A 144,179-nucleotide genomic window follows, 5' to 3' on the forward strand; every position below is an offset into this window, starting at 1 on the left:
TCTATTGGTTTCTCTTCTTCTATTTCATACACAGAAGAGTCCACAGGTCATAGTGAACTAGGGTATATCACAGATTAGTAAGAAAACAGGTACAAGCAACAGCACAAGAGCCCTTGACTTAATTTGTCTGATTACAGTGCACATCTCTAACATCACAGGATCATCCATGTCCTCCAGACCATCGGCCTGGAACACCAGGGTGCTTTCTTTATTACCATCACGTTCACCAGACATCGCAGTCCTTTAACAAAACAACCTTCCAAATGATTTGGGGGTGAAATTCAAAGCCATGAATCCGATTAGCAAATCTCTTGTTGGTTTAGGCTACTCAGCAGATGCTTTTATCTATCCCCATCTCATTTTCTCCCTCCTTCCTCTGTTTCAATGAATAATTCAGTTATTCAGTAAGAATTTTGTGGGTACAATTGTTATGCTATTGGCATGATGGCAGAGGCAGGCTTTTTTTTCTAGCTTGATTATTTTCTCCCTTTGCTCTACTGTCCTCAACATCGTTGTAATAGAACAAATGGAGTGAAAAAACAGACTTGTTTTACTGTAACATTTTTCATTTGAGGATGGCTTTATAAGTTTAAGTGAACCTCAAACCCCAAGTGAAATTTTTTTTTTTTTTATTCTATAGAAGAGTGAGTCCCCAAAATAATACAAGGGATCATTTTCCAGTTCACACAGCAAGTCAGAGCCAGGGTTAAGACAGGATCCTAGATGCAAAATTTCACACAACTCAGAAAGACTGATTTTCCAGAAGGTGAATTCTCATGCCTGTCTGCAAAATTAAATGAAAAACAACAGCAAAAAGATAAAGTCTTTTGCTTTCTCTCAAACAGAACAGTTACAATAACTAGCCATTTCTGAAAGTCTTAAAACAGGTTTCTATTGTGTTTTTTAGATAACACTCTCTCCCCTCTAACATGCATTCCACTGTGGCATATGAGAAGCAGGCATAAGATGTAAGAGTATACTGTATAATGTACAGTTGATGGCGATGTAAAGGCTGAGACATTCTCGTGTGATATCTCAGCAGTAGCACCAACATTGCTCATTGGAATATAAATAGATCTCTTCTGTAATAAAAATAAAAGATCAAGATGTTTCTATTTAAAAAAAAACAAAAACAAGTTTGCAAGATGGAATTTCCTCATGTATAACATCTGGAAAAAATAACTACTTATCTCTTCCGTTGCAATGCAGCACACACCAGAAAGTCCCAAGCTTACAGTCCTTGCTTACACAAACAGTACCTTAAGCATTAGGACGAAGCCCAGAAATGGGCAAGGACCAAGTGTCAAACTGAGCTTCAGAAACATTTGTCCTGTTAAAATCAACTGGCTAGCTAAACACTGTAGCATCATCCTTACACTAATGACTCCGCTCACAAAATGATAAAGTATCCCAACAGCCCAGCAAAATACCAGATAAAGGAGTTTGCAAGAGTACTTTAACTAACACACAAAATCCCTCCCTGCAACAAAAGCACTTAGCAACCTCAAGGATATTTCATGATATAAATATTCCATAGACAGTACCATTACAAGACACATTTTTTAAGAATAATATAACTCTGTTGTTAGAGCAGAGGGCTCTAGCAAGTGATTTACAGTTCCTGCAGCGCTCTGTAGTCTATGTCCCTCTTAAGTAACAGAAATATAACATGCTCTGTTCTTTCCTGTGCATCTGACTACTGAAAATGAAGAAGTTTATAACAGGATAGCCATTAGAGATCTATAAATTGCATAATATATATTCTAGGTGGTAAGTGTTTACCACTTCTGTAGTGCAGTACTAACTTGTATAAAATCTTTTTATTTATTATGAATCATGATATTGTTTCACAGCAGTTAGGGTCAGTTTTATACTCTCAGCTGTCTGAAACTGGTTTTTGTTTTTAAAGAAATTAGGAAGTGTCACAAGCTCTAACAGAAATGGACATTAGCTTAGCTATTTCAGACTGTAGACCAGATCTCCAAGACTGGGAACCAGATTCTGGAAACAAAAAGGCACCAACAGCTCTGGGGACCCATGTTAGAGTAAGAACACCCTGAAAATAATAGGATGCAATGTCTTTTATCTTAGTACAGAAATGGGAGTTAATTATCAAAGCAAAAGATCTAATAGTTATGTCCTCTCCCATTACTTAAACCAAGGAAATTGATGACCTTATCTTAGGACATCAGTAATGTTCTTTTTTTCTAAGATGACAATAAAAATAGTATTGCCAGCTTTCCCTTCTGGAAAAGAATGAACAGTAACTGATTAAATCCTTCTTGGTCTACACATGTGAAATAAAGTAGGTCAGGAAGCAATCAATGGTAAAGCCTTTTAGAAAAGCTACCAGCAAATGAAATGTGTGGGAGGGAAACAAGTGGGTCTGTGATTCCTCATCCCTGCAGCATTCCAAACGTGTAGGCTGCTGTTTAAGGTAGAACTGAGAGAAAGAGCTACTTAGGAATTAACTTCACAGCCATGTCCTTTTTGAAGCACAGTCCTCAGATGAAAACCAAGGATAACTGAAAAGCTGCTCATAATTCCAAGATAATTCTCTGCTTCAGCCAGTGTGCAAGAGAGGAGCCACAGTCTTGTTAAATCCTCTCTTTGTCCTAAATTATGTCCATACTCTCACACTGAGTAGGAGAGACTCATGCAAGTGGCTTCCACTTTGTACTGCCTCCTAGCAAGATACATCAAGGAATCATCACAGCTTCCTTCTCACTAAGTGATTTAATCTGTTGGTTGCAACTAGCTGGCCTGAGCTGTGTCCCACCAACAGGCTGCACCTTCTCATCAGGTTAACAGAGCAAGAGAAGCACCTGCGGCACTGCGCTTCAGCTAGTGTTTTACAATTCAATAGGATCCTGTTAAGGGCACACTCCCCTATTACAAGACATTGTGATCCCAGTACTCTAATGCAATTTTCCCTTTAAGCTGGTATGCCTTGATTTCCGACAGGCAAGGGTAAAGTCAGGTGGCACTAGATCCTGCTGAGGCAGGAGCTTGTTGATGGCCAGGATGTACTGTTGGAGAGTGATCAGACTTATCTATAGAAAAGTTGTTCTGCATCAAAGGGGAGAGAACCTCTCTCTGTTCATCAACATCAGATGATGACTGAAGAAAAAAAAGTGATGACACTTAGCTTGTCATTTCCTCAGCCTACACACATGCAGGATTCACCAGTCATGACCACATCCTGAATCCCAAACCTTGCAAAAAGCTTCAAAATGTTTTCTGTAAAGGACACACACACCGCACCCTAAACCAGTACAGTACAAGCCAGTTCCGAGGAAACTCTAGCATCCTTTCTTGTAATCCACTCATCCATGCAAATTTTTCATTTGGACTTAAACTTTCTTTGAAGGCTTTATTTCTTTTCTTAAAGAAAAAAAGGTATTTAAAGAACTAAATAAAAAACAACACAATCCTTTTAGATCAATACTCTCAAGGCTGGACAGGGTCCTATTAGTTTTACACAGCCATTTGCTCCCATTCTTTGCATCCAGTAAATTCAGAGAAACTCCATTAACATCTCTCTGGGAAGAAACAAAAGTCATTTAGTCACTACACCTCGTTTCATTTCGTGCATGTCTCTGTTATGCATGGTCTCTCCCAGACTGCCTACTCAAATTATCCTTTGGAGCAGGAAGGGTATTAAAATGCTGTCCTTCTGTATTTTCCCCAAATCCTGCCAGCTCAGAAAAACTTCCAGCAGACAGGGAAAGCAAAAGGCAAATACAAAGCACACATCTGCCAGCTCATGGGAAAATTCAGTTTCTTGCATTGCGATTCTTGGGTCCTCTTTGGACAGTAATAAGTAGCCTGCTACACTGAAGTTAAAATCAGTTCTAAGAGCTCAGGAAAACAAAAGGCTTAAATGATACTGTTTGTTCAGTGAATGCTATAGACCCAGAGACCACCAGTCAGTCTGGAATACCTGGGATCTCTTCTTGGTTCTGTGTTGATAAGCTCTGTCATCTTGGACATGTTCCTACTCCTCCCCCACACTAAGAGCCTAATAGTCCCCCATACTATTTAGATTGTAAACCCTTTTTTAAGAAGGCCCCATCCCACGGCAAATTTGCACAGGGTCCAGCTCAGCATGACTCCATCTCTGCAAAATACTAACAATCATCTCTCTAAATGAAGCATTTAGGAATCTATTATCAATGTATCTAAGTCAGACCTCAGCTTTCATGTTATTGATGACTTCGGAGTGGAAGAACAGAGGCATGTTTTTGACATTAGTATACAAGAGTGAAGGGCTATGCTGTAACAAGGAGATGGTATCCCAGCAGGCTCCCACCAGGGCATACTCCTAGTAACCTACAATACTGCAGTATTTCCTGCTCAGTAGAAGTGATGGGGGGTGAAGGGAAGAAAGTAGGAATGGGGGGTGAAAGAAATTGTACAGTCTCTCACATTGAATATATGATATTTAACAAGTTTCTATGTAGTTTGTAGGTTACATCACATCAGATGCTGTAAAACTAGGACTACTGTTTTCACTGGCTTAGGCCAATATAACTCAGCCGAATGTACAGCATTTTCTCTTCCCACAAGCTGAGGACTTGACCTAACCTTATCCAACCAGACCACAAAAAGAGTTGTGAGAATAACATAACTACAGCCTAAACTGAATGAATTTACTGTGCTGGATTTAAATGCATTACACAGACACATCTTTGCAAACATATAGATTCAGCAGGCCTGATTCCTCACTTTCCCAAGTTGTAAATGCTGTAGCTGCACTGATATACAGCAATTATAAGTGGAAATCAGAAGGACCAAACTCATCATGTTCATTTTACTGTCGCGTTTTTCTTTGATTATTTCCTTGAAAGCAAAGCACCTTTGTCATGCTATTGTTTCAGGTCACAGAAGATAAAAAATAGGTGGCGAATATGCTGAGACGGATGGACAGTCTGTGGATGCCATCTGGTGGCTAAACATGAATTTTACAGGAAAATAAGGGAAATATTTCTATCTCTTGATCACATCTTCCTTAATAGCCTTTTTTTAAGAAAAGGCATGTATTATCACTATTTTCTTTTCTTTCAGGCTTATTAACATGTATCAGATATTCCAAGATTCATAACTGGTGAACCACAAGGTAAAATGGCTATTCTATCACATTTACCTCTGGGTACGGGTTACCAGTAGTTGTCCCAAGGTAAAATACTTATATATGTAAGATCTCAGGAATGTAACTCTTTGTTTTATACTAATTTGCTTCCAGAAATTTTCAGATATTTCATTCTCCCCTTCCTCACTCTCCTCCCCCAGGGACATGTAACTTATTCTTTGCAGACCAGCTCTAAAAAGACTCAAAAATAGTTGTACATAGCAGAACAAGAGATGTTCAGGTGTGCCTATCCTTTGTCTGTTAGGACACCAATCATAGAGACATTGACACTCACATTGCCTCTGTACCACCACATCACTGGATTCCGTACTGGATGTGTAATAATAACAGATGTTATCGATTGACAGTGAGGTCCAGTAAACTAGTATTTGGGTTGCCAAGAGCAGCAGAGGAAGAGGACTGATGAAGCAGACGTTGTGAGGGAGGCTAGTGACCAAGGTGTGATGCTGGTCAAGATGTAATTCCACAAAATTTTCTGTATGAAGGTGTGTTCACTTTAATTTTCCTATCGAATACTGTGCAATTTAGGGCTGTTTCATTTATATTTTCAAAATACATAAGACAAGAATGGGACCTTGTTGGAGTGGGGGGACGGACCCGGAGTAACGATGAGTCTCAATATGAGTATGGTCGTTCTCCCTTTATTAGAGCTTACACAGAGTATATATAGACAAGCAATAAGCATGCACTAGCAATAGCTGTATGATTGGTTTACAGTCTGTTCACGCGCCTAAAGCGAATACACGATTGGTGCAAAGTTGCTGTTCACGTGGAGGGGCTTGTCAGCCCCCTCCTTTACTTGTTTACCACTACTTGTCTTCCCCTTCTGTAATGGTCTAGGAATGCTCAAGGACAGTTCACATAGCCGTGGGATCCTCCCTTCATCATGAAGGCAGGATTGCTCACTTCCAAGAGATCATGCCCTCTCTCGCTTAACCATTCTCCCACAGGACCTGATGTCTTCTGCCTGCCATTCACCTATAAAGAAAAAATAAAAGCAGGCATGGCTGGTCTCCTCAGAGTCACTAATTTCATTAGCCTCACATTTGGAGGTTGAGAGGCAGACAGTAATTTTAACTGAACCACAGAAAAAGTGGAATTATTAAGATATCTTTTAACAAGAGAAGGAGCAAAGACATTTAAACTGAAGCAATTATTCTTGTAGTGACTGAGGAAAGAAGTGGACCCAACAGATCCAATTTCCAGCCACTCTGCAATCTGCCAGACCCTCATTTCAATCAATTTAGTTTAGTGCTTGTTTCAAGCTCTGCTGGAGTGATGCATTTTCAGCAGAAAAAGGTTCAGCAGAAGATGGCTTTCCTTTTACTGTTGGGTGGAACAGCCAACGTGACTGAATTCTTGAAGAGAAATTCTTTCTTCAACTAATATCAAATTCACTGATTGGAACATGAGGAAACAGATGTTAGCACTTTTCCCATAGAGTCTCAAAGAACTGATGACTTCTGTACAGAGGTCAGGGCAGGAGAAACCATTTTTTCCCCTTACACTGCAGGACTTTTACAACAGTTATTTTAAAAAGAGTTGTTTATTTCTTGTCTTGCCTTTCTTCAGCTTCTCTCTTTAATCTGAACTCTGTCCTTGCCTCATATTTTTTCTACAGCTGCATTTCCTTTTATTGCTCTCTCAATTGCTTTTTTATCAGTAGGTTGAGTGTACTTCAATTTGTCCCTGGCATAGTGATCATACAAAGTTCAGGAGCCCAATTTACTTGTGTATCGTTCCAATTTCACACCACTGCAGTTCCTTTTTAAAGCGGCTGGAGTAAGACTGCTGTGATTCAGGCCTACACTGTGGATTTGTATGCAATAGTGAACATCAGTAAAGTATTTAGACACTTGTTTGAAGGACAGCTAATTTGAGCCACTGGGATATTTTTCAAAGAAAGACAAAGTTTGAAATATCCCCAGCAACAGAAAAAAAATCTCCCTATCTTTTACCTACTGCAGAAATTGTGACACCTTAAGTGGAACTTTCACTGGTAGTACTCTTCTCAACATGCAAATAGCGCATAATTATCTTTGTCAGAGCAACTTTTTTTTCACAGTAATAGCAGTTGCAAAGACCAAGAACTAGTTAAAAGTCAAGGAATACCAACAGACTTTGGTTCAGGGAAGTTATTGTAGTCTTGTGGTCAGGATACAGGGCTGGGAAATCAGAGACCTTTCTGTTTCCAACAGTGACCTCAGACAAGTCAAAAAACCCTCTATACTTCAGACTCAGTGAGGACAAAAAGAAGTACTCTGGAAAAAGTGCTTCAAACTCACCAGGAGAAATGGTGCTGTCTAAAGCTAGGTATTCATATTTCCTTGAATATAATGGTCCTAAAAAGAAATAAAGTAAAATCTCCAACTACAGGATGATCCTGAATAGGAACAAAATTTAAACAGACATTGCAAACTTGTGGAGCAAATATTTATTTCCAATGTCTGACCACAAAAAATCCCACTGAGAATTATTAGCATCTCATTTCTGAGATGAAATTCAGAACAGGAAACTATGAAAAAATAAACTTCATACTTTGCATTACAATGCAATCACACAACAAACGGAAATGTCCATTACAGTGGTGCCTATTTTTAACTTGTTTTTAAAATTTAAAGCTGGTGTGTCTTGTTCACCAACAGAATTGAAATGGATTCCTGCATATACCAAATCTCTTCCAGCTGCAATAGAAAATCAGAAAGAATAAACAGCTGGGAGTAGACAAAATTGCCAAAATACATATAAGGGTGATAATCACAGCAACACCACTATTGCATAAAATTCAAAGGATACATATTGGCTAACATACTGACTCACCATCTGTAAAGAGGAGTATTTAAAGGGCAGCACAGTTTAAGTCTGTATAGGTAGCACAGAAATTTTAGCCTCTAATCCTGTAGCATGCAAAACCTAGGATATTAACAGGTTTCAGAGCATTCCCATGATTCTATGAGGAAAGCTAACGCTGTCAGGATGCCCATCTCAAGGCAGCCATGACATGACTAAATTGCAGTTTATTGATTTCTCAGAACAGAAAGGCACATGTTTTGACATCAACTATGCTCTAAAGCCAGAGAGGATTTCCAACTGTGTATCTTTAGCAGAGCTCCATTCTCACATTGTTTTCCACATTACTTTGTCATTCTAGTCTTTGCCACCCATGCCAGAAGAACTACCAGAACAATCTTTGCTTTCTATAGGTGAAAAATCAACACCCTGGGAAGACAAAAGCTGAAGACAGACACAGAAGAAATTACCTTTCCACAAGAATTCATTCGAACCTGTGGCAAGATTCCAGGCAGTTCAGCCAAAGCAGAGTTTAATTCTGTGTTAGTAACAGGCCCTTTATAATCTCCCAGTGACATCAACTCAGAGCAGGTTGAGCTGATTTAACATTTTGCTGCCACCAAAGGGGCAGGTATCCCCCAGATCACCTTGTGCCAGGTCTGCAGCTTGTCTGACTCCTCCACAGACCAGTCTAATGGAATAATCCAGCAGCAAACTAAAGTTGCAAAGAAGCAAATACTCTTCTGTGTCACACTCAGGAAGGCTAATAAATCAGCTCACGAACAGTCCAGTGAACACCACAACTGCAAGAGAAATGAACTGTGAGCAGGAGCAAGCAGCAAAAGCTCCCTCACTCAGTGTGGCAAGCTGTTAAGTCAATGTAGCTGTCTTACATAACTCTACCCTTCTCCTGCATCTTCCAACGCTGGGGCTGAATCAGCCTCTGTTACAATTTAGAATTACCTCAGGACTTTCTATGTGTGGCAGAGATCCTCCACAGGCCATTCCACAGACCCTAGTTCACAGTACCTTGCTCTTCCTTCTTTTACAAAGTACTACCCAGAAACACGCTCTCTACTATATGAATAACCAGACACCCTCCTGCAAATAGCTGGATATTCACCTCAATGACTTCTGTAGAAGCTAAAGTATTCCAGCATTTCATTTACAAGCCCCAGAAGCAGGGAGCATAATTATTTCTGACAGAGTAAATAATGTAACAATTTAAGACAGAAGGGAGTTAATAGAAGAGGGTACCCAAACAATAGGTAGTTACTAGGCCAATTCATTCCCATTTTCACTGGGGTATAAGAATTGTTTCCCTTACCAAGTTTTAAGAACTGGAGAATAAAGGAGAGGAAATCACTAGAAAGGGAAGTGGAAACAAAAGGAACTCTGAAGAGAGAGGAAGTACAAAACAAGTGAGCGCTTAGAGCAGGAAAGCAAACTCCCAGCCCTATTGCTGTTTCTTTTTTTGATAGTCATCAGAGTCTCAGCAAAAAGAATATTATCAAAGAATGCAAATACTCCACAGACCTCTAAGCCCACAGCACAAAGGCATGGCACAAACCTGAATAAGGAAAGCTAATAAACTTGACTACCAAAAATTAAAATCAGAGAGATACTGTTTACATTTCTATCATTGCTCAATGTTTCATGCAGGCACAGCAACAGCAGCATTCTGGCTTCTGAATTTTATACAGAGATCTACAGGACAAAAGATACTAAGAGAGTTCCAGTTTTATTTCTAATACATAGACATATGTGGCACCTTGCAGAATGCATATAGTTTCAAAAGTACTGTAGCGAACTGTGTAAATTAAGAGCAATATGGTTTCTAGCCACCTAATAAAATTTTATCTGTACAATTTCTGTTGTGGATACCTCCAAAAGAGTATATAGAAGGGGAAAGGAAAATAAGTGGATAGGTGGTATGTTGAATAGTTTGAAGATATGAAGCTAGAAAAAAGTGTAAGAAAAGTCTTCTAGGTGAAAAATATTCTAGGTTTCATTTCCTGCGTTTCTATTGACACTTTACAACAATACACCTCATTTAATTCACGTAATAATAACTTGTATCAGAAACACTTCAGATTTAATTAGTGAGTGGTTCTATAGAATAATAGACTTGGAACACGTTTTGTTTTTTTCGCCTCCCCCCAAAATGATTTAATCCTACAGAACCCTTGGAAGCTAGGCAAGTCTTTTCATTTCACTATCTGCATGGCAAATATGTAACAGAAAAACACAGAGTGTAATATTTACAAAGTAGACAGCACATTAATCCACAAGCAGCTCTTCATTAAAATCACAGAATCATAGAAAAATTTAGGTTAGAAGGGATCCCAGGAGATCAGTCTGGACCAACTTCCTGCTCAGAGCAGGGCTAACTTCAAAGGTAGATCAGTTTGTGCAGGGCTTTGTGCAGCTGAGTTTTGAAAGGCTCCAAGCGTTTATATCCCACATCTTTGGGCAGCCTATTCCAGTGCTTAACCACTCTCACATTGGAGGGCCTGCAATCATGAGACTACTTCTGGTTGTTTAAAGATTTCATCCATTTTCTCTTCCTGATAGCGTAATCTGTAGCAGATGACCAGCATGACATCCCCCTTTTTGGCCTCCCCTCTGATCCTGACACATAAGCCCTCAGCCAGCCCGACACCAACTCCATAGCAGAACTCCAAGTATTCAAGCCTTTCCTTTGCATCCTCTCCCTCACTGTTAAAACTGTAACAAAGACTGGCAGCCATAAGCAAATTCACCTTCATTTGATAAGCTACAAAAGCTGTCCCCAGACCCTCCAGAACAACTTGCTCCTCCACTCTCAACTGATTACTCCTTAAGTGGGTTGTAAATGGAATAACTAGTTTTACCTTTTCAGCTTTGTGCTCTTAAGCAAGAGTTTGGTAGTTTCTGTCCTAATCACTTACCTAACTAGCTTTATGACTCAAAGGAATGAAAGGCTACTGTAAAACTGCCACTCAGAGACTTTTCTCCCACTCTCCCCCAAATCCCAGTCCTGAGTAAATTCACAGCATGTTCACCCCATTTGATAGGTACACCAAGAACCCTGTCCAGAAATATTTGTAGGCTTTATTTGTAGTAAATTAATGTGACAACATTTCCACACCCAGAAGGGTTAGCAAAGAATAAGATAAGATGTATCAGAAGAAAGTAGCACAGAACTCAAATATATTGTATATGTGTTTGTATAACACCTTGCAAACATAGATCCTATATAAAACAATCATATGAAAGTGATTTAAATTGTACCAAGGAAAATTATGTCATGCCAAATGATATGTAAATGAACAATCCTAACCAAAGTATTGTCCAAGATCTGCATCTCAAAACCCAGTGATTTTGTCTTCTGGAACTGGATGAATTGAAAAAGTTATTTTTCCATAGATTCCTCACAGCTCAGAGGTAAGAGAAACATCTGGTAGTATCCTCTTTTGAAACAGGTTTTCCAGTTGAGCATAGAGAGAGGAGAAGCATTTACTTTTCCCATTTTTGGTTTAGTAAAATTTTTTGTCAGCAAAGTGAACTACATGGTACTGTATAAGAAAAAGCCTAACATGTTTTGCATTTATCACAACTGTAATCTGCTCTTGAATAAAGCTTTTTTTTTATGCCCATTGGCTGCTGCTATTGTGTATGTAAGGGTCATAATGTCCTGTCCAAGCTTCAAGCACACTAAAAGACCACATCTAATGGCTCAAAGCACTAATCCAGAGCTTTTAAGTGTGGTGGGTTTGCAGATTAGTTTAAGAGTACAAAACAGCACCACAGCTTTTGACAATATTCCCATCTCAGTTTCCTCACTGTTCCTTTTTATCTTATTTTATATGAATCAGTATGGCAATAACCTATTGGAAATAGATTAAATCCCCCTGGAATATTAATCTAGAGATACTTTTTTTTTTCTCAATGCTTAGTCTCACAGTGCTTCATCAGTTTAATTTCCAAATGTTTCAGACAAAAATTAGCTGAGCCAGGAGCACTTTGAAGTTCATAGGCCCAGAGGTGCTCTAGCTGTATCCATCTACCTTCTAAGGTGAAATCCAAGAGCTCTGGTTAGAAGACAGCTGTAGAATATTCCACGGTACAGGACTCCTGTAGTGTCTCGTGATGGAAAGATACAAGACTGTGGCTCAGTACAACAACAACCATAGTGCATCTCAGCTGATGCCCTCAGGCTATGGACCATGGCACCCTTCAGCATATGACATATATGATATATAATTCTCATGGCTTAACCTATGAGGTCTTAAATAAGCCATGTACTAATTACTTCAGACTCCTGATGTCCAGCAGAGAGGCGGTGACTGAAGAGGTTACCACTTCTAGCTATCCAGTCTATCTTCTACCAGAGTTAATAGTAGATATTACTAGAACAGAAGATATGTCCATTCTTCAGCCCACTTAAAACCACTATTTGATTGCAGCTTACATCAGTGTATAGCAGGACGGCAGTGAACATGGGCACATTATATCACTCCTGATGTAGAATGGTGAAAGAAAGTAGACTGCTGAGTGGAGGTACAACTGTCATCTGTCACAACTAAATTCAGCAGGGATTTATTTCTCAGCTCTCAGAGAGCTATATGGAAAAGAGCTCTGAAATTTGTCCTCCCTGAAACTAACAGTCATTGGCTGGAAAATCCCCTCTAACAATGATACCTGAATCCCAAAAGAATTTAAGACTTTCTGCACTGGATTTTAGTGCGCCTAACATTTAGGGCTTTGAGAAGATCCACTATGCTCATTTCCAAACCTAGGTTTCATATATATCATATGAGAGAGCTAGGCATTATAAAATGGCATTTACAAAAGCCAGCATGATGAAAGTAACTTGGCAGGCATCTGAGTTTGACTTGGCAATGTGGCAGAGTACCCCACTGAGTATAAGCTAGATCATTAAAAGCCGGACTGAGTATCGCACAATAGGGCCAGACTGCATAAAACAGTACAAAGCAGGAGACAGGACTAACATCATGAATATTGGTGTTTTTTTTTTAGTAGCTGCACATGGTCATTTTGAGTTTTATTGTTTCTTATAAATTTGGAATCTTACTTCTATGTTATTGCTGTATTGCTCTTTGCTAATAAAAGGGCACCAAAACTTCTGTTTTGCACAGGGCCTATCTCATTGTCTTGTCCTAAGAGTTTCTAGTGCAATGGACTCTGCAGATGAGATCAGTCATGTCCAGTGTATGGAATACATCCTAGACTTAGGTTATGTTTACATCAGCAAGTAGTGTGGTACAATAGTCACAGACTTATAGAGTGATTCACTTTGTGTTGAGAACAGGCTGTCCAAACTATACGTGGACATGAGTTGTCTCCCTGGTTGGCATCTGAGTAAGGATTCTGAGCATGAACATTTGCAAAGAGCCAGGGAGGCCAGCCTTAGATGCCAAATTACTGCCTGTTCATGGACCTAATGCTACAGCCTCATCCCAAATCTGATGACTGAACTGAATTGAGAGGCCCTTCCAAAACTATACAGATGAGATTTAAAGAGACAGAAAAAGATTCCATCAAAATCGAATGGGTTCAAAGTTTGAGGGTTGTCCTCAAACCAATGGCTGACAGAAGTTCCAGGTTACACACTCTTAGGGGTTGTACCACTGTAAAGAAATGATACTTCTAAAAATGGATGGAGGTAGAGTGTTATTTTTGGTGGGATCCCAGTCCTCAAGCCTTCCCACCCTGACTCTTCCTCCTGCACCCATGGGAACCTGCAAGGTGGGAGAAAAAGTAAAGGCATTTCTAGCACTCAAGTCCCTGTTTGTCCACCAGGAATTACACCACATTACTAATTCCATGAAGAGGGACTTTTCCAAACTGAGATATTCCACCTAGCTCCAGGAGCCCTGCAGACGTTTTCCAAACTGCTGAAAAGCTCCTTGTGGGCATGCTGCAGTTCTCCCTCCTCTTGCTGTGGTCACAGGTCTCACTACTGCCTACAGCACTATATGGGGAAGAAAATTTGGGCGTCCTCATTACAGATAGCACAGAGACATTTAGCAATCGATCCACCTCTGGCAAGTGAACCCAGAGGGCCACATTATCTCTCTGGAGAGTCTTTATAACCTTTCATAAAATGCTGGGTAATGGGGCACAACATTTTTTAAAAAATATATGTCTTAAAATAATGTCTTAAAATAATGACTTTTGCCTTATTTTTAATTGTTTGCCTTCCTGGTGTTACAGCCAACTCTGCTGTTGGCAGCACAGCCCTGTGTGAAACGACCAAGGTGAACCAGGTGTTGAAATCAGGGCTGTAGCCCCTAGCCACATTTTCATACAGAATCACAGAATGGTTGAGGTTGGAAGGGACCTCTGGAGATCATCTAGTCCAACCCCCCTGCTCAAGCAGGGTCACCTAGAGCACGTTGCACAGGATCGTGTCCAGGCGGCTTTTGAATATCTCCAGAGAAGGAGACTCCACAACCTCTCTGGGCAACCTGGTCCAGTGCTCTGTCACCCTCACAATGAAGAAGTTTTTTGTTGCAAGTTAAAACAACCAGAGTGCGAGATACAAGAGTGGTCCTCCATGGGGCAGCAGGACATCGTAGGCAAGCACGGAGAGCGGGAGAAGGCAGAAGCAAACCGCGCATGCCTGGACCGACAGACAGGAGGGCGGTAAGTGCCTGGACAGCAGCTTCTGCACCCGGCTGGGCTCCGTTATCTCCTTCCTCGCCCCAGGCATGATGGAGGCAGGGCCCGATGTCGGCGATCGGGGGAGCGGAGTCCCCACAGCAGCGCCGCAGGGGCGCGAGGCGGCCGCCCTGAGGCCGGAGCCGCTGGGCCGCGGCACGCGGGCTGGGGAGCGGCCAACGGCCGGCGCGTGGCCAACGGCCGGCGCGCGGGCTGGGGCGCGGCCAACGGCCGGCGCGCGCCCGCCCCTTGGCGCGGCGCGGCGGGGCGGGAGCAGGACTTGGGCCCGCGAGGGACGCGGCGCGGATCGGCTCGGCTCGGCGCGGCGGGGCGGGAGCAGGACTTGGGCCCGCGGGGGACGCGGCTCGGCGCGGCTCGGCTCGGCTCGGGGCAGGCCGGCTCGCGATGTGGACCTCGCTCCGCACCGTCACGGAGCCTGCCGGCCCCAGAGCAGCCAGCGGCCGCTTCTGGGCTCTGATCCTGGGAGCAGCGGCCGGGCTCTTCCTCCTCGGGTTCCTCATCGGTACAGTGCGGACTAAACCCCTCTCTCCTCGCACCTGGGGGCTCCCCGCCCTTCCTAGCCGGGGGAGGCGTCCCGGAGCCAGCCGGGGGCCGGGGGCGGCGGGTAGGCGCGGGCCGGCTTCCCCAGCGGGGCTTCGTCGCCGCTGCTTCCGAGGTGGCGCCTGGGCCGGCGGGGCCGTCACCGCCCGCCCCTTCGCTCCCCGGGCGGGTGCGTTGCGCTCGCTGCCCCTTCGGGCGCTCCCTGGCGCCGTCCCCGACCCCTCGTCTCCCGGAGCAGCGCCTGGGATTTCCAGCTCCTCCGCAACAAGGGGGGGTCTTCTGCTGAGAGTTTCTTTTCGGCTTGTTTTTCGGTTTTCTTTTTGTGTATAGTGGTTACACTGGGAGCAAGAGAACACTCGGTTTCTGAGGAAGGGGCAGAAGACAGGCCCATCGACCCCAGTGCGTTTAAACAACACAGCCGAAATGCGATAAGGAGGAAGATTTTTCACACACCGATAGACAGATTTGGGGTTGGAGGAGAGCAGACAGAAGGGGGAAAGTAATCTTTAATTTACTGTTGCATCTCCCACACGGCCCAAGCAGGCAGAGCTGCAGGTGGTTCCCACAGGCAGCTTCCCTTCCCTTGCTCACTTCTCTTCCTCACCTGGATAAGGATCAACATGGAGGGGGGGAAGGGGAGGAAGGAAAACAAAAAAACTGCTTGTATTTTGGAATGCCTTTTGATATTTATTTGGGGTTCATGCCATTGGAAAGCCCTGACTGAACTACCCTCTCCTCATGTGGAAGGAACCTGTCCCTGTGGTAGTGACCAGTCCCTCATCAGTGCCAGCGTGTTGCCTGCTCTTAGCTCCCCCCAGTTTCTCCTGTTTGCACTAGCCATGTAACTTCTGCTGCATTTGCACAGAACATGTCTGGTCTCTGAGTTGAAAATAAAAACAGATGTCAGAAACTCTCTGGCCAGGTGTTCCTCTCATCACTTATTCAGATAATCCCCATAGAGTAAGGGAATGATTCCAGAGTAAGAGCCAGACAGACCAGAGAGTGAGAAGATGGTTACAAGACATCTGTTCCTTACAAAGGCTGTCTGTATGTCTGTGCATTTTTGTGAAGCTACTGCCTTGTTACTGAGGTGACTGAAATGACTGACAGCATTCTAGTACTCAAGGAAAATAGATAAGACTCCTCAGCATCCACAGTACAGTAACTGTGATGAAAAGACATAGTATTTTATTCCCCTCAATATCTACCTAGTCAGTGAGTTCTCTTACTGTATGTGGTACTGCCACAGATATTACTAGGCTCTGCCTAGGTTGTGGCTGCTTGACCATACCTTAATAAAAAGAATTATAAAATACACAGTGAAAATATTGCAGTGATCCCAAACAGAATTGATGTGTGTCATAGAAATATTGTTCTCCTGGTGTTTTCGTGATTATATTTTGGTGTGTTGTGTAGGCTGGCTTGCAAAACCTACAGAAGAGAAGACATCTGTGAGTCCTCATGAAGAGATGAAGAAGGCATTTATGACTGAAATGAAAGCTGAAAACATCAAGCAGTTTCTTTAGTAAGCGATGTGTAGGCTTATTAATCATAAATCATAAAAGAAAAAAAAAAGGATTCAAACCGGAACCAGCCCACTGACTGAGGATGATATACAGATTCTGGTTCATAGGTTTTATCTAATGTGCCCCTTCAAATTGGACCTTATGAAAGGACTTAAGTCAGGAGAGATTCAGTGGAAAATAATGAAGTACATCAACATAAAAAAGAAGAAAATCATATCAGTGGTCCTAACTTTCAGTTCTCCCTACAGCTTAGACCTTCATACCTTACTACTCTTCTCCCTTCACACTTCATCATGCAGTGACCAAATTGCACGTTATGTGCTACCATTCTGACCTTATACTCACTTTCATGAAGAAAGATATGTTTCCAGGCTTTCTCCCTCTGCATGGTGAATAGCTAGAACAGACATGGTAGATACCAGCTAGTCAGCTGATGGTACATTAAACTGCTCATAATAAATTTAATAATCTTAAAGTTTCAGGGTCTTTTCTAAGATCTTGATTTTTTTTCCAAATAATTTATTCATCTTGCCGACCCTTTAGTACTTAAATTAGACAGGTGATTTTAAAAATACTGTGGTTCTTTTATTAAAGCCTAAAAGCAAAGCTGCTAACATTTGTTCCTGAAGATTCCGTTGGTGAAAGAGAACCATATAGATTTTTAAAAATCTATTATAGTCCTTAATTTCTGTGACTTAATTAGAAGCTTTAATTTCAAGGAAGCTGTTGGACTATTAGTCGTTTATTTTAGGGACCTTGTAAACAGTTTGTCTGTTAGGGGAGTGTAGCATTTGTTAAAAGCCTTTATTAATTCCAGTCAGGAGTGGATCAAAAGTCATAGTTTATTGAAAGAAATTATCTTTCTGTGTAAAAAAGTATCAGAGGATCAGTGATCTTAGGAGTAATCAATGGATTCTGGCTTGCCTTTAATTCTTAGCCTGATTAAGTAGCTTGAAATGGTATCTTGTCCCAAAGCCTTACAAAAAGAAAAAAAAAAGTCATTTAAAACTAATCTTACTAAAAAACATTTTCAGTTGATGAGATTGTGGCTCTTCCACTCACTTCACTTTAAGTGCACTTGCCATGAGCTATTGCAGGTAAATTAACTGGAAAGTACATTCTTTTTACTACTAAGAGTGATCTTGAAAACTGAAGCCTTGGGATTTTTTACAGGCTTAACTTGTATTTTGGCTCCTACCAAGTCAACTGTTGCAAAACAGCTCTGTAAAAGGACTGTTTTTTGCCATCCAGACTCCCTGTCTCATTATCTGTAATGCAGCCAGTTCTGTGGTGAGATATAGCAAATACTTAATCATGACTCAGAACAACCAGTACAGGCAGTCAACAGCTTAGAACAGGAAATGAGGAAAAACACAATATTCAATTAAATGGGAATAAATACAGGAGGATATTATTGCTTAAGTCAAATTTTAACCAAAACATGAGAGTTAAACATTCTCAAATCTTACAGAAAACAACCATTGGCTCTTTAACACATAACCATGCATTTGGTTCAATATATCATCCAGAAAATGGTACCTTCACTCTAACAGGGACTTATAGTATGATGTTGATACAAGATGTTGACTTTGTCAGAGAAACGTGGTTTTACCTAGCAGCTTTCTGTACAAAAGCAGGAATGTTTAGTGCTTACAAAGAATATATAGTGCTTACAAAGTACTTTGTTTGCTGGTTTTGTTCTCCCTGGAGGTCAAGAATTAAAATTTTTCCCAAACTTATACTCCTTCCACATCCAAGATCCAGTTTTCCTCATTAGCGCTAGCTGGTGTGGCACATGTTTCTATGACATGTTGATGACATGGTCTTGTGACAGAATGAGGACGTGATGATGACAACCTAATTCATTTGGAGCTTCTTCAGTTTGCTTTACCGCTGGACCTACTCAGTGGTCTGGGCAAGTTTTTTTCAGGCAGTGGGTTGCTCACTGTTTAAGAAACCTTGCACTGTTATTTGCTATGTATGACAAAATGATTTTTAAGTCACAAACAAATGAGGTTTCCTGTTCCTTGTTTGTATGCCGCTGTGAACTCGCTTTCTCTTACTTGCATATGAGATGCAGTCAGAGATAAATGCACAAAACACGTCTAGATAAATAAATGTTTGTGCCAAAATTAATTAAAATATTGAGCTGAGAAGAATATACAGTTAATTGCATGTAGGAATCAGATTGATTATGCACATTTTTAAACTGACTGCATAGAGATAATCATATTCAATTATTTCATCACTTCACAAGGGAGATTGGTCTCATTATGCATAGAAATCATTGGCCATCCAGGTCATCCAGCAGACAAAGAGGAAAACAAAGACAAGACTCTACAGCTGATGTCATCACGTCATTTCTGCTAAACCACACTGCTAGGAAGATTACACTTGAAGTAGTTCAGGACAAACTGAAACCCTTTACCTCAACTTATGTATAACACAGACAAAAACACAGAGGCAGAGACTGGGTCCTGATTTAGTCTGGGTACATCTGCTCATCTCTAGGGGGTTTTCCAATGAGTTTATTTCTAACTAGGGCAAGAGGAGTTTGATATAACCTGCAATGCCTGATCCTGACTGACTCCTTTGTCTCTAGCAATTTTACACGCCTTCCACACCTAGCAGGAACAGAGGAGAATCTGCACCTGGCAAAGCAAATCGAAGCTGAGTGGAAGGAGTTCGGACTGGATTCTGTTCAGTTGGCTCACTATGATGTCTTGCTTTCTTACCCAGATGAAACTAAGCCCAACTACATCTCAATAATTGATGAGCATGGAAATGAGGTAAAGAAAACAATTTTTCAACCAGGGAGAAAAATCTCCTTCATATAATACCTTGGAAGACTGCGAGGGAAAGCTGTCATCTGCTCTGTTGATGCTGTTGGGCCTGATCCAAAACTCATGGAAACTGATGCTTCCAGTTTGCCGTTTTTTTATTTCTCCATCTGTATGCTAGGTATACTAATAATTAGCCAGATTCATATAACATACTGAGATGTATGGATTGAAAGAGAATTATGTAAGAGAATTATTTTATGTAATTCAATTGTTTTTAAATTGTTATATTATTTAGAAAGGGGAAGGCAATTGCAGTCAGTGTCATTATTTGCATTGAATCATTTGTACAGTACCGGTGATGGTGCTAAATTCAGTTTCTTAAAGCATAGGCCTCCAGAAGTACTGCCACAAGCAAAATCAGTTCATTACAGTGCAGCTCTGTTGCTTGTGGAAGTTCCAGGGATGAGCAGAACAAAACCATTTTTTACTGTTATTGTCTAACCCTGCTTTTATCTGCTGTGTAGGGACCACCTTAAGGGACCCTATGTTATTTAAGTGGGATTCTGTGTGAAGGGTGGAGATGCAGTTTGCAAGTTAACACCTTGAATCTGCATACTGAAAGTGATGCCCAGTGCTTGTAAAAGTTTTGGCCACGCCTCACTTAGAGTCACAGAACTAAAATCCTTTAAGTGACAAATGCCTATGAAATGCACCTGAATATACAGTACTTCTTTCTCATATTGTCTGGCTTACTTTTTTGTTTCTTCTTTCCTACTAGATTTTCAACACATCCTTATTTGAGCCTCCTCCTCCAGGATATGAGGCTGTTAGAAATGTGGTGCCACCTTACAGTGCATTTTCAGCCCAAGGAATGCCTGAGGTAAAATAATAGAACTGGGAAATTCCTAGCTTTTAAGCTTTATTTGTTCAAAACCTGACATCATAAGTAGAAAAGATGTGTTAGTGCTGTGCTAGCCCTGATGTTCTGCAATGGAGCAACTTTATAATTGAGCAATCACCCCTATCTGTTTATATTTTTTCTCTGGTTTGAGTCAGAATGCGATTTTTTTGCCTTTTCTTTAAAAAATGCATGAATAATTTTTTTATATTATCAGTTGCTATAAGCTTCTCCAGATAATACTATGAATATACCCTACTGTTTCCCATCTTGACTAAGAAATAAGATTTTTATATTTAAGTAGCCAAATGAATAACCTAATTTCAAAATGCTGCTTGCCCATGGCTCACATTGACAGGTATAAACACAGAGTGTACAATATGCCTGAAAATGGCTTTGGCTAGCATTTCTAGCTGGGGGGCAAAGTGTTACTGAGATCTGAGCTTAGCACTAATCCTTTCTGTCTTGTTGTACAGATGACAGGTTTTCTTTTATGAAGTTGGTCCATGTAACAGGAGTTTTATATCCTCTGATCATTAGTGATTTCAGTTAATAATTTCTAAGATTAGAAAATATTTTGTTGCTTGCAATATCTCTTCTGTTTCTATATAAAATCATAGAATAACGTAGGTTGGCAGGGACCTCTCCAGGTCATTTGGTCCAATCTCTGCTTCAAAGCTGTATCTAACGTTGAATCTCAGCCTGCTGACAGTGCTCTTACTTAGCCCAGTATTTAATTCCTGTACTTTCTGAAATTTGCTAGTAAACTGTGCAAGTTCAGAAAACAAAAGATACCTTTATTCATATGCCTCAGATATTTAAAGGAACCTGGAGAACCAGGCAGATAGTCTCCAACCCATAGGATATGAGAGCTTTGAGTGTTTCAAGAATTGCAGTAGAAGTTTTGGAACATAATGTAAGGTAAAATTCATGGATTCTGACTTCCTATCCTATAATATCCTGAAAGAAAGACAGAATATCTTCACCATTTTATTTGGTCTCTGGAGAGCTACAGTACGTGGTGGGATATGGGAAATAATAAAAAGAAGTTTAAAAAGCTGAAGCTTCCTTCTTTAGAAAATAATTTTATTTTAATCAAATATGAGAATGTTATTTCTGAAAGAAAGAATACCTAAAAGACAGATTGTCTTTTCAAAATACGATGCTTATGTTTTCCTTATTACATAATATTCTGACAAGAAGCTATAGGTGCCTAGCTAGGACTGTTAAGAATAGCATTCTCCAGTGAGCAGTTGTCTGCATCTGTACTGCAAATAGCACAGGAGGGAGCATGTATATAGCTCAGCAGGGAGAATACTCAATGGTATCTGGACTCTTGTGAATTCTCCCAGGCCTGTTTATGTATTCTATATTAAAAGCTATTCCATTAAAAAACAGAACTAACCTGTAGAAAGAGAGATTTGGAACTTGGCAAGTGCATTCATCAGTCTTATGTTCTGTCTCTGCTCATGAATTTTGCAAATCATTCCTGCTTAGGGCTCCAGGTTCAATGTAGGAAGAAAGCTGCAAAGTACTTGCATGCCAGCTAAACTATAGCCTCATGAGTAGACCATGCTCTTCAAAAGTGGGAAAAATGGGTTCAAAGTTCTTTATACTGAGAGAGGCCAAGAACTCAGCTCTCACCTTTTCTGGGGGAGTACTCTAATCATGGAGTTGTTATGTAAACTTGGGTACTGCTAGCACCATCACTTTTTCAAGCAGCTGCTTTTTAAAAAAAAGATGTGGAAATGACTGTGTTTTGAAGGATAAATTCTGTCAGAGTGGGACACTCACCTGCCTGCTGGAGTGAGACCCTGCAGAGATTTAGAAACAGTTCCACCTTATTTCTGCTTTTCAGTGCATGGGAAATCTATATTCCTGCACTGTTACAGAAACAAAACTGGAAGCACCTAGGGAAGCTGGTCACTGAGGTGGACAACACCAGCTGAGTATAGAATCTGGCTGCCTCCAGGTTAACGAGCCACTTCAGACAGGCTTCAGCTTCAGACTAAACATAAATTTAGATATTTTCATGTAGGTGCCCATATGTGCTTTTGGTGTCTGAACTGCCGTGGTAGTCAGTGGAGGTTTACTCAATGCAATCAGCAGACCCTAGATAACAATTTAACTCATCCCAGTGAAGATCTTGACATTTGGTTTAGTTACTTAAACATTGGTGTCTAGTGCCATTTGAGATGCTAGGATGTACTGACTGGCTCTCACTCTAGAAAAGCACAGGTTTCTTGTGGATCCTGTGGTATATCTTCTACCCCTGTTCTTGGATACTCTAGGCTGTCTCAAATGGCACTAGACCACTATGTTTAGGCAACTGAATTAAGCCTTAGGGGTTGAACACCTTGATCACTGTCTAGGCTCCACTGATTCTATTAACTATACCTCTGTTGAAAATAGTCTATATGTAGACACCCAAATATAAATGTCATAATATTTAACTGAATGCTACCTTTAGTGACTTAGTTTTATCACAGTGTCCAACATGCTAGAATTTTTTCTTAGTTCTTATCATTTAAACAGTAAGAGCATCACCAGTGTTGCTTACTATGGCTACAATGGTTTGATTATCCCATACTTATGGTCAGGAAGCAGTATACTTTCATTAGGTCGGATGAGACTGCTCTTTATCACAAGAAATTATTTTATCTCTTAATGCTGCAAAGTGAGTAAACTTTCTTTCCTTTAAAAGACTTCAAGACCATTGTGTCATTAGGGAGGGAAGTGTTAAGTGCAGCATGTGGCAGCATCAGTTTGAAAGAAACCATTGAAAAAGTGAAATTACAAGGCACTTCAGCCTGAAAAGCCCTGAAAAAGGTAGTGGGAAGGAAGGGACCAGATCATCTGGTCCAACCCCCAGTTCAGATGAAAAGAAGTTAAGCTTCTAGCAGAGGCCTCTTCTGATAGAAACCTTTAGTGGAAAGCAGGCAAAGTAACAAAGTGAAGTCATGTTCTGTTCTTACACACAGTAATATCGGTTTGGAATATCAGTATCATCAATAACAGTAAAATTCTTCTCCTCTTTCCTTTTTAAGTGACTTGACTGTACAAGTACTCACATACAGTTTATGATGGTCACAAGCAAGATGTAGGCTTAAGCCCTCTAACACAGCTAAAAGAGCCCAAAAGACATTTTGTAAGAAGAGTCCACACTACATTCTCATAACTTTTATTTTGTAATATTTTTTTAAGTGGCAGTTCTATAAACATGAGGGATTTTATTATGTTATGGTATAAATTGTCACAATACTCTGATGAGAAATTCATAGCATTGGTGTAATCCTTCATCATGTTAATGAAAGTTAAAGATGAAGGATTTTCAGAGATGCTAAAGGAATTGCATTAAGGAAGTGTGATTTGCTATGTAATACGTCCAATAAATACCTTTTAATGTAGTTTCATAAATCCAAAGATTAATTACTCTGCAACACCATGAAAAATGTTGTTTTCCTTCCCACTATAAATCTGGATTATATACTTTCCATCAGATATAGTTATGAGAGCTTTTCCTAAGGAACAGAACTGTCCTTATCTTTCTGTGATGGCACTTACTTAATCAAAGACCTTATAAAAAGGCACACTGTAAAATATATGAATAGGTTTCTACCATAAAATTTTACTCTCATGATAACTTGTTTTATATTTCGTTGTAGAACAACTACTCTGATTGTGGCAACCAGCAAATCGCCCTTAATTAAAGCTCTGCAATTATGTAAGCCAGACCGTTCAAACCAGTATTTTTGTACTTGCCTGAAAAAATACAGTAGCCTACAAATTTAAGCATTTTCTGCAAGATATTCTAAATAATTTATAATAAAATGAAGGACCAAATTCTGTATCTAACGTTGAATCTCAGCCTGCTGACAGTGCTCTTACTTAGCCCAGTATTTAATTCCTGTACTTTCTGAAGTTTGTTAGTAAGCTGTGCAAGTTCAGGAAACAAAAGATTTTATTACATTTTGGTATAAATAATCTAATTACACTAGAAAATCTAATTACACTAGAAAATCTCTCTCGACTTCAGTAGAGTTACCTTTGATTTTACTGGGAGGAAAAGCTAGTGTATAAATTCAGGAAAGCCTCTCCAGGAATGATCCTTGTGTTTGTGATACACTCTGAACAGAGAGGGCCAGAATCTTAGCAGGTGTGAAACTGCTCCCCTTATCTAAATGCAGTTCCCCTTATTTCATTAATTTACACTTACTGAGATTCTGGTTCATTTTTTCTTATTTTAAGAAGAAATTGCAATTTGAGCAGGTTAGTGATGAAACCAGTACAGTTAAAATGACTGTACCATGGTCTATCAGGATGTGCTGTGTGCTGTAACATCAGCTGAACTAAATGTCTAGTCTGGGAATTTCATCAGTGTAAGACCTTTAAGCTTGCACCTTTTCAAAAATAAAAGGGAAGATCTCTCTGGATGTGTCTGGTAATACAGAAAAACCCACTAAGGAAGAGTTTCTTGTCATCTAATTTTAGTTGTTTGAAATTATAGTCATCTACCCGAAACTGTTCTTTGAAGATCCATCTACAGTCAATGAGAGGCGTTTCCAAAGTGCAATTTATTCTGTCTTAAAAAAGGTGTTTAAAACAGGTTTGGAAGTGAAAACTCCCTAGAACTTCAAAACTCTCATCACTGGCTATAGAGCACTGCCTGACCTTAGTAGACTATGCATACATCTTTTAGGTAGCTGACGTTAAGGAAGATGAATCATGCACCAAGTATTGAATAACATGGTTGAAACACAAGCGTGAAGGATACTTCATTCATGTGCAAAGTGTACTACTTATGATAGTCTGTAGCTTCTACAGTATTGAACAGGAATCAAGGGTCCTGAGAATTTTATAGGATATAAGCACCAGTCTACTGTGATGCTTAAGATACAATTGCTATTTCCTGTGATGTCTGGGTCCAAAATACCTCCAGCTCTCTGAGGCTGACTCCAGCTTCTTATAAAGCCAACAAAGAGAAGCAAGGGCCATACTCAGAGCACTTATTCTATGTTTCTAATTTAGAAGCGATATCTTATATTCTACATGGAAACCAAAGTCAGGCAGCTTCTGATGGTAGGAGCCTAAGTTCATTAGATGTCACTTGCTTATCTATTTGGCTCATGATCAAAGAAGAATTCATATCAGAGCCAATACCAGAGCCTGTTGTTCTTAGCTTATTCTCTTACTAGATCACATTCTCCTTCTCACATGTTCATTGACATTCTTGTTTCAAATTCTACCTCCTTCTATCAGGGTGAATTAGTGTATGTGAATTATGGCCGCACTGAGGACTTCTTTAAGCTAGAGCGTGAAATGGGAATCAACTGTACAGGAAAGATTGTTATCGCTAGATATGGCAAGATCTTCAGAGGAAATAAGGTAATGCATCTATATAAAAATCTTACTTGTGCTGTCTTCTACTTGATTCCAAAAGACTGAAATTCCTACCTTAATGTCTTCTGGAGATTTTAGTGTAATTGAACTTTTCATAGAGCTGTGTTCAAAGATAGTTTTTGAGTAGGAAATTAAAATATATATTCTATATATAGAGAGAGAATACATCTAAAAGATAAAAATAAATAGTTTGAAAAATTATGTGGTTTTTTTATATTCATCTACATACTATAAATTATATGTTTTTAGGCAACATGCTCTAACCAGCCTATTCTTCTCTAGTGGTTCAGCTGTGCTTTAAAACACCTATCCTGTGTTTATTTATAATGGTTTCTCTAAACTAGGCAGAGACTAATCTGTAGGGAGGTTATTTAAAACTCTCTATATATTTATTCATGTCCCCATCACATAAATATTTGTAAACTATACATTTCTGGAAACATTCATGGCCTGACAGAGAAGTACGTAATCATGAGCTTACTTCAAGCACCTACTCAAGTGCTTTTCTCAATAGGGTTGTCAAGGAACAATCTACTGTAAGTGTATTTGACTTTTGCACAAAAATCAGTCTGACTGTGATTTGCGTAGGACTATATTTTATATTCCTCTGTTACTTCAGAGGGCCAAACACTGAATCTCCTCTTTGGAATACCTAATCTTATTGTATGTTCTTGACTAATGTGTCCCCTTTGAATAGATAACTCACTGATTAACATATATGTCATTTTCTCCTGTGAAAAATGTGACTCATACTGTTGGTCAGCTAGTATTTTCACTAAATTGTTCATAAGTTACCATCTTTAAAGGTACTATCTGAATGGAAAAGACTTAAAAAATTAAAGAAGGCAGTGTGGTCTATGAGTCATATATTAAAATGAAATACAAGCATATCAGACTACTAAAATTTAAAGGGGCAGTTGTTCTGTGGTTTGGAAGTGACATGTCCTCATTGACACAAAGAGATGACACGTTCATTCTTAAGGTAGTATTTCTAACAGCTGTTTATACAACTCATAATGAAGAATTAGGCAGCCTGTATACAATCTGAAGAACTGTACTTTCATTTAGATTTCCTAGTGGTGGGAAGAATAGGATAGAGGATGAAGACAAGTGCTATATTTCCTAGAAAAGCTATAGTAACTCTGGATTAAAATACCCAAATTTAAAACCGTTTTGAGGATTAATTGCCACTCACACACTATACATCAGTCTTACCTAGTAGCAAAATAAATTGGGGTGTCAGAATGAACTATATTCTGTCTGTCTTTATCTCCATCAACCAGGATTACACTAATATATTTTGCCATTGACATGGGTATGAGAACACTTTTCTTAATCAAAACAGCATGCAGATCAGTCCTTTTGCCTTTATAAGTATATGCACTCTTTGGAGTTAGGCTTGTTTACAAACAGAGGACAGATTCAAGCTCTCTAGTAACACATCTTTCTGTGTAGTCTGAGCCCTGAGATACATTCAGGAGATCGTCTAGGTAAATACGTGACTAGCTGAAAGATAAGGTTGCATCAGTGTTTGTGACAGTTTTTTCCATCCATGATGTATACATTTTAATGATCTGGTGATAGCTTTGATCTGAGTAACAGAATACCAGTTCAGTTTATGTAGTAATATCTTGGAGGATGGTTTCCTTGTTACTGCAGTTACATTCCTTACTTTCAAAGCAACAGCAGATCTCTTACATTCATATGGAACCCGATATCTGCATATGTATTTCCAGGAAATTACATGGTATGAGACAGATATAGACCAGATTTTTAATTCCTATAAAAATTTCTTTACTTAGCCCAAGTAGTGTAAAAGGCTTTGAGGTATAATCAGTGTAGTTTATAATACTTTCTTTTGCCCCTTGAACACTATGTCAAGCTATAAGGGACTGAATAGGACCAGAGATCTGCTTTGCAGGTAAAGAATGCTGAATTGGCAGGTGCCAAGGGAGTCATTCTGTACTCTGACCCTGCTGACTACTGTGCCCCAGGAGTAAATCCCTATCCAACCGGCTGGAACCTGCCAGGTGGAGGAGCTCAGCGTGGAAATGTATTAAACCTGAATGGGGCAGGGGATCCTCTGACACCAGGTTATCCTGCAAAGGGTGAGTGACCCTGAAGAAGTCATTCTCTGAGGGCCTAGTTTCAGAAGGGGTTGGGGAGGGTGACAGGGATATTCCTTCCCTTGGGAACATACTACATCTTTTCCTGTTTTTTTCCATTGCTCAAAGGAGGCAGCTTTGGCCTTCACTTCAGCAAGGCACTTCTGCAGATGGTACATAAGAGAAAGCGAGGGGAGGTTAAGAGACCCCTACTGTGCAGCACTGGGCTGTATAACTTCACAGACCTACAAAAGTTTACTCTCTTACATAACCCAGAGATCATGACACCAGTATTTGACAGTTGAAACACTAGTTTTTATTTCTGCTTCACATCAGCAAGCAAAGAGCCAGCCTGCACAGCTCACAGGTTTCTTTGTTTCTGCAGTTCCCCTTCCCGCAGGTGTGGGCTGCTTACCCTCCACAAGGGGCCCCACCAGCAGCGCTAGGTCTTCCACACTGAGACTTATGTCATTACCATTCCCTGCTGGTTCATCACCTTCAGCTCACGCTGCCTCAGCTGCTCATTTGAGTTCTGCCTGAGACATTTTGTCTAACACCGAATCCAGCTCATTTTGACTGAAATGTATTAAGGACCACTCATGCCAGTAGCTGAGCCAGCATATCTGAAAGAGGCAGTGACTTCAAGAAGAGTAGTGCCTAATGATGGGGAAAGTTGTCTCTTTCGCCAGTACTTGAGCTAGAAGAGGATATGTGTCCACAGTTGCAGCATAGCAGCAACTGACCGTGGGGATGATTTCTAGTTCCTCATACTCGATCCAGTGAATTCCTTTTCATCTCAGATTGATGAATCTCTGTCTGCTTTTCACAATAAGGGTCCCTCCAAATGCTGTATTAAGGAGGAAAATCCATTCTTTTCCACATCTGCTAGAGAAATAGCTTTCAAATGTTAAATTTTGCCCACACTGTGAAAATTAAGATTGTTTTGTAAAAAAAGAAAAAATCAAAATTTATATTTGAGTTCTGACAAGGCAAAGCCTAGACCTTTTTTTTTCCATGAAAACAGCAAGAGAACAGAATATTCAGTAACTGAGTGTATAAGATTTTATCTACATCTCTTATCAACTGGCAAAATTTTTCAGTTCCCAGCTGAATGTTCCAAGCATCAGACTACTGGCTCTCTCTTTGCTCTTGTTCTTGCTCTTTGGCTTTGTCCAAAGTCCCTTTATGTGAAAAGAAATATTTCTACCCAAAAACATTTCAACCCAAAAATTAAGAATTAATTTAAAAATTTCTAGCCAGCTCTAGATGTATGACTGCAGATAATAACGGGAGAATTTTTGTTAGTGTCTCTCTGAAGACATGTTGATGAAGTGTAAAGAACGAAGTCATTGTAGAAATGTCAACCCAGTTTCTAGGAAAATGAAATAATAACTCTTGACTCCTGTGTTAGAACTGTGCTATGAATTGTACACATTCCTTCTGAGAGTTGTAAATATAAATATCTTTCTTTTGTTTTCAGAATACACCTACCGATTAGACAAAGCCAGTGGTATAGGTCTCCCAAAAATTCCAGTCCATCCCATTGGTTATCATGATGCTGAGTCACTACTGCGGTAAGTATATAGGACACGTTGGGAATTTTAAATAGATTGCTTTGTGAAAGTCATAAAAGTATTTGAAAAGAAGGTGAAACAACTTTTGTGCTTTTCTTCTAATGTAGTTGCTGAAATAGTACTTTTGTTATAATTAGGATCTCTATAAGAGGTAAACACATTCTAGTATCTGTTACTATATATTTGATATGTGCTGAGTGATCTAGAAAGGATCATTATCGTGATCAATCAAATATTTTACTGAAGTTATATACTATTTTTTTAGTTTAAATAAAGTCAATGATTTGTAGGGCTGCAATGATACCCATCTTACAAAAAAGACCACCAATAAAATCATTCATTTGTCCAGGAAATATTTATCATTCATGTTTGATGGGACAGGACCAGTACTTTGTTCTCTGTTATATGAAGGCACGTGGTCTCTCAAACTAAGATAAGGACCCTGGGAAAACTCTGAAATGTTATAGGGGATTAAAAACTACAAAGTGTGCTTATTAAATATGCCAGGGCCATGAAGACAGGCTGCCAGCTTGCCAGATGACAGCATTAAAATTCATAGTGATCTTTACAAAACAAATAAATTTTCTGAAAAACTAAGATGCAGTTGAGTGGCAAGTGCAGCATTCCTCTAGCATGTAGGAATAATTACTTGTATCAACTGTACAGACACAGAGTAGGGGATACCAGGGTTGGTAACAGTACCACAGAAAACCGTTCAGGACAGCAGGTGAACATAATAGTGTGTGTGTATTTGTAGAGGAGTTTATATCTAAGTCACGTGAGTAATCATTTTGCTCTGTCTGATGCCTCTGTGGGAATATCGAGTCCAATTTTGGGCACTGCATTAAAAAAGATTTGGACCAATTTACCAGAATTCATAATATAGTAGAAGGACTGAGTAAAGGTCTAGAAAACACAGCGAAAGAGAAGGCTGAGCCATCGGTGGTTGTTTAGCCTAGAAAAAATAAACTGAAGGGAAATGTAATGAGAGTCCTTACATCTGAAACAGCTAGCTGCAGAGAGGAGGGGAATAAACACCTACTTATTACTGCTGAGAGTAAGATATAAAATGAAAGCCACCATATTCAGGTGATATTCAGGTAATTCAAGTATGGGCTTTTCAGTTTAGATGTAAGGAAAAATTTAAAGTGCATAAATAGATTGTCTGGGGAAGCTGTGAAGTCTGTGTTGGTTGGGGTTTAAGAATAAGTCAGGCAAGCTTCTTTCATGAATGGATGGACAAAGCTGCTCTGTCTTAGGACACAGGTGAAATAGACTTCTCACTGCTTCACTGCTTCTCTCCCTGTTTCATTCATTCTATCAAATTCTTCTGTTCTTGTAGGATTCAAGACTTCTTTTACAATCTGTTACACAGAGACAGTGATAGCTGCCTTAACTAGGAAGAGAGATTACAAAACAGTCCTTCAGTATGTTTATTCATGAGGCCTGATACTGGGATAGCTTTAACAATGTGATTTTGCTTTCAGATTTTTGAATGATGTGAAACAGTGCTATTATTATACTATAGTATAGTCCTGAACCATACTTCCAAGCATTATATTAACACAAATCCTAATCCTGAAAACAACCAGTTCCACAACAGTAATAGCATGCATTAAGTTATTCTGAAATTTAAGCACAATCTCTGGTTGGAAGATATGTATGTGTAGTAATAGATACACACTGGACATGTGCAGATTAAATGCAGAAATCCTATGAAAACAAAAACACAGTAGTCTTAAAAACAAAGACACTTAGCATGGTTGTACATCAAGGATTGCTCTAATGGGTAGTAGGGAAGGGAACACTATATGCTAGTGCATATTCTCCAGTCTTCTGGTTCCCTGCTTCACAAAAGGTACTTTTTCCTCTCTTTTTTTCAGCTTTGCGGGAATCTTAATTTGAGCCAGAAGACAAACAAGTGTTCTGTGTTGGTGCCAGAAAGCTTGTTCACAGATATCTTAAATGAGCATTTGGGAAATAGGAACATTACAGTGCTTAGTCACAATGCTGACATGAGTGTTCTGAAGCACTGGGGTGTTGTTAAATGTTGAACTCACCTTTGCTCACACGTGGCTGTATCTCCAGAGTGGTATGAATTATAATGGAAGTATTAAAGTGTTGTTTTCTTCTGGGGGTAGGGGCAAGGGAAAATAAAGAAAAACAATTATCTGTTATGAATTGACAAATTAACATCTCTTTTTGATTTCCCCTGCTTAAGCAGAATTTTAGCCTTAAGACCTAGTACATCAAAAGGATTTTGGCATTCCAGGCGGAATTTAGGTAGCTAACTATTTTACTGGCTCACAAAAACTTCTCCTAACGACTTAGTTGCAACAGCATTCAGAAGTTTGTCAATTTTTGCCTCAAACATTATTTTAAGCACTTAAATTTGTGTTGCTTTGTATGCACACATATATAGCCATCTGAAGGAATGTAATTGGTACAAAGTCTTAGAGGCTGCTGAATCCAGTAGCCTGATAGATGTGAGACTACTGTGGCTTTAGGTCACCAGGTCTGAGTGGCAAGGCTGAGTGTGTATTCCAAATAGACATGCGCACAAATGCCCCCCCACACAGCCAGCCACGTAGATCAGCACAAACGGAAAACAGTGCCCTACTAGCACTCACATAAACATGCAGCACTCACAAACATTAACAACATGGACAACCTAATCCTGCTTGTCCTCTCTGGCTAATTAGAATTGAAGTCTGCTAGTGGAATATATATGCATATGTATGCACACAGTATGCATTACTCCAGTAGCTGGCCTTAGACGCTCAATCTATCCAGTAGCTGGCCCCAAAGCCTCTGGTCTCCCCGGTTGCTGGCACCTGGACATATGAGTTCCCAAGGTTTGCAGCCCCACTATAGTTGCTAGTATTCAAACCACTTCTCATTACACACACAGAAACACAAACAGGTCTGTTTGGTAGCTGGTCCAGACCTATGGTCTACGGTGTCCTCAGCAGCAGAGACTTGGACCCTCTGGTCTCTCCGGTAGCTGGTCTCTCCAGTAGTTTGCTCGTAGACCTGTTATCCTACTCACCAGCTACTCTGTCTTGAAGTTTGCTAGCGAATTATACATACCTACTTGCACACACACAGGATCCTTTTTAATCCATGTGCAACATGTTGTCAATCTATTTTGGAGATGTCCAACTTTGTGCCATTAATTCTGTAGCAAAATGCAAGTATCCCTTTGATGTCTGTGGACGGTACTGGGAGTGGTGCCTGAGTCCTTCTGCAAATTTGGGCTAAAATATCAAAGGTGTCTAAATCTTACTGACTTTCAGGACTTTCAGCTCTTTTACTGCTAAACATTCTCTGGTTCTTCAGCTGATGGAAAGGTTTCTTCCCTGGTGGAGGACACGTGTAATTCCTATTTGCTGAGAGAATAATCTTAACACTTGAATTTTTTAGCATCCACATCAGCTGGTACACTCAATAAATAAATTTTCCTGCCATTAAAGTAAAGTTTGTGTATCTGCAGAAATATAAAATATATGATAATTCCAGAGAATGTGGGTAAAATTGCCTGTTTCAGGTTTACAGATAACAGTGCTTTGCATTGCTTTAGGCTTGCATTCTGGGAAAAGAAATTCTGCCCTGGTTCTATATGCAAGTTTTCCTCAGAAGTAAATTGAAGCTACTTATTTGCATATAAGGCAGAATTTTAATGTCTTTGGTGTCTTTTCATGTCTTGTATTCATTAACACTGTAACACATATTTCCTCCCAAACTTTTATGGGCTAATATGTCTCCAAACTGTCTTTTCTTCCAAACTTTACACTCATCACTGTTATGAGGATAATTGCTCATAATAATAAAAGTATAAGTTTAAGAAGTTTTTTTTCCACTGGCAACTAGTAGTTGTATAGGAGATTAATATGTATAACTATGGTATAACTAGATATTTCTCTTTAATATGTACTCTAAATTATAAATAATTATAGATCTTGGTTTTAAGAATTATAAATGAAATATAAGCCCTTTGAAGATACTGGGTTCTTACTTTCACTTTTGTCTTGAGAAGTTATAACTTCTAGTTTTTCATACTGTCATATTCTTACATAAAAATATACTGAGACCTTGAAGACATGCTGAAATGTTCTGTGAAACAAAGCTTGACTGAAGTATGTATTTGCAGTAAAGGACTTGCTTTTGCTTACAGTAAGGGCATTTTACCTAATAAGAACCAGAACATCCAGCATACCTTTTAGTATTTTTCTTTATATTCCTCACAAGTTCATACCAAAAATGTAAATCCTTTAGTGTAGGTGAGTAAGCATGAGCTGATTCTGATCTGCTGAATTACTGAGTTTCTAACTGGATAACTGAGAAGAAAATTTTACCTTTGACAATGGAACAAGAAGATGACTTGAACCAACTCACCATGTTTCTCCAAATTTAGGGGTCTTTGAAACAGATCAGCTATATTTATACTACCAGATTAAATTGCCCAGAGACAGGCACTGAAACACACTTGTCTGTACTGGTAAACTGTTAGAAGGATCCCTGGCATGTTTTTGTTCTGTGCCAAGTAATACTCTCCTGAATGAGTTGCAAATGCAGTTCAAGGAATTTGAAGATTCCAGGGACCGCTTACAAGAGACAGTTTGTATGCAAAACCTTTGATGGCTGAGAGAGTATTCCAGCATAGGAGTAGTTTGTTCCATGAACAGGTGACCTCAGTGCCCTGGACCATTCCTGTACATGTTTAATTTACTAGTGTTTATGTAGCTGAAAACGTGGATAATTCTCCTTTGGAAGCTTATAGTGCAAACTTTCCAAGGCAAAGGCCGTCATTTTGGTCTGTTTTGTATGAGACCTAAAATGTTGGGTCCTGGTTCCTCACTTGTGCTTTTTGCTATTGCAAGATACTGTAACTGATACTCATATATATATATTTTTTCCTAATAGTAACATGGGAGGACCTGCACCACCACACAATAGCTGGAAAGGAAGTTTGAATGTATCTTACAACATCGGTCCTGGTTTCACAACAAATTATTCTACAAGGTCGGTTTTTCTTCAAAAGGAAAATGTGTTCAGGATCAGGGAAACAGAGCTATGGCAATAGAATATGACCAAAGGTGGAACAGTTGGAGTTATTCAGATCGTCCTTTTGATTCTGACTGTTTCCTGTGCTGAAGTGAACTCAGTGCAAAGCTTCAGCAAATTTACATCTGATTGGACGGATATGTACGAATTGCTTTAGATTCAAGCAAAACTTGAAATAACTTCATTTGGAAAGTTTCTAGACTTTCACAAACTCTTTGATGAGCCTGGATATTTTTCAGAACAGAATTGGTTGTGTAGTCTTCTTTTAATTTATATGGGTCCAGCTTCTGGTCTTAACTATTGCCTTATATAAAACAATATTAATCTACAAGTTAGGTTTTCCAGAAAAAGTGCTCTAACTGTAACGTAATTTTTTTTGTGTTTAAACTGTGATTACGGTTAGGACTGAAAGTTAGCTGTTTCAATATTGGCTGAACTACTGTATTGACTTCATATGAACCATTTGACCTTTTCTCTTTGTCTTATTCAAACCACATGAATTTTTTTTCCTGAAAAATATGCAGCCAGTCCTTGAGAATGAATTGTTGAGCCTCAAGCTGTGTTGTAGATAAACAAAAGTCTCTGCAATGCAACTCAAGCCTTGTGATTTTCTGATTCTTGAGATGTCACACCAGCATGATTGCACTGATTGTGCTGGAGTCAGTTCTGATTTACACCGTTTTCTGGATGATTAGAACTATTTATCTTTTTAGCATTAGATGGATTTCATTTTTCTTTTACTCTCCCAAATTTAAAAAGAATCTACTAGCAAAATAGTCTTCAGTTTGGAGCTCTGAGCTTCTCATCCAGTATAAATCTTACTGACATCAATAACAATAGATAGCTTTCAAGGACCAAATGCTGATCTCAGTTACACAAGTATAAATCCAGAAGAACTGCAGTGGAACCTTATCAGATTTACTTTGGTTTGATGGAGGGTAAATTTGGCCAAAATTCTTTCATTACAAACAATTTATATTATATACTTCTAAAAAATGTCAGATGTTTTATTAGCTAATCTGGTGGATTTTCACTTTGAATTTTCTTTCCAATATGCTAGAAAGGTGAAAATACACATTCATAGTAACAACAAAGTAACAAGGATTTACAATGTGATCGGAACCATCAGAGGCACAATGGAACCAGGTAAAGTCATTTGTCCTCAGTGTTATGTGGGCGTGCGGTGATCTCTAGATGCACCTAGTTATAGTTACAAGGGGGGCAATGAGGAAGGGAGTTTTCCCTGAGATATTGCGCTACATGAGCATTTCTGTTGAGATATTTACTGCACCAGTTTTCATAGGGTACATCAGCACTTTCACTATAAATGCTGAGTTTCGAGAGGAAGTCATAACCTAGACAGAAATGTTTGTCTTCAGGCAAGTAACTGCAACTGAAAGAATATTCTTAAGTGGATATTTTTCCCTGGTAATCTGAAATAGTATTATGAGCTGTAGGAGTTCAAAAAACAAATAGAAATGGAGAATAGCACAAGTCTGTAAAGATTTTGCATTCTATCTGAAGATATAATTTCTACCATTATTGATTTGTTGATTTTCTTACAGTCTCTTGTAATCAAAGTGATCTTTACACCCTAAAAAAACAGACCTAAAGACATCTCTAGGATGATAATATCATTTAATTTATGACTGCAACACTTGCCTGTTGCCTGAAACACGTTTACCATATTATAGTATCACAGAGGTCTAGTCTGTCTTTTATCATATTAATCACATTTCCATCATGTTTTTGACAACATTTTTATAATTGACTGAATATTATATTCAGAGAAATACTGCCTTCAGCATACTTCAATGTTGCAAGTTGGCATGGTGAACAAATATAATTAGCTGATCACCTTTACCATGAAACATTCTATTGTACAATGTGGCAAGATGCTTCTGTCTTCAGAGGAAAGTTGTAATATTTCTAATAATAGAAGAAACATTAAGGCACTGGAATTTAGACTATTTTAGGTCTCATGGGATTGAGTTACTGTGTTTGACAAGTTCTTTAACATTGACTTAAAATGCAGAAAAATGTCTTTGAAGAGTTAAAATGTCTTTTGCCATTCCATTATGCATATTATAAACTATTAAGTTTGTTATCTGACACCTACATAGACAATTAGAAATTATTTCCCATTAACATTACTATAGTAGGATTTTTTTTAATAAACCTTTTTAAAAATAAATTATTTCTTTAAATAAACCTCCATAATTAATTTCTCTAGACAGATATGTCATCCTGGGAGGCCACCGTGATTCTTGGGTATTTGGTGGCATTGATCCTCAGAGTGGGGCAGCTGTGGTTCATGAGATTGTGAGGAGCTTTGGAAAACTAAAAAAGGAAGGTAATGTAATGAAAGAATAAAGCATGCCAAAACCACTGCTTTCAGCTGTGCCCATTGATTTTTCTGATATTTGAGCATATACTTAAAGACATGCTTATATGTTCTGCAAAATCAAGGCCTTGAAATGAAAATTATTAATTTAGATATTACTATAGGTATCACTAATAAGTTTATAACTATTGTATGCATCATATCAAATACTGTATCTCACTAATCTCTGGAATAGCTTAATTACAGTTCCAGTTACAACCTTCGTGTCTTTGAGGTGGTTCTACTCAAGAGAAAGTACAGTTGGAGGAAAACAAAACACAGAAGATGTGGGGAGGATAGTGAAATAAATATGGCATTCAGGTATAATTGGTTACTGTGTATTTGAGACTGGTCAAACTGCATGCTTCAATGGTCCTTTAAAGCTGATACCTTGGCAGACTGAGGCTTCAGAAGAGCAACATTCAGAGCCTCCTGATCATCTGAATGTGCTTTGGAGATAGACCCCAGAACAAGTGAAGCATGTCTGTGTTATGCAGAAAATGAGCTATATAAAGATAGTAGGAAATAATGGTTAAAATACCTGGTGCCTAGTTATATTAGAATAAGGTCAAATGTCAGCTGTACCAAGTTTCTGCTGTCAAAGCAAATGCTGTCTTCCACCTGACATGCCGTGGAAAGAAACTCTGACATGACTCAAACACCATGCTGCAGGATCTTTCTTTGCCTACCCACTGCACTTAAAAGCTATTGGCATTTAATTTCCTTTCCATTCCCACCCTGTTGTTGGATATCACGGGAAACAGTGTCTTTGGAAACCAAGTTGAAAAGGAAAAAGAAGGAAAAAAAGAACAGGAGCAAAAGATGAAAAGGCACCGATAGCCTGAAAGAAAACTGAGCAAAGATGGAGATGCAGGGTAATATAGCCAGTTCCATTTCGCCTGAGTTTAATCAAATGCAGAACTTTAAGTGAAAGATCTTCACTTGGAATGTGATATGTCAGAGTTACAGGGAATTCCTTTAGATTTTGAAATCCAGCATTTGGGAAACAGGTCAAAGAAATGCAGTAATAGAAATGAAACATATCAAAACACATGTTACTGTTAGATTAGACATCAGTTTAAAATGTGTACTGAGTTGAACGGAATCAAAAGAGCAGAAAAATGTTCTTTCAAGAATTCACACACAGGCACATACTTTTAACTTTGTCCATGGTTTTGAATTCTAGAAAATTTCATTGCCACTAAAGCTGAGAGAAGAAAAAGAATACTGTATTTGGCCCAATATTGCAAATACTGCAGTAGATTTGAGATCACTAAAAAATTAGTAAAGCATTGTTAGATTACATTAGTAAAGGAGTTGGCGATCCATAATTTTCCTGTATCTCCACAGGTCAGGATAAAAGATGAGCCCCTCCAAACTGACATTTGTTTTCATGTTAGTTACCAGTATGTACCAGGCGGTCTCTATTTCTGTAATATATTTTTCATGGTCTTTTATTGCAGGATGGAGGCCAAGGAGAACAGTGATATTTGCAAGCTGGGATGCAGAGGAATTTGGCTTGTTAGGATCGACAGAGTGGGCTGAGGTAAAACAATGAGCATTCAAAGAAATTTTCACAGAGCAGATCTTTGAGAAATCTGTATCAGAGAGGTATGTTCAGCTTGCTCACTCTCTCTCTCTCTCCCTCTGTGTCTTTCTCTCTCTCTCTCTCTCTCTTTCTCTTACACACACACACGCACACGCACACGCACACACACACACACGTTTCCTTACTAAATAGCAAGAATATATGACTGCCTACAGGAGGTTATCTGATGTCTTTCTCTGAAACAGCTGTTGTTTATTCCTGCAAATGTGAAAATAGTTCTGAGGCAAAAAAGTTCATCAGCATTTTCTTCCTCTTTTCTTCTCACAGGAAAATGCCAAAGTATTACAGACACGAGGAGTGGCTTATATCAATGCAGATTCCTCCATTGAAGGTATATAATCTTGACTTGCATTTTACAGCAACAGTGATTGTATATACAGATGACTGTGAGTCTGTTTTGCTTGGAGATCTATGAAAGCTTCAACATGATAATATCATTGCATTAGTCCAGGAGTACATATACAGGGAAACAATAACCCAGAATCATAAGTATCCTTCAGATATTTCATGTTGCTTAGGGGAAGAAGTGCATCACAGTAACTACACCGTTTGGGAAGTTGTGAGGAGGGAGAGAACAAAGGCTGTGCCCCTGTGAGCACCTCCGTAAATTCTCTAGAGTCAGCTTCTCTTCTCATAATGGGGATAATCAGCATAAGGGTTGCTTCAAAAGCTGGATTGTAATTCATCCTAAACCAGTATAAGTGCACTGAGTGCATTGAATCAGGAGAACCCTTCTACATAGGGGAGATTCAGCTTCTTCCTTGTAGTGGGTGTATAGCTCTAGTTCCCTTCTTATTTACAAATAATGGCGCAAGGCCTCAAGTGAGTAGAACTTGCTTCCTAGTATAAACAGTTTTTCTTGTTTTTCAGGAAACTACACACTAAGAGTAGATTGTACACCATTGATGTACAGACTAGTGTACAGCCTGACCAAAGAGGTAACATTGCTTGAAATTATCAGCCAGCCGTGTCAAGTTCTGTTTATCTGTTTCACTGCCACCTGCTTATATGTGGCGTAAACGAGTCAAGTCTATGAAATAAGTGCAGAACTAGGCCTTTGAGGACTTGGTTCCAGCAGGGATCTTTGGTGCTCACTTATTGGATGGGGTTCTGTGTATAAAATGCGATGTCAGATGTTGCTTTCTTTTATAACTGCAGCCATCCTTTTTAAGTTAACAGCCAAGTAATTCTCGGCAAATAACCTCGCTGTCTTACATGTAAGATGCTCCTTGCTCTAAGAGTGAATCTTAGAGGCTGGCACTAATAAGCCTTTTAATTTGGCATTTTCTTCAGTCTTTCAATCTGTATTGGAGGCATCTATTCAGGAGCATTTAATTGGTCTTCTAAGTGTGTGTGTCTAATATATATCTATATGTATAAATATATATATTTATCTTCAGTTACTCTATGTGTCCTGTGTATCTACTGTATCTGTGTTCATCTGCTGTATATATTCACCCATCTGTCTTTTCCAAGGTCAATAATTTGTTATTTCTTGGAAGCTGCTGTTAGCCTGGTTCAAAAGTAAAGGAACTGTAAAAATTCGGAATAATCACTTTTCACAATTGAAAAACAGTAAAGAAAATTTAAATCTGTTAAGATTAGGTGCCCAGCTAAAGATATTTCTGTCTTAAACTGCAGAAGTGCTGATCACCTGCAGTTCCCATGGTAACCAATGCTAAGTGCAGGTGTTCAAAACTGTCAGAAAATCAGGTCTGCAGAGTCTCAATTTGGACACCAAGAATCATTGTTAAAATGTTGACCTAAATACCAGTAAACATGGTTGCATAACTCTTCCTAAAGCTAAGGAGCAGTAACAAAAGGCTGACAAATGCATGTTACCATGGTCTGTTGGTAGCTAATGTCTGCAAAGAATGCTGATCAGGAAGCAGGTCCTTCATGATCCCTTCCTAAACTAATCTCTGGCAAAATGCGTTAACACTGTTCTGTGAACAATTGGCTTCATGACCAAAAGAGGCAAATATATTATTTTTATTTTGATTGCTATTCTTGAGTAATACTTAGAAAAAATAATAATACCTCAACTGCCTGTCAATAAAGAATACAGAAGAAAAAATACCTACAGTGTTTATTCTGCTCAGTAATCTAAAGAATTGTCTGAAAATAGTGGTAGGAATGAACTTTATTATGATGATGATTTTTATATCTCTATAGCAGCTATGCTGACTACTGTACAACTGTTTTACATTTTGCTCTTCTTAGGTAGCTACTGAATCCATGAAAATCGTTTGCCTGAACTAAAAAACTGAAGAATCAGTTTTGATTTAACCAAAGACAAAATTGTTTGAATCTTTCTGCCAAAGTGAAACATGAAGTTTTCCTTGTGGGGGTTTTTACATGTTGAATATTTAAATTAAATGGCTGAAAATCTCATAATGAATAATCAGAATATTTCATATTGGAAATATTGACTTGAAATGTTTTGCTTCCCTGTGTTTTTTTGCCATCTAAAACTACATATTTTTAGCAAATAAATGATTCCTCTGAAAAATGCCATGCATTTGAAATGTTTGAGGGGAAATGCAGAAAGGCTGAGGGACTTAAGTCTATAAGTTAGTCATTTCTCTAAGCTATAGGCTTGAATCGATGGCTGGGTGTAGATTTGTTGCTTGGTAATATTTAAAATTGTACCTTTTGTCTTTCTTTACAATACATTTTTTCTAGATACCAAGTCCTGATGAGGGATTTGAAGGCAAATCTCTATATGAGAGCTGGTATAAAAAAAACCCATCGAGAGAATATAAAGAGGTCCCCAGGTCAGTGACAAAAGAAATAAAGGGTACGCCAGAAGTTATTATAGCTTAGAGAGTGTGGGTTTTAAAAAAAATATCCACTTGAAAAACTGAGTGCTTAAAAGAAACAGATTCTCAGCTGGTATAAATCTCAAAGTTTTGTTGATTGCAGTTGAGCTACAGTATTGTACAACAGTTTTGTGAAATTGCCTTTGTAGCATGAACAGGAGGCTTTGTGTATGAAAAGTAAAGTGTTGCTGCAGTTTATAAAGATTGAGACACATCAGGCTAGTATGCACAAACCAGTGGCAGGCAAACAAGATGCTAACACAGCAGCTTTCTCTTTGCACTTACTTCTGATCTCCTGGAAGGCCTCTGGTTTTGGGTAGTTTGGGAGCATACAAGGCGGGTATTTACAACACTATCCTTCAAAATTACCAGGAGTGCTCTACACAGTCTTGAAGACTGATTCTCTTATATGAAGTCATACTGGTACTGTTGTGTTTTCTCCAAGTGCCTGGGGATGGTGGTAGTGCAGCAGAAGGAAGATCATTGGGTATTTTCAGTGATTAAAGATAGTGAGTCAAATTGTCCTCTTGAGTGTTTGATTTGATTCTCTGCAACGAGTCTGGCCTTCTGAGAATATGGCAGTTAGTAAGAGGTGCATGTAATGTAGGGGTCGTAGGCAATTTATGAAATACTGACAGAAAGAGCATGCTGGGAAACGACTGTGTAGTGATTGAGGCTAGAGAATAAATAACTGCTACAGTACTTGGAAACATACTAAAAATTATACTTTAAGTATTGTCATTCAAGGCATTTTCCTCTTTCTTGTTAAAGAATAAATAAACTGGGTTCTGGCAATGACTTTGAGGTCTTTTTTCAACGGCTTGGCATCGCTTCTGGCAGAGCCCGTTACAGTAAAAACTGGGTAAGTCTGTGTCTTTGTAATTATGTTTCCCCTGTAATGGTCTGAATAATATCAACTGCATTTCAGCTGTTCGGACTGCCAGCTTTTTGGAACAGGAATATCATTTTTGGTTCTGTTTAGTGTGCCAGAGTGGAGTCCCAGCTGTTAAGTGCTATTACAACCCAATTATTTAATAATAGGAATAATGGTCAACTTGGTGTCAGTCAAACAGAACATAACAGACCTTTGCTTTGAGTAAATGGATGTGCTCAGAACTGCCTGTGGCTAGTGAAGGCTTATGAGTGGCTTATGATAACTTATGAATGACTTAAGAATTATGAAGCTTTGAATTCAGCAGTGGTTCTTTTTTTATGGAGAAGATAGATTTGGCTCTGCAGTGTGCAGTGAGATGAGACCGACTCAGAAATGTATGAGGAGCAATCTATTAAATGAGATCTTTTCCTCTGAAAAGGCATATCCAAAGACACGGACAAAAATGGCTGTTTGAGAGCCAGTCAAAGAGAGGAGGGGCAATTGCACTTAAATTTAGCCAACTAAAAGTTATGTATCTGTTCCTAGCTACTTACCTAGGCCTTATACCTGGTCAGTAGAGAGTGACATCTCCAAAGCAAAATTCATCTCATCATAAGGTCAGTGTCTAAGAAAGCCATCACTGAGCAGTTCTCATTTGACTTTCTGTAGTGGCTAGAGAGGACTAGTGTGACTTGAACGCTTAACTTTATAATGCCTTGAATTTCACAGCAAAGGTTTTCAAGCAAAGCTGGAATGTCCACAGCTGACCTTAATAATGGTTTTGTTTGGTTTTGTTTGTTTCTGTTTCAGAATGTAGAAAAATATAGCAGCTATCCAGTTTACCACAGTGTCTATGAAACCTATGAAATTGTGGAGAGGTTTTATGATCCTACTTTCAAGAATCATCTGACAGTAGCTCAGGTACGGGGAGGGCTGGTGTTTGAATTGGCCAACTCCGTTGTCCTTCCTTTTGACTGCAGAGATTATGCAGCAGCTGTGAGCAATTACGCTTACATCATCTATAATTTGTCAAAGAATCATGAAGAGGAACTGTCGACATACAGTGTATCCTTTGGTACGTACGATCTTTCATCACAGTCCTCTTTTGTTAGTGCTAGCAGTGCCTTATCTTAATGCAAGTCTTAGTCATGAACTGTTGCTTACTTGTGCCTTGTGCTGTGTGCACAGTGAATAAAACAAGAGACATATTCTCAAATAATTTGGAATTTGAGTATGTTTAGATCACTAGCATACTAGTGTAGAAACTGTGCCACTGCCTTGTAGAGCTAACAGTGAGATACAGCCATGTGTTATTTGACCTGTGCACCATACATTCATGTTGCTAGCAAGATACCTCTTTCTTGGTCCCTACAAAAGTCACACTGCTTTGCAGCTCGTGGTGCTAGATACTTCTCTGTCCAATTCTGATCATAGGATTATAGGATAATTCCGATTGTAAGAGACCTCAGAAGGTCATCTAGCTCAACCTGCTCAAAACAGGATTGCTCAGACCTTTATCCAGCCCAGTCTTGAAAACCTCCAAGGACAGAGACTGCAAAACCTCTTTGGGCAACAGTGCTTAACTATATTCAGGGTAAAAAATTTTTCCTTATATCCAGTTAGAACTTCTCATTAGTTCAGTTTATGGTTTCAGTTCAGCAATGGCAATTGCAAGCTTCATGAGATGTTTGACTGAGGGCTTGGTCAGGCAGGCATGGTCCATCCCGGTGCTGCAGTAAGGATCTTGTGCTAGCATGTGAAATTTTATTCAGATAATAGGGATTCACAACCTGTCTCCTGAGAGACCTCCTCTTTATTGTGGTATATTTTATTGGCATCATTATGTACTACTCAATCTTACCTGATTACTAATAACCGTTATCAGATACACACACACACACACATATATCCTCATTCTCTTATTCATTCGCTTACTTGCTTGCTCCTGTTGGGTTTGTAAAAACCTACACCTGCCTGAATAGTTCAGTTCTGGCAATCTGTGCTTTACTTTCTTTAAGTAGCAAATAACAATACGCACAGAAATACTAATTTCTGTTCTCTCCAATGCAAGGTTTCACACAAGATCACATAGATTTACTCTTTAATATAGGAATATGGGGTCATTTGATTTTGTTTTTCATTCAGTAAGAACCATCAGATCATGATCACAGTGAAAGATAAGTAGTTTTAATTTGAAGAATTTGATTTGTTAAATGATTTCTTCAGAATCTGAAGTTAAATACTTCTGTCCTGTTCCCTCCAGATGCTCTGTTTTCAGCTGTGAAGAATTTTACAGAAGTCGCTGCTCACTTTCATGAGAGCCTGCAGCAAATAGATATCAATAAGTAAGTTGAACAATTTTTTTTCCAGCCAAGTAATCTGTGTAGTTCTCTGGGCTCACAGAGCATAGTCTTCACTTGTATTTAATTCCACAAATAATCTTGGTGACAAGTGACTGTCAGTCATTTGTTCCATTTGGAGTCCTTATGGAGTCTTGTCTTTAAGGGTCTAGTTACTCCATGAAACAAAATGCAGAAGTGTTGAACATCTGAGTGTGGACATCTGAGACACTGCAGAGACTGGGAATCTAGCTGTGTTAACTTTGAAGAGTGTCCAAGCTAATGAGTGTCAATTCTCGACAGGTCTTAGCTCAGGAGCAATGCCAGGAGCGTACATGAATGTGATGAGACTGTTGTCAGCACAAGCAGAGCCAGCTCAGGTGTGTCAGTTCCTACAAGTGCAGAAAACATCCTAGGGTTTTATGACTGGATTATCATTAAAAAAATAGCAGACTTGGCGTTTTCAGTTGTCAGCACTCTGTAATTTTGAAGATATTGGTACCACTTAATGCAGAGAATAACTACACCATGACTGTAGTCTTGCCAGGCTTTTTGACAAGCTTTACAGAAATTCTATGCGCCACCTACGCCAAAAGTCCTTATTAGCTTTTGACTCTATTCTTAATTTAGTGTCTGTAGGCCATGCCCAGAATGAGAAACCAAACTTCCTTCTATATATGTGTATTTATAGTTACATTTCTTGGGAAGAATCAGATTTAGTTGCATGCTTACCATATGGAAGGTGAGAATAAGAGCCATCTTTCTAATTGTAGCAATTTTAAAGATAAATGAATTAACAATAATTTCCTAATGGATAGACATTTATATGGGCTTCATATTTATAGTGCATTTATAGTGCATCATATTACTTCAAAAAGGCTCATTTGGATGAGCAGAGAATTTGTGTTTATAACTAGAACTCTGCAGTTATTTAGCCAGTTTCTGTTTTATGTTCCATTTACAAATTTCCCTGCCCTGTCAGATCTTTTCCTGTCTTACTTATTTTGATTCTGTAGCTCCTGTCAGTTATCAAAGTTTATACATTTGAAATACCATGTAAATCTCAATCTGTTTATTTTTCTGAGCCACTAAAATATTTCAGCAGATGTAGATGAAGTTTCAAAATAAATATAGAAGAAAACACTCTACCATTGATCTTAGAGATTCCATGTGGCAAATAACGTGTCCTGCTGAATCATACAGCACAGCAGCAAATGAAAAAGTTCAGTTCAGAATGATTTCATTGATGGGTGGCATAAATCTAAGCATCAGTTCAATCAATCAGATTCTATTTCCATTTACACTAATGTAAATTTGAAACAATTTCATTGATATTAATAGAGTACTCTAGGCTTACAGTGATAAAAATTTTACCTCAGTCTTTCTTGGTGAGTGCCCTTGAAGCTCTGCAATAAGTTGCTTGGGGTGTAGACTACAAAATCCATGTACATTCAGTACATTCTTCTTAACAGTTCTTTTATTTGTTGAGCATCAGTACTATGCTCAGAGCTATTCAAAGCACACAGACACAGAGGATCTGTGCTCTAGGGAATTTATAGTCTGTGCAGTCAGAAAAAACAATTCTTGAGTGACTCAAAGGATGATTCTAACAGCACAAGGTTCCTGATTCTCAGATGATGTGGTTCTACATAAAAGTAAATGTGACTTTATTGAGGTGATTTTGAGGTAATTTGGTCTTATTGGGCTTTGTGGAAAATAGGGTCTTTAAAAACCTGTCATAGAAAAGAATGGCCTGCCTAAGCACACTAATGAAAAGGAGTTTCAGGAGTAAGATATGGCATGAGAGAAAATATCTGATACATCTGTGTTTTCTTTGACACTATTCCCTGTCCTTTAAGAACAGTGGTAGGAGACTTTCAGGTTATAAATCAGACTGTCTAACAGTCTAGATCAGTGTAGTTCTATTGTGCAGGTTAGCTGACATGGGCTGTCTTCTGTGGGCTACATTTGAAGTTCAACAGCCTATTCTCCTTCATAAATCCAGAGCTGTGAGTGTTCTGGCACAAGATGAAAGTGGACCAAACACTTTGCAGCTAACATATTCCTCTGTTGTCTTCTTTTTAGTCTACTTGCTGTCAGATCTTTAAATGATCAGCTCATGTTTCTAGAAAGGGCTTTCATTGATCCTCTTGGACTGCCTGGCAGGCCATTCTACAGGTAAGGAATGCTTGTTTTTCACTTTCTGCCTAAGTACCTTATGAGAATCCCTTTATGATTTACAGGTCTCTCAAAGGAATTGTAATGTTTCTATTCAACATAGTAAAAGTAGGTAAATAGGAGAAATAAGATTTAAAAGGGAAGACAATGTTAGGGGAAATTTCAGTGAGATATACTGTACAGAATGCGAGAGAGTCTTGTCAGAAGCCTATAAAGATCAGTAAATCCATTTCCAGTGATTTCAGTGGGCTTTTAACCAGATATAAAAGTTTGGCACTGGACTCACTTCAAATCATTTCGGGGGTAAAGGATCTTTAGGAAGTTATTGTGACTAGGAATAAAAATAGGGTATACTTGGAACATCTAAAATTTGACTGATTATAGCAGAATAGCCATACTAGCAAATACAGTGTAGAGTGAAATACTTCAATAGCACTGAAGTGAATTCAGTAGCTCTCTCATCCAGTTCAAGAAATAAATCTTTCTTGAAAGGCAGAATAGTCAAGTCAAGTCTAGCTTTTTGGTCCTTCTCCCACTCTGCATAATTCAAAATAACAATCTTTCCACTAAAAAGTACCTCCAGCAAGTGAACTTAAGGTATACAATCCTTATACTTCTCATAACTTCTGATTAAAATATCTGTTGAGACATTTCTTGCTAAAGTATCGCTTTCTTACCTCAAAGCATGCCTTTAACTGTCAGAGAATGTCTGTATGTCTGTGAGAAAGGGAGCTGGCTTTTTTTATCTTTCCCTTCCATCTAAGGCAAGGCAAAGGAGAAATACTTTAGTCAGCTTTATCTCAAGTCTTCTTAGCTACAGAATTCTTGAATTCATGTGGAATAACATAGCTCATATTTTATTTTCTTGCTTCGTAGATTATGGGTACTATCAGTTATCAGTATCTTATTTATTTGCATCTTCAATGTCAACAATTTGACAGCTGATATAGATACAGATTATATTTATTCAAAAAATACATTTTATTTTCCTAATGCAGAATATTGTTTTTTTCTCAACTTCCCTACAGACATGTCATCTTTGCTCCAAGCAGCCATAATAAGTATGCAGGAGAATCATTCCCAGGAATCTATGATGCCATGTTTGACATTAAAAGCAAAGCTGATCAACATAAAGCCTGGGAAGAAGTAAAGAAACAGATATCCATTGCAGCCTTCACTGTGCAGGCAGCAGCAGAGACACTGAAAGAAGTAGGATAAGTAGCAGCAGCATCAGCAATATCAGCATCAGCGAAAGACTACATATGACAGTTTGCGGAAGCCTCAAAACCAGAGCATTTAAAAACAGTGGAAGGATTATTACAAGAACACAGAACCTAGACAATCGTGTTCTTTGCAAATAGTATACCCAAGTGGAGTGCATTTAACAGTGTTAACAAGGTAATATCCTCCATTAGATGAGCTCAAGCTTTACATAGCTTCTGAAGTGAGAGTCTACATTAAAAAAAAAAAAAAATCATGTTTTCTCTCTGCTTAATATGTTAAGAATTGTTAACCATTGGGTGTATTTTCAGAGCTTTTTATTTAGCTAGCTTGATTAATTTTTATAGCACTGCTTATAGGAAAATAGAAGTTTCATGCATGAAGATGGGAAGACTGTCACATACAGTGTGAAGGATGCATAATGATCATAACAGGTTTTGGGCTGTCAGCGATGTTCTTCTCATCGCATGCTGGGTCTTGCAGCTGTTTGCAAATAAAATTAAGCAAGAAGCCTTCTAGTCACCAGAGTAAAGACATGGCAATACATCTTGTCAGCCACAAAGTGATCTCACAAAACATATCTTTCAAGATGAAGACCTACTTTTATTCTCTCATCCAAAATCTACTCCTGTCATGCCTTGTCCATATCAAGACATTTTTTAATATGAAGACAATTAGAAGCAAAGAAAATTCATTATGCTTTTACTGGGAAAGGACACCAAATTTTTACCATCTTCCTATACTCTGTATGTCTGGTTTGGCCCGTAGCTTATTCTTATGACTGCTTGAAAGCAGTGCACCAGACAGCTGAGAACAGACAGAGAAGACTTTCAGAGAGTCAGGTCAATTCATGCAACACTTTGTTACTGGAGGATTACTCAACTCTTGGACAGCAAATATTTTTTTGTAATTTGACCTGCCATTTCAGCTGAGGCTTCCACCATTTCTTAGAAGACCTCCCCATGATCTGATGGATTTCAGTGTCATGGTAAATAGTACTTCTCTGTAGCACCTCATTTATTGATAATTTTTTCTCATCTCTTCACATTAAATCCCTTTAGGCAAGTGATTATAATTAAAGTCACTATTTTACTTAACTGTTAGCCTTTCTCATGCTATAATCTGGCTAACCAGATAATGGGAAATGCTCTTACACCCACCATTATCCCCAGTTGATTTTTAATTTTTTAGGAAAGAAAGTTAGATGAAGACCATGGAGGCATATCTTCTTTCAAATTTAGTTGTGCTGATGGGAGACATTGCTGTCTCCACCTGTTTTATCATTCCTTGCTGCTGGAGGTGCTCTTTATGCCAGTGGAGCAATTCATTCCAATGGTCTGTAATCCATCTCTGGCAAAATTAGGCAGGTTAGTTTAGATCATCAGTTAAGCTAACCTAGATGATTTTGTCTGCCACAATCCAGAGAATGATAACACAAATCCACTATCCATGTTGCAGAGGGAGAAGTGATGAACAGCTTTTATTGACCAGCTGGATTCAAAAAGAGTATTTTTCCCTTACTGGGGAGGATGTATCCAGAACTGAAGCACCAAAGTCCAGAATTGTAGAGCTCTCTCCCTGTTTGACATGTAAATTCTCTCAGCAACTCTCTCTCAGCTTGGAAGACATAACTTTTTAATCTCTTGCTTAATCTTAGCATTGTTTCATTTAAGTTTCCTTAGGGACATTTCTGGCAATAGCTGGCAGATAATATACAATGGCAGGGCCCAGTACCTAACAAAATATAAAGCTTGTTACACTCTTAACTCTAGAACCACTCTAGTGGTACTAGATATGACAACATCCATTTAAAGAAAATCTCTTTTAAACACACAGTTCAGGGCTGTGCCCTAACCACTGTAGTGGATAGGATATAGGGGCAGAAGCTCTCTCCTGTTGATTCTGTGCCCCTGAGTAGAAAAAGGTCAGGGCTGATAGGTCCAGAGAGAGAAAGCACCCAGAAGGCTGATTGTAACGTAATGATTTACGATGTTTTGGTAAAGTGGGATTCAAACTGTCCAGTCCCTTCTCCCAGATATGGATGTAGGTTGTGACCCATGTTTGTTCATTGCAAACCACAACCCTTAGCAGTTGGATTTTAAAAGCAAGTAGAACTTTGCTTGTTTTTTTGAGAAAAGAAAATCCTCAGATGGAGTCAGTCTCACTCTCGCCCCCAGCCCTGACCCAGTCACCTAAATAGCAAAGAGACGTGAGGTTAAAGACTCTACGCAGTCTGTAGGTGTGTTGCCCATCTCCCTTTTCAGCATGAAGGTTTTTGTTCTTGGTCCTGAGGAGTCTAACAGTTGGTGCTGATATCTCTTGAGATAACCACTATGATTCTTACTCTTACTTATCCAGCATCATCTTGGATGTTCTTGGCCCCACTACAGGAAACCACCCCAGCTTACAATATAGGTTATGACAAACCAGTGCTCATTTTGGTTCTTCTCAATATGCTGGGCTGCAAGTTGTGGCTATACCATAGCTTCTTCAAGAACTGCTGAGACATCTTTGTAGCGAGTTTGGGACTTTCTGAGAGAGGGGAAGACAGACAGATGGTGGGAAACATGATAAGTATTCCATGGTAAACTGTCTACACTCATAAGTGTATACCTCAAACTCCTTCCTCTCTGTGAGTAAGGGAGCACAGGTTCCACAAGCTACAAATTAGGCATAGCAGCGTCTAGCATTTAGACACATAATTGCTCATTCACCCAGGAGTTCTTGATCAATTTTTAACTTTCAAATAAAAGGCCAGATGCTCTTTAGCCTTCAAGGATTCTTAGGGAAATTCTGGAAAGAACATACTTCTCCCTATATCCCTTCTTCTTGTCAGTCTTCTAAAGAGTAGATACAGCTACTCCAGCCTTGAGTTCCATAAAGACTGTTCCAGGCAGAAGTGGCTAGTGTCATTACTTAACAACAAATGCCAAAGCATATACAGCTAATTACTGAAGCTACATGCTTTGTATTCAGCTGTCCAAACCATATGACAAAATATTTGCACGGGTACATATGCAACTGGCTGTTTCTTATTTGCCTCAGTAGGATTTTTAAACAACCAGCAAAAATGAAAAAATAGTTGTATATGCACAAAGGAATGTCCTTTCACATGACTCATTTTCTGGGATGATACTAAGAAGCAAGGCTCGCATTTGACTTTTATGAACAAAGTCAACACAATTGACTTGTTCCAGTGAATAAAGCCATCTACCTCCTACCAGACAAATGAGGGACATCATTGACAAAATAAATAATTATTCAGCATTGCAAGCTCTGTCTGTTAATAAGTTCTTGGGGACTTTGTAACCGCACTGAGAAACATTTCCAGTCCATTGAGTCTTAGAGCTCAAAAAACTGAACCAGCCATGTGAACAAGGAGGTGTGTGCTATAAGCCAGTCGACTAAGGAAGGGCTGGCAACTAGAAGCTAAGTACAGCAACAGCTACCTTTTAAGCATCTGTACTCTTTATTAGATCTATCAGGGTAGTGCGGAAGTATAACTATTACTAACTCAGACCCCAAGTGTGAAATCCTTTCTTATACAAGAAGTCAGTACAAGGTTTGTGTGCTAATTCTCTTTCAGTGAATTAGAACTTCAAGCAACATAGAAAGTCTTCTTTGCTCAACTTCTGCAGTGAGTTGAAATTCACTCTTTAACATTGTCAAGTGCTGTTGACCACTTATCTGAGCAATAACATTAAAGTATCTGGAGATGAAGTGAAAAGCAACATTTTTTTTTGAAGAAAGTACTTCTTATCATATGACCACCGAGTAATACTGCCAAATTTTTCCAAAGAACTTCATACAATGACCCTCCTGTGCAGTAGATGTGTACATCAAATGAAATGAAAGCATACCCATGGGTATGATGGACAGAATCTACACCTGTATTAAAATAAATTCTAGCTATCACGATACAAGCCATGTAAAAGTTGCATATTTGACTGAAGCTTAAACTATGGACTTTGGTTCGCAAGTCTGTTGCATCATTTCTGAATTAGGATGCTCTCACCACAGGACTTAAGTGTTGGCTTAGCTGAGACAAACTAATTCCTGGTAGTCAAGATCTTTGAGGTTAGAGCTGTGCTCATCTCTGCTTGTGTAAGCAGTTTGAAATCAGCTGCTGGACTACCGATAGTAATGTGGTGGAGCAGAGCAGCCAACTCTGGTCACAGCTGGAGAGGTGGAGTCTGCATAAATTCTGTTCTTTTCCTTGACTGACAGCAGCTCCCAAGACCAGGGAGTTGTAATGAATGGAAGGATATCGTAGAATCATAGGATCACAGAATAATTCAGGTTGGAAGGTACCTCAGGAGGTCTCTAGTCCAACCTCTTGCTCAAAGCAGGGTCAACTATGAGGTCAGACCAGGTTGCACAGGGCTTTATTCAGTCTTGTCTTCAAAACCTCCAAGGATGGAGACCGAACAAACTCGCTGGGCAACCTGCACCGGTCCTTCACTGCCCTCAGGGTGAAAAGGCTTTTCCGTATATCGAAACGGAACCTTTCATTTTTCAATTTATGCCTGTGGTTTATCATTAGGTATTAACCATTGGGGCCCAGCTGCTGACCAGCTACAATCCACAATTTACAAACCATGGCTTGTAAAAAAATATACATTTCTGTATATTATACAGAAATAAATTATCTTATGTACTGTGCTGATAATACCTTGATTCCAGTAGGAAAAGACCCAAGCAAAAGAATAGGGAGGCCAGTGGATCTGTTTCTGGTTTTGTCACAAAGTGACTCAAAGAGACATGAGCCTTATGGGGTACTGTTCGTCTAAAAGCTCTGAGCTCTGGCCTTGGCCAGAAATGCTTAGTGACAGCTAATAGTGAGATGGGTTTTGGTTTGGAGCAGCTTCTTTCACCTCCTCACAGATGTGACTTTCCATTCCAGGCATGCTGTACTTCAGACCTCACCATGTCATGCTCATTTTTCTTTGGCTCCAGTGATTCTGAGGTGTTTCAGGATACCTAAGACAAGATACTACAACTTTGGCTTTGTGGTTTAGTAACATGTATGGTGGGTTGTTTAGGGCATGTCCTAGGACTCAGGCAATATTTGAACATTCAGGGTAGATACTGCATTCCTTACGCTGTGTGTCTCAGAACTTGCAGTATCTGCAACGAGAAGAAAGTAAGGGAGGTAAAGAAACTGAAAAAAGAGGGAAGAAACAGAAAGAAGAGGGAAGCTGATATAGGAGGTGGTAGCTTTATTCCCTCTCCCTTATTTTGGAAAACTTAGTTCTAGCTGCTCTGTCCACACACTCTTTAAGAAGCATCTGAACTGCTGTGCCCCCTTCCCCCTTCCAAAGGGGAAGCCAGCAGCATCTGCACATTCCATTATCAAGGCAAAACTTCTGTCTCCTGTGGATGAATGGAATTTATTTGGACTTCTTTATATGCTGTTTTTCTCATCTTCCCAGGAAATGAGTGAGATAGCTCAGGGATGCTCTTGCAATGTATCAACAGGTAATTTCAAATATATATAAAATAGTTATGATCCAGGAGGGACACAAAAATTCTTGTGTAGTAATGTCGCTCCTTACACTGGTCTCCACAGCATACTAGGCTGATTCAAGGCACAGATTTATACTGTATGTTATGCTCACTTTTACTGGAACAGAATAGCTCACCATACATTGCAAGTGCATAAACTTGGCTAAACCATGGAGCGTAAGAACATGCCACAACTAATAACTAATGGAATTAGGACTGTGTCACAAATGGTAGAAGGCTTTTGGTCATTGCTGTTTTAACCATGAGATTCCAGGTTCAGCCTCAGTATTGGGTTCAACCTCAGTATTGCTGATGCAGTTGCCTCTTTAAAAGATGTAGGCATAGGAATAAATACACTTCATACTTTCTTATCGTTGCTATTTTTATCCTCTTCCTCCACTGATATTATCATCATATGAGGTCTAATTTAGATAGCAATCTCCAAAAGCTCTTGTCACTTTTCTGTCTATTATGTGCCAGGCCTACACCTGTGGTGCTATATAAATGCTAATAATACACCAATATGCTCATTCTTTGTAATTTCTGTAGGTGGAATTCCATCTGGTTTGTATATGTCAAGTGAGATGTTGGTGTGAAAAATCCTTGCTGTTCAGAATTTGTGATGGCTTATTAGCAGCTGGGAAATGACAGAAAAACAAAATCACAAAACTGGATGTGCTTTTCATTTGGACATAGACATTCAGCCATATGCTTAAGACAGTGGCTGTGACTGGACCAGAATACCCAAGTGGTGTGATTCTTTTCTAATCTCTGGCTTTTTTGAAAAGCCCCAGTAAAATGACTGGGACATGAACCAGTCTTTTCAGCTGTTTCTGAATATTTTTGATTCAACCTCGTATATTTGAGAAAGGTTTGATACTTGGAGCACTGTCACTTCTTTCACAGGATCTCTTTCCTTTGGACTCCTTGAGGAATGTGTGGTGAGAATCAGAGCATGTCCAAGCTCCCAGAAAAGCTTTCCTGCCTTCAGCCAATTATTAGTCTCAGATGGGCAGGTCCTTGTTTCCAGAAAGATCAGACTTGGCTTGAGTGTGGCAGTGCAGGAACCCACCAGCAGTGATGTGCAGGGCCAGGTAGGTTTGTACAAAATGTCTGGGCTGGGATTGTGTCCTTACTCATGAGATACCCCTGAGATACCAGTTTGGCTGAATTCAACCACCAAAACTAGGTCTTGAGAATCTTGTAATCCACACTATACAAAGCAGGAGAACATAGGAAATAATTTTGCAACTTTTTCAAGTTTCAACCTGGGTGATGCCTGGAAGCATCCCAGTTGGTTGATCTAGGTTGTGTTTTGAGCTACCCTAGTATTCATCACTTGCCAGGGATTAATTCAACCACAGATTGCACTGAGGAACAATTCTGTGCTTCTTCAGTAAAGAAATAAACAAGTTTTCCCTTCCTCCATTTCATCTTTTGGCCACTTCCACTGGGCACTGGGACAAATCCTGATTGCAATTAAACTTAAAACAGGAACTTTCAAAAGCAGAAAGGCCTGATAATTAGTACAAATTAGCCTTTAAGGTAGTATTTGTGTTGTTTGGTGCACAGTCTAGAGGCATATTTATTGCGGAGATAAACATGGCCACATGCAAGCTGTCTTGTGGGGTGAGACTAAGAAATGGAAGTGTTTTATTGCATTCAGAGAATCATAGTATCATCATCCAGCGATTAAAGCTGGTTTGGCAGGACCAGAGCTGAGAATGACAGAAGCCACGGGCAGCCCTGGGGCTGAGGGTGGGAGGAGGAAGAGGAGGAGGAGGAGGAAGGCAGCTGCTTGCCTGCACTCCTTACTGCCTGCAGAGCTGCTGGCCACCACGGTGCCATATGGCCGGGAGCAGGACCACCCTCTGCACGTGGCTGGGCTGCTCCGGGCTGCTGGGCTGTTTCTTGCTGGGCTTCCTTGCAGGTGAGTGCGGAGCCACCGGGACTCAGCCTGCAGTCTTTGCCCTCTGCAGATTTTTATGTGCAACCTCTCTTGTGAATAACTGACAATAGGAACCCATCAGGGAGCTTTTACTGCTGTTCTGGGACTTTGTAAAATACTCGCTTGCCCCACTGTTTTTCTAAGAGATTGTTCTTCTCTCTGTAGCAATTTGGGCATTTGGGGGAGTGAGAGGAATGCAGCAGTCACACGCTTCAGCCTAAGATGAGCCCTGTTGCATGGTCAGCTTCCTGTAACAGGCATTAAAAGAGGAGAGATTAATGGAAGAATTTGACACTTTTGTGACTGCAAAAACTCCAGGATTTTTTTTTTCATTTGTATTTCCTGATTTTTACTGTAGCTCTATTTAAATGCTCCTATTCAGTTGCTGTCTTAGAAATTAAGGTCAGAATGAAGAGGAGGAGGAGTTTTGACTGACAGCCCAGAGCAGGGTTGCTGAAGTTTCCGTTATGTATGGTATACTTCAGTAGAATATCAGATCCTCTTCTGCAGTCCCTTGCAGCATTCGATTTTAAGTCACTCTAAAATTGTATTTCTGCATCTGCCTGTTTTATTTTTAACTTGCATTGTAGCACGCGATTAAGGCTAAAGCATGAAATAAAGATCCATGAGGGCTATTAAATATAAAAAGCATTAATTTGATTTAGGAGATCCCTGAACTGCAAATTTCTGGAGACCGACTTGGACAAGGAAATATCCTTATGTGCTTGTGCTATTCTTATACATTTCCCTGAACATCATCTTTTGGCCACTACCCAGAACAGGATACTGGCAAGATGGACCTTCGGTCTGATCCAGTATCACTTTATTATGTTCAAAGTGTTGCTACAATTACATTTAAATCTAACAGGTCATATATATTGTGTATGTGACAACACATATAGTTGGTTTTGTTGTGACAAATTCTCCATCTGGGGATTTTCTAGCTAAAATAGCAAAAGGGGTTTTTTTTTGGTTTGTTTTTGTTTTGTTTTTAGGGCAAAGTAATATATTTGACATCATCCTCCCTTCAGATTTATGGCATCTGAAATATCTTTAACTTTTCAAAATTGTCTAGTATCCCAGTTTATTTATTCCTTTAATTTTTAAATAGACTAAGCTCCTTTCCCCAAATTCATAACTATTACAATGCTGGCAGAATAGCTGTTGAGTCTTATGCCTTCACTTTGAATACGCTCATGCACATATTTTTAAATAGATGTATAAATTAAGTGGGATTTTCATTATGGGTGTGAGGAGTCTAATTCTCCCCCTGTGAACAGGTAAGTCACCAGTTAAGATGTAGTTTAGAGATTAATGAGAGATGAATTTGCTTTAAAAAAGGAGTATAATTACCAGAGATTCAGGGCATGCTTTTTTAATTGCGTACATCACTTTTATGCAATTCAGACAATGAAGTATATTTTACTTTTCTGTTTCGCTTCTGTGTTTGACAGAGGGTACTGTAAGCCCTATTCATCCTCTTGGGTTTAATGAGACTGTTGAGTACTTTAGGTTGCATACAGGCTTAAATGTGAGGACTGGGGCTCTTGCTAAGTAGGATGCTTTTCAAATGTGTTTCAGGATGGTTTACAAAACCGACTGAGAAAGCAACCAACTCAGCAGATGTCTATCAAAATGTGAGACAGAAACTTATGGCTGAAATGAAAGCAGAAAACATCAAGCAATTCCTTCAGTAAGCCCTGTGTGCCTTGGTTTTCAAATAATTTTATCAGTCACAAAAGTCAGAAAGTGGTAACATCAGTTCCAAGAAACAGTCTTTGAAAGCAGTGCTGTTAGGGTACTTTGGAATTACTTGTTTTGTACAGGATGTTTGAGGAGAGGAAAGGGGAGGGACTCACAACCCTTCCTTCCCCTGCAGTTTTGAAGTTAACTTTTCAGAATAGTTGTGCTGTTAAGTATACTTCCTTCAAGTTATACGGAGGAAATGTAAGACCTAGCGAATGCAAAAAAAACCGTAAATTAAATTTCTATTGCTATTTTCATTTTTCCATATTTAGTTCCTATTTTGTGATATACACATGGGGATTAAAGTATTTTAAACAATTAAAGTACTTCCATAGGTAAAACTCCTATCCGTTTGCAAGTTAATTTAATAATGTTTATGTATAATAATAAAATATTTTAGAATATTATACATGGATTGCTGCCAGTGCTTATCATGCCTTTTTTTTATTATGAAGATTTTCTGTAGTCTTGATTTAAAGTAGTATAACTGTTTTTTTCTTCACAAGTCTTTGAATGCAAACAGTTTGTAAAAATACAAAGTTTGCATGGCACTGAGTTGCGTGTGTAGTTATAAGTGATAATTCCTTTAGGACAGCCAGACTGGATAATGTCTTGTTAAGCGGGTGCTTGAGACACCATGATGTCCTGTCTTCTCATTCAGAAGCCACAGGTTCCTGTCCAAATACAGTGTGTGTATACATTTGGTTAAACTTTGCATGTTGTAAATTTTTATGAAATACGCTTGTTTCCATTCTAGTGCATCTGTATGGTTCTTTCAGAACATCTAAAATGCTAAGGACATAGAAATACTCTCTTGCTTTTGCTGTATGTTTCACTGAAAATGAAAACAATCCCTCTTGTGCATGTTTACATCTTCTACAGAGAAACAAATATATCCACACAAAAAATCAACAAAAATAACCTCTGGTTAATAACATGTTGATATTCAGCATATAAATCTGCAGCTGCATCATAAACATCAAAGGATTACTGACAAATTTGATTTCTGTACATTTATTCTAAAACCAAAAGCTTTCATTTCTAGCATCAGTTAGTTCTTTAAGTGTATAGGCATTATCTTATCTTGTATTTGTTGCTCTCAGTGCGAGAGTTCCTGAAGATTATGTTTGAGTCAGAGTCCAGGTAAGATGCACATTGAAAACAGCATAAAATAGCTCTGCAATTATGCTAAAGCTTCTTGACTCTAAGATATTAATCGTACGTGGTTTGTTTGCTTGCTTTGATGATGGGCCAAATACTTCCTAATAGTTTTTTCTAAGTTCAAATAAAAAGCAGGAGCTGCATAAAAATTATGTTATCCACTATCCAAAACCTTTTTTTAAAGCATAAAAAATTATGAACTGCATAATTTTGACCCATATTCTTAGTTTTAAAAACTACTGGATCCGCTTCTGTTAAGCGGAGAAAACAAACTGTAAGTATCAGAAAATGCAGACAGCTTGACTTTAGCATTTAACCATAACTCTGCAAAAGATGAAACTATTTGGAGGTGAAAAACTGAAATAAAACATGATGTGTTGTTGCAATTCAGTAATATTCAATTAGTTTGCGATTGGAAGTTCTAAAACGTATCAACTAAGTCTATTGATTGGATGGTGTCACTACATGGCAGAGCTGAGTTTGTTTTGGGTGCCTTTGCTGCTTGTTTCTATATCCATACCCACTGGGATTTTTTTAAATTTAAATTTTGAAATTTCTGAGTTTGTAGTGCTTTCCAGGGTAATAATTAGAACATCACTGTCAGTTTTAGTGGGTTTCTTTACTGTAAAATTCCTGATGTGTGACTTCATATTACTATGTTTCTTATTTAGGAATTATCTATTTATTTAGGAACTATCTATCTATTTTTCTGAGGCCTTTAGCCCCTGTTGTTATCCCTTAGTTCATTTACAGAGATGACTCCCCCATAATATCAGATCGGTCCTGCGCGTACCTTACTTTCTTGACAGTTCAGTCTACACCTCTGTTGTGTTTTGTGTGTGGTGGGAATAGAGGGAGATTGTTGCAGGAGCTGCTAGTTCAGAACTCTCTCACTTACTTCAGTATATTTTTCCTGCTGGCATATCTGTAGCATTTAAACTACAGTACTTAAGGAACCATAATGTACTTAAAATACTAAAGTTAAAATGCAAGAAGAGGACAGGCAACAAAGGAAGAATGTAAAAGCACTGTTCAGGCACTTGGACGGGAAATCAGGATGGCCCACACCCAGCTGAAACTAAAACACTAAAACCCGCGAGGGATTGAAAGGGTAACGGGGAAGGATTCTACCAGTATAGTAGTAGCAAAAGGAAGTTCAGAGGAAATCTCTTGTGCTGAATGGGGAAGATAGGCTAGTGACGGACAATACAGGAAAGTCTAAAGTACTCAATACTGTTTTTGCCTCAGCAAAGGTTGTTTTCAGACCTCTGTGTGTACCAACACAGTTTAAGAAGAGGAGGGACATCCAAGAGCGGGGAAAAGAAGATTAGGGTCCACTTAGAGAATCTAGATGTATTCAAACCCAAGGGCCAGATGGCATTTGCCTGAAAGGCCTGCATGTTATGATTGCAAGGCTGCTGTCAATCATTTATGAGAACCTGTGGTGACTGAGGGAGGTGTCTCATGACTGAAAAAGGCTGATGTTGTGCTCACCTTTAAGAAGGGAAAGAAGGAGAATCTGGGGGAGTGTGGGCTGATTGGTTTCACCTCAGTCCCTGAAAAGTTTCCAAACACATGAAGGACAAGAAGATAGTCAGGAATAGTCAGCATTCATTTACCACTTATTTATGTGATCACGTTGATCAGGGTGATTGCCTTCCACAAGAAAATGACTGGCTGTGTGGATGAGTGGAGACGTTGTGGTGGATGTAACATCCTTGACTTTAACAAGGCTTTGAGCATTGTCTCCCACAGCATTCCCATTTGGAAGCTGAGAAACTGTGTACTGGAAGAACAAGCTGCTGGATGAGTTGAAAATTATCTGAACTGCCAGGTTCAGCTGGTACTAATCAGTGGTATTTGATACCATTTATTAGTGGTAATTAATGATACCTGACATACGGTTGGCAGCCAGTAACAAGTGGCCTGTTGGGAATCCAAAAGGTGATGCACGGTACCCAGCTGACTGATCAGCATTCAGCATTAGTCAGTCTTTCACTGGGCCAAACAAACTGTGGACAGATTTGTGTAGGGTAGCCCAGAAGTGCTGGAAGTTGTTTCTGACCATTTAATACAATTATGTAGTGCATCTGATCTGGATGTAAATGTTGTTAATAAGGCTTATATTATTCAGGCTTTTGATTAAGAAAAAAATAGGAACAAATCTATTCAGATAATTTGACATAATGATTTTCAAGTTAAACTTACTAAATATGTTTTATGCTAACAATATACAAATCCATCATCATGACATCAGAATTTTTTGGAGGGTTCCTTTCTCAATGTGTAGCTTTTCTGTATCTTTTCTGCTTCTTGCATACTGTTCACATTCTTTTGTTGAATGTCTTTGACACTGATTTTTGTTGCTTGTATGTAGATGTGGCTATTTCTGTTATGCAAAGAGAAAAGCTGATCTGACTTATCTTAGGGCCTCAGGAAAAATCCCCTGCTCCAACTACCCTTTGTGCTTATCCTGACTCACTCTGATAAACAATCTTGTTATACAGCTCAGACTTTAACCATAACAACTTACTTTCTGTGCACGTGGCTTGAAGATAAGCTTTAGACACACTGATTCAGCTTGGCCGTTCTGTTTCTCTGAGCTTATTGCTTACTAGTGACTTTCTGTTTTATTCTAGTTCCTTTACAAAGTTGCCTCACCTCGCAGGAACAGAACAGAATCTTCTTCTTGCCAAACAAATTCAAGGCCAGTGGAAAGAATTTGGATTGGATTCAGCAGAACTTGTTCATTATGATGTCCTTCTTTCCTACCCCAATGAAACGCAGCCAAACTACATCTCAATAATTGATGATCAAGGGAATGAGGTGATATTTTTAATGATTAAGCTATATTTATGTAAGATTTCTGTAAAGACACAGTGACTTCTTCTGCCTTCCCACCCCTCGTCCCAGCATAATACAATCTGATGAAAAATCCAGTGCAAAGGGGACTCAGAACAGAGCAGAATGACTGAAATCTCAGTGCCTCAGACAACAGAGGGAAACTGAGATCTAGGGAGGATGTTGTGGACAGACAGGGACTTAAAACCAGTAAGCCGTAGCATGTAAGAATGGCCATACTGGTTCAGATTAAGGGTATATCTACACCAGTATCCTGTCTCCATCAACAGGCTTAAGTGAATGTACAGGAAAGCTTAAAAGCAAGGAAACATATCTGACGCATGTGTTCTTCCAGTGTCAAGCTATTTTCATCTCAGGAGTTCTCTGAGCCTGATGCAATTAGTCTTTTTAAGAACCCTCATTAGATCTCTCTTCCAAGTACTTGTCCAGTCTCTGTGTGAACACCTGTACAGTTTTTGCTTCCACAACGTGCTGAGATGAGTGCCACACAGGTACTACCCACTGCATGAGGTACTGCCTCCTTTCATTTGTTCTGAATCTGATCCTGCTAGCTTCCTTTGGCATCTCCGAAGTCTAGTGTTGGAAGTAATACTGAACAGTCAGTCTATAACCACCTTCTCCATTTTGTATACCCAGGAAAATAAAGACCTAGAAGTAAAATCTGACAAGGACCCTGAGTGAGGAAGGGAGTTAGGACTGCTAGGGAACAGGGTAGCAGGTAGGTAGGAACTGGGTAGAAACTGGGGAATATGGGCACCGGGATAACAAAAGTTTGGAGGTAACAGAATGAGGAGATTTTTACAGAAACTTCCTGTCCTAACACAGTCTCTCAGCTGGATCTCACAGGGTGACAAAGAGTAGAGGTAGACCTTGAAACAACATGAATGTTATGGATAGTGACGAAAGACAGCACATTTACTTGGAAAGTATCTACTAAAGAGTATCTACCAAAGAGGTAAAGGGATGAGTAATAATACAGGTGGGAGTAACCACAAAAAAATGCCTGTGATGATATTAATGAATTAGATGTCTTTTTACTATCACTAGCTCTTGGCATTTGTCAGCTACTTCTTTGCTTAGGTTCAGTCATTGATTCATGAGCCTCTGGTGACCAGTGATTTCTCTCTCTGTATTCCAGTATGCATTTTGTTAAAAAAATTAAGCTATGTATCCCTAGCTAGTTTTTGTTTGAATTTATGCATGCTTAATTTTTTTTTTTGCTAACAATTTGTGTAAACCAGCATGTTATTTGCAATAACCAAATTTACTGTACAGACTTGTGCCTGGAGGTGGGGTGTTTGACTAACGACTTCTGTTTTTAACTGATAGATTTTCAATACATCATTTTTTGAACCACCTCCTCAGGGATATGAAAATGTTACTGGTATTCTGCCACCATATAATGCTTTTTCAGCACAAGGAATGCCAGAGGTAAGAAAAAAATTATAGAAGAGTATTATTAGCTGAAGTCATATTTTGAGAAGCACTTGCTGGGACAGATTGCTTCAACTTCTCAAAATATTTCTTGTAGTAGTTTTAATAGCCATTAGTATAATGGTTAATTAACAACTAGAACAAAAGGACAGCTAGGCCACATACTGTGTGAAGATCTGAAGTTTCCTATTAAAAAAAGCTCTCTCAAAGTGCTAGAAAACTGAATCACATAATGAATTAAAGGCTTTTATCTTTATGGAAAGTATTGGATATATCTCAGGTTACTCCCATTACTCAATCACATGGAAAGGTACTTCATAAGTCCTAAGAAGAAATAGCAATATATAAATCAATTAGGAAGACGTCTTGAATTATATGTATTTCTTGAAAGACTACAAAATTTATCAGAGAGGAATCAATCAGGGGCAACAGTACATTGCATAGATGGATAAAATTATGTAATAGGGAGTGTTTGTGTATACTATATATGTAAGGAATAGCACTGCTCCTTACATATATTCCTTCTGTGGCATGGCCACCACAAACCTTTTTAAGTCTGGCAAAGTACAGTGTTTTAGTTTTCAACCTCAGTGAACAGGGCTGTGGTAAGTGCAGGAAAGTACAGAAAGGTCCGTAGTTTGAACCAAGACTTCCTGTAGAATATTACGGAAATCTTTTGCTATTATTTTTCAGGAACTGGGTCTGGTCTGTAGAAGTGCAAAAACTAACTGTGTCATACATAGTGAATAAAATTGCACATTTATGAAAACAGTTATTTTGTTTATTGAATGACTAATTACCATGAAACTGCTTTTTTTTTTTTTTTTTTTCCTGTGCAGGCAGATCTGGTATATGTGAACTATGGCCGCACTGAAGATTTTTTTAAGCTGGAGCGTGAAATGGGAATTAACTGTACAGGAAAGATTGTCATTGCCAGATATGGGAAGATCTTCAGAGGAAACAAAGTAAGGACTATGTTTTATTTTTCCCTCCGCAGGTCGCTCTGTTTCTGATGCTGCTCACAGTATAGCCAGCAGGAGTTAATGAGGACTGTAAGTTGGAACACATGAGCAGAAGGAAGCCTGCAATCTATCCAGTGTGACTGTGATCTGAGAATGACTTCCAAAACAATAAAACCAGATGAATGTATTAAACTCCTGAGAATGAGGTGATTGCAAACTCCTTAGGTCGTTCTTGTGAGAGAGTAGTTTAGGGAACTGAATAGATTTTACAGCCAGGTCTGTTACTACTTTTCCTCCACAGGGCTGCAGTATTTTAAGACATAAGTATTTGACAAGGAATCTGAGGCCCAGAGTTTAAAGAACTACTTGTCCGATTTAGACAACGGCTCCAGCAAAACTGACAATCGTGTGATAATGCGGATAGTGGTCAGTTCTTGTGCCTCAGTTTTATGCCTTGTGCTTTATCTCATAGCCTTGAGCTATGACAAAAGGTGTGACACAAGTAATGAGCATACTGTGTTTCACTGTGGTGTGTTCTTCTGCTGAGTCCGTGATCATTTTCACTCTTCCACAAAGATGACTTTTAAACTCTCTCACTACTGGAAGTATGTTGCAACATTCAGATTTATGACTGTATTAAAAAAAGATCATTTGACATTTCTTAAAAGCAGATCCTTTCACAGGTTAAAAATGCCATATTAGCAGGAGCCCAAGGGATCATACTTTATTCAGACCCTGCTGACTACTGTGCCCCGGGAGTAGAAGCTTATCCAGATGGCTGGAACCTTCCAGGTGGAGGAGCTCAGCGTGGGAACGTATTAAACCTGAATGGAGCTGGGGACCCTCTAACACCAGGTTATCCTGCAAAAGGTGTGTGAGAGATCTGTACCCTGCGTCATCAGGTACTTTCTAAACTGGTGCTGAAAGTTATTGTGTCAGTAGAAATTCATTTTTTCCAGTACAATGCAAAGATAAAAGCTGCTTAAAATGATTTTTAGCAGTAGTTCATTTTCCTGTTGCAGATCGGGTTCTGTCTGTATGTCATTTCAACTGGTTGCATTGAGTTACCCAGAGAAAGTAAGTTTTAGTAAAATCTCCTTTTTATGATTCCAGCCTTATAACTTGTAGGAAAACAGGACATGTATTGGTTTACAGACTGAAAAACAGTAGAAAATGGCTGAGAATTTATAGTTCTTTTTAAACTTCTGTTTTTCTCAAGAGGACCAGTTTAAACTAGATTATAGTCTAACATCAAAGAGGAGTAATAGCTTTGCTTAGGGCTATGTTTCCTTGCTGATCCTAAATTTCAAACAGAAAAACGGCTTAAAATTCTATGTAAAGGGAGTAAAATTTCTGTATTAAAACTAGCAGAAACCTGGCATCTTTTGAGATTTGGCATGATATATTTGTCTTGCCCTTATAGAGAGCTTTAATTCAGTCTGAACTAAGGTGCCTACCAGTCCTGTCTACTGACAGGATGGGAACACAGGGGTGCTTCTAGAAAGCTCAATGGCTTGTGTGAGCACTGTTGGAGGCATAAAAGACAGCACCATAAGGATAGACAGGATAGACTGGGTGTGCCTGGCCCACCAGATTCAGAGAGCCAGTGCCTGACTAGGGTATAGGTAAATGCACCTGTGGGTATCTTCTGCTGCCTGCCAACAGGCTGCACAGGGGCTGTCTTCCCCTCGCACACCAGCTGGGTTATCCCACCGTCAGCTTTGAGGATGTGCAAGTAATGTGGATGGACAGCAAATCTGACCTAGAGCTGAAAGTGGAGGCTTCTAGTTGTGCAGATGCACTACCGGGTGTGGGCTCTGTCTTATTGCAACATTTTGGTTTCATGGAAGCAGTGTTGAAGAAGTGATTTAAGAAGTAAAGAAGTGATGTGTGATTGTGGCTACTCTGTGGCTGCATTGTTCAGAAGTAATTCCAGTTTGGTGGAAATTGATAAGAACACTAAAACTTGACATTTTGTTATGTTTTCTCAGAGTACGCTTTCCGGTATAAAGTTAAAGAAGGAGTAGGGATTCCCAAGATCCCAGTTCATCCCATTGGATATCATGATGCAGAAATATTATTGCGGTGAGTATACATCAGTCCTCTTTAACAGAGTTTAGTATTCACAAATATGCAGCAAAATCCTTCTTTACTAAGCTGGTAAAATCCATGCTGCTGTATTTATTGCTCTTTTGTAGTAGTGTATGCTTCAGAAAACATGAATAAATAGCAACTGCCTGCAAGCCTTCTATGGAAAAACAAGTTTGCCTATGTTCTGTTTTTAAAGAACAATATAAAATCTAGTGAATTGTGGTGAGAAGACAGAAAATTAAAAATCTCTTTCATTACTTTCTCTGCTTTAACCCACTATCATTATATATTTAAAAATGCTAAGTACTTATGTTAGTTTATAGACCTTTCCTTTTTAATAAACTGTGCATAATTATCTGGTTTAAGCTTATGTGGAGATTTCAAAGCAATCAATTACTGGCATGATGTATGTCTTAAAAAATTTTTGTATACCCACCTTGTCTTAGGTGCAGTAGCCATTAAGGGAATTCCTGGTTTTAGCCTGTTGGTCTATTACATTTGTCTTTGTTTTCACTTAACAGTGCAATGGGAGGACCTGCGGCTCCAGACAGCAGCTGGAAGGGAAATCTCAATGTGTCTTATAACATAGGGCCAGGGTTTGCACACAACTTTTCTACAAGGTCTGTTTTGAATACTCATCTATTTATCTAATATTGAAAAAAAAAATCTCAACAAGAACAAGGCTGTGAAACAGTACATCTAGAGAAATATTCTGGAGAAATTAACTTCCTTCTGAGTGGGAAATAGTCAGTGATAATGATTAGGATTTGAAAATAAGTGGAATGGTCAAAACTATGGGTTTGCTCAGCGCCCTCCAAAGTCAGTGGAGAGACTCAGGGGGTTTAGATCAATCTCTATTATTTCCACCTCAATCCTTACTTTAAGATTCAGACAGTGTTTTTCTGGTGCTTTTAAAAATGGCTAGACAGCAGAAAGTGGATGTTTTCTGTTACTGTTGAATGAACCTAAAACTTCCTCCTCACTTGTTCTTTCCTTCCTGTTTCTGATGATTGAAGCAACAATAGAGCAACCAGCTTGTTGTGGTGGAAGGGGGAAGTATTGACTATTCAGTAGTTCTCCTATATGTGTTTTTCCCTTGTCCACTGGAAACCTCCCAGGACTTCTGTGAACTTAGAGCTGTGAAGTGTGCAAAATGATTTGGGAGTCCGTCAGCTGCTCCCCAAACCTGCTAGGCCCCATGGCTAAAAGCCCTGGACACTAACACAGCCAAAGAAGACAAAGCATCTTGTTGACTTGTTTGGGAGAAACTGGACTTCAACCAATTGGATTAGCAATAATGTGTTAGATGTTTACATTTTCTCAGTTCTAAAGGAGAAATAAAACTGGCCAGCTCCCCAGCACTGACAGAGTGGCTCTCTAGCAGACTGAACCATGTAGCGATTGTTGTGGGCTGTCAGGGATTTGGCTGGTTGTCCGGGCGCATCACAGTAGTTCCTCCTCATTTATAAGTGGTAAGCTGTGTTAGATGAAGCTAAAGATTGCTTTCCTATAGGAATGTGTGACATAAAAATAGTTTCAGTTGACATGAGATGTTATTCCATGAGGAATACAACAATGGGCAGTATGTAATAATGATGTGTCATTATCACTGCTCTACCTCATGCAAAAAAAGAGCGAGTCTGAATATAAAATTATATGAAGACCTCATTTATCATTATTCTTTCTTGCTGTATTTTAACAGCAACTGAAAATGAATAAAGTATGAAAACAAATAACTGAGCACATTTGACATAATTAAGGCAGTGTTTTGAACGTCTTGAAGAGCAGTAAAACTAAGCAGTGAGAAAAGAAACAATATGATCCATCAACAGAACGTGTACATGGGAAATATTTGGGAATGCACTTTTTGACATCTTCCTCCTTGACAGTGACACAGTTTTGTAAATATTGTAGGCTGATTCTACATATACTTCTCTATCAGAGCAACTCCATATCAAAATCAGCCTTTCGAGTCTAGGTAAAGAGTCACTTGTGCATGAAAAGTGTGCAAGTATTTGCAAGCTCAAGGCACTGGTGTCAGTTATTTTCTGGGCAAAGATCCAATAGCTGTCCTGAAGTAGGTTTTGATTTTGACAGCTATGTAGATTTGCTGCTGAGAAGATAACTTCGAATGTGAAACTCTTGAGGTTTTGCCAGACACAAATAAAAGCATATTTGTTTGATGTTTTGTTTTTTTCTACAAATTAAAGAAAGTTTAAATACTCCGTTATTTTCATGTGAATTTCCTTTCTTTTTATAACACTTCTTTTTTTTTTTGGGGGGGGGGGGGAGAGGGGATTGACAAAGCTTGATCACTTTGATCTTTGTCCCAAACAGAGATTTGAATTTATTCATGGATGAGTAATTATAATGACCATCTCTCCAACTACTATCTTGTTACACTTAATTGTGCTGTAAAACCACAGTGTATTCTTTATAAAAATATGTATCTCCACAATTATCATTTTTGGTCAACATTTAAATGTATTTTTAATTACTGTCTATGCCTGTCAGTTTCCTCTTCTAATTTGCAAGTGCTGACTCTCATAAATACCAATTCAATAAATTATTTAAATGTCTAAAAGTTTATAGATTAGTTCTTAAAGCATCTTTATGTGAATAGTTTAGTCTGAAATAAAAATGGGATACTGATACAATATCAGGGGTTAGATCAGTGCAGAACACACAAAGCAGAGCGGGCACACAAAGTTGCTGGCTTACAAGCCCTTACATTGAGTTTTTATTGTCCTCTCAAGTCAGAGATGGTTACTCCACACTGCTTTTCATTTCAGAAAAGTCAGAATGCATGTTCAAACAAACAATCAAATAACACGAATTTACAATGTCATCGGCATCCTCAGAGGAGCTATGGAACCAGGTGAGCATCAGATGCTTGAGGATTTTAATTTCTTCTTTATTTTGTATTTGGTGAAATTGTTCTCATGTTGCAAGAAACTACAAGTTTTTGAGATAACCAGATAGTACTGGAATCCGAGAAATCCGTAATACCTTGTCCTTCCCTCCCATCACAGTTTTGAGGTTCCTAAAAATATATTTGAATTGGAATGTTAGAATGACAGCTGTCAGAGCTTTTTATAAATCCTGTCATTTTACTATAGGATTCCCCTTACATGATTCATACACTTTGCACTTGCAAAGCTTAACACAATGCAAAGTACAGAAATCTAGTGATAATTCGAGACTTCAACATCCTATTGTTGATTCTGAGTAGCAAGCCATGTAGGTGAAAGATTTTTAACTGGAGAAATATGTATAAAATATTTCTTGTCTTCATTTATACACTTCAGTAAAGTAATTGAATGATTGCAAATTACCTTAAAAATAAATCTCTAATGCTGATATTAAACATTATTTTTCTTTTGACACAAGTAGGGATGGAATCAAAGGAAATATAGGTAACCTAAATGCATTTTGAATTAAGGATTTATATTCTATGTTTTTTTGCAGACAGGTATATTATTTTAGGAGGTCACAGAGATTCCTGGGTATTTGGTGGCATTGATCCAACTACTGGGGTCGCTGTTCTTCAAGAGATTGTTCGGAGTTTCGGTAAAATTAAGATGGAAGGTAACTTATTTATCAAAGAGTTTAAAGGATGGGTATGGAAAACAGCAGCTTGGAGGGACTGTGTTGAATGTTTCCGTAAGCAGTTGTGTTAATTTAACTTTTCACCTCTACAGAAAGTAGTATTTCTCATTATGAAATATGCAAATTCAATGAAGAGATGCATAACTAGCACTGAATCTTAGTTGGTTGAATTTATTCTCTCATATCTCTCATCAGTGTAATATTATCCTTTTAGTTGTATGGAATAAAAATGTTGCATTAACAGGAAGTGCCTCTACTTTCAATTAAGGAATTTAGAGGGTTTTTTTTATTATTGTTATATCACTTAAGTGCTATTTTTAAAAGTGATTTAATTAACTGTCGTGATCTCTCATTAGACCTCCTAAATTTAAGTCTAATTTTCAAGTTTAACTATGTATTTACAGGTTGGAGACCTAAGCGAACTATTATTTTTGCTAGCTGGGATGCAGAAGAATTTGGATTGTTGGGTTCCACAGAATGGGCTGAGGTAAATAAAGAATAGTATAAAGAAAACATAACTTGGAAGTCTGTTGCAGGCAGGCACAGTCCCCCAGTGGTGTCTGTCCCTAGACTGCAGTCAGTTGGTTTGAGGTAAAATTGGAGCACAACAGACTCCTCTTCAGGAACTGTGAGCCCCCCTCACGTATTTATACAAACTGCCCATCTAACTAGTCACAACAACATGAGTGCACAAGCTCTTCTAAGATATAAAATCAAAGCTAGTGTCCCTTAGTGGTCTCTGTCCTGTGTGGAAGCCTATCCCTTCATTCAACAAAATGATAGCACCGTATATAATCTAATTTGATTCATTCTCTCACTTGCTACTTGAGAAATTCCTTAGTTTCTATAAACTAAAGTTCAGATCATGCATCCGTGATCCATGAGCGCACCAAATCCTTTGCATGGAAATGAATCCTCTTTGGCAAATGAAAGGGTCTGTGATCTTTGGTTTATGGGATGTTAGATCAGAAAAGCAGAATTTAACGTTTCTCACTAATTGATTTTAAGATAAAGTGCTGGAATTAAAACTTCTTCCCAGCTAAACTCCATGGGTACCAAAAGTATGCTGTGTATAAAACTTTTATTTGTGCATTCTTTCTCTACCCATATATACACATATTTAGATGTTGTCAATAAGAAAAGAATAATTGTTTAAACTCTGAGGAATATGAAACAATGATGCTTAAAATATCAATTTCCATTAAGCAAGTCATGAATAAATTAGGAGTTCTTTTTATGTTTGATTTGTTCTTATATCTCTACCTCTGTTCTGTAATGTTTTGGGCTTAATAATTTAATATCTAGTAATCCATTATTTCATTCAATGGCAGTTGTACTAGATTAGAAAACCATAAGCACAATTCATATCTGAACCTCAATGTTCTTACATTATTGTTTTCTTGCTTTATTTTGGCAGTGTACATTTGTCCTCTTTGACACCTAAATTAGATTCAGTTTCTCTAGAGACATTCCTCACAGTTTACATCCATGTTTTCTGCAGCTGCCAGATCTGTCATCTTCTAAATCTTGAGGAAAATTAACCCATTATATTCACATTCCTCTGTGTAACATGCAGACTCTGCAACTGTGGCAATGTCCTTTTGTTACATAAACAATCTTCATTGCTTGCAAATGAAGGAATTTCTTTATTTTGCTAATATGACTTTGCACATATGTAAGGCCACATGTATGTATACACAGGTTTTCCCCCTCCTTTCATATTCTTTTGCAGAATTTTCTCTACTGCTTGTTTTAAAGACACCAATTGCATTATGGAGTTACCAATTACCAATGCAATTTGTAGTTCAAATAACTTAGAAATGACTAGTTGGCTTATAAATTGAACGAATCAAATATCAATTACTAAACTAATTAGAATATGTATCACAAAGCCAAGACTTACTGATTAGAATATCAATTTCAAACATAATTACCAGCTTGCAAAAAAATAAGCGTGTGTGTATATATTTAGAATGAAAGCAATGCTTTTGTTGTCTCAAAACAGTCAATCAAATTCAGTTTAATAGGAAATGTCAGTGCTTTGACTCATCCCTTTTTGAAATGGAAGCATGCAGAAATGACAGCAGTACCCAGTTTACCAGTGTTAAAACTGAACTCAGTCCTGGGAGCTCACGTGAATAACTAGGGATTAAAAGCACAGGGGAATTCTGGACCACCTCACAGTCACATGTTGCAAGTTGAAAAAGCAGTTGACATGCAACTTGATAATGTGCCATAGTTTCTAAGCACAGGAAGTGCACAGTTAAAACACATGTATAACCTTAACTTTGCCCTATGGCAATACTGTTCAATAATTCTCCTGTTCCATCTTGCTATCGTGTGATGCAGGAGAAAGCACCTGCATTTTATGGATGGTTTCCAGAACAAATTAAGAAATCCCAGAAAGCAGGAGTGCATTTCATATGTCCAGATCATTGACCCATTCTCAAACATTAATATAATTAGTAAGATACATAGCACTACTTATCCTGACTGGGTTCTTAAATGTAATGCTGTAAAAAAAGAATGTACTTAACATGCCCTTGACTAAATGTCAACAATTAAAAGTAACAATTATACTTCTACAACCCCAGGAAAATGCCAGAATCCTCCAAGAGCGAGCAGTTGCATACATCAACACAGATTCTTCTATAGAAGGTGTGTCTTTTATTTTTAAACTCACTTTACTTCCCAAATGTCAATTTTAATATTTCACTCTGTATTATTTATTGCATCCAGAGCTGGCAAACATAAGATAGATAATGTGAAATTGAGAATAAATGTAACAAATACAGAATTAAGTGGTGAGAGAGATCCATTTAAATTTTTATGTTGCTTTCTTGGGTGCAAATAACACCATCCATGAGCTCCAGTCCAAGTGTACTGAGTCCAGAAGGTCTCCTGAAGGAGTATAGTGTTATAGGCTAATGAATGGAGCAGTCTGAATTTAAAACTCTCTCTTAACTGCATTAGCTTCAATATACAATTACAGTTTTAATATGTGTAAGGCAGTGTTCCTTGTGCTGTGTGTGCAGCTCCAGCTCCTTTTACTGTGGAGTGATAATATTTTGAGGCACTATCATTTATTACAGTCTCAAGACAATTTGTGCCGAGGCCTTGGGCTTAGATTTTGTGGAGGTGGGACTTCATTTCAGTGCTTTGGGCCACTGCTGTCACCTGTGCTTTGGTTTGGCTGTGCAGAGAGTTAATTATGTATTATGGCAGGGCTCTTCTAGAAAAATAAGGACTCGAGTGTTTCCCAGAAAGATGACCCACCATTATTGCTCTCACTATGCCCTTCAAATTCTGTGAAGGATCTAGCGTGCAGGCATGCTGGTTAGAAACTGCATTTTGGATGTTGAGGCCAGCACAATGACCTAAATTGGAATAATGGGGACAGTATCCCTCTCAAATTATTCTGAGTTTTGTTATAAAAGGGCTTCATTTGCCATTGTATGTGCTGAAATAAGTCAGTGGAGTCCCATGAAGCTGTCCTGCATCATGACACCAGCTGCTTAGGACATTGCTCTTCCCATGTTAAACCCAACTTATTTGGGCTTGCTGTGTGTGAATACAATGTGTATTGATAGGCATATTTAAGAAATCCTTTTTTCTGTCAACTGAAGATTCTATCTGTCACAAAGGGATTGGAAGGAAACAAAAAACCAAACTGAGTTTCTAAATGCTGAGTTGATGTTGGGGTATAGGGAGGGAAGAACTGTTCTTTCAATTATGCAGCCTACATGCTGTGTAAAAAGTAGAGCAGAATTTCATGCCTAGAAGATCTCATGGATGAAATAATACCTTTACAACTGCTTATTATTCTCAGCATGGATGGTAACACATATTTTTTAGCTGATTTGGAGCCAACATACTGATGCATTAACAATTTGCTTCTGAAACTTGATTGTTCAAACATGTCTCTTACTTTATGCATTAAAGAAAATGTGAAAGCAAAAAAAAAAAAAAACGTAATAAGGAAAAAGAGCACCATGCTTCAATGTACTGTTTTAAGTATCTTAGCCATTTTTCACTTGACTCTAAAAATTAAAATCTCTGGTAGAGCTATGGCATTCATATACTCTGGTGATTATTTTGTTTATCATCACACATTCTCTACAGTGTTTCTTGTGCCATGTTTTGAATGGCAAATTATTTCTATTTATTGTTCTTTGGCACTAAAAAGAGAAATAGTGGATCATCCTTTTGAGCATTTTTGTGACTCTAATTTCCAGTTCTCAAATACAGACTCTCCTTGGAAACATCAGTAATGTTACCTAGTACTTTTTCTGTCATTATGGGAGGGGCTGTAATTGTCAGTCTAGTCCTTTTATGAGTATGTGTTGTGCAAAGGATGACCCATTAGTCTACAGCCATATCAAAATCTATCAACAGTGTTATCTGATAGCTTATGCTTTATTATGGCAAAGCCTTCTCACCCCTCTTTGTTTTAGTCTGTATGTGAGGGGAGATGTGTTTTCCCAGCTGCTGTTAGGTGGCTGTAGTCTATAGAGAAGACTGCTTTATACTCCTGCCTGCTTCCAAAATGGTAATAGTTTCTTTTGGATGGAGCCCTTTCTGCTAACTTTGGCATGAGAGACTCCAGCTAACTTTACACAACCCTCAGGCAATATGGAAACTTCATGGGTGTAAAGTGTAGAAGCCAGAGCCTGGTGGTGTAGGGGAGGTTTAGAAGAGAATGGATGAAAGCATTACTCTTCATCTATGTTGCCTTCTGTCTGGGTGAAGTTTAGTTCTGAAATACAGAAAGCCAAGTGTCTTGCAAGCCTCAGAAGATGTCCTGTCTTCCAGTTACAGTCAGTGAAAGCATTCAGAAAGACCTCTTTATTATAAAAGAAATAGCTGCTTTGAAAGTCTTGAAAAGTGTTGTAAGGAGTATGTCCTTCCTCTGGCACAGTTCCTGAATGCACTCGCTTTATTTTTAACAACTTCTTTTTATAGGATGTTTCTACTGCCTTGTGTTTAACACAAGCTTTGGGGAGCATGTGAATGAAAAGTGCTTGCAGCAAATGAAGGATAGTTGGGTGTATTTTAGACCTATGGGAAGGCTCAATTACATTACTGTATTGGTACTGTATCCAGTGCATCATTGTCATTTAGAGGCAGTAGCTTACACCACGTGACCAAATAAACAGTCTGCTTCTGTATATATTCTGATGCAAGATCTACAATTTTTATCTTAGAGTCAATGAGAGGTTTGTCTAAGAAAGGACTTCAGGGCTTAATCCATTAAGAAGATAATGCTACTTATCCCAACTGGTATGTAAGGGGAAGATTTCTGTGTCTGTGTTTCATTTTCAGGCAACTACACATTACGAGTTGACTGCACCCCCCTTCTCTACAAACTGGTGTACAATCTGACAAAAGAGGTACAAAATCAGAGTATCTATTGTTTGTGACTTTCTGATAATGTAAAACTGCAAGTTTATTGGATATCATATCTTATGGCTGGGCTGGAAGAATCTTGATCCCACCAAAATCAATGGCAAAACTTCCCCTCAGTGGTATACAGTCCAGGCTCACAGCTCTTCAGTGTTCTTTGAAAGACTGAAAGGTATATCTAACCTAACTGGAATATTATTTGCAATATAGTATAAAAACAGAATAAAGACAAGATAATAAAATACTCAAGTTAGATCAATTGTCAAAAGGGGTAAGGAAATTCAAGGAAATAAATTGTGTTTTACATTTCGAGTGCAGAACAGAATCTGTTTCTTTCCATGTTGGCTTGCTGCCTTTTTTCCGGTCTGTTTGTTCCTTCTAAATCTTCTCCATCTCTTCCTGAGACCTTGAGATACTGTGGTATCAAAAGATTGAGTGGGTTTTACTACAAGGACAGGTGTACGGATTTGCTTGACTACAAGTGATCTCGTTAGGTATCCTTCACTTTTACCTCTCAGAATGAATACTCATAAGGCTGCAAGACTGGGACCCGCTAAGGCATGAAACTTTATTGACTGCCTAAGGAGTTAACCAGATTAGGCATCTAGCATGAGCCATTGCACTATCCTCAGGAGTGAGCATGGGCCAGCACTATCCTCAGATCTGCATTCATCTCGATTAACTGAAGGCATCTGTGTCTCAGTTAAGCAGCTCAGGCTTCTTTTAAAGGCAATGGCTAGAAATAGGTGCCTTTAGAATGAGATTTATCTGACCAAATGTGGTTGTCCACTCTTGTACATACAGACCTCTCAAAGTACCTTTTTTCCTGATAACTATTAAGGGAGCAGAATCTGTGCTGTAACTGCATTTGGTCAGATGGTTCCAGGTATTAGGGTCCCTTCTTATAAGAATTGCATTCATTCTGAGCTGTTTTCAAATGCCATACATTTTGTTTTAACACTGGAAATGCCTTGGTGTGGATCTGGGGTAATTTATCAATGCTATTCCTGTGTTTTTCTTTTCTTCTCTACGTTTTATTTTCTTATCAACTCATTTTATCTTACTCTTTCTCCCTTTCAGAGGACGAAGCTGTATTTGTTCAGATTTTAGCCATGACACTTTACACACTGAAGGGCAGTCTGTTTCACCTGTGAAAATTTCTGTGTCCCTAGTGCTGCAGGGCCCTGGTTAGAACAATTTACTTTCCCTCCGCAGCAAGCCACTTATCCAGGGATCCGTATATCTGCAAAAGATAAGCAGAGTAAAAATGCTCAGGGCTAAAAATACTGCCTTACTCTTTGATCTCAAGTCCACGTTCAATACTGACTTTGGGTAGAAAACTTCCATTAAAGTACCGTATGAAATCCTTGAGAGACTTGCTTTTTTGAAAATGTTCCTGTTCAGTGTCATTTAAGCTTTTAACAGCAGAAATGTAATATAAATAATAGAAAGCCTGACAACTGCTCCATAATTCTGTACTGTTTCCTTGCTAAAGAGTTCCTAAGAAGTACATTATATTCATGCATATACTTCATTGATTCATTATTAAGGGGATGTGTTTATGGTAGAGAGTTGTCAGTGAAAAGTCTGACTATTCCCTGAGTTCCTTAAAGCCACTGTTGGAACATTCTGATTCTCTGCTTCTCTCTGCTTTTTGTACTCATTCAAGGAGCACTTTTCTCTGTTTTCTTCTGTCATTTTGTTTCTCCAAAGAATCTCATTTGCAGTGTTTTTTTTCTTATTATTCATATTTTTTCAGTGTCTCTCTAAATAAATTTGAGATAATCCTTTCCACATTCTTCTAGCATAGCACTTTCCTAACTTTTTTTTACTGTTAAATCTGGGACCACCTCTCACCTTTATTAAAAATGAATTCACCGCCCAATTTCTACAATGCTTAGACACTGTAGTTTTCATTTCCTAATCATCTTTAATTTACCAGTGTCTCCATATTACCAGAGACCTCCAGCGATCAGGCTGTGAAACCTTTCTCTAGAACAGTTATACTCGAGAACACTTATGTTTTGATAGACTCTGGGAGAGAAATTAGGGATACTTAACTAGGGATGCATTTAGGGATGCATTTGTTTTTAGAAAGCATTGGGAAACTAGATGTACACAGCAAGGCCTCAACCCTTTAAGTCTTTGCATATCTTGGTAGTCAGTCTCTTGAACAGCCAGAAGTCCTGTGCACCTCAGGAAGTCTCAGTTTAATAGAAATGGAACTGAAATGTTCCCTGTACTTTGCATTGGGCTTTTTCATGGGATTGAATTTCATTCAGAAAGCCCAGTATACAAAAGAACGTTAGTGTAGATGTGGGTGGAAATTATATATGTCTGAAGGAAAGTGATTTTTGTTCACATTAAAAAGTCCAACCTAGCACACCCATCCCAAGATCTCTTTTCTCTTCTTGGTTTTGAGTGAGCCACTTCTCACCAAAACATGCAGGGTACATGCTGTGCTTAGGGAGTTCTGCACTTAAAATGTGGTCCTCAGCATGCAGATGGGATGTTTAGCTCTTGGCAGTCTTTTCTGGCCCTGCTCTACCACTAGGCTTTTGGTAGTCACCAGCCAGCATCTGCAATAGTCCGACTCCAATTCCCATGTTCTATTCATCACTTTTTACCTTGTTTTTATATTTATGGAACTCTGCATCTCCTCTTGAGGTAGTAGTGAGCTTACATTGATTCTAGATTTGGATCTAAGTCAGTGCAAATAGTATGTTTTACTAGGCTCTCAATGTTGTATGGAAAAGCTGACCAATGGATTTTACATAACCAGAGCTGTCAGAATAACATCTCTGCCAGAGCATGGAGTACTTCTATTCCCATATGTCAGAGTTCAGCTTGCTTTTATGAATGTGCCATTTTCAATTTAGCCCTAGAACTTGACTAAAATGCCCTGGAAATGACAGCAGCCAAGCAGTTACTTCACAAACTTGTTATTTTTCTGCTAGCTGCTGCCATAATCTGAGGTCAGAACTCCTAGGATTTTCAAGTGGAAGTCTGTGTATTTTTCAATGCAAAATTTAAGTCCTTACAGTACCATGCAGCCGTTTGCTTTGGCCATGCACATTTATGCTTTGTATTTGTTAGAAAGAAAAAAAAGAAAAGAAAAGAAAAGAAAAAAAAAATCCCAATCCTCCGCCCATCACAACCAATTTTATATTTAAAGGACCTTGCCTGGCTTCAGCCATAGCTATTAAAGACCGGTAAGTGTAACTGGAGACCAGGGTCCAGAGTGTTCGATTGATTTGTAGCTCTGCCACATATTTCCTAGCAGCTGTGGTCAACTAATTTTGTACTATTTCGTAGTTTTCCCATCAGTATGATGGATGTACTAATGATACTTATCTTTTCTAAAATGTTTATGCTGCTTTCCATGTTTTTAAGGCAGAGATGGGAACTGCATTTGTACATATAGTGTCTTGCACAATGGGACTCCAGTCTTCATTGACTCCCCTTGGCACTGCTGTAATATAGTTAATGACTGTTTTTGACCCTTCCTTCTAGCACAATTCCTTTGTAGCTTTCCTATAGCAGAAAGCAGTCACATTTCAGGCTCAGCCTGTTGAGAGAATATTAGTGCAGCATGGGGCAAACCTCCAATGGCTTAGGGCTTTCTTCTTCCCTTGCCTGTGGAAAAGAACACACCTGGAGCAGCCTGGTTGCTGAAGCAGCTCCATAGCACTATATATGTATATGCATATGTAAATACATAGTGCTATAATAAGGTGTGAAGAAGTCATAGAAATCCCCAGGATTCTTCTAATTTCCCCCAGAAAATGAAGGGCTCCAGCTAGTGTCCTGTCTGTGGATGGTTCCCAGTGCCTGTGAGAGGGTGTTCACAGTTGGGATCCGTAAGGGTAGGTAATGAAGGTAAATAGTGTAAGACTACTGGCTTGCACAGCAATCCTTTAGATTAAGAATGATTCAGATAGCTGTAAGGCTCTCCTTTGAAACTGAATGGAATTAGGGGTATTAGAGATTATCATCTTTTCCTCTCCAGATTTCAAGCCCTGATGAGGGTTATGAAAGTAAGTCTCTTTATGAAAGCTGGCTTGAGAAAGACCCTGCAACTGAAAATAATAGTTATCCCAGGTAAGCTATTAATCTGTTTTTTCCTTCTTAGTACTTGCATCATATCATAGCATGGCTACTCTCCAGAATTTTTCAAGAGGTGCTGTTGATGACAGTAGTACAAAACCTTTTAGTGCAGGGTGACTCTCTAACAATATCTTTTACAATAAAATAAAATCTTATGACTATTTTTTTTAAACCCACATTGGTGACATCTATACCCACTGCAAAATGAAACCTCACACTCTTTAAAGGCCTTTTATTAATGGAAAGATAAAAGGTTTGGAAAGCAATTATAGAAGTGAAGGGCAGGGAAAGAATTCAGAATATAGTTTAGTCACCCTAGTAGATCAGATAATATCAAGATTGTTAGGATAAGCAAATGTTTTTTTTGAAAGAAACTGCCTAGAACTGTAATTAAAAAGCTCTCATGATACTTACGCTTTGTTTATACAATGGAGATAGATGTAATACATTATAAATCTATATTTGAAGGTATTAAAACTTCAAGACATTCTTGAGCTTGTGATTGGTAGAGCTAAATCTTACTCACAATGTAGCATTACTCATGTAAGGTAAATAGAATGGGCCCTCATGTGATTTGACTAAAATGCTCTGTATATATGACCCTATCTTTCAGGCCTTGGTAACATGAATTTCTAGATTCATTAGACTGAGTAAGATTTCTCCCTGTGTAAAAGCCTCCAGATTTGGCCATTCTCAGCTGATGCAATTAGTTTCTTGCAGTAATTTATACTAGCAACTTTCACTAGGTTGTTTTTCTTTTTTAGATGGGAAGCATCAATTATTTTCCTGACTAAACATTTAAACTTAAAACTTAACAAAAAACTTAAATAAATATTTAAGAATGTTACATTTATCTCTATTATTGTTGTTACTTGTTTTCTTTTCCTCTGTCTTGCCACATCTACCCAGTAGATGGCAATATTTACTTTTAAGTATTGAATGCTAATTGTGTCTTCTGCAGTGGAAATTATTTACCAGGCTTTGACTGTACTGTAGAATACGTTAAGGATATAAACACATCTGTCTTTAAATACATTGCTTTCCAACTCGTATTAGTTTGGAAATAGACAATTAATATTTTAAGATTGCAGAGGCTTATCTGATGCAATTCTACAGCTCTCGTGATTGACGGTGCCCACATTGTGTGCTTTTTTTCTAATGTGGTCAGTGTCATCATCAGGGTTACTGCCTGTTAGAGTCAAAGATCTTCCTAGTAATACTGGATGCTGGTTTAGTGTGTTGGACTAAAATCAGTTAGACAAATTAGGATTGCCACTTGTCTGGTCTCTGATCTTACTAGTGTCCCTGTAGTACCATGCAGAAGCCTTGACCTCCATTTGTTTGAAAATCTGCATTTTGCTTAAATTACTACCCTATTATAAAATAAGTATTCTTACACAGACACGTTTTCTTTCCTGCATGTAGAATAAACAAACTAGGATCAGGCAGTGATTTTGAAGCCTACTTTCAGCGACTGGGAATTGCATCAGGCAGAGTTCGTTATACCAAGAATAGGGTAAGTGGTCTAAACTGCTTGAAGAAGTTTGATAGTGCTGAGCAGCTGTCTTTTAAAAGCAGTTATTCATAATTAATGTAATGCTGAAATTGAAAAAAACTTCAAAGAATCTTTGACTGTTTTGTATATCAGTGCCATCTTTTAATTTAGCAAAAAACCTAAAAGCTTGGAGAATAAACGTGTTGGAGTGATGTGTACATTCTATAGGCTGTCTAGTTCACAGAAAGATATTTATAGAGTCTGAATGGAAATGTAGACTTCATCCCACCGTACTATTAGTAGCACCCATAGTATACACATTTTCCTTGATTCTGTTCAGAAAAAAACTGCACAATATCCAAGGGGGCTATGATTAAGGATCTCTGCTATCCCAACCCCCTGGACTCTTTTCATTTTTGATGTAGAGTGTACATCTGTGTACAGTGGAGCTGAAGGCAGGTCAGTGCAGATGAAGAGAAGGAATCCTGCTCACTTTGTCTTATGTGACAGTCCATAGATTAAGGTTGTTTTAGTTTCATAAGATGAACATAGAAAAATGGGAAGGATAGAAAATTGTGCTCTGTACTTTTTTTGATTTGGAAATTGTGCAAAACATCTTAGTCTTCATATGGTCAATACATCCCTTAACTACAGTTAGAATACAGGGCAGTGACAAATTTACTTGTTCTTTTTCAGAAAGCAGACAAATTCAGCAATTATCCCGTTTATCACACTGTGTATGAGACCTTTGAGTTAGTGGAAAAATTTTATGACCCCACCTTCAGGAAACAGCTAACAATTGCCCAGTTACGAGGCAGACTGGTTTATGAACTTGCAGATTCCTACGTCATTCCTTTCGACTGTCGAGATTACGGAGAAGCCTTAAAAGGATATAGTAACAGAATTTATAAATTGGCCAAAAAATATGAAGAACAACTGAAAACTTACGAAATATCATTTGGTAAGTAATACCCACAGCAGTATTTTTTGAGCATAGCAATTAGGAATATGAATATAGAAGCACGATATACCTGTTATATTTCTAAATCTGAATTCCTGCCTTTTATGTTTCAATTATGCCGTGACAATAAAGAAAGAGCCCTCCAAGAAATTTCATTGGTGTAATACATTATTGTCCAGATGAGATGGTTCTAATAATTTTCATGCATATTATTAATTATTTACATTATTATATGGCTCATGAGCAGTCATGGACCACAGCCAAAGGCAGAATGTGGTCTTGTCCAGGACCAGGTACTTTTTTCTATCTTAAAAAAGAAGACAGGCTCAACATTTAGGGCTACTGGCTGGAACTTGGGAGACACAAGTGCCCATCCCTCCTCAGCCAAGGACTTAATCTGACTTGGGGCAGCTTCCTTATTGTCTCTATGCCCAGCTACCTGCTTTAGGTGATAGAAGCACTTCTCTATCACTTCTGCATAAATACATTCATTTGTTGAACACTTGAACACATTGTAATGAGGCATATAACATAAAGAGGCTGCAGAGCACTCTGGGTCACAGGCTAGTGTAGCTTCCACAGTCATTTCCTTTCTCTCCCTATCTCTCTTCTTTTTCTTGCCTCATTCACACCTTGTGTTTTTGTACCTAGGATGATTTTCAGTCAGTCTAATCCCAGTTGGCATCTAGTAAGCCCATGGTTTGGAGATTTAGCCTAGCTTTTTAGAGGTGCAGTAATCTCTAAAGCTATGTGAAAAATTAAAACTATCTCAGATTGAATCCTCATTTGGAGAAAATCAAAAACATAATTAAAACCTTCTTACAATGGGCCTAGGTTAAAAATTCTCAACAAATTTTTAAAGCTACTTGTTTTGTAAAAGGCCACTCAAGAGAGAGGAAGCCTTATGTCATTATCTGGTCTGAGATTTTGCATAGTACAAGGATTTCTTTCAGTAAATTCTTGTGTGAACAGTAGCATATATTTTAGAGAAACATCATGTCTGGATTTTCCACTTCCATTAATGGAAAATCTGCCATTTTTTTAATTAAATCATTCTGATGATAAATATTTTCATTGTTTGGGTTTTATTCTCATTTAAAATTCAAATTTGTCCAACTTCATCTTCCAGCAAATGCATCTGTCTTTGTTCGTTTGTCAACTAGATTTTAGAAGCTATCATCTTTTTTTTGGATTTTTTGTTCCCCAAGTACCACTTAACCCTCTCCTCAATAACTTTATAGACGTGGCACTTTGAACCATTTATTACAAGGCATGTTTTCCAGTATTTTATTATTTTCATGGCTCTTCTCTGATATCTGATCATCTTTAGATTAGTTCTTAATTAAAATTTTACCTTTTTATTTTTCATTTTATTCTGTTGCACCAGAATGCATTGCAATGTGTGGATGGTTTTTGCAATACTGTGAAAATTAAAATTCATTTCACTCAGCATTTTCATGGGATTGCCTATGGTCAATACCGAATGACAGAAAACTCTAGATTAAGCCTGAATAAGTCACACAATTGTCTTTGAAAATAATAGCTATAATAGATAAAGCTTTTCTATTTGCCTTTGGATTCACATTTCAGCTGCTCCTCTGCTCCTCTGCAGTGAAGGCTGGAAACCCTTTTTCAAGAAATATTTTCATTTACTCATATGCTATCAGGAACTAAGGTTTACAGGAAAAAAGAAATGTTGTGTTAATAATATTTTCTAAAATAACCAAAACTGACAGCACTGAATAGCTAGTGAACATGAGCACAAATTCTCCTAGATATTTTCAGGTGACCTTTCTTTTTTCTCTTAAATCCCCTCCTCCTGCGTCTGAAATATAATCCGTTACCACAAGATAGCCATGATACTAACAAGGGCAGAACTCTGTCCTCTAGCAAACTTATATCTATTACCCTGTGGAAATGCACAGTTGTGGACAAGTGTAAAATTCTCACTCTCACAAGGTGACCTCGGTCTCTAAACACTGCAGTCTATAAAAAGGTTGCAGGAGTAAAATCTGTGCCTGAAATTATGTAAACTAAACAAAAATGTTAATACAAGAACAAATAAGTTTAAGGTGGTAATGAGTCAAAACATTTGCTGTAAATCAGAAGAACAAATGAGACTGTAGAACAGCTTTCAACAGGGCTCTTGGGAACAGAGAGTCTAAGTGATTTTTTAAAACTGTTCGTTGAATTTATAAATATTTGTAGGTCATGGTTGCCCATAGGCAACTAGATGTAGGAGATGACCCGATCATATGTGCCATGTTCCTGTAGGATCAAAGAGACGGAAAGCTGGTTTATCTGAGGTTTTCTGAAACTTGTGAGCAAAATGTGCAAGTTGTAAAACTTCCTTCTATGTAATGGACTTGTGGTTTTGGTAAGGTCAGAAATTCTTCTCCCCATACTGTCCACCTTTTTCCTGTTCTACAAAAATTAATTGTAGAAATTGACATTTTTGCCCAGGTCTGTTTCAAACAGACCCTTCCACAGAAAAAATGTCACAGCTGCTGTCATTAGCAGAAAGTTCTGCTGCTGCTTTGGCTAAGTTGGTACACAGGGCTTGGATATACTGCCAGGGACAGAGCAGGAAAAAGCAACTGAACTTACCTGCTAACCATGTTGCTCCACATAATGAGGCATAACAGGCAAAATCCTGGGCCTTGAGTAGCGGAACTGTGGGATGGCAGAGCTACCTTGTAGTCTCTAACTGTAGGGCAAGCATGCAGCAAGCATTGGACTTCTCGATACATGTGGCAACTGTTGCCTTCACTAGCTACTTTAAAGCTACCTTGCCTATTGTTGTGCACCATGGCAATCACTTCTTTTACGTCTCTGTTAATACTATTCAATATGCATATCATACTCATCTGGTGTGATATGAATAGAAAATGTTTGATGTTCGAAAAGGAAAATCCTGCTGTCCTTGAACAGCCTGGGGGAAGAGCTAGCATTTTTGGCCTAAGTCAGGCTTCTTTAACTAAACGCTGCAGTGCATCATCACTTTATTAAAAATGAAACTGCAGTGTCTTCCACTTGCAATTCCAGCCTGTCTTTTCCTTGTCAGGGAGAGGCCAGATGTATACCTGAGAAAGCTTTACCAAGTATTCTGCTTTGTTGTTGGCATAGTTGCTCAAGGTCTTGCCTATTATTACTAATAGTGCAGCTCTTTAGAAGTCTGCAGTAGAGAAACTAATGAATTCTGGAAAAGACAACAAAATTAATAAAATTATAACAACACCAACAAAAGTATTTATCCCCCCCGCCCCTCCTGCCCGACCCCGGGCAACTGAAAGATATATGTAGTTCAGCAAATACTCTGAAATTTTGCAAAAGATCTTTCCTTTTCTAGATTCACTTTTTTCTGCTGTGGCGAATTTCTCAAAGGCTGCTACTGAGTTTCATAGGAGACTTGAACAAGCTGACATGAATGAGTAAGTTTGAAGAAAAAATATATATTCATTTTAACACAGTTCCATCTATAGTCTTTCCTTTCCCTATCCAGTGGCATTCCTGAAGCCCTTAGACCTTGGTTAGGGAAAGGAAGAAAAAAAGACCCACTGAAGTCAGTGCTAGTTCCATCTGAGAAAAGACTACAGGATTTGCTTTTAGTGTAGTCAGCATTTCTGCTTTCTCCTCACTCAGCTTTTGGCCATCTTAATGATATGATTAGTTGTTCTGATTCCCTTTATACTGAGTAGAGTGAAATTTGTATTTTGAAGGCCAGTTCATCACATCTGCCTTAGATACCCAGAGCAGCACCTCTCACTCCAATGACTACACAAGGAGTCTAGTTGACTAGCATAGACTAGAGCCCTCAAACTCTGAGACATGTAATATCTAAGATGAATTCTGCCTTCGATGATGAAGAGTATCAGCTGAAGAGCTTATTACTAATATAAATTTGTCATTTAAATTGTCATAATAAATGGAACAGCAGGTACTAGAGAAAGTTAATGTGGGATTGAGCTCTCTATTTAGACACCTATACTTGGGTGCTGTAGGTGACACCACTATTCACACTCTCAGATCTAGATGGCCCAGTCAGTGGAGCCTGGTGGGTGACTTAGTTCATCCTTAAAGAAACAGAGTGCTCCAGAGTGTCCAAGACATCCACATGGGGCTTGCAAACCTATGGGCTCTATGGGACTCCCATGCCCCTCAGGTGCAGTGGCTGGAGGCCATGTGCTCCTAGGCACCTACTATGGTACCAGATAGTTATGTTTAGGAAGCTGAATCCCATCCTTACTGGCTGGTCAGCTGCATTACTCTATAGGCTCCATGTAATAGAGTGGGAGCTTAGACATCTGGCTTCCAGGGATACACTTGAATCCAGGTATCTTCATCTTTACCTAAATCCCACCCTTCCTGTCCACTCTGTTAAGCAGGATCTTCCAAGTGCCATTTAGTACTAAATAGGTTTCTGTTGCTATCTTAAAGTCTCCCATTTCATTTCACATCTCACAAAGTCCTGTAGTTGAGTTTTGCAAATCCTAACACAGAAATCCTAATGCATTAGTGTAGCATGTATTGAATATTTCAGTTTGCAAAACCTCATCTTGTCGCAAAATGCAGACCATCTTTTTCATTTTTCTGTCTGAAGAAAAGGAAAACTGTTTGAATTAAACTGAACAGTCATATTTCTTCAGTATGTGAATTTCTCTGTCTCCATTTTCTGCAGTCCAGTTGCAGTGCGAATCATAAACGATCAGCTGATGTTTATAGAAAGAGCTTTTATTGATCCTCTTGGCTTACCGGGCAGGAAATTTTACAGGTGAGGCAACAAGTTACATAACCAACTGTCTGAGGCACTGTGTTTTGGTAAGTCAATCCCACCCTGACTGGCTGGTCAGCTGAACTGCTGTGTAGGCCTTTTGTAGGCCTTATAGCTTGACAGATTCTGTTTTAGGAACAACCCAGTGAGTAGAGGACTTTGTTTATAACCTCTAAGGAGACCTCTTTGCCTGCATCAGCCTTGTAATGCCTAGTTCCCATTCTTGGGTCTGGCACTCTATATTTATTAGCCAACCTACTCTGAATTTTCTTTGCAAGTATGTATTTCCACTTCTGTTATAACTAGTTCTTTTAAACCTGTATCAAGTAAGGATTTAGTGGCAAATCAACTATTTGGAAAGAAAGAAGAAAAGAGTACAGTAAAAAGGAGAAGAGAATAAGAACAGTTTTGTAGTGAGGGTGAGGTGAAGAGAGAAGTCAAGAAATGAGACTCAGGAGAGTGACCTTTGAGCACAGGATAGATAAAGGCCCATTAAAGCTGTGCTGCAGGGTCTCATCTGTCCCAGCTTTGGCTGCTTCTGTAGATGTTCCTATTAGCTGAAGTCCTTGGCTGTTTTTTCCTTTACATTTTGTCTCTCCAAGCACGTTGCCCTGGAGAAAGATAATGTTTGGTGCATCACTGGTGCACCTTCTAGAAGTGCAGTGCATTTATCAGTAACATTTGACAGAAGCTAGCTTTCAGTGTCAGGTATGTGACTACCTCATTTTACTCTCAGTATCCCCCTTTTCCTAATGACTAGATATATCTGACTCACTGATGGCTTCCACACCAAGCCAGAAGTCCCTTAGGCATGTAGAATTCAGAATCATCCTCTTCCTAGGATTAACTGTCTGTCAGGCTTTTGGAAGAATGAAATGGTTGTTTTCTAGAAGTTCTTCTCCTTGGGCGTTTGTTAGGGTATCATTTAGAGCTGGTCAGAGGATTTTTTTCTTGCTAGCTTGCATTTATTAATTTAGTTTTAGTATTTGTTTTGATTTGGGGGGCATCTTTTACATGATGCAAATGTGCTTTATTACTTCATATGAGCCAAAACACTTTAAAAACATGGCTGCAAATATTTTTTCATAAAAAAAAAAAGAATTCAAAATTAAACCATGGTTTGCCCACTTTAGTTCCAGTATAATCACTTCTTATCCAGGAGATCTGCAGAATTCATGCTCTTCTCAAGTATCCTCCCCTATTTTTTGTCCCCCTCTTTTCACATTCCTTTTGCAGATCTGCCTAGCATCATTCCAACTGTTTAGTTATTTTCTGAGGCTTCTATTCCAGTTCACTCAGTGTATACCCATCGCTGGGTTTGTTCCCTGTTCTACTTGACTACCACATTTGTTCAACTGATGCGTTGAGCTCCCCTCTGCAAAAGCTTAACATGGCTTCAATCCTAAATAGACAAATGCAGTGCCTCTTCCAAGGAGAAGGCTATCTGTTTTAAATCTGTCCCCTTTCCTATCGATTTTGTCCTAAGGGTTGGTTCATGCTGTCTTTTTAAAGATAGGTCCCCCCAGATTTCCTGTATATTTAGTGAGTGCTGATCTTCACGTGATTCCCAGCTGCTCTGTGTAGCACACAGATTTACACAGTTCCCTGCAATGAACACGCACTCTGTCAATAATTACTTTTATTTACTATACCTTCATTTTTTTCTTTCCCCAGACATGTCATCTTTGCTCCGAGCAGTCACAACAAGTATGCTGGAGAGTCCTTCCCAGGAATCTATGATGCCATGTTTGATATTGAAAGCAAAGCAGATCAGCCTGGAGCCTGGGAAGAAGTAAAGAGGCAAATTTCCATTGCAACTTTCACTGTGCAGGCAGCAGCAGGGACACTGAAAGAAGTAGCATAGGATGATGCTTTTGAAAAGCTCAGTCAAACAGCAAAGTCTAAAGTTGACTGTAGTGGTCCTACTATAGCAACACAGTCTCTTCTAACTGCCTACTGTTTCTCAGTTTCCAACCTTCTGAATGCATGCAAGTGTTCTGTTAGGATGAGCAAGAGCTTTGCGTATCAAAGAACTCCTGAGCTAGAAATTACTGCTTCTCTGATACTGGCAAAACTGTAGCTTTAAGAAAAACACCACATGGAAGCAAAGTTTTGAGGAGGAAAAAAACAGTCAGTTCACAATTAGATTTTTTCTGAAGAATCTGCTGATTTTGAGGTCCTGATTTTTTGGATGTACAATTACAAAACCAGTTATTTGCATAGGTATCTGCAAATCTTGTCTGTAGCAGTGATCAACAGCAAACATTTCAAAGAAAAATATCAGTGCTCAGCAAATATATTTTTCTTTTTCTAACAATGACTTCTATAATGTAAGACACTGAAGCCATTTCTTCATTTTAGAGTCCCTTTTGTAGGGCTGGTGAGGGCTCATTATCCTGATTTGCTTTCTTTTCTTGAAAAAAACCCACATATATACAAATATATATATATATATATATACATACATATATGTAGAGGCCCTCCCTCTGAAGGGAGCCAAAGGGCTACTAGACATGCCTGATCATCAGAGAACACAGCTGTTTTTATGCAGAAACCTGATTTCTCTGCATTTTACAGAGAGACTCATGAACACTGAGCGTCCACCCCTGTGAAAATCACTGTGCACCTCCCTCCTTTATTTGCACTTCAGAAATCACAGACTAGGGGATAACAGAGAACTGATTTTCCTGCTCCTTCTGAAATTTTCACTAGTCCCACAGCAGTGGCAGTTGTTGTTCCTTTTTCCCTGGGAGAGCTATAGCTATTTCATGCAGAGATGTCGCCTTCCAGCTGAGGGAGAGGGAGGACATCATTGTCACTGCCCAGGCTGATACTAGTGACGGCTGTGAGAAAAGGGGGTGGAACTTGCAGCATGTCTTTTTTGATTGCCTCAGGCTTGAGTTCATGCCATAGTTCTGCCTTCTAATAAGAGCTGAAGTAAGTTTGCATTAGGAGCTGCGCATACATTCAAAGAGAAACTCAAATGCATGAAAATGATAATAGTACAAAACTCGTTAATTTACAAAAACAATGATTCTTGCTTCAGCTGACTTTTAAGTGTACTACCCATCCACTTGGGTACTAATAAAACAATAAAATAACTACTAATAAAACTGCATAAAACTGCAATAGCAACTAATAAAACTGCATAAAATTTTATTAAGTTGCATTCCAATTTGTGGGAGCTGATAATAACCAATTTTATATCTTATGTAAAATATATTGCAGTTTTTTCACAACCATAAATTGCAGCAGGCCATAGTGAGAATATTTTTTGTTTGTTTGTTTATGGGGAGTAGAAAAGATGTGGTACAAAAAAGAACAGAATTAGAGAAACAGAACAGTGGACATACATAACGGCTTCTAGGCTACGGAAAGAATTGTTCCCATCTCAAACAATGCCTTGAATCCAGCCAAGGAAACCAGAAATTACTATAGCTCAGTCCTTTAGGAAGTTGGTTTGCAGGAAAAATGCTACCAAGAAAACAGGCTTTCATTGGCATCATTTCTAATGAGCCTTTCTGAAACACGAACAGCTCTTTATCTATGGAAATTAGGCTCCTAATTTACTGTTAAAATTGCCTTTCGCAAATCAAGCCTTAGGCATGTGAGAGGGAGATAACACTCTCACAGCCCTTGCTTTCTCTCTCCCATTTAAGTGAGCAAAGTGTTTCACCAGTAAAGCATACTTTTTCAGTGCAAGTTAGTTTCAAAGCTCTGTGCCAGGGCATCTGTGTGCACTGTTTGAAGCACTAGAAAGAGATTACAGCTCACATCAGGATGAATGCGGAGCTGGAATCTACTGCTTTCTTCCTCTCCTCTACTTAACTGAGAACCATAATCTATGATTCATCATGTTCTTCTACATCTGAAAAGTATATGAAATAGCTTAAATATGTTTCCCTTCCTCTCTACTACAATCTACAGAGGGAGAGCGATACCCAAACCCTTATAAAAAAGCAAACCATGCCACTTATAAATGACTTATACTGATTGATTTCCATAAAGTCCCAAAGCTTTGGTGTCGAAAGGATCAGTTGTTAAGAGCTAAAATTGCCTTCCATGCTTTAGTCAGTAGTATCTCATTTTCTGGGGATGGGCAACAAAGCAACTTACAGCTGTCTTCCAGCCCAAGAGCTGCTGCCTTTCAAAGTGTTTAGGGATTTTTCAGGCTCTCCTTACAAACAAACAGGTAACACTAGATCACCTACTCTCTCCTTTACAAACTGTGTTTACACAGTGCCTATACTTGGGTTCATTCACCCAAACTGACTGAAGCAATTTGGGAATCATGTAGCTGGAAGAAAAAGACACTTCAGCATTTAAAGCTGGACCAGGACTACAGAACAATTTGGCAAAATTAAACTAGAATGAAACTTGATATTTGGTTTGCTAATTGTGTCTCAGAAAATCAGTTTCAAGGGAACAGTGCCAAGAAATGTATTTATTTACTTATTTATTTCAGATTCCCTTAAGCTTGAAATATCTTTGCCTTGCCTTTGGAAAGGAAGTTGTCACAACTATCCAGTTCAGTGATGGTCAGAAAGTGGGGATAATGTACATGCTCCTTTCTGTACGTTATTATCTGTTTCATTCACAGAATGAAACATTCATCTGTATTCAATCACAACACTCATTCCTTTGCACCAAAAATTGTGGTAATTTAAAACACTTCTTCTGCATGTTGTCATTAAATAAATAAAAATCAAACAATCCCAAAACTGCCCTGCAGATCTTAGGCTTAATAAAAACTTAAGCTAATTCAATACCTTTGAAAATTAAATTGAAAAGTTTTGGGGATCAAGTGATGCCAATGCTTCTCTCAACACCCTTAACACCCTGCAATTTAGCACCTCTTCACAAGGTTGAGTCATGCATCAAATGATTGCTTGAGTGGAACGATAAAATCAGAATTTGCCTGTCCCAGTGTCCTGGTGACTGAAGTGCAAGTACACCATCAACTTATAATTTCTGATGACCGTGGCTGAAGAAGTTTCATAAATCCTCTCAAAAACTATATGGTTCAGGAGTTAGAACAGAGCATTTTGACTTGTCTGTTTTTTTGATTCAGCCAGAGCAATTTGTCAAGTCGAGGTCAAACTTTTAAATCGCTTCCGCTGATCTATCTAAAATTACATTTTTTTTAATAGTAATGAAAAATAAAATATATTGTGTAACTCAATGTAACTATTAACCCCTTCTCTCCATGGAGGAACTAACACTGCTCCTGCTCCTGTCCATGCTGTGCTTGTACCTAACAAAGCATCCGGCAGCAGGTTTAAAACAAAGGGACTCCTTACTCAATATGTGACCGCATCATGGAACTCATTGCTACAGGAGCTTGCGAAGGGTTCAGTGGGTTTAAAAGGGAACCAGATACATGCAGGTAGAACTGAGTATTCAAAAAGGGAACATGCCCAATGATTCAGATGCAACTTCTGGTTCAGAAGGCCCTGAAGGTCTGGGAATTAAAACATACATATACATGAGGGGAGTAGATAAACTTGCTTTGTTCTTCTACCTTGCTTTAAGCATTTATGATAGGTTACTGGGGAAGACAGGACTTTGCACTCTCTCGGTATAGCTCTTCTCTCAACTGAATAGACAACCCCTAAAGGGCTGTTGGTGGTCCTCTACTCACATACACTTAATTGAAACCCAAGAAGATGAATAAATATATTCTTAAAAGATTGCTTGTTGTCCTCTTCAAATCGAGATAATGATTAAACTTTTTTTTTTTTTTTAAGCAAACACTTTAATATAACAAAATTGTTTGGGAGCAGAAACAGTTTATCCTGCAGTGGTGCCATTCAGAGTGTAGAAGGTGATATACAGCATCTGCAGGAAAGAACTATACGGTGACCCCAATTTATTCCTAAGGAAAACAACAGCAGGATAAGATTCTGGAAGATGTTGACATGGTCTGAAAGTCACTAAGGACATTTTCTACCTCCCAGAAAATGCCATGACTATAGAAACCCGCAAGGAAGCAGAGCTGGAACCTGCAGGCAACAAGGTATTAAAAGCAGCTGGGGATGTGCTCTTTGTAGCTGGTAGGAATAGTATATACTCAGCACATTGTATAATTTCCCTCTCTTACTCTAAATTCCCCTATCTTTGCTTCTGAGATTTTAATGTTATACAATTAAGAAAGCCATTAAAAGAGCTGAATGGAGGTAAACATTAGGACTGCATTACAGCAAAGTAGGAAAGACAACACTAATTAAATGAAATACAGAAATTTCATCTTACTTTCTCTTGCTTCTGTTATGATACTCTCTTTTCAGCCAAACCAAAGCAATATGTTGCTCACTGAGCAACACCTGCTATAAAGAAATTATCCCTAGAGAAACCAGTAGGAGCTGAATTTAGTCAACAGCCTCTTTTAAGACAAAAGACTATTCCCATTCTACACCACTGAGACTGAAAGTAGGTCCAATAAAGTAAGAGTGGCTACTGTTTAACCCTGTAATTTAACTGTAAGCATATGGAATATGAGACTTAAGCTCTGAGTTGAGCAGGGACATCAGTCACATCTATTAATCAGTGTCAGCAGGTGGAACTTAGATGATCTAAATGGTTTAGGAGTTGTCAATGACATGGATTGTTTCTTGCTTCTGCCAGTTAAAATCCATGGAGTCAAGGCTTGTCAGTGCAAAAAGAGTGTTTCTCCTGAAGAATCCTCTCCTTTTAGAACACTTTCTTCCAGATTAAAAAAAAAAAAAAACCTACGAGTTGTTCTTCAGGGCAATCTGCAATGTGCATCCATTTTCTTATGAGGTGAGGAGTTCCACAAATGGAGAAGTAGAACCGGTTTGTTTGGTACCCCAGGCAGGAGTGGTAGGGCCTAGTTGAAGCAGAAGTGCAAACACGTGCTATACCCTTCTATAAAGGGAAGGGGCAAGAGAGGCAATATTGGAAAAAGTGTTTCATAAGAGGGTGTCAGATAAACAGCGAGTCTATCCGTTACCTCCCCCGGATGTGTTTTGCTCACAGTAAGTAAGCTGCTGACGTATTGCTGATGCTGCCGTGTGCATTACCTCCAAACATGGCTGTATTTTTAGAATGAAACTCAAGCCACAGCTGCTGGACACAGTGACTGTTGTAACAACACATCCTTATATAACCAATAAACAGTAGCGCATCAGGCTGCAGATACACTGCCAGCTGAGGACACTGAAGAAAAAGGCTTTGAAAGATTTAGCTCTCAATGAGATCACTCTTCCCTTCTGATATTCTTGGAACCAACACCTCCCACCTGAAAAAAGCAACACTATTTTTCCTTCTTGAGCTCTTTCCTCCTTTGAAACCATATTTCCATACTCTTTCAATCCAAGCCTGGGGGCTCTAGCACTTCCTGCCTGTTTTGTAACACTGTCTTCAGCCAACAGCTCAGAGATAAGAAATATCTTCACTCCTAGCTTTGCAGAAACACAGCAGCAAAAGGTGTAGGCACTTGTGTGTGTCACCCATTGCCATGGCAGAGCAAGGAGTAGAATGCAAGCATCATGCCTGTCTTGTTACAGGCAGAAGGAAACACACCTTCTAAGTCAGGTTTATTGTTAGTATAACTGAAATCTTAACTGTCCCATCAAAGAATTAGTCACAACTAATTATTCTAGAAAAATGAAAATAAAGAACATTATTACAGAAAAACCTCTCAATAACAGATAAAAGTTATATACACACTTCCTTAATACGCTTTCCACTAGCCCATTAGGTTCTAAGGTTGTTGGGTTCACTCTGGGGTGAGGCAGCTACGGTGAGTGATCAGCAATTGTAAGCTCCTCACAAAGAAAAGTGTGATGTTAATGGCTTCTTCCTCATCATCATAGTCGCCATTTCTTCAAATAGTAGTTTCTTCAAATACTTTACACCTTGCTCTTCATTGCTCTGAAACTCCACACTACATTATATAGAGTGCCTTACATATGCTGAGTATTTTTTTTGTTGTTGTTGTTTGCCCAGCTCCTAAGCCTGCGTTTATTTAGCTGATCACTGGTGAGCTGCTTATATTCCTGGGATCTCCAGTACCATCCCTCACCCCTTCTCTAATCACCCCATGCATGTACTCTTCTACCTTGCATACTGTCCCCCAGCTTTTAATTCCTCTGCTATGATAGCAGGCTTGTATTCCTCTGCAACACAATCACAGAATCATAAATATTTCATCCTACATAGTAACTGCTTATTATCTATATAAAAATTATGGTTATACCATATGACTCTACAAAAGTAAAACAAACAAGGCAATAGCCATCTGGTCATTAGAAAATTGCTGTTACAGCCGAACAAGATAAAACAAGGCTTGCTGCCTGCTACTGTATTTACCAAGTTACAAAAGTTACCCCCTGACTATCACCTGTCAGGAGGAATCTTCACTTAAGGACTAGTTGGGGGAGGGACCGACATTCTCTGTTTTTGAAAGAACTATCAAAGACAACAGCTATTTTATACTTTCTACATACTCTTGACAAATGAGAGAAATGGATAAAACAGACCTAGCCTTTCTCTTCTTGCATTTCCAAATCACTCTAGTTAGCATAATTGAGCACAACTGGCCTTTGTTTTCACATATATCAATATATTAATCATTTCATTGTCACCTGTAGTATGTACATTCTGATAAATGATTACTTGACTGAGGGCTATGTATATACGTGGGATTCACAGTGCAAAACTCAGCACCTGCTTCTCGGACTGTATTACACTCACTTTTGTACTAAAGCACTGTAACTATTACCAGATTATGGAAAAGCTCTGACATACAAGCAAGCACCCATTCATTGACAAAAATCGATCAGCTCCTTCATGGTTGGTGCTTGTTCTACAGATGATTTTATTTACAATTTCAACTAAGAATAGCTAAAATGTGCTGAGGGAAAATGAGTACATCACTACTGACTGCAATACAACCTTGAAAAGGGAACGTTTACCTACGCACTCCTATGGGACAGTTTGAGCTAAAACATATTTGCGTTATATCTGAACTAATGCAACTGTGAAACTGCTAATGCAAAAAGTGATGAAAATGACACATGCTTTAGTTTAGGAACTGTGCGCTCAATTTAGTACTGCTAGTCAACCACACTGACATTTTTGCCAGTTTTGGTTTTGCAAGTCCCAACCACACTGCAATTTTCAGGCAGTACTGATCAATACAATGGTTCAACAATAAATGCAATAAATGTGTAGTATGTACAACAATTAAAAGATTTCTGCTCAGAGAATCTGTGTTCTGAATATTATCTAGAAAAAGTAACAGCAAAGGAGAAAATGAAATACTGAAACAGAGTAATGATGTGAATCTTTATGAAGACAAGGGGAAAATAATTATATAACATTGCAATTTGAAAATTACTCAGTGCTTTTGATCATTCACAACTGGAGCCATTGCTCTGTATTAACCTCAGTCTTAGGCATGTTTTCTAAAAACATATTGTATCTTCCTATAAACATCTGAAAAACCTCTCTCAATGCTTATAAAGTTATTTTCAACTCTACTCTAATACCTTCCATCTTCTTCCTCTATTTTCTTTACAATTGTTAACAAACTGTTCTTGGCAAGCATAACTATTCTATTTAATTTATAAATCCATCAAAGTATAATTTTCATAACAGAAGTGCTGACAGGCATCTCAGTTACAGAGCTACAATTAAAGAATAATTCTGGGCCTAATGCTTTTGTCGTAGGTTTGTTCAGGAGCAGACAATCCTGTGAACTGCTTTCATTAGTAAAGGCAGAACTTTTAGAGTTTGGGTTAATATTTATGTGTACAACAACATAACTTGATTATAACATGTTCCCTTAAAAAAACATTTAAGTCCCTCAGAGTCTAAAAGTGCACAGTGTCAACTCTGCCTCTAAAACACAAACATCAATAAAAAGGAATATATTATGTTAAGCACAGTAGGCTAGAAGCACATTAGTCTAGTTTTATGCTAAGCATTAGATTCAGTAGTAGTACTGCAGTATCAATATTTACAACAAATTCAAAATACATATTTCAGAGAAAAAGGTATTCGGACTAAAAATATTTCATAGTGGCTGTAAGATACTGCTATACTCTAAGCTACATTTGAATGACATTGGCTGCAATGCAGCTTTTATTAATCATTAATGAGGAAGTAATCTTTCAAATATGTGTTTTAAGTATGTAACAAAGAAAATTTAGGTATTTATTCAAGAAAATGCCCCCCTTTCACACAAAAGCATTAAAAAAAGTCCTGAACACACTCTAAAAAGCCAGAATCAGTCATCATATAGGTTGAGCTAATAAGCTAAAGAAAGACATGTTCATTCAGACTACAAACATATAGCAGAGAGCACTTAGGGAGTTGTGCAGTCCTTCAGTCCTGTCCATGCTGCCAGTGTGTTATGAAAATAAAACGTTCAGCAATCCAACAGATAAACATTGATTTTATGAACAGGGATTGAATTTTGCCTTGCCTGCCTGAAAGAGGCTTAAGCACTGTACTCTGTCTGCCTGTCCTCCGTACTTTTAGCATCCCATCTCCCCAGTGCCTACCCTTCATTTTGTTGACAAACTCAGTGAAACTCAAGTTGCTTGACTAACAATCATTTGGCACAATAACTGTGAATTTGATTATACTATCTATACATTTGGTTAAAAAACCTACACAAGCTAATTAATTCCACCTATTGCCTCTTGGTGGAATGCTAGAGTTTGTGAAAGCTATATTTTTGTCCTTTTTCCAAGAGAACAGAAAAAAGCAGCAGAGTCGTCATATCTTCACAACAATCTTAGAAACAGCCCACCTATTACACTGCCTACTTCTTCCAATTCCAAGAAGTTTGTGACAGCTCAAAAATCCTGGACAGAGCAGTTTCTATGAGCAAGACAAGTCCCTGTCTAAGTAGCCATGCCAATTCAAACTGATGGCAAATCTTAATGTGTCTTTTAATTGGGCTGTTGTTTTAGAACAAATAAAAAGAAACAAACCAAGGGGTTGGGAAAAAAGCCCTTTGCCACACAGTTTCCCTTAAATATAGGTTGACCTGTGGAAAGTGCTCACTGAACTTTTGGGGTTTTTTTTGGACAACTGTGTTGCAAAGCCAAAGAAAAGTTCTCCCCAATACAAAGTAAGTCAAAAATAAACACGAGCAACCAGCATGTAATAAGAATTTTATTGAATACATTTAGAAAAAACCCTAGAGCGTGAAGACATGAGATCAGAGAAATTTTCTCTATGTAAGTTTTACGAATGTGCAGAATCAGACAACCATGCAAAAGACACCTCCCTCCCGCAATGTAATTCAAGACTCTTATAATGGCAAAATTATTACCACCTTAAAACAGTGTTCCAGACACAACTCATTACCTTAAAAAGGTCTTTCCTGAATGGAAATAAAAAAAACTTAGTAGCAATAGGGAAGGACCAATGATAGCACAGTATTTCACCAACACTCATGCCATGTTTAAAGAATGCAAGCAAAAAACTGCATCATTATATAGAATAAGACGACTTTTTCTCAAGGCAAAATTCCTAGCAAAACTAGTTCCTAAACTACTGAAATGGTGACTTGATAATGCAAGTGTTCCAGCAGATCAGTAGATGGAAGATTTTTTTTTTTTGTAAAATTACATCAGTGCCACGTAAAATATAAGAGTCAGTAGTGGAATAGCCCATGTGTAGTAACTTTAAAAACAAATTCCAACTCCTTCAAGAAATGTTCTGTCAGAGATAATAGTATGTAATGCTAAGTAGGAAAATGTGCTTATACACAAAGGGGGAAAACACAAAATTTGTAAATCCATACAGTATTTTTCATTTTAAGAAGGGACTATGAAAGAAAACAGTTTTATATGCACCTGGATAGTCAGTTCTGAGACATATAATATGCCATCTACATGTATAACATGTAAACTCATTCTTAAACACAGTATAGCTTTTAGAGTCCCATGAAATAGAAAAATATAACTAGACTGTAGCAAGTTAACCAACCTGTTAAATACAGTACAACTTCTGAAGACATGAAATAAAGGCTAATTTAACTGCAAGTATTCCAGTACATACTGGTTCACACTTTATGCAGTTATTTATTTTAACTTCTATTAGACAGGTGAAAACCTGTATGATCAAAAAAAATCACTTATCTACATTTTCAAATATTGCTTTCAAGAAGCATTATGATTGGTTTGGTGTACCAAAATTGGTTTCATCTTCTCTCCACGTTTACTAAGAAAAGTTAGTAAAAAGAGAACTCTACTGAAGTGCAACCTACTACTAGCCATTTCAAGATCTCATTTCTCCATATCACAGGATCAAACATCAGTTTTAAAGACAGCTTCTGAGTAACAGTAAGAATCTCCTCAAAGCATTCAAATTCATTAAGCGACACAGCTTTTGCAGCTTTATGACGGATGCATACATATGGTTATATAAAGCTGCTAAAAATTATTACAGTTAAACAAAAGACTTACAGCAATTTACACCCTCTGAAAGTCCATCCTTTATTCCCCAAAACACCATAAGCCATGCAAAACTACACTGTTACTTGCAAAACCTATACCTCTTTGCCTGGTCAAAGTTTTTTTCTTTTGTTTTGTTCTGCTTTTTTAAACAGATGCATTTTTAACATCTTTTTATTGTCACTGATTAGGAAAGACATTAGGGAACTCCTGAAGTATCTATAGTTCTCTGCTGAAAGCATGAACAACAGAAGAGAAGAGCAGGAATTGTCAACTAACTGAATTAAAAAAAAAAAAAAGGCAGCAAAACTGAAAACAGGGTTTACAGGAGCTTTCTTTTACCTTCTGCACTGCCAAGTTGTCCCAGCTACTAGCAGAATGTAATTTAAAACAGTATAATGAATAGATACAGGATTCCAAAGCCTGTAGCCTGAACAATGGAGGCTCCATTCATCTACACTTTGTTAAATTTAGTGTTTAGTATGCTCAGTGATCAGATGACTGATGGCTTTCATTAAGTATTATGACTTGCTTAAAAACAGAAAGCCTGTAATTCCATTTCCCTTGTAGTTCCTTAAAATGGATTTTACATGATATAAACTTACTGCATACGATGCTGCAATTAAACTGAAGAAGAAAGATGGAAGAAATAAAACATGGAAAACATTAACATAACACATTTAGACTATTTATATATGGATAAACAGACATACATTTTTAACTTGCTTGTTAAATAAGAATTTTATCCTGGCATTTATACAGTGTTCATTTTGCTGTCCAAGTTCAGTTTTGCTTACAAAAATACACATGCCATGCTACTAGCTGCAGCATCTAGAATTCTTCATCCACTTAAGTAACCACTGTCAGTATTATAAGAACTGTTACTTGTTTGCTCAGAACATACCAGACTATCTGTACAATCTTTAGAGGACCATTTTCAGGCATAAATTTTTGCAAGCTTGTACCTCACCACTGGATAGCATCTGACATTTTCAAGTTTATTTAAAAAAGGCATTATTAAAAGTTAGCAGAATGCTTTTAGGCAGAATTTAGAGATAACTTAGAGCTGGATTTTTTTAATACGGGCCCAAGGGAGCAAGCAAACATACTCCCTCCTCAAAGTCAATGAGGAAACAGCATCTTGAAACAAAGGTGAAGAAGCACCAAAACAGATGTATGTAACACTGGTGTTACTTTTTTTTCTTTGGGGGTTGGGGAGGGGAGTAGTTCTTTGGTAATGTATTTCCTACTGCTTTAAGCACAAAGTAGGATTTCAAAGTACTGCTAGAGACAGAACTCTGAACTCAAATCAAATTACACCTATTGGGAAAAAGTAAGAGTCTTAGAAACCCATTCTTAACTTCAGAACGCTTTTCCTGTATTCTAAGCTCCTACTGGCTTTGCTCCAGGTCTGCCAAGGTAGGCAAGAGGAGCATCAGCACCACACGACTGCATGTTTACCTTTATAAGTTTTGGCACAATAAATAAGTGTGTTTACTTTGCATGACTTCGGGGAAAAAAAGCATGCTTTCATGTGCATCAGCTGTAACCCCAAATTAAGAAGCAATTTTAAGCAGAACGAGAAATTAATATTACTGCATGAGTTGCTGCTTAGATAAAAGTCACACCTCTAAAACTTTCCTGTTTTCAGCCATAAATCTTTAGCATTGGAGAAATGAAAAAAAAAAATAGTCTTTAAATTCAATGTCTTTTGCTTATGAGGTTGAAGGGAAAAATGTATTTTTAAATCGCTTTAATTGAAAGGTATAATTATGATTTGAGACATCTATTTTAAAGTTTGTTGTTTGTTTCTCTTAAGAGAGAGAACTTAGTTCTTTGCTTACTATCTTCAGCAACAAGAGCTATGTATACCAATACAGAATTTTCCTCAGACACCTACAGCATGTACTGCCTTCTACTACTACAGACATCCACATACTTTGAAAAAGATTGATAATTTCAAATGTTGTGGAATAGGACAGAATATATGTTCTTATAACTCTGCCAAATAAATACAGACAGCCGCTTGGCGATTTTACAATATTCTGCATTTTGGTAGGTTATTCAGCCATTTCATTGTCCATTCACTTTTACATTTAACAGTTCAAGCACCAATGCTAGGGAAAGGCACAGGAGCAAAAAAATCCCCTCTCGCCTACCTTGCTGTACTTTTTTTTGTCTCGTCTCTTGCTTTCACATATAAAAGAGCAAATAAGTCAGCAAGTACTTAAACCCTTAGCAAAATACCCTTTATTTCATCACCCCACAGTCAACATGTAACAAAACATTAGTTTCAGAAGACAAATGTGGAAGAGTCTAAAGTGTCATTTCATATTTAGTTTTAAGCACCCTTTTTATTCTAGATGTGGAATTGCATGTTAATCACTTCATAAACTCAGATTTTATATCCTTATTATTAAAAGTTTCATAATGAATGGAGATGAATTTAGCAGGTACTACGCGGTAGATCCAGTCTAAACAGAACACTTGAAAAATTAACATACAGTATGGACTGAGAGCATATCTATTTGGAAAGTCAGTGCATAGTAGGCAAGGTTGTAAGCAAACTGTAATAGCTCTTCTACTTTCCATGGAAACGCTCCAGCTAGAATAAATATACTCCTGGGAGCAAGAGCAAAAATAGCTATTACTCTTCAAGTTTACACCCTCATTTACTGTGCATCAACTTTCTTTGTAAACCGGAATGCAAGATCTAGCATAAAAAAAATGAATCTATATAAAAGTTAAATACTTGATTACAGTAGCAAGTCACCACTTCATGATGGGAAATAACTTGTCTCTGGGATTCATTATTGATCTGAATTCTCTTTTTTCTGTTGTGTGTTGGATACTGGTAATTCAAGACTTGCCCATAATAGGGGCTCTGCTTTTCTCATAGTAAGCTCGATCTTTGTAGCTGTCATGTTCACATAACTCCTCTTTACATCAATTACCTAAAACAAAGCAAACGTATTTCACACTTCAGTTTAAGAACACAACTGTCAGATGTTTAAGACTTAAAGTTAAGAAGGGTACCTGATGCACTAGACTTTAGTAGATGTTTAGGTCTGAAAGTTTAGAGCAGGACTCGCTATGGACTATTCCATCCTACACCTGAATATTTTATATATTCTAAAATTTGAGAGAGATTTAACTTTTAGATGAAGTTCTCTCTGTTATCTGGAAAAAATCTTCCAACACTCAGCCCTCTCCCACCCCCAAGCTACGAACATATGCCTGCGTACATAAATATACACACAAGCCTAATGCATACATAAGCATGCACTTATATAGTGGATAAGAGTTTTCTGCAAAAGCACTATCATATTTAGGACAGGATCTTAGGATAATTCAGGTCAGAGGGGACTTCAGAAGGTCGTCCAACCTCCTGCTTGAAACAGGGTAAACTACCACGTCAGACCTGGTCACTCAGGGCTTTAGATTCAGATTTAAGTTCAGTACTGAACGACATGCAACTGAACTTCTTTCAATAAGCAGAGTAATGAGAAAAACTTGTTTAGAAAAAGAAAAAGCCTCAGCTTTCTCTCATTTCTTTTGAAATGGAAAAATTATTCTTATACTTACTCCCCATAATTTCACACTGCGATGAAATTCTTTTTCTCCTTCAAATACAATGTGGATATTTAACTTAACAGGAAAAACAGAGAATTTTGTCAGGCTGATGAAACATTTAATAACTCAAGTATATTTAAGTAAAACATATCACAACAGGACTCTGATCCTACATGAGCAAAGTGATCAAACTGCCCCTCACACACAGGAGTGAAAATCCATACTAATAGATTCTCATGATAGAAAAGATTCTATAAACCATAATCTATAGTGGTCACAAATATTTCCTGTAGGCAGTATCATGTTCTCCAAATGCGTAATGAAGAAATAAATCAGAAGTGTCATTTTAACACTTAACATTAGTGCCTCTGAAACTGCATACCATAAAGAATGTTATTAAGCTACTTTAAGCTAAATACAATGAAATTATGAATCTCTAATTATTTACACATATAGTGACGTAAATCTATTTTGTAACCACACTTTAAGATTAAGTGCAAAACTTTAACTGAAGTTTTTTGACATATTATCTTGCAGTTTTTTCAAAGAATCTTTTAAAGTACAGATGTTCACACAGAAGGGAAAAAAGTGCTACACATTTGAACAAAAATGTCAAGAAAAAATTGTTTATCAAAAAAAGATTCTTACACTATTTTATCTCTGCTTTGTAAATAAAGCAGAAAATATATTTTCATTACTTCAAGCTGCTGTGTTTTATCATAATTAACAAAACAAACAAAAAATCCTAAGGCAGTTACTCACCATTGTGCTATTTGCTTCTACATAACTAAGATCAGGAACAGAGTTTTTAGCATATACTGAAATAGTTACTTCCCCTCCAGTTTGGTGCCAGTCATGCCTGCATGGAACTACTTTCTTTCCCTACGTAAGAAAAAAAAAGTTACAAAAAAAAAATTAAAAATTGCATTTATGAGAACTTTTACAAGTTTAAACAAGAAAAGAACCAAAGCCTATTTTAATAATCAATAAACACAGCTAACACAGGACTATATCCTGTGTTCAGATGAGTGTGCAAAACTCTACTTACATTATTTTTTTAATTAACATTCAGCTACTGGCCCTTGACAAATATTAGAACTGAGAAAACTAATGTTCATGAGAAGGACGATAAGAAAAAGAGACACTGTGATGGAATGAAATCAAAATCTTTCTTGTTGGATTAACTTTCTGTCCAAGACCACAGCATCCAATAGGTAGTAGGAAGGAACCCAAGAAAGAAAAAGCAAGCGAGAACTCCAAAAAGCTTCCATATTACTGCAAGAAACTAGTAAGTAATCCCCTGTGTTCTTTGATGAGGGAAAAAAAAACAGTGGAAAAGAAAAAATAATAAATAACAAAACAAGAATGTAGTCATTAAAAAAGACAGTTGGCTAAGAACCCATTATCTTAACATAAACACATTGAGTGAAGAGTTTCTTAACGCACGGATAAATTCTTTAAAAGAATATTCTCCTGCTTTAGGCTCTCAACTTCAGCTTTTTATCCCTCCTTTCCATATCTGAAAATACTGCTTAAGCACACACATAAGTTGTCAAAGCAAACAATGATTCTGTGACTTAGAGGACGTAAAGAACTCGGAAAGTAAATGCTATAGAATGAGGTAAAACAGAGATACGCTTTCTGTAGCACATCCTTGATTTTCTTTTGTTAAATGTTACTGATGTTTGCAGTATCAATATAATATTGCATCAGCAATAGACAATATATTAATAAACAAGAATTTTGTGTTCACCTGTACATGACCTACTTATATTTTTTTTAAGTAACTGTTATGTTACTCAGTTTTAAGATATTTTCTAAAAATCTTTTTTAAATATGAATGGAAATATTTCTTTACACCTTACAAATTTGTAGTTTGTTCCCATCATTGCAATGAAGCACAAACTAAATGCTCTAGATGGTCTGTATCTGTTATACAAGAAATCAAACCAAAACATTAAATTGGTATCAGACTAAAGAAAGATTCAGATGTTTAAACAGAATCCAGATTAGAGTGAGATACCCCTCTCCCCACTAAAAGACCAACAAAACTCCAACCTCATGGACCTAAATCTGTCCAGCAACCCATCTAATAATTTGATATAATTCAGCCTGAATGAAATTGGAAGTACAGCACATTTTACTATAAAACATGTACGGCTGTTTTCTTCATGGCCTTTAGGGGAGGAAAGATTTCTTATGATCTTAGTTTAAACGAATACCATCTGGAATATCAAACTTTTTTTTTTTTTTAACTAATACAGCAGAAAAGGCTTTTTAAACTAAATTTGCAAAAAACACTTTTTTACATTTACATATGCATCAAGTATACTTCTATCCAGATTATTTCAAACTCTGTTTCTTCATTGTCATGCATTATATCCTCCATATTATTTCGGAGGTAGTGAACTACAACAGCTCTATTACAATAATTATTCAGTCAAGCCACAACCACTCTTCAATACTCAGAATTCAGAATAACTAGCTACAAAATGTAACACTAATACTACTTACTGCATCCTTTTTAGTCCATACGTGTGTTCCTCTTGTACAGCCTTCCTGAGCTAAAAACGTATTGAAGTCAGATGTTTTTCTTTTACAACAGCTCCAATACTTCATCCTTTAGAGTTTGAAAAGAAAGCAATTAAAAAACAATATTTAGGACACTATTTACTATGAATACTTAAGCTCTTTCCTTTATACAGTATTATTGTTAATTTAGTATATCCTCTCCCAGTATTGCTCTTCTGGACTTAAGAAATACACAACGAAAACAAAGCAATGTCTGCAAAGAAAGCAGTTACAGATAATGGATTAATTAAAAAAAAAAAAAAGAAAGAAAGTTAACTGTATAATACTAACCCTTCGTGGAATATAGGTACACCAGAATGGTATATACATACTTCTTCTGAGCTCTGTGGTCCTTCGTATGTCTGGTTAAAAAAAAAAAAGAAAAGGAGAGAGAGAGAAAGCATTTGCAGTGTATCAATTCAGTAAGTGGACTAAAACAACCAAACAAAAAAATACAACAGGAATATTGAACAAAGTCTTAGAAAGCTTTTGAGTTGTTCATCTAATGGCTTGTTCTAGCTTTCCAAAACTTCAACCTTCATTCACAGAAGGTCCCCTGGCACTCCTTCCTTACAAGCTACACTTAACATTGGTTTAATAGATGACAGATCTCTCTGAGGGTCTAAAGAGATATTTATGAGCATGGAGTGCTATCTTTAAAATGCACTAAATATTCACAGAAAAACAAGTACTTTATTAAGAACACATTAAAATTAACATTCCTATAAGAAAACACAAAGATTCTCAAAAGGAAGTAAATCAAATGATATACATCTTTGCCACAGAAGGACATCAGTTGCTTCTAACACAAATGAGAGACTGCTGTAAACTGCTCTCCCACCAGAATTTGGGTGAAAAGAAAATAAAATTTGTCAGATATCCAGTGAACTATATATTTCAATTCTACTGTCCTGTTCTGTAGAAAACAAGGCTGTTAGTGTGTAAAAAAAAAAAAAGTGTTAGCTTATAATTTTCATGCTGCAAGTGTTAAAATGTTTCTTTGCGGATTATTCAGGCAGGAAGCATTAATTGATAAGGTCCACAGAAATGCCTGAAGCTGGCACAGGTTATCAGGAGCAATTCAAAGTGCTACCAGTAAGCAACCTCTCACCAATACTTATTTAACATTTTAAGCTGAACCACTTCAGTACCTTTGGTTTGGCAAACTCACTAATTAGAACTTTAGGATGGGCCTCAGGGAGAGGGGGGGAAAAAAAAAAAAGTCTTAGACTTAATACATCCACAAATACAAAACAGCCCATATTTTGTGTTATCAAATGTATATCTGTTCAGCCTGACAGACTTTATGCCAATTTCAAATCTTTTTGTAGTGCACTAAAAGAAAAAAAAAAGCTGTGCATTTAAACATACCTGCTAGGCTGTTAAGAGTAGAAATGATTCACTTACTTTTGAACAGCCCGCATTTTTACATGCTGTCCCAATCTTGATTTCATCACTGTCCTCTTCTGTAAACAGAATCAAATTATAGAAATAAAACAACTGAGGTGTATAATCTACTACATATTTTGTTTTTAATAAAAGTTAAAAAGAACTAAGGACTAGATAATGGGAAAAAAAACGAGTTTTCTGTTTTCTGCCTTGTACAGAAATCTGACAGAAAAATATAAAGAAACAAAAGCTACATAAACATCCCCCAAAATTGCCATATTATCTGTGCATCAGATTTTAGGTTCTAGATTTTTGCACTGTTTTAAGAGGGGAAAAAAAATACCTGAAGAGAAGGACTACTATAACTGTAGGAGAAGAGAAACTTATCACTTGACAACAGCTCATCTTACTTGACTTTGCAAAACTAAGACTGTAAAAGGCTCCAATTGCTGTCTGTAAGTACACAGAAGGACAGAATTTGGATACCAAGAAGGAAGAACAGTTGACAGTGTTCACACACAAACAAAAAGATATACAATGGCCACAAACGCATTTAGGTTGAAATTAGAAAAAGTTTTGTAAGGAGCAGTGTAGTTCTGGAACACAATTCCAAGTGAACTGTAGGAAAAAAGAAGAGGGAAAAACACACAAGGGAGGACAAACTAGTCTTCGGGGGAGTTTCACCAGTTTATGAAAGGCATGGTGTCCGCAACAACAGACTAGCAGATTTCATTTCTCGGGAAACTCTTTCAGTCCTATATTTAGACAAAGATGTTTCCACATCCACTCTATCAGGAGAATCTTACAAAATAAATGCTTTAAATAATTTTAGTGGGAACACACTTCTGACACCCAAGCCCCTACACTCTGCTCACATTTCAGCTTTGATTATCATTCCTTCCACTGGAAGATATTTCATGAATTATTAAGAACATGAACATCTTTGAAATACTATGTTTTGTTGATGTTTATAAAGTAATTATTTTACATTTATTTGCCTGACAAGAAATGTCATATACATACTTGATTTTTGCATAACCTTACCTTTTTTCTCCTCATTTTCTGATGACAGTTTCAGTTTATCTAAAGCTTGCTTCAAGGAAGCTGATACTTTCAGCTGCAAATTTGTCATTGGCTCATCTGGGCTAAAAACAGTCAATATATTCATGTTAAATTCATAAAAAATATTTACAAAAGATGACAAAGCAGTAACTTTTAATCTTGCTACAGAGCTCTTCCTTTTCATCCTCCTTTATAACAAACATACTAGATTCCTAAATGCTAATTCTTACTGCTTACAGAAAAACAGACTAAAAATTTAGTAGAGGGTCTCTTTTTTCATCAGGAAATCTTAAATTCCCTACAGCAATAAAAATAAATGGGAGAGATTATGGAATCTGAACATAAACATTCTTAAATTATTTTTAAGAATGTTTAAAACATGAAGAACAACTGCTAGCAGTATTCTAATCCATGAAGCTTTAGACTGCAATTTTTGTTTCCTGTCAAGGTCAGTGCTGAGGGATTCTGTACTGCCTTGTCCTAATCAAAGTCCTTTCGCTTCATTTTGAAGCTCAAGATAACATTACCACTGCTACCAAACACAAGCTGGCTTAGTTCATTTGGGAATTTCTAACTGTACCTGCAAAAGAAAGTCTACAAAAATGAGTTAAACATCACCACCTGCTATTAACAACATCACCCTGCCCAGTGCTCAGACGCATCTGTGTAAAACTAAACAACCGAGTGAGTTTTAATTAGGCCAACTGACAAGAGATTTGGCAAAACTGGTAGATAGGTATACTATACCTTGGTCTTTTAATTGTTTCCAGTGGTTTTGGTGCCTGAATTATGTGTTCTTGAAATTTGGGTTTCAGTTCAGCTAGCTCCTTTCGTTCAGAGGTAGTTTTGACTTCTGGTTTAACAGGCTCAGGAGGTTTCTCACTGTTATGGAGACCCTTTGTACAGCCCTATTATGGAAAGCACGTGTTTATATATTTATGCAGTGTATTTTGTGTGCCCAATTAAAAATGATCAGAAACTGCAGCAAGTTTTAATTTATTTCTTCAGACTCATCTTCCCCACTAGTCTACTTATAACACTGGCCACAAAGGAAATCCTTCAACTAAGATGGAAAATATCTTCATTTGCACAAACACTTGATTTTCAGATATTTTAAAGAAAAAGTGCATACTTTCCACAACTGAGCAATGGAACAAAACTCTTTTAAATGTAAGCAATGGTGCTTTTGCGATCTATTTAGTTAAGGGGGGGGGGGGGGGGAAAACACACTTAATTTGCCTTCCTTCATTGTTAATAAGAGTCTAAATAGGTTTTGACAGAACTATTTATAAACTTTAAAGCTTGAAAACTAAGGCTTAACTTCAATATTATAGCAAGTAAAAATAGTGCATCCAAGAATTAAAATAGTTTTAACAAAAGTAAGAAAAATTTAAACATGTAAACACATGTACTATGTTATATTTATCACTGTGATTTGACAAGTAGAATGATTTTAAAATATCCTGCATACATACCGCAATGCTTAAGAAGTCAGAAAAGTCTGTTGTTCTTCTCTTACAACATGACCAACCCTATAACCATTTTGGAATAAAAACAAAACAAGCATGAACACTTTCACAGAATCACAGAATCGCTGAGGTTGGAAGGGACCTCTGGAGATCATCTAGTCCAACCCCCCTGCTCAAGCAGGGTCACCTAGAGCACATTGCACAGGAAAGCCCAGCAAAAACTGAGAGGCAGTAATTCCATGACAAGTTAAATGTCAACTTAGTATGACAGAAAACAGAAATGTTACAGTAGAAGATAGAGTAACATGTGAACAAATAAATACTATAACTGAGACAAGGCTCATCTGCAGCACAGTTTACAAGCCCTACTTCTAAAATGATGAGGATTTTTTCTTTCCTTGAGCACTAATCAAGTCTTTCAACTACTTATTTCCCTCCACACAACTGAAGATCTGCCATGTGTAGCCATATATCCAGTTATGTCAACTGAGAATGCTTTTATTATATAAATCAGAAATCCAATTTTAGAGAGAAGTATCTTGCCACTGTAAATAAGAAATCTTAGAACTCAACCTTATTAAAGGTAACAGTTTGACTAACCAATATATTCTTCCACCACATCCAGAGCTTCAGCGAGACACTGGGTTTTAGGTAGGCAGTTCTAAAAACATCCTTAAAATATTCATTATTTCCATTATCTTTTGTTTTATTATTTCCACTATATTTCCACTATTCCCTATTTCCAAGGGGGTATAAGGTTCACCCTGCCCACTTAGATTATCTGCAATTCACATCAGAAGGAAGACTACCTATGCAAAATTATGATAAATTTTTAATGAGACTAAAAAAATAGGGTAGGCAGAGGGGAAAAAGTAGTGCTTGATTTAGAAACAGTGCTTATATAAAAGAAAGAGGGAGCAAGCACAATCTTCTGAAGTAAATTTAGAACTTCTGTCTTTATAATTAGGCAGAAGCTTTACAGACTGTGTTAGGAGCACAACTATAATTTTATAGCAAATGATTTGCTAGAGTGTAAGTACACTTGCATGTGACCCAACAGTGTGCAGCCTGTTCTCGCCAGTGGCACACGGTGGCCACTTGCGGAGTCAGGCATTGCAATACAAGCGCTAGCTCGCTGAACACGTGCTTCCCAACGCACACACACAAGCCTCTGTGCACTTGAAAGACATTACACATCACGGGGAAGGGATGAGATGCATCACCAGTAGAAGCACCTCCTAAACACCAGAAAAAGATATGTTTGCCCCACAGCTCACTCAAATAGCAATTCCAAGACCTAAGAAAGGTCACTTAGGCTACATCTGTAAGAGTAAATTAGAGCCATGGAATGTTCCTGGACTGCAGATTTCTGATAATATGCAGTTAAATTACTGATATCATTTCTGGTACTGTTTCGGCCTGAGCCAAGCAGTTCTCTCTCAGTAATTCCCAGTAGGTAGTTTGGATGTAGCCACTTGATCCTGAAGTGGAAAAGAGCTCAATATTATGAATATGGGTCATGTTGTGTCTGTCAGCCTAACCACCACAGACCAGCTCCAGGTATATTTAATTAACTACAGAAGATGTAGCCCAAGAATCCCAGACAGCTGTGTCTGGGGCATGGGTGAGCACTCCTAACTTAACAGACATGTTCATTTGTCAGATTAAAAAAACACGGTTATTTTTTACAGTAGGCAAATGTAACATATATGCTGGTGTTCTAGCCACATAAAACCACAACCACATGGTTAACTTGCCTGGAATTTAGACAACTGAAGAGTACAATACCTCTCAATGCCTCCAGGGATCTATTAGAGGACCTAATTAAACTGTTGAGACACCTAAAGTCAATCAACAGGAAACAACTCATAGGGACACGTGCAGCATTCAGACCATATGAATATAGCTTCTAATTTCTTTTGCAGTTTTGAATAACCACTGTTTCTAGTTTCATGGTGTTGCTCAAACATGATAGACTGGACATTAGTTTCTACGCCACTGACAGATTTGAAAGGAAAAAGAAAGGGAAAACTCATCACAAGCATACTGTTCTACACAAACAGAAAAAGAGTAAGACTTAAAAAGGTATTTTCATACTTACTTTCAGAGCATCATGAAAGACTGGCACACCTGGATGATATGTACATGAATCTAGAAGAAAATGACTATTATTAATATTTAGGCATGCCAAGAATCCTTACAACTATTCATCTGATCACAAACATAGCAAAAAATGTCACACATGCAATTCACATATGCCATGAGCTGCCCCACTCCTCCAGATGCACATACTTATGAAAGAAACTACAAACTTCATAGAATGGGCTTTCTGACTGCATGTATTAAACCTAAATAATCAAGAATATTTCTTCTGTATTATACAACAGAGACCACAAAGCAGGCACCTAAAACAAACGCCTCCTCTGTTTTTACCAAACAAACTTTCTATGCACCATCTCTAGCCTCCATCAAAGACTAGTCCTCACTGATAATCCAGCAGAAGTAAGAAAAAGTAGCCCTATGGCCATCTGATGGAAATAAAATATTGGTTTACAACATCAGATACACCTGTTCACAGCTGTATGAATGGATCCAGGCTTTCTATCCAGAAGCACTAGGCTTCCAAGCTCTCCGAAAACCTATCTCAAGTTCATTAATTTATCCGTGATAATTAGCTTGCTCTTCAGTGGCTGTTTGTGGTATCCTAGGTCACTTAAGGACTCGAACCCAAAAGCCAGTCTTCCACATACAAGATTTAGACATGTTAATACTATTAATTATACCTAGGTTCTGTACAAACACTACATCAAAATGCTACTTCCATTAACTGGAATATCTTACAGAACATGTTTTATCAACGCGGTAGTATTTTATGCAGGAACTGCTCTTTAAGTTAAATATGTGTGTTTGTCAAGTGTAATAATTCCTCTAATTATATAATATCTCTTTAACATGTACTGCATGGATATTTTTTTTCTGAGGTAGAAACAGCTAAAATCAGAAGTGACACATAAAGTAACCATTTTTATAATAAGCCCCCAGAAAACAGAAGAGTGAAAAAACTAAGCCATATTTTACATAACAAGAGGCAAATAAGTGATAAACAACTATTAATAATGTAGCCCATTTACTATCCGTAGGCAAACACAAATCACTTATTTTTAATTTTTAATATTTATAAATATGCAGGGTTGTTGTTTTTTTTTAAATTGCTTGGTATCTTCTTTACTCATATATTTGGTGCCTAAGTTTAAGACACTAATATGGTCTGAAAAACAAGTTACCTTAAGATGACAGTTCCCACCTAGACTCAAAAGGCTCAATTTTTAGGACATCAGCCCTACAGCAGGACTTGTATGCATATCCATAACTTCTACTAATCCCTTTGGCTTCAGGTTGAAAAGCTAATGCTAGCAAACCTCACAAAAGCTATGAAAATGTGGTTACTTTGTATAAAGAGTCCAGGACTTCCCTACTAAGTCTAACAAAACTAAAAATAGAGGTTATTATTTTCTAGAAGTATGAAAGTATGTCATCACAAGCATCATGGTAGTAAAACTACGCTATATTTGCAGCAAATATAATTTCTGAATCAGAAGTCTTAAATTACTATTTCTGACCCCCTCACAAGTATGTGGGTTCAAATGAGAGAGACGTGGTTAATAAGTGCCCTGTTTGTAGAGACTGAAACCATCTTGGGATCAATTAATTCAGGGACAGCAATCCTCTGGCTCACAGATCACACACAGACAAATGTCCATTTGGCCAAGCCCAATCCTTTTTCTTTCCTTCCTGAAGCCCTCTCAGCAGGTGCTACATCATGTAGCAAATGAAAACCCACTCTCTGCTACTGTCTCATGAGGCCATGCATGTTCCACAACAGAAGATACCGAGGCAAGTAGCTCTGTTGTGCCTCAAAAGAGGCAGTGGGACTTACTCATGAAGTAGGCTGGATTCCACTAATCTAGTCTGCATATCAAAGGACACTAAGATAATCGCTCATTTCTACTTGTATTGAGCCCAACCACTCACATCCAAGTGAAGTCTACCTCCATAAAAATACTCCATCTCAGACTAGCGGAAAGAAAGGGAACTTAGCACACATTGATAGTCACTCCAACTGTTAAAAGCACGTTCTAATTCTGATTTGTCTGAGTTCAGCTTCCATCTTTTGGTTGCCATTAAATGTTAAGACATCTAAGTCTCTTCTCCACTACTGCTAATACACTTAACCAGGACAAACACAAGGTCATTCAAAGAAAGCTATTTTCTCTCACACTCAAATCATTTCTGGAGATTTGAGTACCACAAATTTTCATTTTTCTTTTTTAAATGCTCATAAACCAATCCCAGTCTTATAATGCACACACTGCTCTCCAGTCATTATCTTAAATGAATAAGCAAGGATGTTGCAGTAAGTACCTTGCTACACTTTCGGTTAAATGTCAGAGTAGAAAATGGCACAGATCATCTAAACTTAAATGAGGCATTTGCAATGGAATCCTGTTAAATTCTAAAGGATGAAGTGAGATATCTGCCTATATACAACTCAGACACTGAGTTGCTATCCTGTGGAAACACTCTAATACTTGCAAGCCCAGAAATAATGAAAGATTGTTAGACCTGATGAACTTCATTCAGCACCTTGGGGAAACTGATGCCTTCAAGAGGCTGCTGAAGCTAGGAAGCCAGTTCCACTGAATTTCTTACAGGATTAGAAAAAAGATGTAGAAAACAGGGGAAAACATGGTAAGACAGGAGCTTATAAATAGTTCATAGAGAAAAGAAAGGCTCAGGCTGAGAAATACATAGCCCTTGGAAAAGGAGAGGATCAGAGCATGCACTTCTACTGCAATGCAGTTTGAACTGTGGGTACCAGGCAAGGTTACAGAAAGCAGACTTTGGACAGACAAACCGCAAAATCTAGGCTACCATTTCCTGTAACTCCATCCAGGGCAGCTCCAGACAAAAAAGGTTCCTCTTCCTGGGTCTAGCTGAGGGCTCTAGTCTAGTGAGCACGTAGTTGAAGGTAAGCACAATCCATGAGCTGATGGAACAGAAACCTGAGTCCTCTTTCCCTCACTCCACCTCAGAAACACAAAAAGCAAGTCTTCCTCAGTGCTGTGATCATGTTTATCCTGCAGCTGCAATATCACTAAGTTCAGTCTAAGGAGAAAGGGTAAAAATAGGCAAGATAGAGAGAGTAAGTCCTTCCATTCTGGCAAGACCAAATTAAATTGCATTAAGCATCATGTGAAAGTGTATCCTCAGACATCAACACACTGCAGGAGAAAGATTTTGATCCAACTCACAAAGCTGTGGCCTAAACCAAAGAAATGTTACAGCACAGGGGGAAAAAAAAACAAAAAAAACAAGACAAAAACATGTAATATACGTACTCTCAGTCTGCATGTGCATGCCACCTTTTCAACTGTAGTAAAACAACACTGTTAAAACCTATGCAAAAATGTCCATGTAATACCTTATACCCCTGCTGAAATGGCTAACATTTAAACTTGCCTTGAAACAGATTTAAAATGTTCATAAGGTTGGTCAAAGCTATGAAAAATAAATAACTAAATAAACCCTACTGCCAGCCACTCTTGAAGTTAAGTTGCACCTTCTGTCAGATGCTGTACAAGTCTTTAACAGTATAGACCTGGTTAGTAGTTAACATATCTAAAATGGATGTGAAATTTGCATCTTGGCAGGCATGCCATGAATGAATTAATAACCGTGCATTCTGTCACTATGTAGACATACCTTTACTGCCTTCCTTCTGGCTGTTTTTTCTGCTTCTCTTTCAGAAGCTTACAGTCCTTCACAAAATGTCAGCCAGTTACAACTCACTCTTTTTTCCTTGAAACAATAGTTTATACAGAAAATTAATGCGTACAGTATTTCAGCCATCTGATTCTGAAGAGAACGTTACGGCTCTTACATCAATCATCACTACGGGAACATCTATACTGGAGACTGACTGTGGACAAAGAGGCTGAAAGTTCCAAAACAGTTTTGAGACCGAGAGGTCTTATTTTCTCCTGCCTGTCATTTAGGAATACTTCCTAATAACTCTTGTTCCTAAACGTAACTATAAGACTACATCAATACAAAAGTTTTTATAAAAAGAACAAGTATTTTGGTGGTTAACACACGTACTAACCTTAATCCTCACAATGTTTTTGCCTGCTCAGAACAGAGCTCTGAAGAACAAATAAACCTTTAACTTTACAGCCAAACACATCTAAGACATCTAAGTACTAATCATCCCATTGACCTTGGGGAAATTTAGGGATGCTGAAAGTCAAGATTAATTTACTTCAGCAAAAAATGTCAAACTTTGTTTTCTGAAGTGCTCTGTGAAGAACGTCATATCTTTAGAACAGCTTAATCTAGAACACTGTAATTCCAACAAGCATTGCAGTCATTTATCTAAACAAACTTCAGCTCAAGAAGCTGTCTTCCTCACCAAAGCATCACACAATTAGAAAGTAGTAGAGCCATGCCAACCCGATCAGGTCTACTATGGTTTTTATCATATACATAGGAAGACACAGTGTAGAACTGTTGTTTTAATACTAAAAATAGATCATGAAGCCCCAATGAAGTTTTTTTTAAATTATAAAAACAATTATCTACTTTGTTTTTTGGAAGCAGGCAGGGGGTGGTGGGGTCACCAAATGGAAGCTTTCCAAAACCATGTCTGCTTTTGCCATTAGCAACATTTGTGAGTCTTGCTCAAAATATTGTCCCTCTCTTGAAAATACTTAGCTCAGAAAAACAAAACAAAGATTTTATGCAGTGATTCTTAATCAGACAGTAAGCACATGCTAGAGCACATTAGTCTACTTCTAATCTTGTGGGTCACTAAAAATTAAGCTGACACAAAGAGGCCATTCTAGAAATTCAGCCAACACAGATACTTTACAAACCAGTTGAGGGTAATGCTGTCGAGAACTTAGATCACCCTTTTGCAGTCTCAGTGGTACTTTGCAACCTAAAATGATAACGCATTGAAGATATTTCTCATCACATACTTCACTGCCAACATTCATGGGGGAAGCACTACAAGAGCTCACAGCAGTTGACAAAGCAGACATACATGCATCATATGACGCATTTTATTATCTGCTGTAAGTACACACTCTAAACATACAAACAGTAGCTGATAATGTAACTCTGCGATGTACACAATATCCACAGAAGCACTCCGAAGTGCTCTTCCAAAAAATTGCATTGCTCAAGGCCTCCAATTTATACCTTTAGAAAATATCCCACTAGTGTAAAGAACTGCTTTTTGTGGTCTGTTTTCCTTCATAGTGCTCTGACACAGCATTTTGACAAGTACAAACATAAGCCTACAAGAAGCAGCAAAATCTTGGATTATTACTATCCACCTATACTTTTGGTGAGACAATTTGCTATCCGTGCCAACAACAACCCGTGAGGTTTACCCGAAAGCCAGGCTCAGCGCCAGCCCTGGACTTGCGCATCACGGCGCAACTCTAACTTCGCCAGGTTTCGCTGTCCAGCTGCCGCAATGCCCTTAGCGCAGTGACCTGCAGCATCACTGTATCGCAGCCGCCCCGAGAGCGGCGGAAAGCGCCACATGGAAACGGGAGTCCCCGAAGGGAGCAAGTCAGGACAGCGCAGGAGCCCCTGCCCGGCCGCAAGGCAGCGGCGGGGGGACACGCACCGCCCGGCGCCAGGGCCGCCGCTCCCGCCGCGTCCCGTCCTGTCACCGCGCGGCGCCGGCCGCCGCCGCGGGCCTGACAGCTCCGCACCGCCACGCGGCTCCCCGCTACCGCGGGGGCAGAGCGGGTGCCGGGGCTCCGCGGGCCCCGCCGCCCCCCGAGGGGCCCTCCCTCGCCCCCCACCCCACCGCCGCGGTGCGGGGGGGTGAACGGCAGCGGCGCCCGCCCGCCCGCCGCTCTCACCCTCCGTGTTGGTTTCGGGGTCGAAGCGCTGGCCGCAGCCCCGGTTGTAGCAGAGCAAGGACATGGCGGCGCAGCGGCCGGCGGCGGTTCCTCCCGCCCGCCAGGCGGAACGGCAGAGCCGCGGCCGGAAGCCGGGCAGTGCCGGGGCGGGGGGTGGCGCGGCGGCCGCGGCGGAAAGAGCCGAGCGCAGCCTTCCCGAATCTTCACGAAGCTTCGGGCGGAAGGAGCGAGCGGGACTGCGCAGGCGCCGCTGCTCGGCGCCGAGAGCCGTTGCCACGGCGAGGGGCGCGCGGCGTGGGGGGGCGGGGGGAGGAAGGAGGCTCGCAGCCGGAGGCGTTGGTGCGCATGCGCCGTGCGGAGCGCGGCCGCGGCGTGGGGGAGGGGGGAGGGGGGAGGGGGCGGGTGGCGGCGCGCAGGCGCAGGGGGGGCGGGGCTGTGTGGCGCTGTGGCGGCGCCGGGCGGGAAGGCGGCAGGGGTGGCGGCGGGGTGGCGCGTTGCGGGGCCGGCGCGGCGGGCGCTGTGACGTCGCCGGGCCTCCTCTCTTCTAGTGCCGGCCGGGTCCCGCTCCCGGGGAGGGGGGCGAGGAGCTGGCCGCTCTTGCTGCCCGAGGCTTATTTTAGAAACGCCGTTGAGCTGCCGGGAGTGGGCCGGGAGCCTGGCGAGCGGGGCAGCCTGCGGCGATCATTTAATTCTTGTGAGGATGTAGGTTGTCTAGTCACCTCCAAAGCATTTGGCTACGTAAAAAGACAGTCATTAGGAAACCCGTGTGTGCGTATATCCTAAATGTCTATGATACGTATGAATTTCATTATTTCTTTTGAGTATGTATTACATGATTGAATCATTTCATTTGTACCGCAAAAAGGCAATTACAGACATCTGGAATATAAATTACTTAATGATGAAAAAGATTATTTCTGTATATTCTTTCAGTTCCATGAAAGTTACCCTGAATGCTCATATTAAATCAACTGACCAATTATGCCTCCTTTGGTGCCCTGACTTTTTCTTGCCTGTATTAAAGTTGGTTCATATGTTCATTTCTGCAGGCAAATACAATTTGATTTCTTCTAACTTTATTTTAAATGCCAACTGCACAGATCTTTCAACAGAGATGTGTAAGTGTTCACAGGGCATGTGACAAATCACCCTGAAGTAGACAGTAAAATGAGCAGATTGCTCCCTAAAAGCACTTCTTTAAAGGGAGTTTAGGATGCAAAGGGGATCGTAAGGAGACTGCTTCAAAAGCAGCCATAAACTTACATACATTCCTAAGGTTACATAAGGTGCATTCTATCCACTTGGTTATACCCATTTGTTATGTACGTACCTTATATATAGATAGGCATATTCCAGGTCAGGAAACACATTTTGCTTGAGCCACCAAATAACCAAGTGCATGTTCTTTTTCCTGAAGTCAAAATAAAGCTCTTAATGAGGCCTGTAAGTCTTAGGAGATGAGTTTCTTTGCTCCAGGCAGAAAAAACATTCTTTTGTTGTTTTCCAAGAGCATTTTAATGTCTAAATAGGCATGGTAATAACAAATTGGAATGAAAAGAGAGGACAAAGAATATCATTAAGTCTTATGTTTCCTATTTATATAGAAATCATTTAAACCTTTTCCATTTATATGGAGAAAATTGAAGGAAGCATTATATATTTAAAGTAGGTATATTTGTATTATTTTCTTAGGGCCAAGAGTTGTTCTTAAAAGATGAAAATCACCTTAAACACTCTTAATGAAAGTACCACATAAGAACAAAAGTCTAATCTACATCTGTAAAATAAGTTTTGTGCTTCGCCTGTGGCTATGGTTGAATTCCATCTGTAATGAACAAGCATGCTTCCTTTTTACAAGGAACCAATACTTTTTGGCTCTGTGTAATGCAAAAAAGTTAAAAAATGCTTCTAGACAGGCAGCATCAGTTTCTGTCCTGAGAATACTTGTAGAGCAATTCAAAAATGCATTATTTTACCAGTATGATGCTTACTGGATTACATGGTAGCATTCATTTAGCCTTAGTAACAAAATTTGGTTCAACCACTGAGAAATAGAATTTTTTTTTTGGGGGGGGGGAATAAAATTGAAAATCCTTATAGTTCTCAAAAAGTATCATGTTCTACTCCATGCCTAATTACTACATAAGTGATGTGGAAACATGCCTTTAGATCTTACAGAAATAAATCCATCAAAAATGTCTTTGTTTCATAGTTCAACCTGCTTTAGTGTATCACAATAAAATAAATGAAAAAGTAATCTAAAGACTCAGTTTGTCTTTAATTTTAAAACACAATCCATTCTCTGAAGGTTACAAGCTGCATCTGTCTTTGTACATAATGTTAAATGGAATGAGTGAGTTTTTTGTTTCACAGAACAGCATACAAGAAAATAATATTTTTGATTAAGTTTAATTGAAATTGCATATATTCTACCCACACAAAACACACTTCAAATCAGCAGTACACAATAATCATCTCACGAAAGTGTGTATAGAATCAAATAGGCAATTTCAATGCTTGATAGGAAGCAGTAAGCAAAAATTTTCAACCCACTTTAGAAAATTTAGAGAATAATTATAGTTCAAATAAGATTTAGATAATTATCTTTTCATATGCATAATAATAGTCATTTAAACTTCATTTATTGCTGTAATTTTTTTTTATAGAATCTTCTGTTTTTAATTGAGATTCAAAATGATATAGAATAACTGTCCAATGGATGGTCACCGGATCTTGGATCCCCAAATTAAAAATGCATATATAATTTTTGATGAGTTTTATCCTTTATTTTTGGTCGCAAAGTCTTCTAGAGCGTTATACCAACCTTTCACAACTGGACTTTTTATTGTTTTCTGATGTACTTTACCTGTGAAACACTGAAAGATTCAAGTGCTCATATAATTTTCTTTTTTGGCACTATTACACATGCCCTATTTTTCTCAACTCGGAAATTCTACACCAAAAAAATGGAAGCTGTGTTCTGCAACAGTCAGATAGAGAAAGGAGAAGGCACGGCCGCTCTGGAATTGTATGCCTGCAACTGGATAGACTTCTAAAGTTGTTGGGGAATAATCTGTTAATGCCAGTCCATATTGGCGGTAAAAACACAGCTTCTCTGGGTAGTCTTTCTGATTATAGATGATTACAAAATATCAGGAGTGTTCTTATAGAGGGGAATTTTGAAGTAATTCTAGAGAGGGTTAAGATGTGACTTGATCATAGTCTGTAAATACTATTAGATGTATTTTAAACACAGATTAAGCACAGATTATATATTTGAAACAGGAATTGCACCAGGAAATTCCTACGTCTTGTTATTCAGGAGGTCAAATTAGATAATCAGACAGTGAGAATGAGTTTCTCTTGTGGTGAAGGAGTTCAATCTTTTTTTTTTTTTTTCCTACAGAAACTCATATTCTTTTAATTTAAGATTCATTACCCAGAGTCTGGACCAGAAGACAAAACATTCATCGTGACAATATTTTCTTCTCTTTCTAAATCCTCTCTGCTTTCCCCAAAGTGGTAGTTGGGTAGATTGAACTATTACAGCCAGGAATGTGTTGCTGCTTTGAGTCCAGCATTGCTGCCCATCCTGTAGTCTTGAGAACCCATGAAAAATGTTTGCTTTTTACTCCCAGAGACCACCACTATCATGTGAAGCTTTCTCATCTTTTCCACCCAGCTACAGTGGAATATCATGCACTGTGTTATTATTAGCATTTATGTTCCTAAAAACAATGACTTCTGTGTTGTAAGGAGTTGTTAGGAAAGCTTCAGTTCAAGGAACCCTGAACTGAGTAGGAAGCCTCTACCAAAACTACATTTGTTGCTTTGGACCAAACAAGTAGGTGAATTGAGCAGAATGTGATGCAAAAATCTGTCAAAAGATAGACCGAAGGGAATTTTCTGTCTGTTTCTGGCAGGTATAAATGGTATCTTTTCACTGTGCTCTAAGCTTGAAGGTATGTTATCAGATCTGTTGTTTTTAAGCAAAATTATCCTCTGTCAGCTTTCACTGCTAGGTAGCATGTCGGTATTTCCCCCACACCTTTCGTGTGACACTGAATACTGTTCCACTTTCCATGTGGCCTGATACGCTGGATGTGTTTTCTGGCTGATAGCAGAGGGATTTATATCCCCTTCTTAGAACCAAATTCTGTCCAAAGATTTCATCTGTCAAAAGCCATCCTGAGTTTCCACCAGTGAAGAGTCAGCCCATCTCACTCATGCATAGCAGGGCTCATGCAAAAGTTGATCAGAAATTTTCGAACATCAGAAACAATAGGGTTTCACTGTAAAACCTGAATCAGTAAAGAAACAAAATATTTCACTTGGAAAGCTCTGCTTTAAAGAGCTTCCTGAAATGCAGAATCTGCTGATTTTCCTGCTGTTAAGCAATCAGCCTTGTTTAATAGGCTGGTGAGGAGCCTTGGCTCTCACCGTCAGCAAGCCAGGACGTTATTTGTGCAGAATTGCTAATCCCAGGACGCCAAGGTCCAGAGCCCCAGGGTAGACCAGCTCTGAGTAAAACTCAGGTAGGGTGGAGGGAAGACTGTCAAGACTCTTGCTCTAGATCAGGACTATTATATGGGCAGCACCCGAATGTTTTAGCTTCTCATCAGCAGCAAAGGGCATTTGGGGCACCCTCAACTTCCTTGGAACTGTCACAAAGTCCTTGAAAGTTAAAGGGAGTCTAGGAACTCATTGAGAGTCAGTACAGGCAGCTCTCTTTCAGATCTGGATGTATCAAACTGTGAAACAATTAAAAAAATCCTCTCTTCAGGAAGCTTATACTTAGCAGAGGTTTAAAATACAAATGTAAATCCCTGAAATGCTAAGAGAGTCAGAAGCCTGCAGAGCCTGCAAGAAACTGTCCAGTTCAACTAAATGTGCTCACATTTGACAGGCAGAGCGTCTGAAAATGTCACATCTCAGGGAGAAGCAGAACTGCTGTCTTTCTAGGAGGGAACACATTTCCCCCCTTCTGTGACTGTAGTTAATAACATTTTTTAAATGTCAGTTTTCACAAAGAGGTGGGAGAGATTAAAGAGCACCCACTTCTAATAATCCACCTGAATGCTTACTGCTGAAACATGGCCTGAATTTGAGTAGGTGCTTCGTTAAGGCTCTGCGCCTGGCTTTGATAGCTGGCTTTTTACTATAGGTTTGCTGTATGATCTTAAGAATTCATTTAGGGTGGAATTTTCAAAGGTGTCGCCTAAGTAACCTAGGTGCCTGCATTTCTTTTTGAGGGAGGCTTAGTCATTTAAGGCTGGATTCTCAAGGGGAGTTGAACACCTAAAAAGTATTACAGTTTTTTTTATCAGTTTTCAGAGGTCTGCTTTCAGGTCCTGTTGAGGGGACTGGGAATTTCCTTATTGAGTTCAACTGGATAAGAGTTAAGTCCAGACAGTACAGTGATGTCTCCCCATTTACATTTTCTATTCCTTTGACCAAGATGTAGAGAAAAAAAACTCTTTGATGCAATCTGTGTCTATTCACTAAGCCATTCTGTAAAGTGGTACTTTGTAATAACTTGCAGACATGCATATATTATAACAATCTTTTTTTTCCTTCCTGTAGCTGAAATATGGATGAAATATAATGGTATGTGAATAATTAAACATAAATGCCATGATGAAATTATAAAAAATGCAACTCCCTAGCTGAGAGAAAATAATAAACATAAATTATGTAGATACACATAATGCACACTAATGCTGTGACCCAAAGCAAATTGAAAATAAAGTTGTTGGATTTTATGAATACTAGTGCAAGAAAAAACAAAGCTATGTGTGGAGCAGATACTTAAAAGTTACAAGGTGGTAACATGTTCAACTTTAATTTGGTGTTTATTTTCACTACCACCAAAAGGGGTGTTTGGGCTTCCATTTGTCCAGTTTCCAGTTATTTGCCCTTTTTCCTTCCTTTGTACTGGAGGAAACTGATACATATACAACTAATCTGTTTTTGTCCATGGCGAGGGGGAGTTCAGACCACCTGTTTCAGTAGCAGCAGGGACTTAGGCCAGATAAAGTGACCCAGTCTTAGCTGTGGAAAATAATGACCTTTACTCCTGTACTCTTTGCTCATCTGATTACTCCCACTTGATTAGTATTGCCAAACTCAGACATTCAAGGTGCTCTCTTTATCAGTTCCCCAAATCTCATGTTGTTTTAAAAATAAAATTATTTATTTTTTTTAAATATGAAGTTCTTTTTGCTTATCATCTTGTTTCTCAATCTTTAGTGTATTCTTATGTTTTCAGGCTTTTCTCCATAAGGCTGAAGGCAGGATAGTTACTTGAGAGAAAAAGAAAGAAGTGCTGATTTTCTTATGTAATCACTTAACTCCAGAAGCTTTAAGACAGAGTTGTATTAACACTCGGAAAGGTCATAACACAGCTGACAAGATTGTGATCTATATTATGCTCTTCTTTCATTCAATTTATTGCAAGCAATTGTATTCAAGTAAAAAACAACCATCCAACGAACCTATCCTCTTTGCTTCTGGTACTGCGAAGTCAGCGGGACTAAATCAAATATGCAATGGGAGAAGTGTGCAGAAGACTTTGCAGGGCTACACCATTTGTGGATTATTATAGCAATGCAAATAATGGATTTCTCTCTTTGTTGGTAATTTAAACAAATAAATTGGATTGAACCAAGACACTTTTCTTGGGGGGGGAAAAGAAGTGGAAAAAACACTTAATTTTAAGACAAGAAGTTTCATTTCAATTATGGTCACTTAAATCTTAATTAAATATCTAAAAATCCCTAAAAATTGTTGAAATTAAATATTTAGGCTTCTTTTTTATCAGAATTTCCTTTTTTCATCAGAAAGGATTGCAAAATGAAGGTGTAATGTGTTTTATGATTTCCTATTTATGCGTTAAGGAAAATATCATAGTATTAAGTGAAGAGTGTATGCTGAAGAAACAGTAGACCCATTAAGAGCTCGATGTACTGATGGTTAAATAAGTGATAAGTATTTCTGTCAGCCAGAAGGTGGTAGCAGAATTCTCCTGAAACAACTCTGAGTTGTGTAGTTGTGTTCCAGCAGACATTTTCAATACAAAGTGATGAAATGCAGTTCAGAAAACATATTTTTTTTGGTAGCAGGAACAAATACCATTGACTTTTTTTTTTTTTTTTTACTTTGACATCATCATTGAGTAGAAAAGTGTCTGCACTGAGACCCCTGAGATGTCATGTGCTGGGAATGCATGCGGGGTCTGTTATTTGGTTTTTGTCTTCTTTTTTTTTTTTTTTTTTTGCAATTGTGATTATGGTTTTTACAGACTTTTTAATGCCAAAGGGAGTAATTTATGGGCTGAAATGACAAGAGATTTGTTTTGTTCATAGTATTGCAAGCCTGGAAGATGTCAGTACCGCGATAAGGCCAGATATCGCATTATTTCCATCAAGAGGAATTCTGTCACTCATTCTTTCACACAGATCATGAACACAAACATAGAGAGCTTTCACCATCAGTTTGGACTGATGCAAAACGACATTCATACTCTTAACGTGTTTAACAAGTGTAACACTTTAAAGATGTGAAGGGATATGTTTTAATTATTCGGTTTTATTATTTTGTGATGGACTTTTGATATTCGTGTTAAGTCATTTCCCTGTTCAAATAACCCTTTCTATTTCAGCAGAGACACTCTTCATCACTGAAAGAAACTGGTGAGGAATTCAGGCTCTGGAGCACAGCGTGTCCCTCGTTTCCTTCTGAACCATTGTATCAATGTTCCGATGATACTCTGTACTACTGTGCAGGCTTCTTTAAGAAATAGTTCTGCATCTTAGAGATAGTTTCTATGGTAACTACTTTTTTTTTTTTTTTTTTTTTACTTAGTGGACAGTTTGGAAATGAATGGAGGGAGCAGAGTTTTAATGAGTCATTAGGAAGAGTCAAAACTATAAAATCAGCTGGAAAAATAAAGCATTCTGTTTTTGATCTATTTGTCAGTAAATTGAAATAGCAGCTCAAGAGAACATTAATCTCACTGCCCGGCTCATAAGGCAAGCAGTCCAGAGCTGCCAGAACTACAGAGGAAAGCAAAGCAAAAAGAAAGAGACCCAAAGCAAGCCCTGCCGCTGTTATAATTCTGCAGTTGACAGTCTTTTTAAAATCGACAGTCTTTTACCGCATCTGCAGCTTTCAGTCTCCTCCTGCTGAAGTTCTGACAGAGAAAACATTCACCCAAGATTACACCAACAGAGCATTATTTCAGTGTGCTCCTCTCCCCATTTCCTGTTCTTGACAGTACAGATATAAATTGTTTGTGGCAGTATAGGTAGAACTGATAGTGGACCCAAAACAATAACAGTGATGAAGAGACAGAACAAGCTGATTTAGAGCACAGCAAAAGATTTCAGGAAATACAGAAAACATAAGTAGAGCTATAGAAAACTTGTTTAAAAAAAAACAATATGTATGCACTGTGTGCAAAACATGCAAATGTATTTCGATAGCCACAAATTTCAGACAGCTCTTTTGCACATGTGCAGGGAAAAGCACAGGTAAAGGGTCCATTAGGCAAAAACTTAGGTGCTCCAAAGATGACAGAGGTAAAGGTGACTGGATTACGTGGTAACACCTGGGCATTTGGAAAGCATCTGAGTAGTTTTGCCAATGTCCAGTTACCATGCTTTTTGTTTTTTTTCTTTTGGGGCAGAAGCGAGTTGAGGCTAGCAAACTGAACGTAAGCAGTGAAAAAACTGTTTGTATAGTAAATAATAAATTATATAGGATTATTTACAGACCATTGTCAGAATACTTATCTGCTCTCTCTCTGTATTTTAACTGTTTCACCTAAAAAGAGGAAGACAAAATACTTAGCCTGAGGAAACAAAACCATGATACGAAATCAAAGAGAGCTGGTGAAGAATTATATAAAGGAAAAGGTGCTTTTAGTGGAATATTCTGTTATTTTATCAGTACTGTTACAAAAGATACAGTCTCTTTCTGTTTTTTTACGATATAGGGAAAAATACCACATTCTTCAAAAATGCTTTGCAAATGTGGACTTCAACAAAGTTGTTAAGTGTACAATGACTGCACTTTCTTTGAAATGTACAGGTTACAAAAGCAGAGTTTCTAAATGGGTGAAAGGGAATATTTTAGAATAATATATAATCCCTTTATCTCCAAGTCTGTGAGAAGACCTAATGAAACCTAAAGAGTTTCCCAGTTGGTTCAAGTTGCTACTTGGCACCTCCTTTGAGATCATTGAATGTTATTTTATCTTCATATACTGCTAAATGGCTGTTTCTTAACAAACTGAGTTTCTTTTAAGATGCCTTATATTAAACACCAAATTAAGCGGTCTATCTGAACTCTGTTAGTAATCTGAAAAACCTTGTTCTGTATTTCTTGCTCTTAATGACTTATTAGTGTGGTTATGGCAAGAGAGTAAGAAGGCAGAAAAGAAAATGTCAGTGCAGTTATTTGCAGATAATCCTTCCTTCCTGAGAGCAATGAACGCGGCTCTTCTTGCAGAGAAGCCAGAATGTACAAACCTTCTGTAGAGCAGCTTTCCTAGGAATGTAGTGGAAACCCTATTATAGTAAGAAGTGGAATAGACCACAAAAGTAAAAAAAATAAATAAAACAAGACCCAGTCTTAAAAGGTAAAATTCACTGCACCTAACTTTAGCTATGTAAAAGTTAGGCATCTAGTCTAAGCTAGTTAAACTCTCTTTATAGTCTGTGGAGGGAGAGATTGTCACCTCCGTAGTGATTCATCCTGTCTGGTTTTTATGCTTGCCTCAGGAAGGCACATCCTTTGCTGAACCCTTAGAAATTTTTCTCCACTGTGAACAGTAGGAGACCAAGCAAGGAATAAGAAGGCCCAGCTGCTACTTTACTTCCACTCTATTCATATTTCCCTTTATCCTGTGGCACTGACTGAAATGAAATCTGTAGCCTGTGCCTATTTAACTGTAAATAAATGTATGTGTCAGTCAGTAAGTATTCTTTAAATGGAGGAGGAAAGCTGTGCAATTGATAATAAATAATGAGTATGTGAAACTAAGCACTGAGACTGCTGACACTGATCATATTGTCAGGCATGAGTAATTAGAAGTAGGACCTGCAAAACCAGGATACTTGTAATTTAAGCTCCCTAGCTGGACTCACAGTTCTCCAAGGCAGGATGCTAATAGTTGTGGACCAGCTGTTAAGCCTAAATGCATAATAAAAATAATAAGTTATTGCATAAAGTATGTGAGCAGGCTATGCAGTCAATTATTAAAGGTCTAAAACAAAATACCAGTACTTTAGATCCTTGTCTTCCGACTCTTAATGTTGGATAGGTAGGCTTTGGTGGGTGTTTCCCCAAATTAATAATAGGCCTGTGCAGTGCTGCTTGCTGAATAAGAGGAACTTGGGTTACAGTTATAAAATTGAGTTGAGATTGTAGTTACACAGTCCAATTCCATGCTTGACAGGAGAGACATTCATTGGAGGAAGAACCAAGAAAATCAAAGGGAGCTCACTGGAGGTAGATGGAGAGGGAATCCTGTAATAATAGCCACCCCCGGTTATCCCATAAATACATTGCACAAACTGAATTTGTGCTGGCTATGGAGGAACTGAGAAGTTGTGGAACAGCTGCTCCAGAGGGATGCTCAGCTGGAGAAAACGTGATATGATGGCCAGACTTCTCCTCGGGATGCTCTTGGCACCAGAGGTCAAGCCCTAAACAAGAGCAGTGCCCTGCAGTAACGTGTAGTAGCCAGCACGCTTTCGAGCAATGCCCATGTGTGAACTACCTTGCCTAGTCTGAGCGCAGCAGCACCTGCCTGAGGGTGGATTCCTGGTCTAGAAAAGCTGGCACATTCAATGTAAAAGAGGAGGACATTACGTGGGATGAGTCTGACAATAAATGTTCTTAATTTTGAGTTTATTTGGGAAAATTGCCTTTTTTTCCCCCACATTGTTGCTAAAATCTCTACAGTTGATGGCAGTTCCCTTTCCATTTCATTTGCCTTTATTACTGTGTGCCACATTCACTGCTTAACATCCGCATATAAAACTATAGCAATGATCAAAATATTTATCTACACACTGCAGCCTGTTTCTGAGCTTAAGGTGATGAGGTGGTATTTTCCTTACAATCTCCTAGTAATTCAAGTTACTATTCCACACTGGAAAAGCATTCTCATCAGTAAGAGCTGTGAGATTTCCCTGTTTTCACAGTTATGTGAATGCCACCCTTCTTGAAGTAATAATCACTCGTTAACCTTACATTTTGCTGCTCTTTCAGATTTCACAGCCAAAACTGACACTGCTGACAGCTTGATAAACTGTTTGCCATTTTTGATGGCTTTGCCTCTTCCAGGAGTATTCTTTCTGCGTGTACTCACTTTGAAGAATCTCCCTTATTTTAATCTCAAGCTTTTGTGCAAATTAGGCAACTTTTGCTGCTGAAAAATTACTGAGGTTGAAAAATGTAAAATTCTGGTTGAAGAAAATGTTGTGTTATTAGAAAAGAAAGGTTCTTGTAGAAGAATAGTTCTGCGGCACTAATAATATGGATGCCCCTTGATGTGGGTCCTAATTACACATATGGGTCTTGGCAGGAAGGGGGTATGGTTAAGGATATAATTTGCAGGTTGTGTCATAGCATTTCATTTCATGGTCTGCGTTGATAATTTTTCATTTGCTTTTTCAATAACTTTTTGATAAATTTACCGACAGGTGGTGCTGCTGCACTAAATCCATAGTGTTCAAACTTGATTAGGGCTGACACATATGTCCACATCCTGGCAATATATCAGGCTCTAAAAAAATACTATGAAATATTACTTGTGTATAATCTTTTCTGTTTATTCCTGGGAAGATAATTATAATAATGAATCAGGATCTTTTATTATAACAATGTTATTGTATAGTGTATAGAGTGCCTCTCAAAACAATTAGACTCTTCCCACATGGGAGAGATCTTGCCCTATCTAATTCTTATTGCCATAGTCTCTTGTAATATAAAATGTACATTTGCCTAATACGCACTCAAGTAACTAACTATTTCCATACATAATGCTTGGGGACAGAGATACAGAAGAATGACTTGTCTGAGTCACATATGAAGTCTTTGCCAAGGCAAGGAATTAAATCCAGGTAACCTGTATCATACCTAATTTACTTGCTATTGTTCAGGTATACCTTCCTTAAGAAATGATTTGGAAAATGATGTTTATCCTGTCTGTTAGTGACAGAAACATCAATGTAACAACAGAATGAGCAGGAATGTGGTTATACTACCTATGTCCTCTTTTCCAGAAGCAATGAGGCATAACTATTTCATTACATTTGTTGTCATTAGTCAGGGCTACTGCTTGTTCATCCAAGGCTACCAATAAACAGAATGTGATTCATGCAAAACTGTTCGAGAGATGGCTTGACTCCAAAAGCACAGTTTAGCCTTTATTTGGCAGTTGTTTGCTTAATGCAGAAAAAATGTCTATGAAAGCTAGGAAAGATGAGTCTGTGCTATAACACACAGCTTGTAAAATCCACTTGACTTATCCTGCAGAAGGTATTACAGTATAAAGGAATAATAAAGACAATGTCTTCCTTGATTTTCTTTTATTTTTTGGTTATACTGTCATCTTCCATATTATTGCAATGGATTCTGGCCTAGATGGAGTCATTGTAACTAATGTCTCTATAATCAAAGATCTTTTCTAAGCTGAGTTGCTGAGCTTTGAAAAGAACATTTTTTTTTACATCTAATTGTAACATACATGGAGTTTTCTTTCCCTTGTATGGTTACTCTGCTTTAATCCTGAGCTATATAGGAGATGCAGTGCCATGGAATAATAGAACATTTGGAGAGAATATGAAGTAGGGTATATTCAATAAGTACTGTATTACTGTCATAGTCTGAATAATGATTCTGTCCTTTATTCTGTGGGAAATCTAAAGCAATGATTTTCTTCTTGAGGCCTGTGAATCTCCAGGAATCTTTGAACTCCTTACCTGGGGCTTGGTGGAGCAAGGCAAGCATATTGTTTACATGTGATATACCGGGACTGCTGTCTCTAATGAAAAGATATTTAGGGTTCTACAAACTAAGAAAGCTTGAAAATCATGGAGCTAAAGGATGCTCTCTTTAGAAACAGGAAATGCTGAAACAGTACAGCTTCATGCTGAGAAGGAAGCCCAGATTTTTTTGACCTGGTTGAAGACGGCTAAGAAGGCAATTGCCTGGAAACGATAAAATGACAGTTCGGACAATTGGATTAATCTCCGTCAGGATTCTAGTTTGGATCAAGAGTGCCCTTTTGAAGTGACTTTCTCAACCATCCCCACTAACTGTACTTTGGTTCACATCACAGACAGGTCTTGGAGAACCTAAACTAGAACCATCTTAGATGAAACCAGACCAGAAGAGGTACTCCAGGAGCACATCTAACACATTTTAGTTGGTAGTGAGCATGCAGTACAGAGGACTAGACTAGAACTAGTCAGATGGAAACCCCCTGAAATGCATGTATTGTGGACATCAAGTCCTCAGTGCCAGGGCTTTTGATCTGCTGATCCTGATCTCCTGTTAGTCTACGCTACTTCTTAGCAGTGTACAATTCAGTTCAAACACTGACCACAGAGAGACTATGGGCCAGAGTCTTCATGTGGAGATGCATTACAGCTTTCCTGCTTTTAAAATAGCCTTCTCTGATACAGGTTGGTTCTCATAGGTGTTTCTCTCATAGGTGAGATGTGAGTGGCACTGGTTAACCCTGTCATTGCCTGTGAGAGAACAGCACTGTGCTGAACCGAACTCCAGCCAACCAAGGTGATTAAAGCGGTGGCAGGGATCTGCAGCTGGTAGGTCCAGCCATTGAGAAAGGCTCCAGGCTCAGAACCTGACTGACAGCTGAAGGCTCAGGACCTAACTGACTGCGCTCGAGAGACGCAAGAGAGCAAAGGCACTCTAGAAAACTTGGCGAATGCGACATTGTCCCTGGTGGAGTCTCAGTTATGCATAATTGTTCCCCTATGTTCAAACTATCTTGCACAAATATTGTTTTCTTTTTTTAAAACTTATAGGCCCTAATAAACACTAGTTGCTTTAGCTCTACTACCTGCTGTGAATAATTCTCCTCATTCCATGATATTGCTTCAGGGGATTTAAACTGTTTTATCATCTTCCTTCAGGCTCTTTTTATCTGACTGTATATATTAGACTCCTGTTTACTCTATTTATATGTCACAGCCTCCAATCTTGCTTTTATTTATTTGCCTTTCTCTGTCTTTAAATATGTGGATTGAGCTAGCATACTGATTAAATGGCATTTTTTAAGGTAATATTTTTATATTTTTGTATTTTTGTATTTCCTATAATTCTAGATAGATCATTTCAGCATCATATAAAGCCCCACAAGAATCAGCTTGGACTGTTTTAAAAAGACACTTGCTATTGCAGTTTCTTTTACCTCCCTAGCTTTGTTAAATTATATATCTAATGAAGTTTGTTTGATCTTTTTAATTTTAGCAAGTGAGGTCTACAGAAAATATGGTTTTATTTAAGTGACTAATTGAAATTGACGGAAATATATATTTTTTTAACTTGGTCTCCTTTGCTTACATAGAAAGACTGCAATCCTGCAACAGGGCAAGCATGGATGCACTTGGCCATAATCGTATTAGTATCACCATGAATTTATATATGCATTAAGCTCCACCAATACAAATCTGGTTTCAGGAGTAAGACATAACTGTGACAACACACAAACCAAAATAAAAGCCTTAGCTAAGGAAATGGTGCATGGTGGTAGGATGAGAGACAACTGGCGTAAATTGAAACAAGAGAGGTTCAAACTGGATATAAGGAAAAACTTTTCCTCCCGTGAGGTGTTAAGCGCTGGTTGCCCAGAGAAGTTGTTCAATCTCTGTCCTTGGAGGTTTCCAAGACAAGACTGGATAAAGCCCTGTGCAACCTGGTCTGATCTCATCACTGACCCTGCTGTGAGCAGGACGTTGGACTAGAGACCTCCTGAGGCCCCTTCCAACCAGAATTATCCCATGGTCCTACGAAAGAGAGTGGCTACAGGTCATGTATGTATGGGAAGCTATTAGTAGCCCCCAGGGGTAAATCAGTGTTTACTGAGGCTCCTTCTATAGTCTTTATTATATTAGGCTTGTACAACCTTTTGAAAGAAATATAAATAGATTTTAATTTCTCCAGCAGTTCAGTTCAACCCGTTGCTCCCATAATCCATCCTATGGAAACCTTTGCTGCCCACATGTTCAGGACTGCGGAACCAAATTTACTAACCTATACAGATGTTTAAGGCTGATACTAAAGCCCGATTCTGGAACCATAACACATTTTACAGGTTTGATAGGACCATTTGAATCAGTTGGCAATTACCAGTGTGAATAGGTCAGAGCTATAGAACCCTGGCCAGGGCATAGACCTGCTAGTAAAGAATCTCATAGTCCACTTTAAAATTGTTTGGCATTTTATAATGCTATAGCAAATCCTATAACAGCTTTCTGTAAAGTTTGGAATTGCTTATGCACAGAGAATAGCCTTATTTTCTAAATTAGCAAAACTACTGGATTTTTGTATAGAAGTATTTTTCAGAGATCTTCCATCTAAGCATAAATCAAGCTCCAGGCTACTTGGCATATGAAGTCAGAAAAGAGCATGACACTGGACAGTAGAGAATCATGCAAGATAATTTTATATGCAGTTTTACTAGAGAAAAGTATTTCAGCTATTCACAAGGGTTTCCAGAAAGGAGAACTGAGTGAAGAAACTACCTTGTGACTTGTACTTTGATCTACAATTCACTCAACTCCTTTTCTCAGTGCAGTCAGGTGTGTTGATTCTGCTAGCCATGGGGTAGCTGTCCATTTTCCTTCCTCCCTTCACCCTCTCCTCCCACCTCTCTTTCTTCTTTCTTTCTTTCCCATCTCTCTTATTTCTTTCATTTTCTTTTTTCCTTTTCCTTCCTCTTTCTCTTTCTTTTTCCCTTCCTTCCTTCCTTCATTCCTGCCTTCCTGCATTACTTCTTTTTTCTTCTTGCCTTTCTGCCTTCCTGCCTTTTTTCTTCCTTTTCTTCCTTCCTGCCTTCCTTCTTTCCTCCTTCCTTCCTTCCTGCCTGCCTTTCTTTCCTGCCTTCTTTCCTTCTTTTTTCTTCCTTCCTTCCTTCTTTCCTTCCTGCCTTCCTGCCTTCCTTCCTGCCTTCCTTCTTTCCTTCCTGCCTTCCTTCCTGCCTCCTTTTTCTTTCTTCCTTTCCTTTCCTTTCCTTTCCTTTCCTTTCCTTTCCTTTCCTTTCCTTTCCTTTCCTTTCCTTTCCTTTCCTTTCCTTTCCTTTCCTTTCCTTTCCTTTCCTTTTTTCTTTTTCTTTTTCTTTTTCTTTCTTTTTTCTTTTTCTTTTTCTTTTTCTTTTTCTTTTTCTTTTCCTTTTCCTTTCCTTTTCCTTTTCCTTTCCTTTTCCCTTTCCCTTTCCTTTTTCCTTCCTTCTTTTTTCCTTTTTTCTTTTTCCTTTTTTCTTATTTCTTTTTTCTGTTTTTTTTTCTTCTTTCTTTCTCTCTTTCTCTCTTTCTCTCTCTCTCTTTCCTTCTTTCCTTCCTTCCTTCCCGCTCTGTCTGTCTCACACACAGAATATGAGAATGCATAGAAGAATGCCTACAGCCATGATTGGCAAGCAAAGAATGATGAATTAACAGCTTCTCATACATGCAAGAGTAGATACAGCATGTTCCCTGAAACAGCCAATATATTACAACTACATTAATACAGAGGGAGAGGGAATGACCCATAAAATCAAGGCAGATCAGGAAAAATCTAGTTTGTATCACATTAGAGCACAGTAGTCAAAATAAGCTTTTTGGTTTTTTTTCCCTAAGGTGGAATTATAATGATACGTAAATAAAAGCAGAAGTAATAGAAAAATGGAAGCACAGACTGCTGCATGAATAATACTTCCACAATTCTGAACAATGAATACAAGGCTACTTGCTAAGATTAACTTGCTGACATTTTTTGGAATATTTAATCAAGGTCTTTTAAAAATATTTTTTTCCAAGGAGCGTTGTATGTCCTATAGGTTGCAACAAAAGTATAAGAACAGTCATTCTATTCTCACAGGGCATGTCATTACAAATGGAGGAAGTTTTTTTCTAACTGCCAAGAGCTCTTAAGAATTTTTCAGACAGTTTGTACTGCCACCTATACAGGTCGTATTGAAAATCATATCGAGTTCTATGCAGTCATTTAAAGTATCCATTTGAGATTTTCTGTTCAAGAAGTGATCCTGACAATTCAATATATTGGTGGAAAAAAACTCAGAAAATCAAACACAACATTGTTGAGTCTATCTAGGAGTCTAGAAGATGTAGTTTCTGACTTTATGCAGACAGGTAAACTAATAACCCTAAGTCTAATACTCTTTAAAATATCAAAAGAATTATAATTGTCTCATGGCTAGTAAATATGGTATATTTAGCATCAGGACTTTTTGTTTTCTTTTCATGTACGGTGCTAAAAATAATTGAGCAATGAAAAATCCTGTTTAGGACTGTAATAACAATTAATCAAAATTGGACATGTTATAAAATATGGCTTGGATGTTCAACTGATGCAAATCAGCTCTTGTTTGAAATCAATAGAGCTGTGGCAATTTATGCCAGGAAAGGGCTTGGCTCTTTTTCTTTTGAATGAATAATACACCCAAACTATTCATTTTTCTTTCTTATAATCAGTGCCAGATTTCAACCTGTTCATTCATGGATCCATGGAATACAACCAGCTGTAAAGTACCCTGTCTCACATAATTCAATGCTTTCTAGGGTAGAGCTTATAACTGTCCATTTTTTCTCTTAAGTGTCACCCAGATGAAATAACACAATTGTGAATTTAATCATGCTGCTAGTCTGAGTTTAGAAATGAAATAGGACCGGATTTTTTTTTTCTTAGTTACACCTGCAAAAATCAGGTGTAATGCTCATGAAAGCATGAGCATTACAGTAGTGTAAAATAACTCCTGCTCTTGGATATTTAATGACATGAAAGAAAACAACAGATCTAGACTCATGACAAGCTGTTTGCAGAGAAATACTTTGTAGGAAATAATGCTGCAATGTTGTAGCAACAACATAGCAGATCTCAGTGGGAGACCTTATAGGAGGGAAAAGGGATTATATTTTAAAACAAAGCTGATTTCACTCATTCACACATACATTCCCAAAAGCACGTACAAGCAGCAGTACGTGCAGGTCCAAGTAGTCTGTTTAGCACTGGAGCACCAAGATGCTTGTACACAGGTGGTCAGTGCAAGATACCCCATGAGGAAGAGGCCAGAGAACAAGAGATATAAGCCAAGTCCTCCTCACATTTTCTGGGTTCTTCTTTGGTTGGTCATTTTGGATATGCCTTTTTTATTCACTTTACAAATTGACAGTGATTAGTCTCTCCATCCTCTCCTGCTTCTGTGAGTCATCAGGATCTGCTCACTGTCCTTTTGTTTTCCAGTCTGGGTATCCTCAGAAGAAACTTGTAGATGTTTTGGGATCTTGGTGACCTGCTGATCTAAGTGACATCAGCACATGTCATTCTTATAGCCCTTCTTTCAGCTGATATTTCTGGTGCTCCCATGCCCATATGTTTTTATTCATATGTATCAAAACATTTCTAATACAATTCTTTACAACATAAGGCAGATGCTGTTGCCCTAATATTTGGTATAGACATTTATGATGAACTGTGATGCTCAAAAATGTGGTAACAGGTGTATTAGAGAACTGATAAACAATTCTTGTCATAAATTGTCATATTAAATATCAATATATCATTACTGGTATATTACTTCCTACTAGAAGGAATGTTGCAATAGCAAGACTATTATGAGCTTGAAAACAAAGGTACATTAAGCTTATTTTTCACTTAATCTGCAGTTGAGTATACCTCATAACATGGGCAATTGCCACTAAGAACCATTAACATAATTCATATCCCTTATTCTTGGGACATAATTAATCTAACTATAGACATCTGCAGTGCAGACATTTACATTTGAGCTATTCTGTTTATGATGGGTGAAGAGAAATGGGCACTTCTAGGGTGCAGTTCTTCTGACTGATTTTAGATGCCTATTTTAGCATGAGAGAAGTAGCACCTAAAAAGTGTTTCTTTTACCCCACTGATTATAAAGGAAGCCTAAAGAGAGTAGTTCAAATATAGAAACCTATATTTAGTCAGTGAATATCACCCCAGATGTCTGCTTTGTGTAATAATGGCCCTACAACTATCACCACAACCAGGTGTGAACAAAATAAAATTTGCCTGCTGCCCCCGGAAGAATCACATCAGTGATGGAAACATTTCTGGAATATAAAGAATTTGAATTAAAGTGTCTTTTCCATATGTGTAGAATGGAGGAACTGACTTTCATGTGGGTATAATTAAGTGTTTTTCCATTTACTTCAGGGGAGCTAAATCCATTTACACAAGCAGAGGATTTCATCTAGAATCTCAATTTTTCATCTAGCTCATGATGAAGACAATCAAACATCTCCTGCACATGAGAACATTTTGTATTTAATTTTCTTCTTAACAATAACTACATCAATAACCCATTTAGCTCCTCTAGCAGGTGGTGATCAGCAGCTATCACAGTTATGAATGGCAATTGCACTGTAACTGCAGTATTTTTAGTATTTCAGTTTTCAGTGGTGACTATCACAGTTCTGAACTACTGCCGCTCTTTCTGGTTTAAAGGCTCCTATTTTAACTTTTCTTGTTCAGATGATTGATGCCTATCTGTCTTATGTACCCTGTCATCACTGCTGGTAAATTGTAATGGCTGTGTAACTACACTTCAAGCATTAGGGCCAAAACTTGCAAATGTGGCTACTAATTTTCAGTGCTCACTCTGAAATACTCAAAGGACACTTTATATTCAGTATTTTCTGAAAATCAGGTACTTTTATTCAGGAGTATGTATTTTGATGTACAGAAATGGAGACCTTTAGTGTGGAATTCATATTCAACCACCCACTTGTAGGTGTAGTGTCTCCTGACATGACTTTTCAGTCATGTTTCAGTAAAGGAAAGGAGAAATAACTAATTTGTCACAAACGGAATTCCTTTTGAATAACTCAAGACTCGTTCCACTAATGAATGCCACCCTCCCCACTGCCAATGCCCAATCCCTTTTCAATATGTGGAATTATTATTAAATCTGATCAAGGTGTAAAGAAATAACAAACTGGTATTAAAGACACAGTGGAAACATCTCAGCAAAACACAGTGAAGATGATCACAAATGTACATTGTCCAGTGTTCTATTGTGAGTGCTGAAGCATTATTCAGTTTTTGAGCATAGCACACGTTAACAAACCAAGTATGATTCTTTCTTTTTTTCTTCTTCTATTTTTTTTTATTTTAATTTTTTCATATAAAAGACCCTAGCAAGTCATCCACATGTGATGTTCAAAGAGCTTGCTGACAGGAAAGACAGAGTTCTTTGAAAAAGCGTGTAGGATCAGGAGCACTGGTTAATATTTACTGGCTTACAATAGCAGATGCCAAATAATAATTGGTTGCACAGCAACATGAAAGTCAGAATGTTGCACAAAACTACAATTAGTCCTTGAGACTTCATTCTGTTCATAGCAGATTCTGCCAAAGCTAATAAAGAAGAGAGGGGATCAGAAATAAGAGTGCCTTTGAAATAGAAGTTGACAGCAAAAGGAGTTGTACCAAATGACATTAGACATGGAGAGAAATTGTTTAAGAAGAGTTAAACTTATCCTTCCGAGAAAGCTTCTGGAATCATGCTCAGTCCTAGAGCTCCGCTGCAGAAAATACTCCTACCAAAGTAAGTGACAACGGGCAGCAGCACAGGCATTCAAGGTTAAATCTTTATGTTGGTGCCCATGTGAACTGTGTCCGAGGCACAGGCCCAGCAAAGACTACTCAGTTGCTGTGGGATTGTAACAAGAAGCTACTAATACCACTGCATGAAGTACATTTCACGACTACTTATACAGCCTTTCCTGAAAAGGAGGAGGACCTGCCATGGCCTTGCCCCTCATATATGCCATCATCCCAATTCAGTAGCATGCAAAGATGCCATATGTAGAGGATTAACCATGGTTTAACTTCCTTGCCAGGAAGGTATCCTGTGCTCTCTCATTCCTCTCTCTTTAGAGAACATGCTACATCTGCTGAGCAGGAGCCTTGACAAAAATTGAAAGGAGGATGTCCTTGAACTGCGGTTATCGATCAGTGTTGATTCTGGATTCTGTTACATGACACTAGTATTCTTCTCTCACTGATGCTACAGCTTCACATTGCCTATCACAAAGATCTTGCTCCTACTGTAGTCAGCAGTGAAACTTTGCAGCGTGGTTGGTTCTTACTTACTTATCTGAGGTAGATAATATCCCCATTATAACCAATGTCTCAATAGCAAGTGGTTGCCAAATCAAGCCCTGAAATTTGAAACAACATTGGCCAAATCGACATTAAAAATGTCAATAAAATCAACATTATTAATCCTACAGCTACTTCTATCCATAAACAGAACTCTAAATAGCACATTTTGAATAGTGGAATATTTAGTGAAATCTGCATTTTGTACATGAGGGATACTACTCCAGAATGAGAAAGGCATTAGGAGCTTTCCATTATTTCAATATTCTCAGGAAGGATATGTAACTCATGCTAAGGACAAACCTTTTTTCAATTCAAGACATCTCTTTAAGAAACTGTATTGTAGCGTCCCTCCTGACCTCCCATCATTCTTCACTAGATTACAGTGAATACTGATAGAGAGCAGACTAAGGAGCCACACTGTTATCAGGACCCCTCTGGACTTGTGTCTTCATCACATTTGTATGTTTTCATGCTCCAAAGCATGCAAAGAAAATATCTCAGTGCTGTTGTGCTGCATATTTAATGTAAGAAATGCTGGGAAAATATGCAGGAGTGGAGAAAGAATTCTTTCTTCAAATGGCCAATATAAGCCCCATACATGATGTCAATCCTATCCCATGCCACCAGTATATTTTAAGTAACCAGAAGTCTTCTGCTGACTGTCTTCATAGAATAATGAATTTTACCAGCATAGTTAAAATGAGAGTTTAAAAATATGGACAAGAATTTAAAAGATGGCAGTGGAACTCTTATTCTGAAATGTTTCACACAACCCTGAATCTGTGGAGGGAAGAAGAGGGTAATTCCTAACTAACTCAAACATCTATAAATTTGATGACCAAATCTGAACTAATCATCAGAGGCTCCTTTTATAGTCAGAGAATGATTCATCTCATGCTAACAGAGAAGCTTTTAAACTAGTTCCCAGGACTCCAAAGCATGGTTCATTTTCAGAAGTTGCCTAGTTCTGTGCAGATGGTTTCCGACAGACCTGAGTGCCTACGCGTGCACTCGAGCTGGTGGGGAGGCAGCAGAGCTGCCTTCTCTCGGTGCTGTTTCTGACCACTGGCAAGCCAAGAGCAGCGCAGTCTCCAGGCTGGATCAGGCCAGTCAGATGAACCCCTTTGTGCAGACAAGATGCATTGACTTTCAGTGAGATCCAAGAAGTAGGTGTGTAGGCACTTAAAGTGCATGGTGGCAGCGACAAATCTTTAAAAAAGAGGCCAAACTCCTGCTTACTTTCATTTCAGATGTTTTTATAATTCTCAGAAAATATCTGCATTTTTACATTCCTGGAGTCCTATGTATAACTAACATTAAGTTCCCTTTAAAAATAGGACTAAGTGAATTGGGAACACTAGATAATATTATCCTATTTGTTCTCCAAATACAGCTGAACATAAAATTCTCCCCTGGCTCCCTCTGTTTACAGCCTTTTGCACTGCATATTTCCAGGACCCTGTTATTACACTCATTAAGAGTTTTCTAATGATTTCTTTCAAGTGCTCAAAAATAGTCATTCCACAATGTTCATGAGCACACTTTTACTGCTGACATATGTGGTAGTGATTCAAAGCTATTGCCAAGATTTCTGAATGCTCAAGATGGTGGAGACTCCAAAGACAAAGTAATTCCATATATGAACTGAAACTAATATAGAGTAATTTAAACAAAGGCATTAGATGCTAGAAGAAGGAGGTGTGAAGTTTAAGAAGTCAAATATTCTCATAGTCATTGTTCTATAGTGTTCTTTATAACTTCCACAGGATTCCTAAAAAATACGTACTCAGCCAAAATATTCATTCTGTAACATTGTCACGAATTGAATCTCATTCACTGAATTCAATCACTTTGTATCTACTATAAGCTGGTGTTGATAACGAGAGAGTCAGGCCCAGTGTTTGCCATATACCTCACCTTCTACAGGGATTTTCACAATAGTGATTACAACAGTGTCTTATTGCCAAACATCAGCACGGTATCTTGGGGCTGTATTTTGACTGTTTCCTGGTTGCCTATGCAGTCAGTAGAGAAAACTGATGCAAGGCACTCTTGCGTTAGGTGCTTTGCCTCAAGGCACTGGGAATATTTCTTTGTCTTCACCGTATAGGGAGCCAAGACCTGCAAGTTGTAGACAATAAAGCAACCTAGATTGCCACCTGGTTTTTTTGAGCTTTCGCACCATAGTAGTTATAATGACTAAATTTTGCACATCTAACAGCTGGTCTGAACGTGGCCCTGAGTGCCTTTTCCCTTGAAAATCAATTGACAATAACAAAATCCCTAGGTGAACTTTATGAAGTTTCCGGCTCTTTTCTTCTCCTAAAGAAACCTTTTCTCTTTAGAAAACTGGTTTCAAGGTTTTGTTAGTAATTATTACTCTTTTTACTCATAATATGGTTTAGATCAACTTTCTGTTTCATAGTATCAAAGTGAGCAAATGCTATTTTTCAGCTTAGTCTTCCCATACAATATCAGTATCACCAACTGCCTTTTGGGGATCAAGTAACAGAAATGTTTGCACAACAAATGAACATGAGAGCTATATATTGTTTCCTAGTAAACAGAGACATAACAACACCACAACACTATAAATTGGTTTCTTAATAGTAAATAAGCCAATCTCTCACTTTGTCAGTCAGCAGTGGAATCTGATATTCCCTGCACTCAAACTCTGATAATATTGTTTATTATATACCCCCCAGAGGCTGTTTCCATTGCTGATCTAAAAGGCATTAACATCAACCAATCTACTTGGTAAATAGCTCTGTGATGCTTTATTGCCCAGCTCCCTGGCATTCCCTTTTACTTATGCAGTAACACCAAACGCTTTTAACCTTCTAGGGACAGAGGAAATAAGTCATGGAAAGTCTCTTTTCTGAAAATAGGTATGTGCTGTTTTCATTTTGTTTCTTTTACAGAGTAGTTTGAGGCCCAGAAGCAGGGGTGGCATTGGAAGCTAAGGGCTAGTGCTTGAATTGGTCTAAATTGTCACTGATAAATGTGAAGGAGCTACCCTGACTTATACCAGCCGAGGTGGTGGCCCCAGAGCAAAGGGAACAGGTATATGATGGGCTGTAACACTCCGGCTTTCTTCTGGGTGATCAGCTCAGCGCCAGAGGCAGCAATTCTCAAGAAAAGAAAACAGCTTCCTCTCTCTGGTCCTTTCATTTCATGCTGTCCTTGCTAAGAGCGCCAAAGAAGAGGTCATAGTTTGGCTCTTAGGTCCAGAGTGCATTTCCAAAGAAACTAGAGGACTTCAGCCCTCCAGCTCCCACACATCAGCGGTGCTGGGTGGAAAAAGTGATCTGCATCATGGGAAGAGGAGGACACAAGCTTAATCTAAAGGCAAATGGAGGGTTATGGAAAGAAACTGGATAGAAATCACCAGCTTTGGTGTAGAAAATTGATGACTACACCAACAAAGTAACACATTTTAGAGCTATTATATAAAGAGCGTGTGGAGGAAGAAAAGAGGTGAAACCATGGCCTCACTGAAACCTGTGGTAAGACTCTAATCTGTGGTAAGAAACATTTTTATGAGGGCACAGAAGGAAAGAGCCTTTGCCATTAAGGCCAGAGCAAATGCTGTATTTTGAATCCAGTTGTTATGGGAGAAGAGATTATCACAGCAAACTTTTCCCTTGCTGGTAATTACTGTTTCTGTAGCTCTGCTGTTGTGAACCAATTCCCTTTAGGCAAAAGTGACTGGGTTAGAGTAAACAATGTTAAATCCATAATCAGTGCTACCGTTAAGGAAATTGAAAAATACCATATAAACTGCTCAAGTGAGGGGTGGCGATGGTAACATCCAGCTAGTGGATGACAACAAGCAGTCGAGGTAGCATCATCCACTAGGACAGCTTGTCTACTTTGCACTTTGAAGGTTGATTAGTGATGAAACTGGAAGATCAACTAACAAATGTTTACTTCGTGGTGGAATGGATGGTAGAGGGGACAGCAGAATAAAAATACAGAAATATTCATGTTGCTTGTTATCTAACTTACCCATACTAGAACATGAGATGTTTCAGGCTAAGACCTTTGTTTTTTTAGTTATTTCTAATTTGTTTTGCAAAGCCAGGATGTAGATTGGCAGGTCTGTAGAAGTAATAGCAGAGTACAAAGGCAATCTCAGATACTGTAGTCTGACTGGCAAATCCAGGTTGAGAAAAAAATAGGAGAAAAAGGGGGAAATCTGTTTTTTGTCTAAATATGTCCTTTCATTAAATTAGGTTATAGATGTATCTCAGACTTCATATAGGTGCTTAAGTGCTATATATTGAGACTTACTACCCTTTATATTATTGGAAGTCACGTATTCCGACTGAATTTGACCAAGAAATTTTCACTTATGGTATTTGTTGATTATACCAATAGATGGCAGTCCATCTTCACTTCCCTTCTGTTCTTCAAAAGGGAATTGAAAGCTGAGGAAAGGAAGAAAGAAAACACAGTTTTTCACAAATGCTTTTTCTCTTTTGTGTGTCAGAGTTTCAAAGCTAAATGTTCAAATGCCCTGGAAATGAGAAATTATCTGAAAACTAGTACACTGCATGCTACCACAGCACAAATTACCCCATGCTGTCCTGTCAGATTTAATCTGCCTGAATCATTTTTGGAAGGGATGATATGGGATTTAGTTACCATGTGAGCTAGTAAACTGAGATTAGCAGTATTCTTGATAGTATTGTATATTTTAATCTATGAATCAGTTTATTGGCTGAGTTCTACTTTATGAAATCTTCAACAGATAGCAAAAAAGTAAAAAAAAAAAAATTAAAAAGTCTCAAGTCATATAAAAGATCATCCCATCTGATTCTACTCTGTTCCGTACTACTATAATTCAGGAATAACACCAAAGTAAATACCAGATTAGTGGGTGTGATGACAGAACTAGACCCTGACTGTTTTGCTTGTTCACCGCTGTGATTGTGGGAGTGCTTACAGAGTTTTTCCATTTGACGGCTTCAGCTTTGTTTAGAAAATCTGATGTTGAATTAGTTTAACCTTTTTACTCACCCTGTTTACTCATATATTATATTACATACATGGAGCCAATGGGCATATGCAATCTTTTTTTTTTTAGGAGACACTTTGTAGAAAATCTAATTTCATTGCTACTGATTTGGTTAAAAAATAAAACAAAATGGATGCCTTTGCTCTAAAAGTAGAGTTATGTCCACCCTGGAGTAAGCTGGGGCCAGCAAGGTCATGTCATCTGAAAATTCATATTTATTTTGACACCATATCTTGTTGTTCTGGGGTGTTCCGCTTGCTCCCCAGCACAAAGGATGACATTTTGCATGGAAAGCCATTAAGACCATCTATGGGAAGAACAGTTGCTCTCTCTGGCCTGATAGGTGAGTCTAAACCGTTGCAGGGGAACAGCTGCATGGATGCTGGGAGGTAGGATGCTCCCTGGCAAAGCGGGGGGACATCACAGGGAGCCACCCAGCCCTCCCACAGCTGACCGCAAAGACCTTGGGCAGCAGCATCGCTCAAAGCCTGCTTGACACTGCCACACCGGGGATCTGTGCCCCCAGCTATTCACCTGCCATCCCCGGGCTAGTCCTCAACCCCTCTCCCGTCCTTCCCTGGGAGCACAGATATTCAGTGTACAGCACATAGCAGGAACGGTCCACAGGACTTGGTTTCCTCCCAAAGCATTTCCACTGAGCTGTAGTTTGCTGAAAATCTGTGGGGTCTCTTGTTCAGTCTGGCACCATCCGGAAGTGCCAGGCTATTTGGAAAGAAATTGTGCTCTTCAACACAACATCCTTGTGTCTGTTGAATTCTTAGCATCCTGTAATTTATTCTTTCCTTTCTTTCAGCAACAAGCAAAAAATTCTAAGTCAGTAAACAGGCTTTAATCTACAGCCATTGTTAACTAGAGAATGAAGGTAGTGTTGAAAATAAATTGCATCTACTAACAGTGCACAGCATGAGACCAAAGATGTCTTATGTGACCCTCCTCTTTACTAAGAATAGTGCCTAATGTATAAGACACAGCTATCATCTGCTTTAAGTCACAGTTAGCTTTGTGTTTGTATTTGTTTTTGTGGGGTACTCATAGCTAATGAATACATCTGAGGCTGGAGATGACGTTGTAGATGCTGGAGACAGCAGCAGTGCTGGTGGAACAGAAAGCACAAAGAAAATGAAGTCTTGTCCACAGTTTACCATTCTACAGGTTTCCAAGTGTAAACACATTTTGCTTCCTGGGAATAAGATGGCCTCTGGCCTTCAGGTACAGAAAACAGTGTAAAGCACTTTGCATTGTTCTTTACCTTTCATAGGATGTCACATCTGAACGTATGCTGCCATCTTATGTAGACC

General features: G+C 38.4%; 3 protein-coding genes across 4 annotated transcripts; 2 read left to right on the forward strand and 1 right to left on the reverse strand.

Moving 5' to 3' along the window:
* Positions 1–14,980: 14,980 nt before the first annotated feature.
* Positions 14,981–51,548, forward strand: LOC106495541 (putative N-acetylated-alpha-linked acidic dipeptidase). Of its 2 annotated transcripts, XM_067289451.1 has the most exons (20): positions 14,981–15,131; positions 16,586–16,694; positions 19,298–19,484; positions 20,257–20,358; positions 25,636–25,761; positions 27,698–27,884; positions 29,362–29,455; positions 34,379–34,477; positions 35,580–35,665; positions 36,753–36,872; positions 38,366–38,448; positions 38,779–38,842; positions 39,382–39,449; positions 41,197–41,288; positions 42,105–42,195; positions 43,018–43,282; positions 44,471–44,552; positions 46,632–46,724; positions 47,753–48,933; positions 51,532–51,548. In XM_067289451.1, exons 1-19 carry the CDS (start codon positions 15,014–15,016, stop codon positions 47,940–47,942), a joined length of 2,256 nt encoding a protein of 751 aa, XP_067145552.1. In that variant the 5' UTR covers positions 14,981–15,013; the 3' UTR covers positions 47,943–48,933; positions 51,532–51,548. The 2 variants fall into 2 exon arrangements, with proteins under 2 accessions (XP_067145552.1, XP_067145560.1); XM_067289459.1 differs by lacking the exons at positions 46,632–46,724; positions 47,753–48,933; positions 51,532–51,548 and adding an exon at positions 44,850–44,908.
* Positions 51,549–55,298: 3,750 nt separating this feature from the next.
* Positions 55,299–89,150, forward strand: LOC106495495 (N-acetylated-alpha-linked acidic dipeptidase 2-like). The gene is made up of 19 exons (XM_013955965.2): positions 55,299–55,380; positions 56,980–57,091; positions 60,945–61,131; positions 62,497–62,598; positions 63,441–63,566; positions 64,247–64,433; positions 65,555–65,648; positions 66,176–66,274; positions 68,447–68,532; positions 69,123–69,242; positions 69,668–69,750; positions 71,858–71,921; positions 74,586–74,653; positions 78,676–78,767; positions 80,199–80,289; positions 80,965–81,229; positions 84,579–84,660; positions 85,908–86,000; positions 87,675–89,150. Exons 1-19 carry the CDS (start codon positions 55,299–55,301, stop codon positions 87,862–87,864), a joined length of 2,223 nt encoding a protein of 740 aa, XP_013811419.1. The 3' UTR covers positions 87,865–89,150.
* Positions 89,151–97,130: 7,980 nt separating this feature from the next.
* Positions 97,131–116,599, reverse strand: CHORDC1 (cysteine and histidine rich domain containing 1). Its single transcript, XM_067289469.1, has 11 exons — positions 116,436–116,599; positions 110,600–110,649; positions 108,505–108,561; positions 107,777–107,937; positions 107,012–107,112; positions 105,986–106,044; positions 104,870–104,940; positions 104,522–104,627; positions 102,770–102,889; positions 102,020–102,082; positions 97,131–101,388 (listed from the first exon to the last, which is right to left on the reverse strand). The coding sequence occupies exons 1-11, from the start codon at positions 116,497–116,499 to the stop codon at positions 101,245–101,247; spliced, it is 996 nt and encodes a 331-aa protein (XP_067145570.1). The 5' UTR covers positions 116,500–116,599; the 3' UTR covers positions 97,131–101,244.
* Positions 116,600–144,179: the final 27,580 nt, after the last annotated feature.

The sequence above is a fragment of the Apteryx mantelli genome, chromosome 1 (assembly GCF_036417845.1).
Source record: "Apteryx mantelli isolate bAptMan1 chromosome 1, bAptMan1.hap1, whole genome shotgun sequence".
In the NCBI taxonomy this organism is placed as follows: Eukaryota; Metazoa; Chordata; class Aves; order Apterygiformes; family Apterygidae; genus Apteryx; species Apteryx mantelli.

What these genes read in the sequence shown, in the direction of transcription:
- LOC106495541 (XM_067289451.1), top strand. Translation starts at nt 15,014, where the DNA reads ATGTGGACCTCGCTCCGCACCGTCACGGAGCCTGCCGGCCCCAGAGCA. An exon ending in CAGCCCAAGGAATGCCTGAG is followed by an intron (nt 20,359 to 25,635) that starts GTAAAATAATAG and finishes TCCTTCTATCAG; the next exon opens with GGTGAATTAGTGTATGTGAA. An exon ending in CCCGTTACAGTAAAAACTGG is followed by an intron (nt 42,196 to 43,017) that starts GTAAGTCTGTGT and finishes TTTCTGTTTCAG; the next exon opens with AATGTAGAAAAATATAGCAG.
- CHORDC1 (XM_067289469.1), bottom strand. Translation starts at nt 116,499, where the DNA reads ATGTCCTTGCTCTGCTACAACCGGGGCTGCGGCCAGCGCTTCGACCCC. An exon ending in GAAACAATTAAAAGACCAAG is followed by an intron (nt 107,113 to 107,776) that starts GTATAGTATACC and finishes GACTGTTTTTAG; the next exon opens with CCCAGATGAGCCAATGACAA. An exon ending in AAAATGCGGGCTGTTCAAAA is followed by an intron (nt 104,941 to 105,985) that starts GTAAGTGAATCA and finishes TTTTTTAACCAG; the next exon opens with ACATACGAAGGACCACAGAG.
- LOC106495495 (XM_013955965.2), top strand. Translation starts at nt 55,299, where the DNA reads ATGGCCGGGAGCAGGACCACCCTCTGCACGTGGCTGGGCTGCTCCGGG. An exon ending in CAGAGGAGCTATGGAACCAG is followed by an intron (nt 68,533 to 69,122) that starts GTGAGCATCAGA and finishes GTTTTTTTGCAG; the next exon opens with ACAGGTATATTATTTTAGGA. An exon ending in CGGTAAAATTAAGATGGAAG is followed by an intron (nt 69,243 to 69,667) that starts GTAACTTATTTA and finishes ATGTATTTACAG; the next exon opens with GTTGGAGACCTAAGCGAACT.